The following is a 144,179-nucleotide window of genomic DNA, read 5'->3' on the forward strand; positions in this document are numbered from 1 at the left end:
GAATGTGGGCGATGCAGGTGTGGGTGCAGGTATGGCCTTGGGGCCAACCTGCTGGCTTACCTGACACTCAGTCCTATGCAGCAAGCACCCTCTGTCCCTGCTGCAACACCAGCCTCAGCTTGCTCTTCGTGCTCCTCTCACAGCACAGCCTAAGAGCTTCTTGCAACGCCCAACCGCTCCCAACTGCTTCAGAAAAGACACAAATCTAATAATCAAAAGCATGGTGCTTCAAACAGTGTGATGGTGCAGTGCAAGTGACAAAGTGAATATAAGGTGTGCTAGTGCTATACAGAATGCAAATATATGCATGTGACTGATAAGGATAAATGGATATATCAACCAAAACAGTGCTGAAATACTAAATGAAAATAAAATACAGTCCACTGTAATAGTTGTCAAAGTTTCAACCCAAAATACAGTTTATTTAAACAAGGGTCATCATCTGGACGGAAGTATATATAAGAGAAACTAGAGGATTTTGGCAAGAAATCCGACAATTTAGAGATGTGCTTGGTGGTCTTACAGAAACATCATCATGGCTTGCTTCTGAATTGGCAAGCAGCTAGGGTAAGAAATAAACACTGTCAGGAGATCACTTTGATTTGATTTGATTGTCTCAATAGTGGTGATCTGGTACGGCATTATGCTTCCACTATGGTTGATTCCAATGGGGTATGTAATTAACATAGTTAATTAGCACTAGCAGTAATTATTACCATAAAAATCAGATTTTTACCTGTGATCTCCAAAAGCAAATTCAGTAACAAAAATAATGTATCTATAGTCATAAAATTCTCAAATATATATTCGTGGAAAAGAAATAGGGGTTGACCAGAAGTAAGGCATAATGGTAGGGAACTCATTGTAGAGGTCAAGTTTGGTTAAATTCCTTTGCAACCTATCTAATATCCATCTTTATGTAGGATGATCCTACGCTTTGAGATTGTACCCACCTTTGGGAGTGCATGCCACAAGGCTATGCTCTTTGGGATAAATGTGTTGACCCTACTAAATGCATCTATTCCAAATATTGAAAGTGCATAGAGATTGGAGCAAATGGTTAAAATCTCAAAATGTTCTCTACATGGGTTAAATAATAATGATAGCCAATGTGCCCCCACTTCCCTGAGGTACCTGCGAGCATTAGTCAACACTTAAAAACAAGGCTCTCCACTTAGTGAGCAAAAAGACAGGTATCAGACACCAACTGTTCGATGAATTTAAAATGGTGCGTCAAATCCACTGGGTAGGTCATTCACACAAATCTATGGCTGGCGATTGTGTGGTTTTGAGCTTCAGGTCACCCTCCCTGGTCCAATATATTCTTGAGATGTCTGGACACTACCCCCCTGTAGCCGAGGATATAAGAATACTCCCCCTAGGGTACTTTTACAATCCACGGAACATGCCTAGATATAAAAAAGTGAGGGCATATAATGGTGGCTTTAATCCTGTTAACTACCCGCTACAAACTAACAATCGGTTTGTGCCACTATCAACCCTAGAAGATAATGACTGACTGAGAGGGAGGGATAACATACAACGGTTTGTAGGCAGTAGGGCTAAAAAAGTGGCTGATGGGAACCAGGTAAAATACCTTGGTAACTTGCTGGGAAGTGAGAATGAACTCCCATGCGTTATGCCGTTGGCTGGCAGAAGGAGCGTCCGCATGGGTAACGATCTGCGGGACACTCCCACTAATTTTATTGCGCAGCCCTCTGTAGGAACATCCAGTACAGGCCAGCCCCCATCAGTTAATGGGAATGCTGAGGAGGGTCAGACAAGCTCTAGGATCAAAGGTCCCAGCCCCTCAAAGCCATGCCTGACCCTATCCTCCTGGAATGTAGCAGGATTAGAACAAAAAAAATGATACTAGTGCTCCTTATAATTTGTCGGAGAGTTATGTGCTCAATAAGATCTTTCAGCTGCTTAGATGCCCATGTGCAAATATGATGTACGTAACGTTGAGGAATCATCAGCTGCAAATCTGTATTACGTTTCCTAGATCAAAGGGCTGAGAAAGTGCACTCGTTTTACGTATAATAACTCCTGTGATGTATATGGACTATAATAACTCTTGTGATGTATACGGACTATAATAACTCCTGTGATGTATACGGACTGTGTGTGTCTTAGAACCAGCAGACAGCTGTGGTACCCGCGTGTATCAATAATGCATGCAGTAATAAAATCTTCTCATGCAAATATATAATTATGTGCCCAAAATCTAATTTCTCTGAGAGCGCACATATGTTGGGTATGTTGAATCCTGTTAAGTGTGTATGCTGCACCTGGTTATCCTGGAGGTGCGGTACATACACCACTGAAGCCACAAGGGTTAGCCTCCTCCTATCAAACAATATACGCATCTACCACAGTAGATGTATTTTATCATGACGGATCATCACACTGGGAAGATCCATTTTAATCTTGCTGATCTTTTGAAAGTGTATGAGTTACACACCGGTAATATTGTTAGGTCACAATTAAATTATTTTTGGTTAAAACCGTTTTAAAACACTTGTATCTTATTTTCAGCACTGCGAAACTTTTCAATCTTCCTTTATGATGTTATTATAGACACCACTTTTTCACGGTGGAATAGATTCTTGGCTCACAAAGTCACAAGGTGATCTTTTTCTGGAAACCACACTCTTTAATCTTTTAAACAAGTAGCAAAAATACTTATGTTACAATATGATTCAATGTTCTTTGTTTTATCTTGCCTTGAAACAGCCATAGGCCTGCATCCCTCTACAGGGTGAAATACGTGTTGGCTTTGACTATTAAAACAAGGGGGCATATTATCAAGGGGGTTTATCTCCGCTTTTTTGGCTTTAAAAGCCAAGAAAGCGGAGATAAAATTATCTCCCTATTACCTAGCTGTCGCTAACACCAGTTAGCGACACCTAGTAGGAGATAGCGACCATCTTGGGCCCGGCTTTGCATGTCAGGGACATTTATCACTAATGACATGCAAAGCGGGCGTGCCAATATGTTAGCGACTGGAAACAGTCGCTAACATCGGTATCTCCTATTACCAACTTTTGGTGATATTCGCGCTAAGCACGAATATCTCCAGAAGCTAACACCTGCCCCTGAGCAGTTCTTAGCCATGTTATCCAATGGTAGGTGGATAACATGGCTAAGAGCATTAGCTCGGTAATGCATGAATATCGCGGACTTTTCAGCGATATTCATGCATTTCGGCCGATTTTTATCGCTTAGGAGATACCTCTTGATAATAGCAAGATTCCTAAGCGATAAAAACCGCCGCAGCACGGCGATATAAATATTGCCGGTAAGCCAACATAGCGATAATTATCGCTAGTTGTTGGTAATATGCCCCAAGGTTTTCTGGAGCAACAATAAAAACACAGAACCAGGATCACTTTCTTGCTTTATTTAAATTGTATTTCATTCGTATATTCCACACCCGAATTGTCTTAACAACTTTGTGAACTACCAAATAGGAAATGATTGGCAGACATACTCGTCACCTTTCACATTTAATTCAAATGAGAGGTGTGGTTGGCCCTACTCTCACATGTGTGATCCTAGATCCACCACACCAAAAAAACAAGTGCACAAAACGGGCATTTGATTGGAGGGCCTTGAGTGTGTTGGTCCTTTAACGATTGTCACACTTAATAAATCTAAATGTTATGCTATATTACAAGCCTCATGTTGTCAGGCAAGAATCAGTAGGAAGCAAGATTTTAGAGAAAATCATGCCTGCAATGTGGAGCTATCAGTAACTAGCTAGGAAATGTCACTACTAGATTAGTCACAAATCAAATCACTCATATCCATGCCTGCTTTCATCTAAAAGGGCCTGCATATGACACACTTTCCCTACTTTTATTACATCAACATTCTGAAAAAGAGTTCTGCACATTCCTCTCTGTATCTCCAAAGATACAAATGTTCAACGCCTTTAAAGCTGTACCTTGTTCATGCACCAGAGCTAACTTTAGTCTAGAGCACTTGAGCACGATAGAGTTAACATCGACCACAATGTAGACTATTTTTCACACTAGTGTAACTTATGTTATGAGCTTAGAAACTACATTGGGACTAATTGTAGTAAAAAGTAAGCTGGGTCAACAAATTCCCAAGTTAATACTTCCTGCTATGTTAATACCCCTAAACTGACATGCTTTTTGTTTTTTTGTTTGTTTTTCTAGGATATACGCAAACTTTTTTAGTCTGGGAATTCTAAAGCTTGAAATTGTGAGAAAGCTTTCAATCAAAAATCTCAATTCTAATTGTTAGTAAATTACTAGAATTGGTATCAAGTGCTTTATTTTTTGGCTACTCAAATTAGTAATGTTGTAATGAGCATTGATTTTGCAAGGCTGATTGACATTAAAATTGCTTACGCCAAGTGTACCCATCCAGGGATTACATTCCAGTGATCCAGTATTAAGTCAGAGAACAGCACAACATTGGGGGTGTTGAGTAACAGCTCTATAACTCAGTTGAGTAAGAGCTCTATATCACAATCTGCAGACTTAGCTGACACCCTATACACAGTGCACTATCATTTCGCCAAATATCTCATCCCAGCTTTTTATTGCGAGCTTTCAAAAACCACAAATTAATTTCTAAACCTGGACCTTGATCCCATCTTTTTATCTGCAGTATAGTTTCCTCTTTCATGACCCTGGTCTTTGTTATAAAAGGGCTCCAGCTGCAGATCTTCTTTAGAGAAGAGTGGTAGAAGCACGAGGGCAGTTTCTGAACTGCCCTCTTCTCATCAACAACAAAAGGAGGTAAGAATCCTAAATACCTTGATTATACTTTTGCCACAGCGAAGGCAAAGAGAGAAAGAGATAGAGATAGAGAGAGAAACAAAAAGTTTCCAAAGATTGAGTAAATAAAGTGTGACAAGAAAGAAAATACTTAAAACTCGGGCCAAGATGTGCTAAGCCATAATATTTTCACAATCAGTTCTTAATTTGAGCCGGTGCTTAGCACCGGCACCTAATTCCCAGCACCAGTGCTTAGAGCAACAGTTAAGGACACACTTATTTTGCAGTCACATGATTGCACATAATTTTACCCAGATGTTTAGCCACACCAAATCTCAAAATGTTCTCTACATGGGTTAAATAATAATGATAGCCAATGTGCCCCCACTTCCCTGAGGTACCTGCGAGCATTAGTCAACACTTAAAAACAAGGCTCTCCACTTAGTGAGCAAAAAGACAGGTATCAGACACCAACTGTTCGATGAATTTAAAATGGTGCGTCAAATCCACTGGGTAGGTCATTCACACAAATCTATGGCTGGCGATTGTGTGGTTTTGAGCTTCAGGTCACCCTCCCTGGTCCAATATATTCTTGAGATGTCTGGACACTACCCCCCTGTAGCCGAGGATATAAGAATACTCCCCCTAGGGTACTTTTACAATCCACGGAACATGCCTAGATATAAAAAAGTGAGGGCATATAATGGTGGCTTTAATCCTGTTAACTACCCGCTACAAACTAACAATCGGTTTGTGCCACTATCAACCCTAGAAGATAATGACTGACTGAGAGGGAGGGATAACATACAACGGTTTGTAGGCAGTAGGGCTAAAAAAGTGGCTGATGGGAACCAGGTAAAATACCTTGGTAACTTGCTGGGAAGTGAGAATGAACTCCCATGCGTTATGCCGTTGGCTGGCAGAAGGAGCGTCCGCATGGGTAACGATCTGCGGGACACTCCCACTAATTTTATTGCGCAGCCCTCTGTAGGAACATCCAGTACAGGCCAGCCCCCATCAGTTAATGGGAATGCTGAGGAGGGTCAGACAAGCTCTAGGATCAAAGGTCCCAGCCCCTCAAAGCCATGCCTGACCCTATCCTCCTGGAATGTAGCAGGATTAGAACAAAAAAAATGATACTAGTGCTCCTTATAATTTGTCGGAGAGTTATGTGCTCAATAAGATCTTTCAGCTGCTTAGATGCCCATGTGCAAATATGATGTACGTAACGTTGAGGAATCATCAGCTGCAAATCTGTATTACGTTTCCTAGATCAAAGGGCTGAGAAAGTGCACTCGTTTTACGTATAATAACTCCTGTGATGTATATGGACTATAATAACTCTTGTGATGTATACGGACTATAATAACTCCTGTGATGTATACGGACTGTGTGTGTCTTAGAACCAGCAGACAGCTGTGGTACCCGCGTGTATCAATAATGCATGCAGTAATAAAATCTTCTCATGCAAATATATAATTATGTGCCCAAAATCTAATTTCTCTGAGAGCGCACATATGTTGGGTATGTTGAATCCTGTTAAGTGTGTATGCTGCACCTGGTTATCCTGGAGGTGCGGTACATACACCACTGAAGCCACAAGGGTTAGCCTCCTCCTATCAAACAATATACGCATCTACCACAGTAGATGTATTTTATCATGACGGATCATCACACTGGGAAGATCCATTTTAATCTTGCTGATCTTTTGAAAGTGTATGAGTTACACACCGGTAATATTGTTAGGTCACAATTACATTATTTTTGGTTAAAACCGTTTTAAAACACTTGTATCTTATTTTCAGCACTGCGAAACTTTTCAATCTTCCTTTATGATGTTATTATAGACACTACTTTTTCACGGTGGAATAGATTCTTGGCTCACAAAGTCACAAGGTGATCTTTTTCTGGAAACCACACTCTTTAATCTTTTAAACAAGTAGCAAAAATACTTATGTTACAATATGATTCAATGTTCTTTGTTTTATCTTGCCTTGAAACAGCCATAGGCCTGCATCCCTCTACAGGGTGAAATACGTGTTGGCTTTGACTATTAAAACAAGGGGGCATATTATCAAGGGGGTTTATCTCCGCTTTTTTGGCTTTAAAAGCCAAGAAAGCGGAGATAAAATTATCTCCCTATTACCTAGCTGTCGCTAACACCAGTTAGCGACACCTAGTAGGAGATAGCGACCATCTTGGGCCCGGCTTTGCATGTCAGGGACATTTATCACTAATGACATGCAAAGCGGGCGTGCCAATATGTTAGCGACTGGAAACAGTCGCTAACATCGGTATCTCCTATTACCAACTTTTGGTGATATTCGCGCTAAGCACGAATATCTCCAGAAGCTAACACCTGCCCCTGAGCAGTTCTTAGCCATGTTATCCAATGGTAGGTGGATAACATGGCTAAGAGCATTAGCTCGGTAATGCATGAATATCGCGGACTTTTCAGCGATATTCATGCATTTCGGCCGATTTTTATCGCTTAGGAGATACCTCTTGATAATAGCAAGATTCCTAAGCGATAAAAACCGCCGCAGCACGGCGATATAAATATTGCCGGTAAGCCAACATAGCGATAATTATCGCTAGTTGTTGGTAATATGCCCCAAGGTTTTCTGGAGCAACAATAAAAACACAGAACCAGGATCACTTTCTTGCTTTATTTAAATTGTATTTCATTCGTATATTCCACACCCGAATTGTCTTAACAACTTTGTGAACTACCAAATAGGAAATGATTGGCAGACATACTCGTCACCTTTCACATTTAATTCAAATGAGAGGTGTGGTTGGCCCTACTCTCACATGTGTGATCCTAGATCCACCACACCAAAAAAACAAGTGCACAAAACGGGCATTTGATTGGAGGGCCTTGAGTGTGTTGGTCCTTTAACGATTGTCACACTTAATAAATCTAAATGTTATGCTATATTACAAGCCTCATGTTGTCAGGCAAGAATCAGTAGGAAGCAAGATTTTAGAGAAAATCATGCCTGCAATGTGGAGCTATCAGTAACTAGCTAGGAAATGTCACTACTAGATTAGTCACAAATCAAATCACTCATATCCATGCCTGCTTTCATCTAAAAGGGCCTGCATATGACACACTTTCCCTACTTTTATTACATCAACATTCTGAAAAAGAGTTCTGCACATTCCTCTCTGTATCTCCAAAGATACAAATGTTCAACGCCTTTAAAGCTGTACCTTGTTCATGCACCAGAGCTAACTTTAGTCTAGAGCACTTGAGCACGATAGAGTTAACATCGACCACAATGTAGACTATTTTTCACACTAGTGTAACTTATGTTATGAGCTTAGAAACTACATTGGGACTAATTGTAGTAAAAAGTAAGCTGGGTCAACAAATTCCCAAGTTAATACTTCCTGCTATGTTAATACCCCTAAACTGACATGCTTTTTGTTTTTTTGTTTGTTTTTCTAGGATATACGCAAACTTTTTTAGTCTGGGAATTCTAAAGCTTGAAATTGTGAGAAAGCTTTCAATCAAAAATCTCAATTCTAATTGTTAGTAAATTACTAGAATTGGTATCAAGTGCTTTATTTTTTGGCTACTCAAATTAGTAATGTTGTAATGAGCATTGATTTTGCAAGGCTGATTGACATTAAAATTGCTTACGCCAAGTGTACCCATCCAGGGATTACATTCCAGTGATCCAGTATTAAGTCAGAGAACAGCACAACATTGGGGGTGTTGAGTAACAGCTCTATAACTCAGTTGAGTAAGAGCTCTATATCACAATCTGCAGACTTAGCTGACACCCTATACACAGTGCACTATCATTTCGCCAAATATCTCATCCCAGCTTTTTATTGCGAGCTTTCAAAAACCACAAATTAATTTCTAAACCTGGACCTTGATCCCATCTTTTTATCTGCAGTATAGTTTCCTCTTTCATGACCCTGGTCTTTGTTATAAAAGGGCTCCAGCTGCAGATCTTCTTTAGAGAAGAGTGGTAGAAGCACGAGGGCAGTTTCTGAACTGCCCTCTTCTCATCAACAACAAAAGGAGGTAAGAATCCTAAATACCTTGATTATACTTTTGCCACAGCGAAGGCAAAGAGAGAAAGAGATAGAGATAGAGAGAGAAACAAAAAGTTTCCAAAGATTGAGTAAATAAAGTGTGACAAGAAAGAAAATACTTAAAACTCGGGCCAAGATGTGCTAAGCCATAATATTTTCACAATCAGTTCTTAATTTGAGCCGGTGCTTAGCACCGGCACCTAATTCCCAGCACCAGTGCTTAGAGCAACAGTTAAGGACACACTTATTTTGCAGTCACATGATTGCACATAATTTTACCCAGATGTTTAGCCACACCAAGACTCCAACCAGGTTCTCCAGCTCCAAAATCGGCAGCTGTACCCGTTGGGCCAAGTCCTTTCCAGGTTAATTAGTGCCAGGGCTCTAGCCACGAGGCAGTTTGCAGCAGCACATTTCTCCTGTTAGCGCTGCCTCCCGAGGAGAGCCCCGGCACTTTTTATTTTACAAATTAACCACTGCTCACAATGCTAAATAGCACTGCTTGGGGGAAAGCAGTGCAAACAGCAATGGCAATAAATGTTCGTAACATAAAATATTTTGTGGCAAAAGATAACACAAACAAAGTGTTGAATGCAAGGTGATGCAAGGACAACGCGAAGGCTCCAATATTATTTACACAACCACACAAGGGGCGAGTTGTGCCACTACATGGCTTTCTAAAGGAATGTAATGCAATGCAGCAGCTTTCACAGTGTTAGGTTACATTTCAAGCTGGAAAGTGTTCAATGGGTGGACCATGGGCATTCCCTTGCATTCACACATGGATTTGGTGCACTCACAAATTAGCTAAAGGTAGTAAACCTGGTAATGTGTCAAAATGCAATGCTTTCCCGAGTGAGGCGCAACAAGGAGACATATCTATTTCTCCTTGGTATTTCCTTTTTCCAAATGTGCTGCATTTTACAGAAGACATAGAAAGATTAACATGCTTCCTAGGATTGTTTCTCTGCAAGAAAGTTTCCCCTTCCGCACAAAAACAATCCTGCCTGTAATCTGGGCCATTTGCATTGTGGTGCAACAGTGACTGTGTTGGCACTAGGCAGCACATAGTGCACTAGTGCAAGGAAAGCGCAGAAATGCTCCATATTTTGCTTGCTGACCTGTGTTGCATGAAAGATTAGTAAATATGCTTCCAGATCTTTCAAGCCACCAGGGCTTAAAGGAATGGGACTAGAGAAATCACACCTAGAAATCTATACCATTCCCGACCTACCAATTCACAGTTGATTGGCCCGGTTTTGTTGGGAATCCTAGCACCAATTGAAAATAGGAACAAGCAATGGGCTAAAGGAAAATCACATGACTTGCCATGAATATTCTTGTCATTTGTGCAAATTATATGTGATATACAATTAAAACTTGGGCAGTTGTCTGTGCTTAAGGATTTGCAATCTAGGTTATTCTGCAAGTGCAAAGTTCATTGAAGACATTTTTTACTTGCTTATGTCCCACAACCAATATTACATCTTGTGTAGCCTCATTCTATCATAACACTTTTTTGTGAGCATCACTGCTAAGATTATCATCAAGTAACAAAAACCAAATATGATGCAGTGCTATTTGTAGCAGTTCAAACAACACAACATTGTAGATTTCATAGCAATGCTACATTGAGTGCTTTGTGATAAATCTTAGAAAGAATGTCCAACATAGATGGAAAACGACTGTCTTCCATTGCAGTGGGCATTCGGACTCACATTCAATTGCCTGAATGTGATTGTTGTCTATCTCCACAGCTCTTTTAACATTCCAAGACTTTCAGGCCATCATTCTAACTGTTCTGCATCTTTATTTAGTTCATGCTGCCTCTCTCTGTTTCTCTCTGGGTCTCTCTCTCTCTCTCTCTCTCTCTCTCCCTCTCTCTCTCTCTCTCTCTCTCTCTCTTTCTATATATATATATATATATATATATATATATATATATATATATATATATATATGTATATATATATATATATATATATATATATATATATAAACTCCACCACTGCCAGTACGAGCGTTGCTGCTGTCACGAGCGGTCCAGGTTAGGTCACTGGCCGACCTGCAAATTCTCTCCAAAATACCTCTCGTATAAAGAAGTTGACCTGGACACCCAGCGTTTGCAATAAATCCTTTATTCTGGCAAAAGAAAGTCACGACGCGTTTCACCTTTACGGCTTGATCACGCTCGTCAGGCCGATAACCACAGCCATTTTTAAAATCCCAAAACACACCCTATGTGCAAGTCATGTGACAAACAAGGTGAATGAGGAGGACATCTTAGTCTAGTCAAAGATCTTAACTGAACATAGTAATTCATCAAGCACAGTATGATATATTAAACAAATATAGTTCAGTATATATACTGAACTATATTTGGATTTATTGCAAACGCTGGGTGTCCAGGTCAACTTCTTTATACAAGAGGTATTTTGGAGAGAATATATATATATATATATATATATATATATATATATATATATATATATATATATATATATATATATATATATATGTTTATTTATTTATTTATATATATATTCACACACATATTTTTTATTCTTTTTTTTCGCCTCCTTCTTCGTTATCGTTTTTCTAATCCTGTGCCCATTATACTTGTTCCTGTTCATAGCTTCCCCTTGTATGGTAGGCCTTGACCTTATGGACACATTGATTCTTCTCTCCTCTCACACTACTTTTCCTATTCTGTCTTTTTACAGGTGTATAAATTCAAGATGTTCAAGATTTGGCGTGTGGTGCTGCTCTGTACTTTGCTGGCTATGCCTCAGGGTGCAACTGGTGTCAAACTTAAGTCTGCTGCAGGTGCTCCAGGTGTAGTCCTCCGGGTGGGCCAGAAAGTATTGAACGGTGGTAAGATGCACCTCTACTCTAGTCAATTGCCAGTGAAATAGCTTGTTCATGTGAAAGAATGAGTGCAAACTGTTTAAAATGTATGATTTTAAAAACAATCATTAACTGGTATTAATGAATATTCAACCATGTCATATCTTTCAGCTGTTTCCGGTTCAATGAAAGGGGGTGCCCCTATGAGAGCGCCATCAGGGAGATCTCCAGGCAGTGCAGGAGCAATGGTTGGTGGTGCTCAAGGTGGTCGAGGAGGAGGGGGTGGAGGAGGTGGAGGAGGTGGAGGGTTACTTGGAGGAGTTCTTGGTGGTGGTGGTGGTGGAGGTTTACTTGGAGGCGTCCTTGGTGGTGGTGGTGGTGGAGGTGGAGGAGGCGGCTTGCTTGGGGGTGTTCTTGGAGGTGGAGGAGGTGGTGGTGGTCTGCTTGGTGGAGTCTTAGGTGGTGGTGGTGGTGGAGGGGGACTCCTAGGTGGTCTCCTTGGTGGTGGTGGAGGTGGTGGATTGCTTGGTGGTGTTCTTGGTGGTGGTGGTGGCAGCGGTGCTCGTGGTGGTGGTGGAGGAGGAGGAGCACCATCTGGCTATGATGAACCACACATTGACGGAGGAATTCTTGGAAGTGGTGGTCTTCTTGGAAATCTTTTTGGTGGAAATGGAGGTGGATTGCTTGGAATTCTTGGCAGTGGGGGAATACTGAACACCGTCCAAGGACTCCTTGGGTAAGTCAAGCATTCTAGTATTGTATAATACACTGGCATTTAAACAAAAACACCTTTCACACTGTGCCCATATAAAGCCTAAGCTTTTTCATATACCTCCAGTTCTGCCAAAACAACATTTATTCTTCTTTTAATTATGTAGTTTGAAGCTGTACACATTCTAGCCGTAAATAAAACTTCAATCTAAATGAAGTCTATTAGTTCATATTTTGTCATTAGTCTCATTTGTGTGACTTGCAAATCAAAGTTAGCATTTAATAATTATTTCACAACTTAATTGAATGTTTTTCTCAGAATTTACCTACACATGCAAACACTGATGACGTTCAGTAAATGCAGTTTGGTATTGTAAGGTATTTCATCACCCTATGTAAGATGGTGCCTTGAATAACCCAGTCAGGTTGCACGACTCCTTTATAGCATGTGCATTAATCCATTCATCTGGAATATTCACTTGAAGAAAACAACTTAATGTGTTGTTTACACATATCACTCTACATTTCTCTCTTTACATCTGTCCCTCATATTGCACTTAACTCCAATATGGCCACATCTCAAAATCTAGTAGTTCTTGTAGCATTACCATTGAGTGTATACATGAGGGGGCATATTTATCAAAGGTTTTATGTCATCCTTGCCTCACACATGGGGGCTCAGGGCATTGCAGAATCTAGAATGTGCTTTACCAAGCTACTCAAAACTACCTTGTGTGGTTCTGCGTGGCTTGGTAAATATGGAGTAACTCAAGTCAAAGCAAGTTGCTTCCTTGCGTTATTCTGCCCTGGAAGGCATTCCATAGGTGGAACTTGGGTGTTCCCACGCATCAATCCATGGTTTCTGGTGCATTTCCAGATTTAACATGAGTGGTAGACCTGGGAATACATCAAAATGCTAATCTTTTCCAGGGGAGGTGTAACAGGGAAAATATCTTTGTTTCTCCTAATTTCAACTCTTTCTACAAGTGCTGCATTTTCTGTAGCACATGTAAAAAGAAGAAACTTCTTAAAGGATTTTGTTAGTGCAGGAAGGTGTCCCTTTCTGCATAAAATCAATCCTTCCTGTGAAGCAGGCACCCTTGCAACATAGTCAGTCCTAAGGTTTTTAATAAAGTAATAGTCTGTTGATATTTTAGAACATATCAACGTTTTGATCACATTTTAGTAAATCACATTGATATTTCAGTACTTATTCTTTTACATTCTGTGCATCAATATGTCTGTGTTAGCTTTTCCAAGAAAGTGTACCTCATAACGCTTCTGCCCATATTCTATAGGTTAAGAATTGTCGATCTAACGCTCCCAATAGTGTCACTCAAGCTCCTGCCTGGCATTGGAGTGTACCTGAATGTATATACAAGAGTAGCCATCAATGGCAAGAGGTAAGAATATTGAAAGAGCGACACCTATTTATCTTGCTATTCAATTCAATTTCCAGTCTGTTTCAATGAAATGAGAAGTGGCAAACCTTAAAGTGTTTTTTGCAAAGATATATGTGCCAACAGCTCAAAGGGATATTACTATAAAAAGGAGCAACTTATGGATGTATGATACACAGGTTAAAAAGCTGCTTTAAGTCAATAAGCACAAATTGTCTAACACATTCGTGAGAGTGGTTGTGTATGTGGGCATGTGTTTGTCTGTGTGTGCCATAAGCCATCCTAAATTTCATCCTAAATTGCCATTGTGAACATCCCCAGAGGTATGGCAGGGAAGAGGGCAGGACGATTTCAAGTCAATGGGGCACACAGTGTCCATAAAAACAGGTATCCGGTCCCGAATGTAATTTTAATACGTAACTGTTTTGAAGAAATTCTTAGCTCTAGGGTGTTTTGGTCAGGGATTTTCCCTAAAAGGGATGACGGAAATGTCTATGATCACAACACCCTAGATCTGAGAACCTCTTCTAAACAGACCTTGTTCTAAAATTACTTTAAGGACCAGATAAATGTTTGAACTCACTAATTTTAAGGGAAGTATATCTTAGTCCTCCTTTTCTCCGAATCCCACTTTAGTGTGTATGAATGTGGCACCCACCTATTTACTTGTAACCTTTTTGTTATTAACAAACATCTGCAAGCAAGTTTCCAAGACTGTTCTGCACACAAGTTACAATGGGAACGTTCAGGCGAAATAGCTGTACAAGGTAAGAGAAGGAACAATCATCACCCTAGTTTTCACAGGAGTGCAGTTGGAAAAGCAGCTTTTAGGGGAAATTGTGTGTCAATGAGAAAAGACATGAAAGCTAAAGTTTATCCTGAACTGGAATGTTTTACACATATTCAGAGAATAGGTACATTTAGAGTTGTGTAAAGAAATGAGCCTGTTGATGTGGGGAATTTGCGTCCGACAGTATCCAGATATTTGCCTCCTGTCACTCTCTGACTCAATTGTTACATAAAATAGAACAGCGCCTAGGACAAGTCCTGTGTTATACAGTTTTATTGACACCTCAGGTAATTATGCTTGGTTTTGCTGATCAAAATATGTCTGAACCTGAGCGAAAGTTGCTTTTTGTTGCAATGACTGCGTTGAGTTTATATCTAGCCACAGTTTGGCTGGATCCCGTACCCCCGACTTTACATGTATGGTTTAGTAACTTCTTAAGTATTTACAAATGGGAAATATATGTATTTAAGAGAAGAGGACTCAGGGTTCGGAGGGAGGGTGAGCAGATTTGGGAACCCTTAACTAATTGGCTAAATTCAGAGTATTGATAGTCTTTTTTTATCTCTCTTTTTCCCTGATGGACTAAATTATGTTTGTATGTATATGTATGTATGTATATTTTTGTACTTGTATTTGAAAAGAGGGATTTTATTGCCATTTGTCCTCTTCCCCCTGTAAGGGCACTTGAGGGGTGGGTGGGGGGCGGGGTGGGGTATAAGTTTGAAAATGGGACCTATGATATGGTTGCATTTTAAGTTTATTATCTTTGCTTGTGTATGATTGTTTTACATGTCATATTTCCTAATAAAAAATATTTAACCAAAAGAAAAGAAATGAGCCTGGGCAAAATTAAAATCCGTTGGCATAATTAATGGTATTCTGGGGAATTTCTTTTACAATTGTTACGCAAAATTCCTTGATTTACGCCATTACACCAGTCCCACAATTACTTCATCATTAGCAATAAAATTATACCATGCAAGCAAAGCAAATTACCAGAATGTGAATGGCTATTGTTCACGGCAGCGCTGCTCTTTGCCCTATTTTCTAGCACAAAATGCATCTTCGCATCATAATTTGATGCAAGGGCGCATTTCACTATAAAATATAGTGCTAATTAATTTTGTTGCATTTAGCTCTTAAATTCACTTAATTCCCACCAAGATGTCATTTACCACAACCCTACTACTTTTTAAAATTGAAATCCATACACCTTAAACAGACAGACATTACTCTGCGTTGGGAGGAGAAGATTACCATACACACCCAACAACTGTTGTGAAGTTGTAGTAACTTAAAAGATTCATAAGCAACGCCTATTTTCCATAATCAAGCCTAAACTGCATAGGTGAGAAATGTAGGATAACTGGGGGTGGAGTGTTTTTAATGTGTGACTTAAACATACAACATCAATTGGTACCCGACTAAAGGCTTGTCTGAGGTAGTGCGTAAAATGACATCTCAGAAGTGAAGTACGTAACAAGCCACAGGGAAAGTGAGAAAATGTTACTCTGTAAACGTCCCGCAAAAGGGTGCAGGCATGGCAGGAGGAACATGTAGACTTTGCTCTCCAACAGAAGCCAGACAATAAAAAAAAATGGTTGCAGAACTAGTATTATGGGGAAAAATCGGGAGTATTTTGTTCATTCAGAAGCAGGCTAATGTATCTGTCCTTCGCAACGGTATGTTACACACAACCCAAACCTCGGCGAATGACATTAATCCAATATCATAACATACACAGCCAAGTGATAAATACATTTAGCCAAAACAGAGAATTATGATCAAGGACATGGAATTATGCAGCAGAGGAGGACTAAAGTATACGGCAGGGTTGACCAAATTTTCTGGCAAGAAAAGACATTTTTTTCTGAGTAATGTAGACATTTTTGACCTTGATGACTCTGTCTTGGAAAATATCCTACCTTATTAGTACCAATTCAACACCCAAACGAAGCAAGAGCAACTGAAAGATGACCAGATTTATGACTTCTCGTAAATCTGGAAATGTGTCAAGTTGAATGGATGTTGCGTGGGAACACCCACAGCAACACCCATGGAATGCCCCTTTCACGCAAAGTTCTGCTTGTAAAGGGGCCTTATTTACAAGGACAGGAAAAGCCATGCAGGGTGGCTTTTCCTTTCCTTGTAAATATGGGGCAGAAAAATGTGCTGCTGGTGCGTCACAAATAGTAATCCACTGGTGGCACTCAGGGCTTCTAAATAAGCCCCAAAATCATTTTGCTAAATTCTGCAGTTTACACAACAGATTGTAGTGTAGTCCCTATTATCCCAATAGGCTCTGCGCATTGGAATAATATCTTCAATAGTATAGATGTGGGACTGTGGTTAACTAGGTCTTCTACTGACGATATTAGACTTAAAGTTATGTGTGCCAGCTAGCTCAGAGTTCACTAGAAACTTTCTCGAATAGGCAAAGAGGAGTTTAACCTCCCTGGATAGACAAGAAGGGATTTAGTTTCTGACAACCATAGAACATGACAACTTTGCTCTCCCCTAATCAAGAGTATATCTCCAGAGTTGTGTGAAAACAAAAGACAACTTATTTTACTCAGTCAGTACGTGCATTCTTAGTTTCACCAGTTTGTAGAGAAATAAGAGATGGGCGTGTTTCAATAAAAAGATGTTATTTATTGATCAGTCTCTTTTCTCATACAAGAGAAATGAAGCGCTATTATTGCAATACTTATAGTTAAGTAAAGTGCATACAGTAAAAACAGAATTATAAAATAATACTGTAAAAGCATTTATATGGTTTCTTAGCCATATGATACTTAAAATGGATAAAAGTTATATACATATATACATTGACTAAACGTACTCAACTGGTGCTTCTAATTACGCCTACCCCAGTGTACCTGACCTAAGCCTAATACGTGGGCGGGAGTAGATAAGTAGCAGTTTAAGTTAAGTTTATTTTGCCAAGGATCTGATTCAAGAATTCTCTGTGAGGGGTTATTCAGTTCAGTACCTGGGATTTAGAAGGCTGGAGGGCTGGTATCTCAATCTCAGGACTCGATATCCCAGTTGCCCGCAAGGGCGGCTGGAAACGCCAGGGCTGGATTTCTCGGCAAGAGAAAAGGCAGCGTCTCTCTCTCAGTGCGTCAAAAGGGAGGGGCAGCGTCCGTGGGCTTCCTGCATCTGCTGGGCTCCTCGGCAAGTATCGCTGCTCCAATCTCGTCACCACCGTGTGTTTGCTTAGGGCAATGTCGGTAATATTTATACCTGAAAGGTGCCGAGATTGACGTAAGGATGGACATAAATACGTCAATAAGGATGTCATAAGAACTGGTCGTTCGTACATTCTTTACTGGAGTTCTTGGTTAAATCAAAACAATAGCTGCGGGGGATTTCCCAGGTTGCTGGAGGTTTGATTTGTTTTGAGAACTCGGTATGCTTTCTATGGGGGCTGGGGGAATAGTGCTTGCCTAATGTGGTAGCATGCGCCATGACCTAATCAGAAAACGGGTTTCTGTGCCGTTGTATGGCCACTATTGATTTATTTAACCGGACAAGGGTCAGAAACAGGAATATTGATACAGTTCCCATAGGAAATACATCACAAGATGATGAATTATGTGGCAAACACATCAAATACATATTTATGTAAAAAAATCAGTAGTCATAAAATCACATTATTTCAGTGGCTCTCATCATGATGTATTAATACAAATAATAATTCGAATAACAAAAAATACATCCTTAGACACTGAATCACTGTAATCAGGAGGATGGATCAGTGTGTTGAATGCCTGTCTGTTCGGGAGGTCATGAGTTTCAGTACTGCCAAAGCAATCTCTGATCCATACTAAGTGGCTTAACCCCTTGCATGCTGGTGACGAACCCCAGCCGACACGCTCCGCGGTGCTCGTGTGCTGATGACGGCTGGGGTTCGTCACGGCCCGCCCTGTTCGTTTGTTTACCGCACAGCGGCGGAAACGGGCCAGCAGCGAAGGGGTTAATAGATCACAATGAATGATGCTACAGGGCTTTGAAGAGGCAGAATTCCCCATTTAAAAAATATTTAATAAAAAGTTGCTCATATTGTTAGTCTCAATTAGATATATAAGTTTCGAATTCAGTGAGGCGCAGGCAAACTACAATGCATGTTCTCATAAGGCATTTTAGAAGTAAATCATGCTATCTATGTACATACACTTAGAAAATAGGCCAAGGAAGAGGTAAAAGGGGGAGAAATGTTTTTCTGACTCCATACAGCAATTCAAAAACACACGAAGACACCAGCAGAGTGTGATACCCATTTCCAAGCCCGAACATATGAAGGATTGGAGATGTTCCACAAATATGTCCATTATTTTATTTATGGTCCAATGAATTTTTCAAAACCGTAAATGTTTTTTGGGTGCTCCAGAAATCTTCAAATGTAAAGATTATTCTACCCACACATGTCTCTGGACAACATTGCAGACAGGCTCAGTAATAAATGAGTGACTAGATTTGGGGAAACATCCTTTACGACGCAACTTTTACCACGCAGTGCCTTTACAACGCAGGTTTTTTAACGCAAGTCATTACAACGAATTGCGCTGGGGGCCGCTCTAGGATAGGTAATAGTTTATTTACTATCCAACACCTTCCCTACTATCCACAGGGACTGGAGTTGGAATAGTAAATTAAACTATTCACTATCCAGCACCCCCCAACGCAAGTCGTTGTAACGACTTGCTTTGAAAAACCTGCGTTGTACAAGCATTCGTGGTAAAAGCATGCGTTGTAACAACGTACATCCCTAGACTTGTCATAGGATAGCATTGCCCTTGCACCTTGCAAGGTGACACAAGGGCAATGCAATCCTTACGGCAACATTTACCAAGCCACGCAAGGCCACCTTGTGTGACCCTGCATGACTTGGTAAATCTGGAGGAATACAAGGCAGCGCAAGTCACTGCCTTGCATCTCAATGCACAAAAAAGACATTATATAGGTGGAGTGTGGGTGTTCCCAAGCATCCACACATGGATTTTTGCATATTCCCAAATTTATCAAGACTGGTAGACCCAGGAATGCATCAAAATATACACCTTCCTGATAGAGGTACAACAAGGAGAAATATCTTTATTTCTCCTCATTGTTTTCTCTTTCTAAGTTTTCTGCAAAGTGGCCAGCAAGCAAGCACGCTTGAACTATGGTGCAAGGGTGCCTGATTGACACCAGGCAGCCAAAAGTGTGGCAGCTTAAGGATTGAGGAGGATTGAGGAGAATGTGCCATATATCGATGAATATGGTACATTCCTGCCATCTTGTTTGACGCAGCACATCAAGTTGTCTTGATGCATTGCATTGCATCAAATTTTGATAAATCTGGGACCAAATATATAGCTTGCATTCTTAAAGGAAAACCAAACATTCATAGATTTTATTTTCATGACCCAAATAGGGCCTGCTTAGTCTCATATTTCATAGGAAGACAAAAATATTGAAGGTAAAACTTAATGGATGTGCTCCAGGACAATTCAAGAATAATAATCACTAGGACAATTCAATGTAGTACCCACTCTTTAAAGCTGTCACGTGTCATTTTCAATACAAACAATCTCCACAACTGAGTCATCATCATCGTTCCTTATTCGGTCCCATGATCAGCAATCTATAAAAGCACATTATAAATACCAAGATGAAATAGTCGGATACAAAATGTACACTCTCAGGAACAGGCCTAAGCAATTTCATGGTACGTCAGTTATATGCAGGGTGCATCTAAAATACATGCTTAGTAAAAACAATAATAAGAAGAAGCAACAATGCATTACATCATTAAAATCACTGACCCATTCCACACAATAATGGCTCAACAAAGACATATGGCCCAGGGTCATTGTGGGAAGTAACCCCTCTAATCACAGACTTAAGACAGACAAGTTAGGATGTTGTCTTAAGTTTGTCTTAAGTTTGTCTTACGTCTGTCTTAAGTCTGTCTTAAGTCTGTCTTAAGTTTGTTTTAAGTTTGTCTTAAGTCAAACTTAAGACAAAATCCTAACTTTACTACTACTAAATGCCTTCTGTGAATACCAAAAGTAGTAAGTTCAGGATTTTGTCTTAAGTTAGTCCTGTGAATCGCCCCCACATGGTCTTGAGGGGCGGGAATCTAGTTGCATGAAGTATGATTTGGAAATATTGATTTTGAAATTCAAATCTCCCATGAACTGGGCAAACGATGCTAAAATGGTTCATACGCCCCTCTCTGTCCTAGCCATCAGGACGGTATCATCTGAGTAAAGCAGAACCGGGAGGCCACGCCAACCAATCCGAGGGTAGTCAGTAATGGTCTCCAATAGTGTTTTCTCCAAGTTGTTAAAATAGAGATTAAAAAGAAAAGGGGCCAATATGCAGCCTTGACGGACCCAGCTCCTTACAGGGAATAAGCGTGATGCCCGTTATACCGTGCCTTACTTCCTCCTCCAGGATGACTAGTTTGGCATGAGTACCCCCAGTGTTGGGTACAGGGGAACAAGGCCAAATCTCTTTTGAACATAGCCTCAAAGTGACTGCACTGATTTTCGGTGATGTGTGCTTCTAAAACATTGGCGGCCTTCTCACCCAAGATGGGACTGTTTATAATACGTCAGAACTTGGCGCTAGACTTATGGATTATAGCTTCCATGAAGTTGTTTCAAGCTTCTTCCTTCAAGGCCCGCTGTGCTTGCTAAGTGCCAGGTTGTACTGTTTCCTATGGATCTTAACAGGCTCAGCATTCCTCGGGGAGGATTGAAGGACTGATTTCAGCCTTCCGCGTGCTAGCGAGCAGTCAGAGTTAAGCCATCTGGCCCCACCCCCTCTTGATACTGGGTAAAGGGACAGTCAGTAGGTCTGCAACAGAGCCGGACATTAGGTTAAAAGCACAGATAATCGCCTCGTCAGAATGGTCCTGGGCATTCTGACAAATCAGGAATGCCTTCCGACGTTTTTCCGTTAGGGATCTGCACATGATTCTGGGATGATCTGGCCCCATCTGAGTCGTCTCCCACCATCTGTTGCCCATAAGCCTCACCTCCTGCTGCCGGTCTTTTCATATCAAAGGAGGGCCAGGAACCTTTGATACATAGGGGGTTGTAGTCACTGTAGCAACTTGCTATTATTGTGATCTCCGAGATCAGATAATAGAGAGGGGTAGAAGTTAAGATAAAATCAATAAACAAGGGTTCCCTTCCCTGACCCTTGAAAGTTGGAATGAGGTATCATCTACTAGGAGTCAGTTTCCCTATAGTTAGTTGCAGGTTCAGGTCGCAGACCAAAGTGTCTAATTTCTCCCCCTGCCTACAGTGTTCAAAATGCAAGCCGTCTGCTAGGGGACAAGAGGGTTCCTCACTGGCTCCTGGCCCCTCTTCCTTAAGGCTCCACTTATATGAGTGTTGAAATCCCCTACCAGGACTATATTACCTGATATTCGTGACAAAACCTTATTGTTCATTACAAAGGCACTTAAACGGGTAAAGTTACACAACTCTGGAAGGAGAGAAGTAGCATTATAGAAGTTCAAGAGTGTTAGGCTAAAAGACCCTGACAAAAAGGTTAATGCCTTAAGACACAGGTTATCCGTATTTAGTACCACAAAGTCACCACATAGACCAAGAGAAACATAAACTGCAAGACCCCCTTTAGCACATCCCGCCCTTGGCGGGGTTGCGGGAATACTAAAAAGCTCGTAACCCTCCAAGAAATGGGTGTTGTCAACGGACCAAGTCTCTTGGAGACAGATGATATCATGTCTTTCAATAAAAGTTAACCACCTTGTGTTCAAAAACTTGCTTGCCAGACCGGCTATGTTCCAAGAGATGATATTAAAGGAGTTGTAGTCTGTGGTAGGATGGTGACAATTAATTTTATCCGGCTGGACCTTTGGGGCCGTTTGGAGGAGCACATTGGAATTCCTTGAGCCCTGGTCACCCAGTCAATCGCATAGATCCAATTGGCTCTGGGGCTCAAATGAGTTGTGTAGAGCGAGCATGGGTGGTTGTAGAGGCGGCTCCAGTAAGGTTGGGGTCACAGGTCTCCTCAGAAGTGACTACCTAGGTGATGGGGGATAGAAATAGCCCAAGGGAAGTGTTCTTATGGAGGAGCGGGGGCCTGTTCTCTCGCCATACTTAGCAGCATGTAGGATCCTTTCTGTCAGATGTGGGCTCCTGAAGTTTATGATTACGCAGTCCCCGTCACAGTTCTTTTTCATGCCACCTATCCAAGCCACCCTCCTGACCATGAGGATGTCCCTTTCCACTCTAAAACCCAGGGAGGTGCGGATGTTTAGCCAATGAAGGACCGTATTCTTAAGTTGAAAGAAGTCCTCTGTGGTGGCTGGCTTTAGGACTGGCAGGTTGCCCAACACCACTATGTATGGTGTAAGTGGATTGACGATGGACCATGGGGCCCTCTGACCTGGTTGGTGGCGGAGAAAGTTAGAACATCCTCTTCTGCACCCATCGCTCGTGAAACTAGTTCTCTCCGAGGGTTGGCCTCTGGTCTGAAGGGTGGTGGATGGCAGGACCTGTCTGTGGCCCACTAATAGAGGATGACAAATGACCGGTGCTTGCAGGGGGCCGGGAAGGGCAGTGGCCCTCACTGGATGGGGAGGGTTGAACACTAAGAGGCCTATTAGTATGGTGGGGCAAACACCCCGCCATGCATCCATGAATGACATCCGCCATATTATTATGGCTGGGTGGTTTGTGGCGGATGGGAAGACCGTCCGCCACATTTCTGCCCATCAACGGGTCAACTAGGCAGAAAAGGGATCTAACATGGTGGCAGTGTCTACAAGACACCGTCATCCATATTAGAATGCTGGCGGAGATGTGCCTTTCCATGTCGGCGTTGCCGCCATGGAAAGGCATGCGTTCTCTGCCAACGCGGGCCCATAGTGGGCCCCCAGTTAGTTGGGTGGGTGCACGTGGGGGGTACCTATGGTATCCCCTGCATTGGCATGGACAAAGTGGCAGGCACCGTACGGTACCTGTCACCTTGTGCATGCCAATGCACAACGTGCATTCCCAGCATTGTGGTGGGCACTGCTGTGAGCACCATCTGCCGCAATGCTGGGAAACAGGGGATGCCACGGTGGCGGTGGCATCCTGATTGCAGGTGCTGGACAGCCGCACCCCTTTCAGACGGTCCTGCATTCCCTTACAGTGGTGGGCGGACTTTGTCCCCCACCACCGTAATAGACCCCTAATTGTCTTAGTTAGGACAAATCTTTCTGAGTAAATCCTTTTGTAGCTAAAAGTAGTACCTCTTCCAAATGTACAGTACTAAGGGCCAGATTTAGAGATTGGCAGACAAGATAGTGCATCACTAATGCAACAGGGTAGCTTGCCTCCCACATCTACAGTTTGATGACCTCATTTAGAAGTGGACAGACCTTAAGTATTTCGTGGACAGAGGCTCTGTTCACTCGGTTGACAGAATACTTCCTCTGACAGACTGACAGAGTAGCATTCATCAGAGAAAGGACATTACACCACCCAACCTATTTATGTGGATGGTATAATGTCTTTTTTTCTATCCATCAGAAAAAAATTGAGAAAACTCCCAAAGCGTGTTGATCATTATTATTTCTCTGTTTGGGTGTTTGTTTCTGAAAAATAAAAAAATGGAAAAACATTGGTGAACTGGATTAAAAACTACCACAAATATTTTGTATACTGAAAGGAACCACTGTGACAATGGTTCCTTTCAATGTTCAGAGATGACTGCTGGGCCAGCTGCAATCATCTTTAAATTTGACAGATGGTAATCCATCAGGACGGTGGAGGTAGTGTCGTCCGCCACCCTGACAGATGGAGTTCTATCTGTCATTCTCATAGTCGCACCCTATGTTTTTAAATAAGATGTCAAAAATGTAGGTTTTAATTCTAATTGTATTTTCCTTTCTTGATCAGCCCAGCAGCAACAGATAATCTGTCAGTGGTAACAGATAACTTTAATAAAGCTTATATTTTTCTTCAGCCTTTTAGGATTTCTTGACATTGATGTTGAGGTGAATATAACTGCAAAGACTAGACTGACCCAGGAATCTTCTGGGGTCCCCAGACTTATCATTGAAGACTGTGAAATGCTTCTTGGCGGTATCCATATTGGACTCCTTAATGGGTAAGTGATACTGTGCTTAACCCCTTCGACGCTCATGACGAGCTCAGCTCGTCATGGAGTTTCCATTGACTTCAATGGAAATTACATTGGAGCACAAGCACAGGCTCAGCATCCAAGTGGTTAACTACCACAGAAGGTAATACATTGGATACAGCTTTTCTGTCCTTCCTTGAACTTTGTTCTCTTCTCTCCTCTTTCCTTATGTGATGCAAACCTAGCATTTTTTTAAATACATTTTTTTTTTTTTAATTTCTTGGTTTATTGCCAATAAGTGAATAAAAAAATGTGGCAACAGATCAAAAACCAAGCAAAAAAAATTTGTTTTTTTACCGTTTTCAGCTTTCATACTTCTTCACTTTCAACAGTGGTCTGTATGAAGCATCATCATCAAACAGTAGGGAAAACAATCAATGTATTGTGAAAAAAAAAATGTACGCAGTAGATCATAACAAATATGTCATACTGTGCATTCCACTCACTAAAGTTTGTTAAGACTGGCTCGCTGACAGGCTACTACCCAAATGAAATCTGTATAATAAAACTGTTTCTGATATTTTTATATCTGATGCAAAATGTCCAACAATTATGAAGCAGTCTTACATTTTCAACACACTTTTCTAAACATCATCCCTGTTAGGCCAAATGATGTTTAAAATGTTCTTGGTCCATGTATAAAATACATAACAAACAGTGCTATGTAGAAATTATTGTAGCAGAAACAATAGGGGGCATTTTTTTAGTGGTTAAGAGACTTCTTAGATGCAACTTAAGGCTGCTGGTATTATAGTGCCTCCATTGTGTTTATCTGTAGTAATAGAATGTAATTCTCAAATGTTTTATAAATGTCTTTCCTGCAGTTAAAAATAGCCTTTCATGTATAACGGCTTACTGTAGAAAATACCCCTAATCAGCCGAATAATGTCTCAGAAACACATAATCCATTGATATGCCAACATACTACCTCAGTTTCTTATCCTGTATTCTCCTTAGAACTTTGGTTCTAGAAATAGCAGATGTGAGTTTGGCAACTTTTAGGTAGTCTCGATTTGAATGTTATTTCTATGTCATTGCACTCTTTCAATCCTGTTTGACATCTTAAATCTATTCCAGAGATTTACAGAATTTATATTTACCTTTGTATTAACAGTGTGGACATAAGGGGCTCATTACGATGGCAGACGCATTTCGTCTGTCCGCCATCTTTTCGGATTGGAGACCAGCCGCCCATGAGGCGGTCTCCCCACAATCCAAATTATGATGCAACCGTCATCATGGCGGTCGCATCACCTATATTTTGCAATGTGGCAGGGATGCGTACAGCAGCCCCTGCCACAATGCAAAATTAAAGCACTTGTATATCCCTGCACTACATGGAGGGCATGCACATGGTGCAGGGATGTGCCCCCAAGTGGGTGCCCCCCAGTGCCCCTGACCCAGTCCCAGGGATCAAGGGGGACCCACTACAGGTCCCAAAATCCATTTCCGCCATTTTTTTGCTTCAGTTTGGCACCCGCAAAATAAATGGTTGAAAGGGATATCCTAATCCCTACAACGGGGCCTGCATGGCACCGCCGCAATGTTGGGCTATGTTACAGTTCCGACAGGCAGTAGGAAAAGAACTGCCTTTCAGAACCATGGCGGACGGTCTTTACGTCCACCACGCATACCCAATGATTCCCCCCGCCATCATGATATGGCGGGGGAAAACAGCAGTATTATAGCGGAAGACCCGCCACCGACAGGCTGTTGGTGGCAGGCCTTCAGCCATTTTAATGAGCCCCTAAGTTCTGATCTGCAGTTTGGACAAGTGATATCTTGATGGGTGTTTTTGATTACATTTTCAAAGACAACAGCTTTACAATCTGATGCTTCAAGTAGAGGAATTGTTCTGAGTTGATTTCAGTGCTAGACGCGAATTCACAATCTTCACAGTTATGGTTCAATTTATAAGTTCAAACAAATAATTAATTAATATTCACATTCATCATTTCCCTCTAATAGTCCTAGCCTTACCATTAATAATTCTAGAGCATCCTGCCAAAGATTTTGAGAAAACACTGCTGATCCAGTACAGTCATCTGTAAGTTTTCTTATTCCAGTAGCAGAATGTATAATATTTCTGTCACTTCTTAATTCTTCAAGTAAACTTCATAGTTGTGAAGACATTCTTTTATCTACTTTTTCTTTAATAGCATTTGTAAAATGAGGCAAATGAAACAGTCCATTTAACTCTGCATTTGCATAATAGTTCACTCAGATTTATTATCAAAGTGATAGCCTTCTATTTCCACATTGTGCTGTAGTTTTCTTTTCTTAGGTCATTTTTATTTTTGCTCATCTTTCTGTTCAGCTCTGATAGACTGCTTTGATACTTTCCGCTTTGGACACATCAGTTTTTCAAACACAGCATATGGGTCCAAATTAGGAGCATTTTGACCTCTTAACCGATTATACTCTCTTACACATTTCACATCAGCACTTACTTTTTTCTCTACAAAGTCAATCAGAAATAAACCAGAACATGTTCTAATTCGCAGCATTATAAGATTCCTTCTTTGAATACACAACTACCAATATTAACAAGAGCTGCACCTACACTTAAACCTTTAAATTTGTGGATAGTTACTGTATATGCTAAAGACACTGGGAACTGTTTTCGCTGGGCATACATGGAAGAAATGTGCAATGCTTCTACCAATCTGCTTACCTTCACCAACATCATCAAATTATATCGCTAAGTATTCCACGTAATTTTTGTTTGGATAATTAATAAATACCATAATTTTACCCACTACGCCATTCACTAGCCCTTCTTCAAAACTTAAATCACGACGTAAGATTACATGACAATATTTACAGACATGCAACTAACTTTTTCTAGTCCTGCAGTTTTTGACACAGACTTTTCTAAAATATTTAATTTTGCTTGCAGTTTTTCTGTTAGTAGCACCGTAACTCCTTGATGTTCCATATTATCATTTGCTCTAATTTTGATGATCTCTTCTTTTTCCAGTTACAATAATTGTTCATTGAATTTACTACACTCCTCAAGAGTTGGCATCAAACAAACAATAGAGTTCTCTTCCTTAACAAAATTAAACATTACTTCTGCAGCTGAAACATTACTTGGGAACAGATTTTTGATAAGACAGGTTTCAAATATTCTCTTTCCTTCTCTTGTTAGGACTCCCACTGGTGTGTCCTTTAGTATATCTCCATAATGCATATCTGATGTTTGGCGCTTATTTTTTATACAACTCTTTGTATTGAAAGTTTTCCCAAATGTTTACATTTCCAATACTTCCAAGTGAATTCCTTGTTTCATTAGGTAGTAGTTTCTTGAATGCAGGTTGTCCTTTTACTGGAGTAAGTGGTAGCAGGTCTCCAAAGACTATTAAGGGCCTGATTACGATGCTGGGTGGACTTCAGTATGCCCAACATCGTCCTATTCTTGGAACCAAAATCCAATCGGCGGTCCTGACTGGCTCATTACAATGCGACCGAACACTGTTCGGTCGCATGCTCCCTTTTTGCAATGGGAGCTTGTGGTACAGCCATACCGCAAGCTCCCATTGAGAAAAGGGAGATGCAGTTCCTCACTGCACCCAGTGGCCAGCACTGCAAGGTGCCTGCCACGGGGTATAGGAATCAACAAGGGGGGCACGATAGGTGCACTCTCTGCCCCCAACCATAGGCTGCAAGCACAATGGGACCCTGCTGGGCTACTCAAGCATGCTTTCCGACATGGTTCCATGTTGGACAGGCCGGCAAGGAAACCATGCCTGAAACCGTGCATCGTAATCTCAAGGGTGGCAAGGACCACCATTGAGATTGCTGGCCGACTTTCAAAGGAACAACAGACTCCTAGAGCCCATCGGAAGCCAGCGGAATGACCCACTGGTTTACTCTTCTGACCACCTAGATCATAATTAGGTGGTCGGAAAGTAAACAGCAGCCCAATTATGATGTGGCCCTTAAGGCTCCGACAGTTGGTTGAAACCAATTTCGGACTGCATCGTAATCGGTCCCCAATTATTTTCCACCAAAAAGCAAGTTGTAGTCAGTTTTTATTATTTGCTGCATTCTTAAATGTATAAAAGCTAGGGTTAGGTTTGACACCTTAATGACCTCATCAATGATTAGTAGCTTTAATTTCTTTAATACTCTTGCCTCTTCATGACAAACATCATCAGATAATTTCATGTATTTTAATTTGTTGTCATGCTCAACAGGCGGCAGCATTAATAATCAAATTGTTTAAGGGTAACCCCTTTAATATTATGTGCAGCTAAGCCTGTTGGTGCAGTACCTACACACTACAAATTGGAATCTGTTGTCCTCTGTAAATTACTTTTCGGCAAGTCAAGAAACATTTTCCAGTTCTAGCTTGATCACTTATATAAAGTGAAACTGGTTAATATGTAGAAAATGCTCACTTGTTTTTCTCATGCAGAAACCCATGTTCTACTTTACTTTTTATGTCTTCAAGATGTTCTTTCTGATCTGTATTCAATTGCTGTATTAGCTGTTCTAGAGCTGAAGTTTTCTTGCTGCATTGCATTCTCCATCTCATTCATGGCTATTGCACCCTCACTTTGAAGAATTGGATGCCCATGAGGATCTTGACCTCCAGGTGCTGAACTTTGACTGCTCTGAGAACTCTCTCTTGTCATCTCAGCAACAATTGTTTCTTCTTGTTCAATCTCAACTCTCAACATTTTAAGATACATTGGAAACACACAGCACTCATTGCTATCTTTCACAGCATTAAATTAGTCTTCATAATCGTCAAGTTCTCCAAGGAGCTCTCTTTCAGTTCGCCATGTCATAAACAACTGTAACAAGGCTAAATAGAAAAACTGTCTTTTGTCTTGAGTTTGGCAACTTAGCTTTCAATGGTTGATTAACCGCTTTGTTGCGGTGCATATTTCCCCGCTGTGCGGGCGAATTCTTTGCATGGGCAAATCGGACGGCCCCCAGGCGTCTGACGCATAAATTTCCATTATGTCTAACCAAACATCCGTTACATCCAACCACATCAAGTTTTCCTTTTTCTATGTTTTCAATGATATTATTTCTGAATGTATAATGTTGAAGGATTTTATAGAGACACATCCTTTCCAGATGAGGACTTCTTATTCTTAGATAGTAAATAGACAGCATTTTACTCTTCAGAATACATGTACTGTGTCACTCAAATTTTGGAAGATATTGAATTTCAGGGAAAGACTTCAGTACTCTGTTATGAATATTAGCAAACCCTAAACTCGCCCATAGAACTCCTCTAAATTAAAAAAAACCAAACTAGTAGAGCTTAACCGGTCTATGCATTCATAACAGCCTATCTCTCTGTGAGAAAGCATTTTTAAACTAAAACTTTACAATATCTTTGTAGGACTCTTTTTCACTGAAACTCCTCCCACATCTCCTTCATCTCAGTTTTCTCAGAATGTATTCTATAGGACTTAATGTACCGAGCAACAGCAATTGAGTTGTATGCAACAAGCTATACATGAACTTTTTTATTCCACGTCTTCAGAATTACAGGGTTGTAGTCGTCAATGTACTTAGAGGCCTCTGTTCTTCGTAAGTTGTATGTATTTTTGGGTGATTTTCTTGTAGTATTTTCTGACAGTATTTTCTGGATCTATGATTATGGAATCGTAGATCTTGATGTCTTATTATTTCATCACCACTCTACTTTGGGATGGAGCAAGTTACATACTGTTCAATAAAAGACAACACAAACTCATCACTGTCTGTTCCAAACTTTTGGGCACCTTTTACTCACAACAGCATGTGAATATGGGGAGCACCTCTAGCTTGGTACTCTTTACTCCCCCCCAAAAAATCCGTCAGATCACCAAGAGGAGGTTTTATTTTGCTCAAGATGAAAGCCACCATTGCTTGTAATCTGTGATTAAAATATCGGCAAACATTTGCAGGGTGCAGTGAGCACAGTTCTCCTGGCATCTTCAGATGAAAGTCTTTTATATTTGAATAGGTCTCCTGCAAGAATTCCTGGGGGCATCCCATGCATACTCAGCACAACTGAGCATCAGAAACCAAGTAGGTGCTCCAAGGTTCCTCAACATGCACTTGAGTTCTCCATGACGCTGATACCATTATTCAGCAGTCCCACATTGACATGCCATTAGGTTTATTTAAATAGATTCCAAGTGATCATATTTTTCTTGAACTTTCTTCAGAAATTCTCTTGCTGATATTTTCAGCAAATTTAACTCCTGTTTATAAAATGTGATTCTCAGCATTTGTGACGCCAGACAAGTCACTCTTAAATAATAGGTGAAATATATACGGAATACACTGACGGAATCTAGGGTCTTTTGAGAAATGTCTAGTAGATCTATATTCAGTAGCAGGTATTTGCAGAGGCTGGTCATCATGGATCACTGACATAATATCAACTACATAAATATCCCCATACACAAATATCTATACAACAATATCGAGATCCAAAATATCGACATCCTGTCTTTAAAATGTGAAATACGAAAATATCCCCAAAAATAATATAGATGTTAAAAATATTGATGTACAAAATGTCAATTATTTTATATATAAAAAATAATGTTAAATAAATTAAATAATAAAATTAACTTAAAAAATATTTAGATGTAATGTACATTTTAACAAATGCATTAAATACATTTAATTTAAAAATGTGTAAAGGTACACATATAACATGTAATATATAAATGTGTATTTACTGTAAAGCAACTAATAAACTAAAAACTTTAATTTCTTTTAAAATATTATAAGTATATAAACATTAGCGAATATATATATATACATATATATATATATATATATATATTTATATATATATATATATATATATATATATACACCTATAACATTAAATCTAAAAAAAAACATATTATATCAAATAAATTATATAAATATTATAATTTTTAAACTTACATTTTGTACTCCATTGAGTGCAACAGTAGGGAAAGTGTTGGATAACGGAGAGCTAAAAATTACTATTCCCACTCCAACTACTGCAACAGAAGGGAAAGTGTTGGATAGCAGAGGGGTAAAAATTACGATTCCCACTCCAGTGAGTGCAACAGTAGAGAAAGTGTTGGATAGTGGAAGGGAAAAATTACTATTCCCACTCCAGTGAGTGCAACAGTAGGGAAAGTGTTGGATAGCAGAGAGCTAAACATTTCTACTCCCACTCCAACAACTGCAACAGTAGAGAAAGTGTTGGATAGCGGAGGGGTAAACATTACTATTCCCTCTCAAGTGAGTGCAACAGTAGGGAAAGTGTTGGATAGCGAAGGGTGCAAATGTACTATTCCCACTTCAGTGAGTGCAACAGTAGGGAAAGTGTTGGATAGCAGAGGGGTAAAAATTACGATTCCCACTCCAGTGAGTGCAACAGTAGAGAAAGTGTTGGATAGTGGAAGGGAAAAATTACTATTCCCACTCCAGTGAGTGCAACAGTAGGGAAAGTGTTGGATAGCAGAGAGCTAAACATTTCTACTCCCACTCCAACAACTGCAACAGTAGAGAAAGTGTTGGATAGCGGAGGGGTAAACATTACTATTCCCTCTCAAGTGAGTGCAACAGTAGGGAAAGTGTTGGATAGCGAAGGGTGCAAATGTACTATTCCCACTTCAGTGAGTGCAACAGTAGGGAAAGTGGTGGATAGCAGAGGAGAAAAAATTACTATTCCCACTCCAGTGCATTCAACAATATGGAAAGTTTTGGATAGGGGAGGGATACACATTACTATTCACACTCCAGTGAGTGCAACAGTAGGGAAAGGGTTGGATAGGGAAGGGGGACAAATTAGTATTGCCACTCCAGTGAGTGCAACATTAGGGAAAGTGTTGGATAGCAGAGGGTGGAATTACTATTCCCACTCCAATAAGGGCAACAGTAGGAAAAGTGTTGGAAAGCAGAGTGTTAAAATTAATATTCCCAACAAAGTCAATTCAAAATAAAAACAAAACAAAATATCAACTACAATCCAAAAATTGTTATTAACAAAAAATAAACAAAATTAAATAAATATTAATAATGTCATAAGATAGAAACATATTATAATGGTAAAATAATCTAAAAATTACCTACAAACCTTATTTTATAAAAACTTTGCAAAGATTTAACAAATAACCATATTTAATATAAATTAATTATTGCAAAAAAATCAATATTTTTAATTTTCTACCCTGTAACACGACAAATTTTAGAACACACATCTAAATTTCTAAAAAACAAACTGTACCCCCATAATTAAAATAATTAATTATTAAATAAACAAATATTATACATTAAAAACCAAATTAAATGGGGGGCATGGCTTGGCAGACCAGCACGGCGGGCATGAGCTGAGTGCTCTCCCTCCAGCCCCACCCTGATCTTTATTTTATCCTGCCTCATCGGCGCTTCTTGTGGTCCCTGGGTTGCCCCGCTATCATCACCAGTGGAGCCCTGCCCACCCAGCCTTGTTTGGAGCCGCTGAGGGTCTTGTAGGTGGCGGTGCAGTGCTCCGCGGTGGCCTGCTTGTAACGAGGACGTATTTGGAGCTGCAGCGTCGCCCAGGTTTCTTTGCCACATTGTCTTGCCAAGGCAGCTGCCGCAGAGGGGACGTGACTGGTGGTGGTCGGGCCTCGTCTGAGGCCTGTAATGCAGGGTTCACCAGGAAATATTAGCGGTCCTGCGGCCCCCAACTGGGAGAGCTGACGTGGCCGGCGGCCCGCTCGGGACACAGTCTTGAGTGGAGGAGACTTCTAGAGTGCGGGACATGACCGGCTGGCTGCCATTTTGACGTCTTGACCCGGCCTGAGTGGCTCCCAGTGGAGAGCAGGCCCCCTCGGATGGTTGGAGTGTCTGCTTGGTGGGCACCCAGCGAGTACAGCTGTCCTGCCAAGGAGGATGGTTTGGTGCCTCCCGCCCCCTCTATCCCCCTTCCCCCTTTTCAGTAGGGGTTTGGCTCTTTTGGGAGTTCAGTGGTCTTATTGGGCCACAAGGGAGGAACCAGGTGCAGGTGGTAGTGAGCGGGGGAAGAACCTGCCAGTGGGTCACGTCAGGGTGGTCCACAGTACCCCTTCCCTTCTTCTCCGCCCTTACAGACTGTCCAGTTGTTTTGGCAGGTTATCGGCCGGACAGCGAGTGCTCCGGGGGTTGCGACAATCTGCCTGGCATTGCTGTGATCAGAGTAGCATGTTGGAGACGTCGGCAGCCAGTTCAGGTTGCGGTGGGGAGCGCGGCGGGCCGGTGCCTCTTGTTTCTTGTTAGGGCCCTGGCTCTTTCTCTCCACCCTCCCCTCCTTTTGAGTGATTTCTTTGGGGGCAGTACCACTGGGGGTTCGGCGGCGGTGTCAGGCCACAGGGATGGTTCCACGATTCAGAGGTTTCCCACGGCCGGCCAGGCGTAGGGTGGTTTGGGAGGTTGCCGGCCCAAATGATACCGCGAGTGAGACCCTAACCTCCATCTGAACCGCTACGCATTTCTCACCTGGGGGGTTTTCTACCAGGATTAGAGGTGGAGATTAGGCCATTATGTCCAGAGACAAACCAGGCAGTGGCTTATCTAAACAGAGTGCCATGGACAAATTTATGGGCGCTGCCCGGGATGACTCAAACTGCTGTACCAGATAATGCGGCCCTTACGGCTGCCATTACATAATCTAGAGACACCTTGGAAGCCAAGATCGAGGTGGTCAGCTACAATGTGATGCTTCTGCGTCAGGACCTGAGAAATACGGTAGCCCGCATTACAGAAACAGAAACAAGGATCTCGGGCATGGAGGATGGGGTTGCCACACATCAGCAGAAAGTAGCGTCACTAGAGACCACCCAGCAGGCCCAAGCATTGAGAGTGGAAGACGCAGAGGGGAGAGCGTGACGCAATAACCTGCGCTTTGTTGGTTTTCTGGAGGATTGCAAGAAGGGGAATATAGTGCGATTTCTCACTGACTGGCTCAAGAGTTGGCTCCCCGCTGGGGAACTCTCGACCTGCTTTGTTGTGGAACATGCACACTGGTCTCTGGCGCAGAAGCCCTCTCCAGGCGCATGTCCGCAGCCCGTCATCGCCAAGCTCCTTAATTACCACGACAGGGCCACTATCCTGAAACAAGCCAGAGCTAAGGAACCATTGCTGTTTATTAATTCACGCATCTTAATTTTGCAGCAGTGGTGGCAGTCGTTCCTGGCCGCTAAGGCCCGCCTCCGTGAACTTAAGCTCCCTTATGCTAAGCTCTTCCCTATCCTACCCGGATGCGCGTAGTATACTATTCCCGCACCCACTTCTTTGACACGCCAGAGATGGTGTTTCACTGGACAGATGAAACTGTGCAGATACATCCTCACTCCCCCTTGGGAATGGAATCCAATGCTTCCTCCTGCGGGCCCGCCGGAACCAGCATGGGCCGAAGGGGAGAGGGGGCAGACACTCCAAGTCCAGACGCCGCTTACGATCTTCGGGTCCTGCGGCTCGGGAGTGCTCTGTGTCTAGGTACACATCTCAGCAGACTGACACCAGGATGACCATGTCACTTTCAGACATTGAGTACCTTATATAGGCCGATGGTGCTTGTGTGGGGGCCAGTCTCTCTGCGGGGCTCCATGGGGGGAGAGGGTCACTCTTCAACATGGGCTGTGATTTGGGGTTTTGTTGGTGGGTGAGGGGTGGGACCTCCTGTTTGGGTCAGCCTGCTCTGCCTGCGTGACAGGTACTTCATTGTTTTCGAGGTACAGGGTGGATGGAGGTGTTGTGGGGTTGTGTTTTTTGGGGGGGGGGTTGTGGGGTTGCTGCACTGTCTACATGTGTTCCGGACTCTTTTATGTCTTCTGGAAGATTCTTCCTGTTGTCCTGGTATTGTGTAGGATCTGCACAGAGAAGGAATAGCCGTTAGTTCACGGGAGACCCCCTGGTCTTATTAGGGTTCTTAGCTGGAATGTTAGGTGGGCACTAGACAAGTTCAAACAGGAGCTATTTTGAAGTCAGTCAAGCGTGCCCACGCATATGTGTTATTGTTGCAAAAGACCCAGCTCTTGGGGACTCAGGCAGTATGTTTCTTGCACTTTGGATTTATACAGGTCTTTATTCCCGTATTTGTGAGGGGCTCCAGAGGGGTTGCTATCTTAATACATCGGAGGGTTGCATACACGCATGTTAAAACCTTGGGGGATTTGCAGGGCAGGTACCTGTTCATACAAGGCACGGTAGGGGGTGAGAACTTTGTATTAGGGAAAGTCTATGCCCCCGCCTTTTTCCTGGGGGTTGGCGGTAAAGTTTCTGATCCTGTGGACAGTTATCCCTGAGGGCCTCGCGGTGGTGAGAGGTGATTGGAACAATGTGATGGATTTGGCCAGGGATAGATGGAAGTCTGGGGGGTATTTGAGGCCCGTCATCCTACTAAGCTGCTTTCCTTAGTGACGAGTCTTGATTGGGTCGACCCCTGGCGCAGGATGCATGGTAGTACACAGGGCTACAGGTGTCGTTCGGCAGTTCATGGTTTCCTTCTCCCACCTGGATTATCTGTTCATCCCAGGGGTCTTTGACAGCAGAGTGGTAACGGCCAAAATACTCCCACGCGGATTCTCTGATCATTCCCCAGTGGCACTTATTATATGAGCAGGGGGGCCGGTGGGCCATTCCACTGGTGTATCTCGGTCCAGAATCTTCAGAAGGAGGTCTACAGGGAACGCATGGGAGATGTCCTTGATCAATACTTGGCTATTAATGTGGGTCTGGTCTCGAGGGCTGAGTTTCCATAGGAGGCCTAGAAGCCCACCATTCAGGGGGTGGACATCTCGTCCTGTGCTGCACTGCAGCCCAAAGACAATGTAAGGAGGCCCTGGTTCAAACAAAGGCAGTTATTCTGGAGTTGGAGGTGCGCGGCAGGGAGAAGGGCGGGCTGTTTGCTCACCATCTTCACCCTCATATAACTTTGCAGGTTCACCTGGACCAGGCTGGGTTCATGCCCAAGCATGCAACCCAACACAATATTTGGCGGGCGCATGTGGCAGTCTCGACTATTCAGGGTCTGGGGGAATGGGCGGCACATCTCTTGGCAGATAACAGGGCATTCAATTCCTTGAGCTGGGTCTATTTATTTGCGCTCCTTTGGCGGCTGAAATTCGGACCGCATTTCTTGTCCTACCTCACCCTGCTCTACACCGATTTGGTGGCATCAGTGTGAGTGGCGGGCTTCGTTTTCTCTGCGTTCCCCATTGGGTGAGGCACCAGGCAGGGGTTTCCATTATCCCAATATCTTTTTGCCTTAGCATCGGAACCCCTGGCTCCCTGGGTTCGGATGGACGCTCAGGTGTCTGGGATTGAATGGGTGCATGGCCTGTCCGACCACATCGCGCTCTACGCCAACGATGTTTTGTTCTTTCTTACCAACCTGGAACGAATGGGGCAGTGGCTGTTGCGTATCATACAGGTTTTTGGGAACACATCCGGTTCATACATTAAACCCCAGAAGTCCACTCTGTGGGTGCTGGGAGGTCAGGGCGAGCTTGGTGCATGGGTATCGTCTGTACAGGTGGTACAAGGGGGCATGAAGTATCTGCGAGTGTACCTGTCCGATTCTCCCACCCCGGCCTGGGAGCGTAATCTTGCGCTTGTAAGGGAGCGGGTGCACAAGGAGGTTAAGACCTGGTCCCACATGCCCCTGTCCATCTACAGCCGGTTAGCCATTTTCAAGATGGTGTCGCTCCTACGACTATTGTATCAATTACAAAATCATTCCTATCCGATTACCCCGCTGTGGGTTCAGCAGGTGAACTCGGTTCTGTGACAGTTTCTGTGGGAGGGTGGCGTGGTTAGGGTGGCTGTCTGGATGTGCTTCCTCTCTACGTATTGTGGGGTGCTGGCAACCTCCGATACATGGTCCTATTATGCTGTATCGCATCATCTTGTCCTTAATGAGTGGTGGTATGGAGATAGGGCCAACCCAGCGTACCCCGTGGAGCGGAGTTGCCTGGGGGATCAATCCCTGCACACTATTCTTTACTCTACCCCATTGAGGAGTCCTCTTCCGCCTGCCACGCAGATTGTGTTTCAGATTTGGAGCCAGGCATTGTGAAAGATGGGCTAATGGAACAGACTGACTAAAGAGACCCCCCTTGTGCCACAATCGCCGTTTCCCCCAATTGTTGGGTCTCTCTGGGTTCCCCGATTGGGATAACATCAGGATATCTACTTTGGGTGATGTTATGCGCGGCGCGGTATTGAAATCCTTCCAAGACATCAAGATGGATTTTCAGATGCCAAAGACTCCGTTTTATAAATATTTACAGTTCCGGCATGCAAATGCTCCTAACCTGGAGGGCCTGGACTCACTGCTGCAGTTTAGTACAGTGGAAGCAAAGATCTTTATTAGGGACCTCCTTGATCACAAGCTCTCCAAAATATATCAATCTCTGGTTACGCATTGTTCCCCCTCTTTGCAGCGGCTGTGGGAGGCCTGTGAGGGTGATGTGGGACAGTTAGAGGAGGAGGACTGTACAGAAGCTTTGGGTTTCCCACGTGGGGCGGCTATTGCGGAGCGCCTGCCACTTATCCAATCTAAATACCTTCACCGGGTTAACTTTACCAGGGTTAGGCTTTGGAGGTCTGGCTTGGTTGCTTCCCCAGAGTGTCTCCGATGCGGGCAAGAAGGGGGGACCCTGATACATACCATATGGCCTTGCACAGCACTGGCTCGCTTCTGGAGGGGGGTGCTAGCTTGTCTCTCAGAGGTTCTGGGATGGGAGCTTCCACACTCACCAAAACTAGTTCTCCTACATGTAATCGAAGGTATTGGGGCAACAGCTATAAGCAACACCTCCTGCTCCTAGGCTTCACGTTAGCAAAGAGAGATATAGCTAGAGCCTGGAAGGCGGTGGTTGCCCCATTGGTCTCGACCTGGAAAAATGGCCTAGACTTTAGTATGGGCCTCGAGCTCTCCATCTTTGAGGCTAGAGTGTGCCCTAGGAAGTACTATAAGATCTGGAGGCGCGGGCCGGATTATCAAGGTTTGAAGCTGAAACCGCCGAGGGGGGATCGGGGTTGTGACGCAGAGTAGCCGGTTGACCTCCCTTTCATTTACCCATGTGTGGCTCACGATTCATCAATTAATAATGGTATTGTGGCTGTTGAGCTTTTGCGTCGACTGATAGCAGCCTGGGTCAGTTATATGTTGTTTCGGACTATGGAGATGGTCACTGGGGGGTGGGAAGGGAGGTGGGTGGTTGGTTGGTTAAAGGAATTGATTTTATTTGTATTGCCTTTCATATTTTCCTATTTTTCATTATGTAAAATGGTCAAAGTCATTGTTATTTGTGTCTTTTATGCAGCAGTTGTGTCTGGGTTCAGAGGTCTACATTGTATGTGCTATTTTGACAAATAAAATCTGTTTAAAAAAATAATTAAAACATATAAAAAATCTTTTACTCTCCACGCATCACCCCTATAAAACCAAAATCCACATACAAAATAAAAGTAAACAATTACCATAAAAATTTACCAATTAATACATGAATAATAATGAGCAAATTATTATTATTAATAAAACTTAAAATACTTTCCACCCTCTACCCCAACAAACATCACAACACACATAAAAAGAATTACACAATTTCCATAACTAATTTTACATTATTATATTGTCAATTAACAACTTATTACTTTATTAAAAATAATTTATTTTCCACCCTTTACCACTATAAATCCCACAACTCACATCTCAAATTAATTACACAATTCCCATAATTCATTTTAATTATTTATTTACAATTAATAAACAATTAAATATTTTGAAATACATTATTTCACACCCTATTCCCCTATAAACCCACAACCCGCTCCTACAAAATGTAAACAATTAACATAATTTCCAAATAATTAACAATAATTATTAACCACTTAATAATGAATTAATAATAAATGAATTCCCACAATTAACATTATAAAATCTAAATTAAATAAATACTAATAAATAAATAATATTAATTTGTTTTCATTATTAAATTACTTCCCTCCCTATTCCCCTATAAACCCACAACCGGCTCCTAATAAAATAACACAATACCATCATTTTCAATTAATTAGTTATTATAAATTAACAAGCAATTAATAAATAATTAATACGCAATTAACTGCCACAAATAACACTATAAAATCTAAATTAAATGAATGCTAATAAATAAAAAATATTAATTAATTTATTCTTCCCACCCTTTTACCCTATAAACCCACAACCTGCTACAGAACTAAAAGAACACAACATTTAATTAACATAAAATTATTCACTAATAAAAATATTTACACATATATTAAAAAACGAAAGCAATACTTATTAAAAAAATTAGATAACATACTTTTAAAATACATACTAAAATACATAACACTAATATAAAAATGGATATTTTAAACAACACCATTTTTGCAAATTATAATACAGACTTCGATATTTTAAGAAACAATATTCTTACCTTAAACTCGATATTCTGGACCACGATATTCTTGCTCTCGATATTCTTGTATCACGATATTTGCAACTTAATATTTTTGTATATCGATATTAAAAACTCGATATTCTGTCTGTGCACTGGTCATCATACCTGCCACCTACTCCAGCAGGAAAAAAGAAGTGGGAAACACCAAACCTCTAAACATTTCTCCTTCATGCTTAATGGAGCTTGTTTTTCCGCCTTCATTTGAAACAGATCAATGGCATTACAATTAACCTCTTTAGTTGCAAAGGGTGGATACTATAATGGACATACATTTCTTCTGTTTTGGACTGATGCACCTTCTCAATCTGACCTGATGATGAGAATGTCTCATCCTCCTTATATGTGATTTCTTGCAGGCGTTCTACATTTCTATAGTAAACATTATATATAAAGTTGCTTTCTTAACTTTGGTAACATCTACTAAATCTTGCCATATCTTTGGGGCTGATTACGATGGCAGGCAGACTTGTAGCAGGGATTGGGACCGCCTGCCTGGAAGGCGGCGGTCCTGCACCCCTAATTACGATGCGACCGCCACGGTGACGGTTGCATCCAGAAATTTTCCATTGCGGCGGGTGCTGCAGGCTGCAGCACCCGCCACACTGCTAATTGGCCATGCCGTGCATTTCCCTGTACAATGTGGTAGGCACCACGCGGTGCCTGCCAACCTATGCATGGAACTGTCAGGGGGTACCATAGCTACCCCCAGTGCACAGCTATCTCCTCCCAAAACAAGGGGGGCCCGCAATGGGCAGCCACAACTAATCCCCACCAGCCTTTCCATGGCAGTTCCACCACCATGGAAAGGCTGGTTCTAGCCCACATTGTAATTTGGCAGACGGTGCCTGCTAGGCACCGCCACCATTTTACACATTGTGGACTGTCCGCCAAGCAATCGGGCTGATTGCCTCTGGTGGAAAAGTGGAGGGCTATCTTTGCGCCCGACACGGTCGCAGGCTGATTGTCCCCCGCCATCCTGATTTGGCCCGGTGAAATTGCCGTCCGAGGGCAGAGGGCCTACCACCACATGGCTGGTAGTGGCGGGCCTTCTGCCATCATAATCGAACCCTTTGTTCTTAGTAGGCACACCATTTACAAGTCCTTCTTCTAAATCTTTACCTCTACAGTTTCAATATTGTTTCTTGAAATCTAATGGTAAATACACTACTCTACCTTTTAGACCTTTCTGCAGCTCTGTTAGCGGTAACTTACCTGTCTTTGGCACTGTATAGACTATAGCTTGAAATCGATGTAAACTTTTATAATAATGGACCCTTGAAGTGCTTCTCAAAAAGAAACCAGTTTTAACTTGTTATACACAGCTCTAGCAGGATTTTTATTATCTTCTAATTGATTGTAACAGTACTTACATATAACTTGCCATATAGACAATTCAAAGCCTTCCTCTACTAATTATGCCTTTTGTAGTAAATTATAAAAGAAACATCAATTAAACTGTACTGTACTGTAGTGTATACAGTATCTCAATACTATAAATCTGAAAACACAACAAAAGAGCTGTTTCTCTGCCTCTCTACCACAGTGATGACAAAGGGGATGATGGACGGAGCGTTTGAGCAAATCAAACACTCACCCCCCGTCAACTGATCTGGTTTTAATCCATCATCATTCTTTATCTCACTCCACCACCCCAGTTCAGACATGGCCATATGCAAATCAGTCTGACCCTGTGCCTCATGGAAACAGTCCAGATCGAACTGCCAAACCATGTCTTCCCTGGACCAGAAACAAGCATCCTGTGACCTGTTTCGGGTTCATAACCCTCATCAGCCAGGCTATCTTGAATCCAGTGGCAAAGTGAGCAAGGGACCCACGTCTGGGCATACCCTGCCAACTTAGGGCAAACAAAGCGATACCAAAGGGGATGATGGACGGAGCGCTTGAGCGAGTCAAACACTCACCCCCAGTCAACTGCTCAGGGTTTAATCCATCACCATTCTTGAGCTCATTCCACTCATAGTGCCTGAGTGATTCAATGACTGCTTGAGTAGTGGTTGGGTGATTAGATGAGTACCTGAGTAGTGCCTGAGTGACTGTGAAAGTACATTCATTGCTGTTAAATATATGAGTTGTCACTGTGTGTGTGAGTGTTTAAGTCCTTCTGTCAGTGTGAAACAACCTGTTTTAGTGTATTTTTTTTCTACTGAACTATGTGTGAGTGAAGACTAGATATAACCCTTTATATATTATTGGATACATGGCTCGCAGAAGTGTATATTGCTGTGTTATTCATTGTGCACATGCATCAGTGAGTTTCTAAAACTGAAAACAGCAATTGTCACTTTTTCAAAGCACAAAATCTACATAATTTCCCGAATATTTGTTGTGTGTTTTAAACATGTATTCAGCATTTTCTCAAAGAAAAGTTACAGGCCAAATGAAATTATCACAAGAACTCTCTCAATACACTCTGCACTACTAACCCTCCTCAATTTTAAACCGAGCATGTTTAAAGAAACGTACCATCCTTACCATACACATTAAATGTACGACACCCTTAAAGAATATAAATAATCCTGTAAGCATATGTGAGATTTCATAATAGATATACACCTTCAGGCCATCTTCCCAAAAATATATGGGGGCAGATTTATGAAGGCATTGCGCCACGTTTACGCCGCTGTTGCGTCACGCAAGGTGGCGTAAACGTGGCGCATCCCTACGAACGATTTACAACGTGACGCATCTAGGCAGATGCGTCACGTTGTAAAGCCCTGCGCCGCTTGTGGGCGTTCCGGCGCAGGGTGGGTGTTCCGGGGCAGGTGCGCCTCGCAAAAGTGGCTGAGTGAAATCTATAAGATTTCACTCAGTCACTTTCAGGCCAATGCTGCGTCAAAAGCCTGCGCCTGCTTGAAGCAGGCGTAGGTCTTGATGCAGCATTGGTCAGATAGGGCACCCCCGAGCCTTGCTGGAGCTGCGTCGCGCTTGCGATGCAACTCCAGCAATGCGTCACCTTTACAGCACAGATGCGTCACGCATCTGTGCCGTTTTTGCCCCGTGGTGCGCCGCATTGTAAATGCGGCGCACCATGGGTGGCGGAGCTGTGGCGCACTGTGGCGCACATTAACTGGCGCATCCCTGGGTATGCGCCAGTTAACATAAATCTGCCCCTTGGTTCTCTGCATGTTTAGCTAACTCAAGAGCCTCATCATACATATAACTATCTGCAACCACAAACAGCATTTCTCACTATCTAAGCATATACAAACCAGTCATGTAAGTTACAAACCACATTAACAAACACTTCCTAATCCATACCTAAAAAGCATTATTACTTCATAAAAGACATAAAGAGATAGCACATTTTCTTATCTTTTTTTTGTGACAACAATACCACTGTTTACTAATATGAATAAAGGTACTACAGATTCCGGAGTGAAAATAACATAGATCTGTTTGTTCTGTACATGTTGCTTAAACATTTAAACTACAAGAAAGGGGGAATTTTACCTAAGCCTCTATTCTTATTTCGAGCAAGTAATGTTTCATGAGGATAAACTAAAATGAATTAGTTATCCTGACACCTTATTTATGTCATTTTATTTAATTGTCAATCATATTTTATACTTAACCAGAGAAAGAACATCATCAACTGAACGTGTTATCATACAGTTAAAAATTCATGAATCAAACAAAAATAGATATTACAGTGCGGCACACAAAGAAATACTGAATATATTAAAATGTGAGAAAAAGTCAAATTAATACAGTTGCCAAGGAATAAGTATATACACAAATGAATATACAATGGATAAAAAACAGAAAAAATCAATAAACAATAAGTGTTAAATTCCTGCAGGGTAACAGAGAACTTTTTTTTAAACACAGAAAATACCCCTGTGCTCTGAACAATATCGCATTTAATCCAAATTGGTTCGAGAATGGATGCCAACGCGTTTCGAATCCCGCTATATAAATCACAGGACTCTCATCAGGGCAGGATAAGTCGTATCCATGGAAAACGGTTTATAACAAAAAACGAGGAAGAATTTTTAGCAATAGTTCCTCAATTCATTCATGATTACTTAGCTCCAAACATGTAGCATCAAGCGGTGCAGCATACCTTATTTTTAACCAAGGTTGCGCTTGCCTTTAGAATGCTATCAGAGCCGTAGGTGTCACGCTGCAACAGAGTAAGGTGTGTGTTAGAGACTCAGTGTTGGTTACGTGGACTAAACCCTACCATCGGTTACACGGAACAAGTTATGTATATTACCTTTGTGGTATTGAGTCAGCAGCATGTTGCATGACCGTCGTGTTTTTCAATTAGCCTTCAAGTGCTGATTTATTTAAAATGCATTTCTAAAAAAATGCAAAAAACAAACAACCGGGAGTGTGTGTTATTCATATATTGGGGCGGTGTTATAGTGCCCTGTGAAATGGCGGAGAGAAAGTAAACTTTTTCGTCAAGAAACCAGGGAGGGGCGGGATCAATGCCGCCGTTCGTGAATTATCTCGCGGTCGTGAGACCTGAAATTGACAAAGAGAAATCACTGCACTCGCACGTCGTGTGCTCCAGTCAATTGTACGGCGAATACCATACGGGATTCTCACCTTATTATTTTCCGACTTCTGGCGCAATCGATTGCATTTCATTCACGGGATTGTTTGGTTGAGAGAGTACGTGCAGGCGCCATTGCATTCAAAGCCAGGGATTTGTCATGTGACATCAATCTAACCAATCACACAATTTTAGTGTTTGTATTGCATTCTGGGGATTGGATTTTAAACAGGATCATGGGTCCATGTCTGGCTGTCATGAAATGAAGGGGGTTCATGTTTCTACGGCGTGCATGACTTCTAGAGTCTATTTACTTCGCTCATAGAATTCAATACTTTGTTAACACTATCAAATTTCATGATGAGATATGCTTCTTTACGCAACAGCGCGCTCTCAATACATGGTGATTGGTGTTTAGGATCAATCCATGTTAGTACAGTCCACTTGAAGTCGTTTTCACTATGGTTTTTACTCAAAAAGTGTTCAACCATTGGTGCAGATAAGACCTTTTTCTTTATTCTAGACTGATGTTGTGTAATTCTTTCATTAATTGATTGGCAAGTTTTGCCGATGTATACTCTGTTACATGGACACACCGCAGCATAGACCACATTCTTAGTCTTGCAGTTCGTGAACATATCGTGTTTCCATTTGACCCCGTCATGATCAAAAACATTTCCTTCTAGTGTCGTTGTACAGGACACGCAATTGCCACATTTGTGGTGCCCACAAATAGGTTTTAAATTCCACGGTGCTATCAGGTCACTTTTCTGCTTAGGGATGTAGCTGTCTGCTCTTACAATTTGTTGACCTATACTTGGATTTTTACGCATCGCGAAAATGGGTTTTTCAAGAGGGTACTCAAGTGTTTCCAACAAATGCCAATTTTTCAGAATAATGCGTTTAAATAGATTAGTGTGTGAACCAAAGGTTGTAACACAAACCAATTTGTCAAGCTCAGCCTTTTCTTTAATCTGAAGAAGATTTTCTCTTGGGGTAAATCTAGCCCGCTTCATAGAGTGTTTCAATAGTTTCCTGGGGTATCCTCTTTTTCGCATTTCCGCGCAGAATACTGTCGCATGAGATTCGAAATCTGCTTCATCCGTGCAGTTTCACCTTATTCTCAAAAGTTGTCCGTAAGGAAGATTCTCTTTCAAGCACTGTGGGTGGGAGCTTCTATAATGGAGAATGGTATTTCGATCCGTTTCTTTTTTGTATATGGTGGTTGTAAGCGTTTCAGCGCTGGCGCCTACTGTGACGTCAAGAAAGGTCATTTTACTTTTACTCGATGCCATCGAGAATTTAATGTCATTATGCCTGGAGTTTAACCACTCATGAAAGTGATCAAGCTCGGTCTGACTCCCCTGCCACAGGAGCCAGACGTCGTCAATGTATCTAAGCCATTGGTTTATGTTGCCTGCAAATGGGTTATTGTTGTATATGAATCTTTCTTTATATTGTGCCATATATAGCACCGCCATCTCCGGCGCATAAGGACAACCCATAGCTGTGCCTTTTATTTGAATGAAAAACGAATTCTCAAATTTGAAATAATTACTGCACAGTGTTATTTCTGCCAATGCTAGAATGAATGTAGTGGGTACCCTATGTGGTCTGTCTCGTTTCTCTAGGTATAGTTCCATTACCTGTAGAGCCTCGTCCTGGGGAATCTGGGTGTAAAGCGAGGCAACATCTAGTGTAACCATCACCTGTGTCTCTTCATTGAATGACTGCCCTTCTGTTTTTGTGATAAAATCCGTGGTGTCCCTGAGGTACGACTTGACCTCCAGTAAGAAAGGTTTCAAGAAAAAATCAATGTATTTTGAGACTGGCTCTAAAACAGAGTCTCAGCCAGAAACAATTGGTCTGCCTGGCGGTACCCGATCGTTTTTATGAATTTTAGGCAAAAAATACAGGACAGGCGTCCTTGGCGATTTTTTATTTATTTGAATATTTAATTTAAAAAATCACCAAATTTGAGAATGAGTTTTTCATTCAAATAAAAGGCACGGCCACGGGTTGTCCTTATGCGCCGGAGATGGCGGTGCTATATATGCACAATATGAAGGAAGATTCATATACAACAATAACCCATTTGCAGGCAACATAAACCAATGGCTTAGATACATTGACGACGTCTGGCTCCTGTGGCAGGGGAGTCAGACCGAGCTTGATCACTTTCATGAGTGGTTAAACTCCAGGCATAATGACATCAAATTCTCGATGGCATCTAGTAAAAGTTAAATGACCTTTCTTGACGTCACAGTAGGCGCCAGCGCTGAAACGCTTACAACCACCATATACAAAAAAGAAACGGATTGAAATACCATTCTCCATTATAGAAGCTCCCACCCACAGTGCTTGAAAGAGAATCTTCCTTACGGACAACTTTTGAGAATAAGGCGAAACTGCACAGATGAAGCAGATTTCGAATCTCATGTGACAGTATTCTGCGCGGAAATGCGAAAAAGAGGATACCCCAGGAAACTATTGAAACACTATATGAAGCGGGCTAGATTTACCCCAAGAGAAAATTTTCTTCAGATTAAAGAAAAGGCTGAGCTTGACAAATTGGTTTGTGTTACAACCTTTGGTTGACACACTAATCAATTTAAACGCATTATTCTGAAAAGTTGGCATTTGTTGGAAACACTTGAGTACCCTCTTGAAAAACCCATTTTCGCGATGCGTAAAATTCCAAGTATAGGACAACAAATTGTAAGAGCAGACAGCTACATCCCTAAGCAGAAAAGTGACCTGATGGCACAGTGGAATTTAAAACCTATTTGTCGGCACCACAAATGTGGCAATTGCGTGTCCTGTACAACGACACTAGAAGGAAATGTTTTTGATCATGACAGGGTCAAATGGAAACACGATATGTTCACGAACTGCAAGACTAAGAATGTGGTCTATGCTGTGGTGTGTCCATGTAACAGAGTATACATCGGCAAAACTTGCCAATCAATTAATGTAAGAATTACACAACATCGGTCTAGAATAAAGAAAAAGGTCTTATCTGCACCGATGGTTGATCACTTTTTGAGTAAAAACCATAGTGAAAACGACTTCAAGTGGACTGTACTAACATGGATTGATCCTAAACACCAATCGCCATGTATTGAGAGCGCGCTGTTGCGTAAAGAAGCATATCTCATCATGAAATTTGATAGTGTTAACAAAGGATTGAATTCTATGAGCGAAGTAAATAGACTCTAAAAGTCATGCACGCCGTAGAAACTTGAACCCCTTCATTTCATGACAGCCAGACATGGACCCGTGATCCTGTTTAAACTCCAATCCCCAGAATGCAATACAAACACTGACATTGTGTGATTGGTTAGATTGATGTCACGTGACAACTCCCTGGCTTTGAATGCAATGGCGCTTGCACGTACTCCCTCAACCAAACAATCCTGTGAATGAAATGCAATCGATTGCTCCAGAAGTCGGAAAATAATAAGGTGAGAATCCCGTATGGTATTCGCCGTACAATTGACTGGAGCACACGACGTGCGAGTGCAGTGATTTCTCCTTGTCAATTTCAGGTCTCACGATCGTGAGATAATTCACGAACTGCGGCATTGATTCCGGCCCCTCCCTGGTTTCCTGACGAGTAAGTTTACTTTCTCTCCGCCATTTCACAGGGCACTATAACACCGCCCCAATATATGAATAACACACACTCACGGTTGTTTGTTTTTTGCATTTTTTTAGAAATGCAATTTAAATAAATCAGCACTTGAAGTCCAATTGAAAAACACGACGGTCATGCAACATGCTGCTGACTGAATACAACAAAGGTAATATACATAACTTGTTCCGTGTAACAGATGGTAGGGCTTAGTCCACGTAATCAACACTGAGTCTCTAACACACACCTTACTCTGTTGCAGCGTGACACCTACGGCTCTGACAGCATTCTAAAGGCAAGCGCACCCTTGGTTAAAAATAAGGTATGCTGCACCGCTTGATGCTACATGTTTGGAGCTAAGTAATCATGAATGGATTGAGGAACTATTGCTAAAAATTCTTCCTCGTTTTTTGTTAGAAAACAGTTTTCCATGGATACGACTTATCCTGCCCTGATGAGAGTCCTGTGATTTATATAGCGGGATTCGAAACGCGTCGGCATCCATTCTCTGACCAATTTGGATTAAATGCGATATTGTTCAGAGCACAGGGGTATTTTCTGTGTTTAAAAAAAAAGTTCTCTCTTACCCAGCAGGAATTTAACACTTATTGTGTATTGATGTTTTCTGTTTTTTGTCCATTGTATACTCATTTGTGTATATACTTGTTCCTTGGCATCTGTATTAATTTGCCTTTTGCTCACATTTGAATATATTCAGTATTTCTTTGTGTGCCTCACTGTAATGTCTATTTTTATTTGATTCATGAATTTTTAACTGTATGACAATACGTTCAGTTGATGATTATCCTTTCTCTGGTTAACTATAAAATTTGATTGACAATTAAATAAAATGACATAAATAAGATGTCAGGATAACTAATTAATTTTCGTTTATCCTCATGAAACATTAATTGCTCGAAATAAGAATAGAGGCTTAGGTAAAATTCCCCCTTTCTTGTAGTTTACAGGGGCCCAACCTACCCTCTTTCCCACAGGGCCCAACCCCCTTCTCTTCAAAAGCTTAAACAGTTAAAGCATTGTCATTTTTAAAGACATTGCTTATTGTAACTTTCACCAGCACTATACAGTTTTTCTATAAAGTACACAATGGAATAAAGGGGCACAAATTCATTTCCCTCTAACTTCCCAAAACATTTGGTATTACTATATTAATGACACACCCTACAAGCAACACACACTATATATAAGTCATCTATCTTGAAATTTGTAACATACTGCCAGTCACAGTTCATCTCATATATTTTTTCATATGACTGGAATACTCTTTTTTTATCAAAGTCCTGTGTGCATTTTAATTTTTAATGTCCTTTTTTTAAAAGATCAAAATATTAGGTACATACCAGTAAATTGAGTTTGTAAATTGTTTTGTTGTTTTAGCTCTTTCTGGATACATTTATCACTGTCAGGATTTGTAATACCTAAGCAAAAGAATGGTACACCACTCTCATACAAAGCAACCATTAAATGGCACCCTCTTCAACTTTGCACTCCGTGATAATGCAAAAGGCTGCAAATGAAATCATGTCTTTCATTTTAGACTACTCTATGCCCACTCGTGAATGGTTACTATCTGTTAACCTTTTCCCTCTCTCTCAAAAAGAGGTTTCTATCTATGCTTGCTTGTGATGTTTTTGCGATTATAGTGGAGTAATCGTGAAAAAACAGGAGTCCAAACCTATATTTACCTTTCGCTTTGTTACATTTAAATATTGCAGAACAGTTTACTACGTAGTCCTGAATTAGAAAGAAAAATGTATAATAAGTTAAATGTTGTCATAACTCCTGTACTTTAAAAAAAAAATTGTACCTGCTTAATACCCTGCCCCCCAATGCACTCTTAGCTGACTGTGTTTAGCAACTACCTGGCAGATGCATCAGCGTAGCCTTTTGCTATTCCTAAATAGCGATTTTTAAGGAATCGCTATTTATGAATAGCAAAAGCCTATGCATGTAGGAATCGCTATTAAAATAACGATTCCTAAACATTCCTTAATTGCTACTCGCAAATTGCTAGTCGCAATTAAGGAATGCTGTCCCATTCATTGGAATAAATTGGAGATTGCATGAGCAATTTGGGAGTACCAGTAGGTACTCGCAAATCGCTCATGCAATTTCAATGGTGCAAGGGTGTCAAAATGACACCCTGTGGCACCCCTGAAATTGATCTCTGCACATATGTTGCACACACACATGCCCTAAGGGCATGTGTGTGCGCAACATGAAACTTTGAAAAATGCACAAAAGTGCTTTTTTCAAAGTTTTAGCAAATTATTTGCTACTCCTATTAGCGAATTCACTATTTTTTTGACTTTCATGCATTGCATTTAAGGAATCTTAATTTGGGATTCCTTAACTGCAATCGCAATTTAAGGAATCTCAATTTAGAGATTCCTTAAATTGCGATTTTTGCATTTGGTATGATGCATCCCAAATGCGAAAATACCTGGAGCAAATGGGCAGATTCTGAGAATCTGCCACTTTGCTCCCGGTATTTACTATGATGCATATGCCTGCTAGTGGAATTAGTAGGTCATTTTCATTTGGAAAACTACCTCTTTCACCTCAAGCCTTCACCTAAGTGCTATTGCTCCTTCACTTGAAAATGCTTAGAGTGTGGATTGCTGGCCACAGCTATGTCTATTGACTAAAAGAGGCTGCAAAAAAAGGGAGGTATTGACAAGGAATTGGGTTTGCCAAGTGTTGAGATTACTTGGTTTGGCCAGAGAGGGTTAAAGTTTCATCATCTGCTGGCTTTGGTGAAAACCATTGTGGATTGCCAAGCACCTCATCTCATAATTAAGCACTGTGGTGGCAATCACCTGACCTAGGCACATTAACTGGGGTAGGGCTGGAAATCCTAATGAAAGATACCTTTGCAAGACTGATGGTGCTTTCCCCTCACACTGTCTTGGTTTACTCTAATATATACTGTACCGTAGATAGACGGTCTAAGTGAAAAAGTTTACAGACCTGCGCGGATAAATTCCTCACCACAATTATATATCAAACAGACAATTTGCGGGTCTACTGAGCCTAAGATAGCTCTAAAGCACAACCAGTACAAGCACACAGCTCCTACTAAAACATGGGGGGAGTCCTTTTAGGAGGACCGAACCCCATTACCCATCTAGGTGGCATGCTTCATCATCTGGGATCTCCTCTTGGTTGCAATCCCTAGTGCAACCAAGGGCTACAACCCCCTCAATGTAAGGGAGGAGCTCAAGGATGTTGTATTGAGCAATTGATCGGATCTCCTAAATTCCACTTGATGCGAAGCGTAAAGAATCTTTATGGTGATGGTTGCAGTGCAAAAAATGGTGATGTGAAAAGTGATTTAAAACAGACTACCAAGAGAAAAACATAGTTTATTAGTTAACTCTTGGTGTCAAGGTTAAAAAACAGTGTAAGTGCAGTCTAAGAAATGTTGACTGCACTGGTCCCAACAACAGGTCTACATGTTTCAGCCATGGTGATCAATATCTGATTGTGGCCTTCCTCAGGACCTAGATAGCAATTGCTACTGCAACAATATGTGATAAACTTAACAGTGATGTGGTTAGAAAAGATACAACCTACAAAAAACTGTAATCTTGTTTGTGAAGATCTCACAGGACTGTTGTTGTCATCCGTAGATGTATGGGTGAACACCTCACCTCACCTGGCAACAGCTCAGGACATGAGGCACCGCTCTCTCCGTTGGTACCTCGGACCACACACAGGCTGCCACCGGTGGCAACTTATGTGAGGTCTGGGGTACCAACGGAACTGAAGGAACGCCTACCGCAACACCCATTGCACTTAAAGCCAAGTTAAGTTAATGCTGCCTTGAGAAGAAGGCGCTGACCCTACCGCCATGGGAACGTCAAAAAAAGTGATGGTCCTGTGGTGATAGGGGCTTGAGAATATGCCCCTTAGTGTACAGCATGATGCATTTAATAATTATTCTTTCCTGAATTGTTGGGTAGATATCCACTGTCCATTGTAGAAAATAAAAATAGGAAGTGCTAATTGTTTTATATAGTAGGGGCCAGGAATTGGAAAAAAGTCATGCTCGTAGTTTGGGTTAGATAGATAAACAATAATCTGCTTTAGGAAAACAATAAATCGGGCGAGGATAGGCAAGATGGCATCCACAGGAGTTTACGTGAAAGCTGTTTGATCTCTGCTCCTACCTACAAACCAAAGCTTTTCGTGCCGGAGGAGTGGGGGAAGCAATGCTTAATGTAGCAGTTTGAAATGTCAACGTTGTGGTCTCACCTGCAAAAGCGGCACTGTTTATATGATAATAAAAAACTCTCTTCTTCGTGAACATATACAGCGGTAGTGGATGTTTGCAGTCTGGCGTTTTTCTTTGGCAGAAGCCCAGCAGTATCAACGGAGACGCTGGGCGGTCCTTCTGACTAGAGGCTGGATGGTGCACACCTGCGGTGTCTTTCAGAAACACTATTCCGGCAAAAGCAGAGAAGAGATGCCGCCTAAGGGTGTCCGCGGAAGAGCAAGACTAATGGAAGAGCAAGCTGCAAGCAACGGTGCAGAGGTGAGCAACTTAACCCCCGACAACCCGCCTAAAGTGGCTAGAAGCACTAAAGGCAATTTGGACAATAGAAAGAAAAATGCGCTCAGTGATAAAAAAATACCAGTGATGTTTTCCGCTTCCAAGGATAAATCTAGGGGGGAAAAAGGCTCACCTTTGCCAGACATTGGAACATCAGTAAAGTTGCATATGGGTGCAGTTTGCGATCTATCAACACCAACTGCTGCTCCTTTCATGGGAGGCAGTAGACAAGAGGCACATCCTCAGAATACGCCAATGGTGACGGCGATAGCGGAAGAAGACTTTACGGTTTCAACTATGGAGGAGGCGAATACACTGAATAATACATTAGGCACTATTATTAATGGGAATGAACTCACCATTGAGCTGAACAATTTAGATACTCCATTGGAAGAGGCACAAGGTCAGACGCACGAGGTTGAATCTGGAGATTTTTATTCATTATCTAAACATTCGACGACCTCATCGTGCGAGGATTTAGTGGCGCAATATACACAGCAAATGAGCTTAACTGGTGGCAGCCCCCATAGTAGTGATTGTTTAGATGACTCTGCTGATTTTGAGACTAGTCCTCTTACTGTTCACAAAAAGCCTGAAACAACAATAGATAAGGTGGCTGAGCAAGGCCGGAAGCACCATGCTGATGTAGAACTGGTAGTGCAGAGGGAGGAAGAATTATCCCTCTCATTGATATACCAATCAATTATGTCTTTGAGGGAGGAGACACGGGAGGAGAACCTGCGAGTTTAGAATTTGTGTCGCAAACTTCAAAATTCTGTTTGCAGGCTTGCAAAATCGCAATCGGATTTTGCTTCTAGATTTAATATGGCTGAATCTCGGATATCTATTTTGGAAGATGAAGCTGCACAACAAAAGATCAAGAATGAGACTTTGCACGTTATCAAGGAGGACACACAATGGAAATTGGCCGAATTGGAAAAAAGATCTCAAAGAAATAATTTGCGAGTGTTACAGATTCCAGAGGGAAAGGAGGGGCAGGATCCGCGCAAATTTATTGTGGACCTATTTAAACCTGCATTTCCAGAACTCAATAAATGGGACTGGGATAGGGAGATAGAGAGAGCCCATCGCTTTCCATTCAATATTCGATCTCGGGCAGACCAATCTGAAATTAAACCTAGAGCTTTTCTAATTGCCCTTAATAGCTTTTTGTTTAGAGAGGAGTTATTTAAGTTGGCCAGCCCAGATAAAAAGAGAGCTGGTCCAGATTTTTTTTTTTTTATTCGGCCTGACTTTTGTAGATATACGATTGAGAGTCGCTGGCAATTACGGCAGCTAATCTCACAATTTCAGGTCAAAGGAGCGCAGGTCTTCTTACTGAACCCAGCTAAGTTGAAGGTTATTTTTCAAGATCGTACATGCTTCTTCACCTCTGAGGGCCCTGCTAAAGAATACTTAAATACTATTAAGGTTTAAAGTGTTAATAGGGCTAATCTAGTCTTACTAAATGTGGTTTATACTTTATATTTAGACTAACTTTTTAAAATCCTTACATTTATATATGCACATTGCAGATCCGTTCTCTATTAGTATTTTTGAATAGGGATTAATTTGGCAATTTGAATTTCAAAAATCTTATTGAGTAAGACGGGTCTTTTTCTTTATTAGAGATTTTCATTCTTTTTTTGGGTAGAGTATATATAGAGACAATTTGTAGGTAGAGAAAGAGAATTGCGGTAGCTGACATCTGCAGGACAATAAGTCCTAAAGCCTTGTTAATGGAAGGGGGTGGGTGGTTGTTGGGTGGGATGAGGGGAGCAGGGGAGGTTGGGGAGTTGGGGGGGTCACGGTGTAGGGGTAAAAAGGGGGGAAAATTCACAGTTCCAATAATGGATAAATATAGACTATGGGAAAATGCAGATTTAAATGGATTGTTTTCTTTAGGGCAGTACTCAATGTTGATTCTCTATGGCTACTAGTGGGATGAAAATATGCTCTGTGAATGGTTCGGGCCTCAGTAATATTAATAAAAGGAGAAGGATGGCCGCTAAACTCCGCAATATTCACCCGGACATTGTTTGTTTGCAAGAGACACATGTGTCTTGGAGTAAACGGCATATTTTAAGTGACTTACGATTCTCAGTAGCTGTTGCGTCACAACAATCAGGGATTGTTCGGGTTGTGGCAGTTTGAGTAAAATCTAACCTATATATGTGTATTCGAAGCTTGGTGGATAAACTAGGTCGGTGGGCTGTTGCGCAATTCAGTGGGATATGTGTAATTTTAATTTTACTTTACCATTTATGGATCGAATTTAGATGATCGCCCTATTAAGATCAGTTTCAGTGGAGGTCCAGATCTTATGCCAGAGCAGCACTGGACTGATCCTAATTAAATCAGTAATATAGACCTAGGCAAGTTCCTTGTGGCAGGCATAGGTTGGGGTAGACCTAGGGACGGCTAACAAATATCTAAGAAAGCTATTTTCCTTCACCTGGATTTCCTGACAGTCTTAAATGCCGGCCCCGTATATGGCAGTCGATACGCACTTAGCTTTATAAATATCAAGCAAGATGCGTACAGGCCTGCCACCCAGCTTGTTTGCGAACTGCATTAATGCCCCAATAGCTCGTGAAAAGGCTAGGCACCTGGTAGTAATTGCAGTAGTCCATGAACATGTTTTATTAACCCCTTCAGTGCTGATGACAAAGCCAGCTCGTCATGGGCGTTACCTGCGCTACGCGGATGACGAGCTGGCTTTGTCATAAACAAGCCATTTTTTTATTTTCAGCGCACAGCGGGAAAACGCGGTAGCGCGCTAGGAGTTAAAAACAACCCCCAAATAAGAAAAAGTACTTGTTATTTCTATCTTTGACTGCTCTAAAAAGTGTAGCAGGAAACCTTATTTTTTGATGAGCAGCACATAGTGTAGGCTTTCCCCGTATTTATTTTTAGGCCCCTAGATCCCATATATACTGAGAATCCAGTTAACGCCTTCTGGAGGCCTACTTGGGTTCTTGACATAATAACCGCATCATCTGCGTAGAGTAAAATAGGCACCGCAGTGCCATCAATCTGAGGATAGTCCACGGCCAATTGTGTTAGGTGATCTGCTACAATGTTAATATAAAGGTTAAAAAGAAAGGGCGCCAGGATACATCCCTGGCGACCACCCTTCATTATTGGGAACTTTTCTGTGCATTCGCCTTTCTTACCGTAACGCACCTTTGCCCCTGCCCCTCTGTAAAGTTCCATTAAAAAATTTCGAATATTTGGATCCACTCCCAGCTGTAACAGAGTGTCCCACAAGACATCGTGACTCAGACAGTAAAATGCTGAACTGAGATCAACAAATGTCATAAATAAGTTTCCCTTTTTGGCAGTCTTATATTTCCCTATCAGCAATGCCAGGTTACGTCCTTGCTCAACAGTACCCAAACCAGACTTAAACCCATATTGAAATTGAGATAAAATGCCTTTAATTTTGGCCCATCCCTGTAATCTATTTAGTATAACTCGACCTGCTTCTTTCATAAGGGAGTCAAGCAGTGAAATGGGCCTGTAGCATTTAGGATCATTGCGATCGCCCTTCTTGAATATTGGCACTACTATCGCATCCCCCCCAAGTGTACGGAAATCCAACTTTATTATAACCGTTTAACACATTTGTCAGGAGCGATGCCCATAAGGCGGTGTTTTCCTTATAAGTATCAATGGGAATCCCATCTGGTCCTGGGGCTTTGCTGTTAGAACTTTCTACAATAGCCAATTCCACCTCTGGTAAGGAGAAAGCTATATCCAGAGGGAATAATTCATGGGGAATACACTCTAAGGTTACATGCTCATTAGTGTTTGTCCTGCCTGATCTGACAGTGCCATCTATTTTATAGAGCTCGCTGAAATAATTTACCCAAACCGTCTCCTCGATGGCAATCTCCATCAAATCGCAGCTTCTTTCCACAAAAAAAGTAGCATTTACTGCTCTCCAGAAAGCAGTATTATCTCCTAATGCACACGCCTTAAGCAGATCTCCCCACGCAGCCTCTTTCAGTTCCTTTTTGCGTTTCTGCAGGACAAGTTTATAAATTGTTCTAGCAGACTTTATTTCTAGGGGGATTCTTGGCACTGATTTTAAGTTTTTTTTAAGAAGGGCATGCGCCTTACTACAATCAGAGTTAAACCAACCCTTCACTTTAAACTATCCCCCCCGAGAAATCCCTGTTAATTTGCTGCTAATTTGTGCGCACATTTTCTGGAAGGCTGCTGTAACCTCTTGGAAATTAGGATTTTCCACAAGACAAATCATAAAATCAGAGAAATGATCTGCTACTAGGCTTTGCAGGAAACCTATAGGGTCAACCCTATTCCATTTTATTGAGTAGCCATTTGTTCTATTTAAGTGTATCCCATGACTATATAGATTTTCTACTACGTTGGATCCTTGGCCTCCTCCCACTCCCCTGCTGAAAGTTGCGGAGATAGGAAAGTGATCACTGAGAGCCATGTCCTCTGTGTTAAACGATCGGGCGTTGCAATGATAACTTGTGGTGATCAGCATGAAATCAATCACTGATTTCGAACCCCTCCCAATAAAGGTTGGTAAAAACTCAACTTGGGGGTTACAGAGCTCATTTATGAAGCCAAAATCATATTCAAATAGCATGCTGTTCAATAGATTCCCAAACGTGGAGTGTTCAAAATGAGTACAGGGATCTCCCTTCAGGTTGACCATGCCACATATATAAACATTACAAAGAGGACAAAGGTGACAATTGAAATCTCCTGTCACTATAGAGCACCTTCCCTCTTGCTCTGAGCCAGTTTCCCTACGCAAATCTGCTTTTTAATCATCCATTATCCTGATCCGATCTTCCCCTGGGATATTATTGTAAAGGTTAATCAGGGTGATATACTGGTTTCCTCCCATCGTAAGTGTTAGTATCTGATAATAATGGTTGTTGCCCTTGTCGAGTGGGCATTTAACTGATAAGTTGGCAGTGTTGGATATAAAGGTACATAGCCCACCTGAACACCTACCCCTGCTAGTATGCTGTGCTGGAGTAAAAAAGGTGCCAAAACCATTTAGATGTATCTCAGATAATTCCCAGCATTCCTGAAGGCAAATTACATCAAAATTATCTATAAATGCCAGGAAGTCAGGATTATTCACTTTACTAGACAGGCCTGCTATGTTCCAAAATAACAAGGCCAGCCTACCCCTATGGTCGACCAATGGGGGGACAGTTGTTACTACTGATGGGTTTGTCTAAAAAATAACATCTGGCTGAGGTGTAGTTAGTGTACCACCCCCTGCTACTTCTCCAACAATCTCTTCTGCTACAACTGGGGGAGTATAACAAGTCAGAGCCAAGTTATTTCCATCGCTATCGCTAATAGGATTTGTCGCTAATTCAACAGTACTGTTTGTTACTACAAATGCTGGACCAAGATTGGTATGGACTACATTTTTACCTTTAACCGTTTGCTTATCTAACATAATAGTGCAACCATTTATAGACCCACTGTCTCTTTTTTTTGAAGCTATAAAATCAATTTTTCCACTTTCTGATAAACTGATGGATTTTAACTGTCAGTCGACCATCTCCAGGCAACAAAACCTATTTGTGGTCGGGAAACCACCCCAGTTTTCCCTGAAAGCTAGCTCCATGGTGGGCTGCACCCCCCACATCCCCAATCTCCACCCCGATCTCGATGCCCTACTCTATACCAGTTTCTATCAATATCCTAATCACGTGTTGTCCACTCCTAGAGGGATAAAAGAAGGAAAGTCGTCTGGTTGCAATTCCCTCGTATCTATCCTGAGTGCTCCATGAACAAACATGGTCAGCCGTGTGAGGATCCGCAAAATTAATCAGGATACAATCGCCCTGTACGGATTTCCCGCTCGTGTCCCACCCACGTCACCCTACGCACCATCAAGATCTTACTCGAACGGTGAGGTGGTAAGGGCCGATTAGAGTTAAGCCAATGTTGGACCTTATTTTTTAATGACCAATTTGCCTCCTCATCGGCGTCACCCAATTCCGGGACCCCCGTCATAACCACCACGTAAGGACTTGCCTCGGGGGGCAAGTTCACCGCTCTTCTCCTAAGTGAACCTCCATCGTTCTTATTCTCAATTGGTTGTGAAGTATGTGCCCTGGATGGGGTCTTCCCCTCTCGAGGGCGGGTGGCACAGACTTTAGTTTTAGCTACAACTTTCTTCTCAGGGGCTAAGGCCGGCTTAGGGTTTGTGTTTGTCACTAATGCTGATGGTTTTTTAGTAACATGGTCAGCTAGTTTATTGCTATTTGATTTATTTCCCAATACTTTTTGAGCCCCCAGAATGTTTTGCTGTTTAGGCACAACACACAAGTCGGCTAGCTGTTGTTCAATATGGGATAGTCTTGTCTCAATGGGGGAGAGGTAAAGTTTGAAAAGTTCTCCTGTCTTAGATAGCAGTGAAATATCCACCTCATCACCACTGACACTATTCCTGACCAGGTTAATCGAGGCCTCTACATTCGTTCTACTCAAGGCCTCTTCTGTAGCAACATTACAAAGATGGTCATGTTCTGTATGCAGAGTTAAGGCAGAATCCCCACTAGTATTTTTCAATTGTTCGCCCATTTCCCTTACTTTTTTTGACTTGAGTTTTTTAGGGATGGCGCCCTCCTTTTTACCCCTCAGCTGACTAGCACTCAGATTGTCAGGTATAGTAATAGCAACTAAGTCGGGTTATTTTCTAGGTCCGAGCTTAATTGGGATTCAGATAAAAGATGGGACACTGACAGATCTACCGTGCTGGGCAAACTCTGTCTGTGAGCATGAATATCAGCATGGATTTCTAAAGGGACCACGGCCTTTGGTTGTTCGGGGGTTTGAGCTGTTGCAAAATGGCCCATAGATGATCTTTTTGCCAAGGCAAGATCTTGGGACACTCTGCGCTCCATTAGTGAAATCCCTTGATCTATAAAAGTGTTTGCCCTTATAATGAAGTTATCCAGAGTGCCCGTCAATGGGGCCCCCCCCCGCAGCCGTTTTACTTCTGCTCCCACGTGTACACATATTTGAAAATATCACATGTAAAAACCCAAAATGACAATAGATTTATAATATATTACAAGTGCACATACGTTCAGTCCAACTAGGGATCAGGAGTTAGAGGGGGGCCCAGCCCGGCCTTAAACAGTCTATAACGGGCTTGAACGGGCCCGCCCTTGGCCCGGGCTGGAAACCAGTAAAAATAGGTGAAGGTGAGGGAGGGGCGGGAAGAGGACCAGCTGCGGCTGATCAACGCCGCACTGCACGCTGGTCCTCGAAGTCCCGTCCCGTCGTCAGCCTGTGGGTGGAGATCCGGGAACCAAGTTCGGCGCTGCAATAGTCCCCCCGCAGCATCAGGGGCAGCACTCCTTCAACACCAAAGGCGCGAGCGGCTCTCACGAAGCGGGGGCCGCGAGAGGTGGGCAGCTTTCACAAGAAACGGTTCCCCAGAGAGTCAGTGATCCGGGGCTTAGCAAGCACGCCCTCAGCTAGGTAGGTACAAAGAATCCACCAGGCAAGATCTCCACAAGGATTTTATGCAGCAGGGAGGGACGGGAAGAGGACCAGCTGCGACCAATCAATGCCGCACTGCACGCTGGTCCTCGCAGTCCCGTCCCATCGTCAGCCTGTGGGTGGAGATCCGGGAACCAAGTTCGGCGCTGCAATAGTTCCCCGCAGCGTCTGGGGCAGCACTCCTTCAACACCAAAGGGGCGGGGGGTGGCAGCTTTCATAAGAAATGGTTCCCCAGAGAGTCAGTGATCCGGGGCTTAGCAAGCACGCCCTCAGCTAGGTAGGTACAAAGATTGGAACATTTCAATATAGTGCTAGCGGCCTGGCCAACTCCGCTGATCATTTGTGAAGACATAAATATAAATTTAACTAATCAAGTATTTCTGGGTTCCCAAGATTATAAAGGACGGAAAACCCCGGGTCTTTAAGGCTTTGGCTAATTTGTTAAGGTATCATGGGTTGTTAGACGTATGGGGAAAACTACATGGAACTGACGCAGGATATACTTTTTATTCGTACCCTCATAAAAAAATGGTCAGATTGGATTATTTTTTCACATCCTCCGCTCTCTTGAATGGATCAGAAATGCAGATATATCCTAGAATGTCATCAGATCATGCCCCTATCTTTATAGTATTGACCGGTCTGGGAGAGACGGCAAGGTTTAAAAAATTTACTTTTGACCAGAAATTATGCCTTAATGATCAATTTAAAGTACAAATTGCCAGATGGCTGAAGGAATTTTTTTAAATAACAGTCAGTCGGCTAGAATAGATATAGTTTGGGATACGTTCAAGGCCTGCTTTAAGGGTGAAGTAATACATTTTCGGCTGTTCTATCAAAGTAAATTAAAAAAAGAGATGCAAGATCTCTATTCTGCTTTGAAAGTGGCAGAGGAGAAATTGACCCAAGGTATAAAACACCAGGGGAACATTCAACAACTAGAGGAGGATGTAGCCAGGAAATGTTCTAAAACAAGGAGGGTCTGGGATCAAGAAAATGCAATGAAGTACTTGGCTTATCGGAAGCATTGTCATGAATATGGCGAAGCAGTTGGGAGATATCTTGCCCTTAAATTACGAATGAATGAAGCAGCTAGACGCATTTCAGGTCTACAAGATAGTGCAGGGTCATTAAGGACTGAACCACCAGGTATCTTGGCTAGCTTTTATCAGTTTTATACTGAGCTGTAAGGTCAGTGCAGGGGGTGATGGTTTAGAGTTTTTGCAAACTCAAGATTTTCCTGAATTGGATTCTGATTTGGCAGCGCAGCTTGATACTCCGATTACTATGCAAGAGTTGGAATGTGCAGTTAAGTCTCTAGCGATGGGTAAAGCAGCTGGCCCTGACAGCATTCCGGGAGTGATTTATAAGCATTTTTTAATCAATTAAAGGATATGATGCTGGCAACATTCAGAGCTGCTCAATTGGGGGTGGCTCCTAAATCCTGTGATGAGCCAACAATAGTTGTATTTAGTAAGAAAGGTAAAGACCCAGAGTTACCTAGTTCATATCGCCCTATCTCATTACTTAATTGTGATGGGAAAATGTATTCTAAGATACTGGCTAATCGCCTCTCCAATGTTATGGCATCTTTAGTGTCAAATAGCCAACATGGATTCATCCCCGCTAGGGGCACAGTTTCACATATCAACAAAGTAATTACTATGTTTGATATTGCTCAAACGTAGAAACGAAAACTGGGGCTCATTTTATTAGACGCAGAAAAAGCGTTCGATCTTGTGGAGTGGGGGTATTTATGAAAATTGATGGCAAAGGTGGGTTTTCAAAAAGGTTTTATGACAGCTTTGAGGGTTTTATATGCTTCCCCAGTTGCGAGAATAGCTGCAATGGATATGATCTCAGAGCCGGTAAAAATTACCAGCGGGGCAAGGCAAGGATGCCCTTGCTCCCCTTTACTATTTGCCCTATATATTAATCCTTTTGTTGATATGCTTTTAAAAAGTCAGGGGATCAAGCCTTTCTTAGTTCATGAGGCCCCTTATTCTGTATTTGCATGTGCAGATGACATTGCAGTGATTACAGAGGATCCGACTACAGCACTACCTGAGATAGAACGTTTAGCAATTGAATTCGGACAGATGACCGATTATAAACTGAATGTTCATAAGAGGCAAATAGTGTGTACAGAAAATACTAGATTCCAAGATGCAAGAGTAGTTGTTGCAGCCACATATTTAGGTATTAAAATTAGGGCATCATTAAGGGACATAGTAGATGCTAACTGGGGGGCATTATTAGGGAATGTTAGAAATTCTTTGGAGAGATGGAGTCAGCTACACCTCACTATAAAAGGTAGAGGGAACATTTTAAAGATGAAAATACTCCACCGGGTACTCTACCTGTTCAGATCTATCCCACTTGTGATAACGCCATTACAATTACAAAATTTGCAATCATTATGTGTTAAATTTCTTTGGGCCCCCGGGAAGCCTCGCAGAGCTTCCAAATATATGACGCTTCCAATTGTAAGGGGAGGTTTGGCATTACCCAATTTTGTGCTATATTATTATGCTTGTTTTTTGCAAAAAATGTCAGTATTATTGACTGGTAATGAAATTGGTCCTATAGCTGAAGCCCCTTCAATTTTTCATTTAATTTTAGCATCAAAAGCAAAATACTGTTTATTTAAGGAAATAGCTGGGAACTACTGTAAAAGAACACGTTTTAAGATTCTGGAAGTGGCGTTTAAAGCTTGGAGGAAGATACGCAAAATATCTGCATTAGAAGGTCTGACATATTATACACCATTAAATGCGGCAAAGTTGCCTCCGATCATATCTCGAGATAAGGTAGTCTCCGATTGGAGAGACAAGGGCATTTGCCAGATAGGAGAATTCTATGATATTAGGGGACGAATTATTCAATATGAGGATCTCTCAAAACAAAATTATCTCCCCCATTCACAAATGTTTTAATTTCTCCAAATTCGGGACTTCCTTAGTCGCAGACATCTGAAAGTTAGCCCAAACTTGCTTATTGAAGCAGTAAAGGCTCAGGGGAAGATAGAATGATTGTATAAAATACTGTCTTCACATGCAATGAATGATTTGGCAAAGCGTAATCAACAGTGGGAGGTAACACTGGGGGAAACTGATATATCTATTGCAGAGGCAATAGATAGGGCTAATGCAGTTTTTTTTGTCTGCAAACCTAAAAGCACAATTTTTTAAAACAGTATTTAATTTATATTATACTCCCGCGCGTATGCACAAGTGGGGCGATTATTATGATGGAAGATGTTATCGTTGTGGGAGTGAAAATGCAGACAGTCTACATATATTTTTTACGTGTGTTAAACTAAATTTTTTTATTCAGGGTATTGAAAAGTTCTTCTCCAATATGTTTGGGCAATCGCTAAAAATAACGCCTGCCCTAATGCTCCTAGGGATGGGACAGGTGGTGAAGAAAGGGAGCCCTTTGTATAAACATTGGTACTTATTGTTTGTAGCAATGACTGTGGCCCGATTACGTATAGCTGCAGAATGGCTAAGCCCCCTTCCCCAGTGTTTGAGGCCTGGCGGACAAAAATGTATAACCTAGTAAATCTAGAACTGAGTCTTTACTCTATAAAGGGGGCACGGAAACGAAAAATAGGACTGTTTATATGGGAAGTATTCTCCGATTATATGAATGCATGATGTAAGCCCATTTCTGTTTACCCAGTACTTAGTAATCAAGTTATATGTATTATTCTTTACATTTTGCTTTTTGTATGGTGCTGCATACCCTCTATGTTGGAACTGTGTTTAATAAAAAAATAAAAAAAAGGAAAACAATAATTCATCCAGTAGGGATTGGGGTGAGGATACGGACAAAGATGTAATGGTGGGTACTAGTAATGCTGATAACACGAGATGGCTCACCTGCAGACATCGTTCAATATTATGCCATTGACTTTTAGTAAATGTATTATTGTCCTTTTTGACAGCTAACCTGTTACATTTCCATGGTTTACAGCCTACTTTCTCCTATCCTGGATGGATTGGTGAACAATCTTCTACGTAATGTTTTGCCAGGCGTGGTGAGTCAGAAAACATTTGTTCATGAAAGAATTTTATTGGCAAAGAAGTTTCTTTCACAAATCATCAATCTTTACGTTTGTTTTTAATTTTAGGAAAGCTAATTGTCAATATAAATAGTCTAGGCTGCTTACAGCCTATTCCTTTTCTCCTGAAATATATTATACAGATTTATATTCCAGTTTTATTTCAGCATTATAAAACATAATAATAACTTGATAAACAAGCAATTTCATAAGTTCACTATTGGTGTACAGTATTATGTATTATTTCCCCTAAAATACACCAATCCCAAATTCAAATAAAGAATGAGTAATAGAAGATGTTCCTCTAAACACTTTTGTTATATCAACTCAATCAACACTACCTTTAATGCAAAGTAATTTATCCTTCATTACTTCACTCCCAGCTATCAAAAAGAAAAAAGCCAAGTATATCTCTTGAAAATAATGGATAGCGGTACATTGAAGAATCTCTTGAGGGGATATTTCTCTTTCTTTTTTTTAAAAATCCCAATAGTCTCCTAAAATTTTAAAAAGTTTTCTACATTCCAAATAAATCAATTTGCAATATCCAATGGCATGTAAGTTTATGGTCGAATTAGAAATAGTGGGTGCAAATCTTTAAAACAGTCTAACTCCTGCAACGACAGGTTTCCCTCCTCCTATGTTTGCAGATTTCTAACTTCTGGGTATTCACAAAGCTTTTGGAAACATGTGCATGTAAAAGAGGAAGGCCCCCCCCCCCCGGTTCGGCTGAGAAAATATTTTATAAAGCAGAGGCACTTTATTATCTAATGCTATATTTTTAATAATGTTTGTCAAAGAGCATATTTCCTTTCAATATGTATCAGTTCTTAAAAACCCTTAAGGTAAATAATTTAAATCAGGTTTCATTATTATATTCTGTTTCCAACAACATCACAAAAAATGTATATCACAAAAGTGCAGCCATCATCATGAGCTACCGCAGGAATAAGTGCTCAAGTCATAAAACATTAAAAGGAATTGAAAAGATATGGAACAAAAGCTTAGCAGATTTAATCATGTTACAAAAACTCAGAGCGAAACCAATGTATCTTCACCCAGCTATTCAGATTTTTTGTTTCTGGCTGAAGAAGATCCAGGTTTGGTAAAGTTCAGATTTGCTACGTGGACAAAGGCGTATGTGTGCTGTTTCTACAAAATGAGCTAGTAGAGTACCATACTTTGACTTAATTAAATAAAGATTTTGGCGCAACGGTGTCTTAGAAGTAACGCAGTGAAATCTCATAGATTTCACCGCAGTGAAATCTCATAGATTTCACTGCGTCACTTCTACGAAGCTTTTTGAGGGGAAACGCCCCCCCCTGCATACATTATACCTGACGCAGGTATAATGTAGCGCAGGGGTTTACAAAGTGTCGCATCTGCTTAGATGCGTCACGTTGTAAATAGAGCGCAACAGGAGGCATGTTTTACGCCGCCGATGCGTCACAAAAAGTGACGCATCGGAAGCGCAAAACTGACGCAAGACCTCATAAATGAGGCCCGTAGTGTTCAATTTAGAGTTGATATGCCAAATTTCATATCTGACAGTGTGTGCTGGATGCTCCTCCTCTTCTATACGGAATAAGCTAAATATGCAGCATCAAAAGACGCCATCAATATCAGTAAGGGCTTTTTCACTTAAGTAGTGTCCCACACCATGCAAGGATCTAATTTGGAGGAACATGTAAGACAAAAATGTTAATATGACTATCATGTGAAATGGTTTCATTGTGGCCAACCAGTGGAATGCAAATCCAAAGTAGAAGCACATTCTCACTATACACATTTTATGTTCCCTGTGGATTTCCCTTGAAACTCGTATTTTGTAAAAGACTGCCATCATTTGCATTGTGGTCTTTCATAGTCTTGTGTATCAAGTTCTTGGCACCAATATCTACATTGCTGAAATATCATATTGGGTCATCTGTCCACCATCACGTATGATGGCATTAACAATTCTGGTCATGGGCACATTGGAGGAAGTATACCACATCTATGTTAAATATTGCATCCGCTTACAGGGGTCTCCAACCTTTTCTGTAATGAGAGCTACTTATGTTCAATGAAACCCATTTAGAGCTACTAATATTATTCGTTTTATAATTTTTTTAAAGATGTATAATAATTCAACCAAGCATAAGCTTTCCAATGTAATAGGCTGGGCTGCACACATGTGAGTTACTCAGAGGTAGATGGAGAGCACTACATTAATCTACCTACTACATCACAAAGTGAGTCTAGGGAAGTAGTTATGAAGAAATAACAGTAATCATATCCTTACCTTGATTATCTTATAGTTAGCGATGTTCTAAAGATGATATCATTGCCTGCCCATATTTTAAAGCTTGATATAGTGCCATACAACCATGGTGCAGGCAGAAAGACTCCACCAGTTGGATGTCTGCCCTGCACCTTCCTTAGAACTAGGCTTTGGAATGTAGGGTCGCGGGTGTAAGCAGACACAGAATACACAATTTTTTGAGAGAAGCCACTATACTACTGTTTCTAAATTATGCCTCTAGCTTGTTTCTCTGAGAAGAGTCACATGGGGAAGCATTTTGTATACCATGGAACTAATCATGGGGCTATTTGCCCCCCCCCCCCCAGGAATCTTTAAAGGGTAGAATTGAAGCCCTCCATTTGACTATTTATGCCCATTCCAAAGAGCTGTGAAAGTTGTTTACTCTATGAATGTGCTGCAATACCTAAAAGTCCCTCAAGTGGTCGTTCAGTATTTATCATAAATTAATGAGCAATCGAACTACTAGGTAATTAGAGATTCTTCTTTTATGAAATCCATGCACTTTCCATACACCCTGATAAAATAACTCCGTTTGCGACCTCAACGTTGTGTGGGAAAAAGGTTTTGATATTTCTACCAATACTACGAGCCTGGCAGTAGCCAAACATTTCCGTACGACCGTCTCCCCTGAGAGTGCACTCTGAGAGACATCCTGAGAGTAAATACCCATGTTTGATGCACGCTGGGCACAATCACTTTGAGTATCTCCACCAAATCCAGCATATTCTTCCCTGACAACCAGAGCTGCTCTCCAGCATATCGGCACAAAGATTCACTTGGCTCTATTCCATGTAAGCATATACACAGATAAACTGCAGTTTCATTCTTGGATAGACCACTCATGTGTGAAAAACATCATGATGGGCAACACAATTCAAATAAAGATAAATGTGTGGGGCGTTTAAGCAGTAGTAAGAGAAGTGTGGTCTGCTTACTAAGGCAAGTATGTCCTCAGACCACCTACCAGCATCTACACTTAGGCTCTGATACCAAGTGGTCCTGATGGTAGTGAGGTATTTACAGGATCCGGTAAATGTAGCTACATTGAAGCAATGTTAGTTACTGGGACTGCAAATGCTTGCCATTCTGAGTTTTTCTTGTGAAAATGAGGAGTTGCATACAAAATGTATTGGAATATGCCATATGTTTTTCACATGGTAAAGTTCAGCAGGTGTGACCTCCCGAAAGTCAAATGGGAACAATTGCAGAGTTGCAGGTTTAACCAAAGTACTTGGAATTCCGATCCCTATCCACACATGGGTTTGTGCAGTGAGAAAAATTGAACAGTCATCTTGGAATCGGGTCTAACAAGTAGAATGCTCACTTTCTTCACAGTGACAGGGACAATCTGCTGCTGCTCTGTGATTTAGACACACTCACAATTACTACTCCTTACAAAAATGGTTGTAAAGCAGCAAGTTAGATGTATGCACAACACAGGAGTAAACTTACAATCTCAACATAAACTGACATTTTTGGAGTTCTCTAAAAGTTATAATCAGTGCCTTCACTCTTACAGAAGTCCCTTTATTATTTCATCCTTGAGGGTAACATTATATTTTGCATATTTTAAAGGTCACCTCCATTGCAAGTGTACTCACACATTGAGACAGGTCCACATGAATAGCATCTGTTACCACACATGCAACAACTATGCATGGCTTAACAACGCAGTCAATGCCACAACGGTGTTGTTACCATGGGTTCCATTAAAACGCAAGTCATTACAATGACTTGCATTGGGGAAGCACTGAGCTTTGTAATAGTTTAAATTACTATTCCAACTCCAGCCGTTGTCTCAGTAGGAAAAGTGTTGGACTTAAAATCCAACACCAGTCCAACACCGCATTCCCTAAAGCAAGTCGTTGTAATGACTTGCATTGTAATGGAACTAGTGCTAATGTCCCAGTCGTGGTACTGACTGCGTTGTATAGGCACTATGATATAATGCCTGCGCTGTAATAGATGTTTCCCAGTCCATGCATTTCAAAAAAGAACATCCTTCAGAGAGTCAATGAGATTACCATATATACACAACCCTGTCACATCCTTCCTAAATATTTTCATTGACTTAGATGGCATAAACCTGCGGTAATTTTTTGTCCTTCTTCGGAGAATCAGCAACCACAGAGATTCTGTATGCAAAATAGACGTTCTGGCGCAGAGCAGCATGGGAGCTCATTACCTCGTCCAATCCCTTCATGTGTCTTGTCCTGCATCAGATTGAGGAGGGGGCCCTAAATGCAAGAAGAATCTGATAAAAATGAAACTAGTAGTCACTGTTTTGCCTTGTGTTATTTTTATTACAGCTTTGCCCTGTTCTTAACGTCGTGTTGGACCTGGTGAATGGATTGCTGCTCACAGTGAATTGTGAGTCTTTGGTATATCTATCTTTATGTCCACAAATTCTGTTGTCCTTGTGAAGTTATGACTTCTGATGTGCTTTCAATAGTCGAGCTCCTCTACAAGTAGTAACGTGGCTTGATATGTATTTCTCTAGAAGCCTCATTGAGTAAAACAAAACATGTTTGGAAGTTATTCACAGGCAGTTCACCAGCACTGTTTTGAGGTTGCTTGTTTGTTTGTAGCAATATATTGTAGATGGTTAAGTTGTTTCAGTACAGTCCATGCATTCATAGATCATCATAGGGTTGTCACAGATTTCAAGAGAGGTAGGCATATCACACTTTTATGACTGAAACTGTACAGTTATTAACTGCGAATCCAGTGATTAGTGAAGGTTATTGGCTTGCTCTTGATTTAAAACAAGGTTAAATGGAATTAGGCAGCAGGGGAGGACCAAATAATGCGGCATGGTTGAGTAAATTATGTGGATCGAAAAGCTAAATTATGTAGCGCAATGTTTTGCTACTAATGTAAACTATTAGTTCATTATTTTGTCATTTCTACACTTATGGGCACTGTTTGGGCATAGGTTTCACCTCATTGGTACCAGTTTAACACAAATATAACACCAAGTAACAGAAAAGTGATCAGTCAGCACATGGGGAGAGGTTGTGCGTTACGGCTAGAGCTACCGACTTGGGAGCTGGAGAACAAGGTTCCAGCCGCAGCATCAGCTTAGCTTCCTGTGATTCAGGGCAAATCACCTAGGGCCATATTATCAAGAACGCATATCGTCGCTTTAGCGGTAGGAAGCTGCCGCTGAAGTGGCGATAAGGGGCTTGATAATATGCCCTTTTGAATTCCCATAGAAGCCCAGGTTCACACCAGAACCTGGGCTTCTATGGAATTCACAAGGGCATATTATCAAGCCCCTTATCGCCGCCTTAGCGGCAGTTTCTTGCCGCTAAAGCGGCGATAATGTTATCGCCGTTCTTGATAATATGGCCCTTAATCTCCTCGTGCCTCCCCAAAAATGTATGTGATTCTGGGCAAATCACTAAATCTCCCCGTGCCTACCCTAAAAAAATGAATGTGTCCTTGTGCAACGGTATTGATGTTCATGTAAAGTGCTCAAATACCTTAGGGTCGAGTTTGCACTATATAAATCTGCAAACAAAAAAAGCGCAAAATGAGTTGCTTCATTTTAATTAACTCTTGACCTGTTAGAGCTAGAAACAATTTGGTTAATAAAACATGGTGATTATGCTGTTGATGGATAATGTGGTACATGCAGTGAATTCAAAACTAAGTGGAAATATTTGCAGCCATAACATAGGATAATCCCAGTGACCCTGTCTAGGACCCAGACTCCCAAGCAAGGCTTGCAATTTAACGTTGGGGGTGATGTCACCTTCACGCTGTATATACAAAAACACAAGCGAAAATGACTACTGTTCATTGACTGAGGCAGTAATCAATAACATAATTACTTCATGAATGTGTAGAGAACCTACTCTGCCTCCACGCCCATCTCCCTCCTGAAGGTTGTTTCCCTCTCTTCGCTCCCCAACTTAAGACGTAGGGCGTGTTGATTTTGTGTCCTTGATTCGTATCCACTCCACTGATTCAGGGAGGGAGCATGGTGAGAGAGTGAATGAGGACAGGAGGAACACGCGACAGCTTAAAGGGGGGAATGTTGTAAGTGGAAATGGAGTTGTGATGGTGGAGCATGAGTAGAGAAAGGGGAGGATTATGCATAGAAGGGCTCAAGATGAGCACAAAGGAGAATGCTGATCGTGGGATGGAGGGAGTTAGTCATTTTGGAATTAGGCCAATAAAGATGCTTCTTCACTGTGTTCTGAGCAGTGTGTTGTTTGCACCCATCTCAGTATATTTTTATTTACTCATGATTGAGGAGTGCTCAGGCAATATTTTCTGAACTGTGGACCTCGTATGTGTACATACAGGTAACATAGATAAAAATGAAAGGATATGTTGTTGTAAAATAATATTCTTCTGAAAGCCATTACATCCCTCCACAAATCAGCAATGCAAGTTCACTGGAAAGTCACAGGACCCAAAGTGTACTAGAGTATGTGTTACAATTGATATTCACGGCCAAGAGTTCTAACCTTGCACGTGTAAATGTGTCCCTGCAACAGAAACCAAGTTAAGTATGGTGAACATATTAAAGCTTTACTTTTGTTTAGTTTCACTGTATCTGCACCAGCTGACCTTCTGCTGAAGATTCACTGTCACTTAAACACTTTTAGTATGTATTTCGGGGGAACTTTCAGGCCCTTTTAGGAGTTGACTGATAATTACTGAAATATGTGTTAGTTCCTGTTACAGTACATATCAGGTTTATGCACTTTTATCCCACCTTGGATCATATTTACAAGGGTATACCGCCACAAGAGTGTCAATTTTAGCGATGTTCTGGTGGCGATATGCCCTTCGCCATATTTACGAAGCAGCATTAAGCCACTTTTTATGGCTTAATTCCGACTTGTAAATATGGCCCCTTAACAAGCATCACGTAGCGTGAAAGGAGCGTTAAATGGGTGTTGCTTTGGACGTTCCACCAGAAAAGCAATTGGGGCTCATTTATGAGCCCCTGCGTCACGTTTGCGCCAACGGTGCGTCACTTTTTGTGATGCACCAGTGGCGTAAAAAATGCGCCATGTTGCTAACTATTTATGAAGTGAGGCATCTAGGTAGATGCGTCACTTCGTGAATCCCTGCACTACATTATACCTGCACCAGGTATAATGTATGCAGGGTGGGCGTAACCTCGCAAGAAAGGGTCATAGGACACCAATGCATCAAAACCTTACGCCTGCCTCATGGCAGGCATAAGGGTGACGCAGGCCGTTTCACATGGGGCTTGCCCCATGTGAAAGGAACATTGCTGGGGTTGCTTCAGGCTTCTGACACAACTCCAGCAATGCGCCACTTTTTGCACTGGCAGATACGTCATTTTTACTGACATATCTGTCCTTCCTTGCGACATGATGCGTCATATTATAAATATGACGCATCATTGGTGTCGCAAGGAGGGCACACTGAGAAGTGGCGCATCGCTGCTTTCACGCAGCGATGTTCCACTTATCATGAATGAGGCCCATTGCTTTTAGACGCTGCCCCAGATTCAAGAGGATGTGTAAATCTGAGGCAGCAACAAAAACTAACACCATGCAGCAGGCATTAGAATGGTGAAACGAGGAGAAATACTTTTATTTTTCCTCGTTTTTGCTTTTTCTATGGGTGCTGCATTTTACAGCAAACAAAGATAGAGCCATACACCATTAATGATTATGTGTTATGGAATGTGCCCCTTCCTTCACATAAACAATCAATAAATAATGAAGATTTGCTACTTCAATGTGTGCTGCAGAATGCAGCACACACAGAAGCAACAAATCATCATTAGTGATTGTTTATGTGCGGTAAGGGATACCTTCCTGCACATAAACATTCATTCTCTTCAACGCAGGCACCCTTGTACTATGGTGCAAGCAAGGGTGCCTGCTTTGGTGCTAGGCAGCTAAATTTAGTGCCAGCATTAGGGAAAACACAGGGGTGCACCGTATTCATGTGAATACGGCGTGTGATGATGTCCACAGTGACCACAGTCGCAGGGCACTAGGAACTGCCCGAGGTGGGACGAGGGCGGGCGGAAAGGGAGGAGCTGGGGTTAGAGACGGCAGTTAGCCGTTAGCCCAGGACGAAGAAGGACGTGAATAAAGACGCTGTTAACCATACCCTGTGTCCATGTGTTCTTACAGCAGAAAGGACACTACATCTGGCGATGAGGGTGTCAAGAGCTCACACGTGTGTGAGAAGGATGGCTAGCTCGGTGCACATCCCTGGAAATGGGGAAGCATCTACAAGCGCGAACGTCCTCGTGCGCTGGGAGCCCACCCCAGTCACCCGGCGGTGATCGACACGCCCGGAGCTCGCCCCACGTGTGGGGGTTGGAGCGTGCTGCTGCGCCTGCCTACCAGGAGCCCACCCCGGCGGCAGAGAAATAGGAGCTCGGCCCGCGTGTGGAGGCTGGAGCGTTCCGTTTAAAGTGCCCACCGGGAGCCCACCCCAGCGGCAAAAGACACGAAAGACAAAGAAACACGAAGAAGAAAGCTGCCCTACCTGAAGCAGTGACTCCTGTAGTGAATCCTGGCTGCAACCGGCAAGCGGTGAGTGGGAAGTGAAAGCACCTAGAAATAGAGCAGCTCCGGTGAAAGGAAAGGTAAAAACGGCCGAAATCTCGTTGAACACGAGATTCACGAGCGGCCATTTTGGAGTCAGGCAGCATTGTCCAATCCCCTGCGAGGGATCATCGGCGGCCATTTTGAAGTCAGGCAGAGGACCTGAACTGCAAACAAACCTTGGAGAGTGCAATAGGGCCAACAAACAAGCCCTGGCGAGTGCAATAAATATAGTAAACAAGCACTGGTGAGTGCAACGAATATAACAAACAAGCACTGGGGAGTGCAACGAGCATAGCAGACAAGCACTGGCGAGTGCAACGAACATAGTAAACAAGCACTGGTGAGTGCAACGAAGACAACAAACAAGCACTGGCTAGTGCAACAAACATAGCAAACAAGCACTGGCGAGTGCAACGAAGACAACAAACAAGCACTGGCGAGTGCAACAAACATAGTAAACAAGCACTGGTGAGTGCAGCGGATAGCAAGAAAGAGTCGGTAAGAACTGAAGAATAGCACAATGGCAGACCCAGCTCCCATAAGTATGCTGTGGGTTTCATTCCTGTGCCGCCCTGAGCCCCTTGCTCTTGAATATGGCGGGGGTATGGGCATGCGATGGCAAGAATGGATAGAAGATTTCGAGGACTTCATGAAAGGGTCGAAAGTATCAGATGCCGAAGAAAAACTGCTTGCACTCAAGAACCTGATCAGCAAAGAAGTTGGACAAGTCATAAAAGAACTACCTACTGATTCTACCGGGTCCCACGAAAAAGTCTGTGAAGCATTAAATCGCAAGTTCCTACGCAAAAAGAACATTGACTATGAGCGGTACACCTTCAACCGGGCCGCCCAAGAGAAAGGTGAACAAATAAGCATATTTGTCATACTCCTGAGACGTCTAGCGAAATATTGTGACTTTGACAAGTTCTCCACTGACGACCCCTTTCGACTACGGATTATAGAAGGTTGTCTCTCAGAACCACTGAGACGCAAACTGCTCTAGGAAAGTTACTCGCTGGATGAGTTAGAAGAAATGACGAGAATAGATGAGCAAGCCGACAAACATGCGAAAGGGATGGAAGCCGGGAGAAGTGAGAGACGGGAACAAGCATTCAGGGTGCAGTCCCGACAAGCGCATGGAAGGTCCCCGCCTCAGGTGCGCTCCTCCAGATCAAAGAAACAATACCACCAGTCAAGTCATGGACACAAAAGCACAAGCCACATCAACAGACAATCAGACAGACAAATGAAATGCTACCGATGCGGCTATGACTTCCTGCATGCAGACGCATGCCCAGCGCTAGGACAACAATGCCGGAAGTGAGGTAGAGGGAATCACTTTGAAAGTATGTGCAGTACATTGCCCAAGAGTGATCAACGGGGGCAGCCCTGACAACATCCTCCCTTGGGCAGTCGTCATCATGTCAGAGCAGTCCAAGATAGACGAGACTAATCCACGGGGTCGTCGCAATCCAGCTGTCAATCCTGCCAGACATATCAATCTCGACGGTCATCATCCAGAGAATCCAGATCCCTCTCACCTATCACACAAGACTGAAACGAGTATATCTACTTTGTGGTGGATCTGGATCGGAAGAAGGAATATCCCCGGTTAGACATCCGAATTGGGTCGCATCCTACCAAGTTCGTGCTAGACAGCGGGGCGTCGCTAAACTATCTACTTGTGGCAGAATATCGAAGAATGAGGCCGCCTCCCAAACTAGGCAACGCCCATGTGCAAGTGTATACGTGAATGTCCAAGAAACCACTACAGTGTCTTGGGAAGTTTGCAACTGATCTGTCATACCAAGATCACACGATACAAGCGTACATTCATGTAATCAAGGGACCTGAGGCAGACTCCCTCCTAAGCTTGCCCACGGCAGAACGACTAAAATTGATCAACCTGATATACAAGGTGGACGACGAACCAGACATCATTCAAAAGTTCCCCAAGCTTTTCCAAGGCCTTGGAAAAATGAAAAACTGTCAAATATGACTTCATATCAATGAACAAAAAACCCTCAGTGGCACAACACCATCAGAAAATACCATTTTACCTGTAAGAAGCCATGGAGAAAAAGCTACAAGAACTACTAGAGGCCGATATCATAGAGAGAACGGATGGACCTACACCATGGGTCTCCCCGGTTGTGGTAGTCCCAAAGAAGGGAGAAGCCAGCTGAGTACGTTTCTGTGTGGACATGAGAGCGCTCAACACGGCAATAGAGAGAGAGCGACATCCAGGACCCCACATCAGTGACATGATCACGTCACTTAACGGAGCCAAGACAATTTCGAAACTAGACCTCAACAAAGGGTATCACCAACTAGAACTGCATGAGCGGTCAAGATATATCACGACATTCTCGATGCATCTAGGACTGTTCTGATATAAAAGATTACGTTTTGGGGAGTCCTCGGCAGCAGAAATATTCCAAGAAACAATCAGGAGAACAATTCATCATATCCCTCATGTACTAAACTACAGTGATGACATCTTAGTATATGGAGCGACCACCAAAGAACATGACAGGGCGCTAGATCGTGTCTGTCATGCACTAATGGCAGCAAACCTCACACTCAACAAGGACAAGTGGGAATTCCACAAGCCAGCGCTGAAATTTTTTGGACACATATTCTCTGGAAATAGTATGACACCAGACCCGGAAAAGGTAGCAGCTCTAAATGACACACCGAGCCCAGATGACGTCGGCGACGTACGATCGTTTCTAGGCAAGGCCAGCTACTGCTCCAGATATATACCAGACTATGCCACAATAAGTCACCCCCTGAGAATGCTCACTAAACAAGGACAGCCATTTCAGTGTCCACCCAATGTGAAGAGGCGTTCAGAGAAATCAAGAAAGCTGTGGAGTCGGCCAAAAACTTGGCCTACTTCAATCCAACAAAGAAAACTGAAATAACAGTAGATGCCAGCCCCGTAGGACTGGGAGCCATCCTAGCACAATACGACAGAGAAGAAGACCAGCGACACATAGTAGCATACGCCAGCAGGAGTCTAACAGACACGGAGAAAGCATACTCCCAGCCAGAAAAGGAAAGCCTGGCTGTGGTATGGGCATGCGAACACTTTCACATATTCATCTTTGGAAAACACTTCACCTTAGTCACCGACCATCAGGCCCTACCCACAATTTTTGGAAACCCTCGAGCAAAAATGCCACCACGGATAGAGCGGTGGGGCCTCAGGCTACAGGAATACACATACACCATCATACACAAGCCTTGAAAAGCTGCAAACCCTGCAGATTACATGTCCAGACACCCCACCAGATCCAGCAAATCAGAACAATCAATCGCAGACGAGTACATTCACTTTGTAGTCGATCAAGCTAGACCTCCGGCTGTTCCGCTGAATGCCATCTGTGAAGTGACACATGCTGATGTCACCCTACAAGAAGTGAAACGTCGAATCCAAACCAACAGCTGGTGGTACTCACATAGCAGTGAACACAACGACCAAGAGATGGCAGCCTTCAAACATGTCCACGATGAACTATCAATAGCGACAAATGGTCTCATCCTAAGAGACACCAGAATTGTGGTCCCACGACAGCTTAGACAAGGGGTCATAAACCTAGCGCATGAAGGACACAGGGGCATTGTAGCCACGAAAAGAGTACTCCGTGAGAGAGTCTGGTTTCCTACACTGGACCAGATGGTGGAAACAACACTGAAAGACTGCTCACAATGTCAACTGGTGAGCCGTCCAGATCCCCCTGCACCACTTCAAATGTCTCCATTACCGGAGGGTGTCTGGCAACACATTGCCATTGACTTCTTTGGGCCAATCAAGTCGGGCCAATATGTCCCGGTCATCATGGACGAATACTCCAGATTCCCCTTTGCACAACTATGCACATCCACAAAAGCGTCTAGCACCATACCGATCTTAGAAGAGGTTTTTGCTGCATGGGGCATTCCTCAAGTGGTGAAGTCAGAAAACGGGCCTCCATTCAACAGCCATGACTCCACTGATTTTGCTCAACATCTCAACTTCAAGCACAAGAAGATCACACCTCTATGGCCTCAGGCGAACGGAATGGTTGAACGCTTCATGACCACGATCAAGAGAGCTATTCAGCAAGCGGAAATCACCCGGAAGAACATTCAGACAGCATTGAACGAGGTACTACGAGCATACCGAAACACGCCACACTCCACCACAGGCAAGTGCCCTGCCACCATCATGTTAGGACGACCAGTGCGTACAAGGCTGCCAATGATGAGTCCCGCAGCGAGTCAACAATATCCCGACTCTGACCATGAGGAGATGGTGGCCATGGATAAGATAAAGAAAGAAAAGATGAAGGACTATGCGGATGAACGGCGACATGCTGCTCCCTCTCAAATCCACGAAGGAGACTGGGTGCTGGCGCGGCAAGAACAACACCGAAAGACTGACTGCCGATATTATGAGGTACCTCTGAAAGTGATACAACAAAATGGAACTATGATCACTGCGGAGGCCGACGGAAGACGAGTCACCCGTAACATGACGTACTTTAAGAAGTGCAGCTCCAATGTCTTTTTTTTTTTCTTTTTCTTTTTGTCCTCATTTGCCACCAAGGTTCTAAATAAGCAATCTATAGGTTTATAAGCGTTGTGCTGCCTCAGTTGTTTCAACTGGTGGGGACAGTAATGGAGAGTGGGCCTCGTCCCTCAGCAACTAAACTTAAACCATAACGATCGCTGGAATAAAACCATACGGAGGTCACTGGAGTACAGCCAAGATGCTGGTGAGAGCATATGGTCGCGGCTATGCCCAATAATGCGATTGATGGCTTAATCATTGGACCTGGGGAAAAAAAAAAACAGGTACTCAATGGTCCCATTTCAGCAAATGCCAGAAAGATGTTTTTTCCGGGTTCCCTACTCTGGCCAAGTCCAGCTTGGAAACCTGCAAGGCCGAAGCGTACCAATCATTAATAGAGGGAGGAAGAGAGTCTTTCCAATTCCTGCATATCTCTCTCCTAGCGAGCAGAATAGAATAAAAAATTAACTTTCTCTCAGAAGAAGGAACCCCTTCAAAAAGACCAAAAATTACTGAGGCGAGATTCAAGGCAATATTGGAGCCAACAGATACTGAAAGAGTCTTACTTATGTCATCCCAAAAACGGGTTAAGTGAGGGCACTCATAAAACATATGAATGTCAGAAGCGGCCAACAGCCCACATCTCGCGCAGGCCACCCCCTTTCCATGTGTGAATTTAGAAAGCCTAAGTGGTGAATAATACGCTCGGTGAATGGTAAAAATATGGTTCCTGCGTAACCAGGCAGGTTTCACGATTTCCCACATCATTCTACATGATGCACTCCAAAGATCTTGCAAATTAGAGTTGGAAACAAACGAGGACCAAAGCGTATCTGGCAATATGAATTCTCCATCCATTTCTTCCAAGATTAAATTATACCAGACTGAGATCTCCTTTTTGGCGGGAGGTTTGTCAGCTAGAAGGGTTATAAGGTAGCTATACACACCCAAGGGGAATGTACCTCCTCGCAGAAGTTGAACAGAGTATGCACGAGACCAGCTGGAAATTTGCAAATATTTAAGCCTAGAAAAATTTGGACCAATTTTATTACTTAAACTGTCCTAAGGAAGCAAGTCCCCTTCAACAAATAGATCGCCCCAAACCTCCAACCCCGCCTCTCTTATCGGTACGGCAAGTACGTCCCCTTGCCAGGCAGGGCTGTCTGGAAGGTCCCACAGAGGTGTCCTACTTCCATAGTACCCTATTTTAATAGCCTTGGATATCTGGGCCCAAGTTCTTGCCATACCTCGTAAGATTTTCAGCGTAACTTTTTTTTAAAACTTGGGGTCCCCGAATTTAAAGAGAAAGCCTGACTGGCCCACACCTTCTGCCTCCAACAACATTAAATACATAGGCCGCACTCCATGATTAGCTGGATTTTTTAGTAACATCCTGGCATGAGAAAGCTGAAAAGCCCAGGCATAGGCCTGAAGATCCGGGGCAGCGAGTCCCCCCTTCTCCCTACGCCTCCTGATTTTTTTCCAGGAAATTCTTGGAAGATGTTTATTCCAAATGAAGGTGCTAATATCCGACTGTAGTTTTTTAATAAGGCTGGGGTCAAAATGTAAAGGAATAGTATTAAACAAAAAAGAAATCGTTGGTAAGATGGACATTTTGACAAGGTTGACACTTCCCAATAGAGAAAGTGGGAGGTGAGCCCATAATTGAAGCAGCTTACGACATTCTTTTGCCACCTTTGAGAAATTGTTGGTTGCGATCTGATCAATATCTCCTACAATATCCAAGCCCAGATACCTCAACCCTTTCCCCGGCCTAATGTTAGAGCTAAATGTACTCTGGTCGATATTCCAAGTCAACATCTCAGTCTTTAGTGTGTTGACTTCGTAACTGGACACCTCCCCGCATTCCGAGCCCAACTTAAATATTTCAGGAAGGGCCGTGCATGCATCAGAGGTAAAAATGAGAATATCGTCGGCATAGAGTGCCACCTTTCTCTCCCAACTCCTGTATGCGAACGCCTTGATGTTAAAATTGTCCCTCAAACTCTGGGCAAATGATTCAGCGTATAGATCGAACAGGAGTGGAGAGAGCGGGCAGCCCTGCCGCGTTCCCCTCGAGATGTTAAAAGGATCTGATAATAGACCGTTAACCAGAACACAGGCACTAGGGTTCTGGTAAAGAAGACCAATTGCCTGACGAAATTTCTCACCCACGTTGAATTTTGCCAGGGCCTCCGACAGATACATCCAATTGACACTGTCGAAGGCCTTGGTGGCATCCAACGTAAGGACCGCCAAGGGAAGAGAATGTAGAACAGCTATATCTATAGCTCTGATTAAATCAAAAGTTAATTCATACAACTGCCTGCCCTTAACGAACCCTTTCTGGTCACTATGTAAAATAGTGGGAGCAACTAGGGCCAGTCTCTTTGCCAGAATTGAGGAAAATATCTTGTAGTCCCCGTTTAGGATCGAAATAGGTCTGTACGAACCACAAGCAGTTGACGGCTTCCCTGGTTTTAAAATCACGGTTATGGAAGCATTATCCCATGACACTGGAGGACGTACCCCGTTCAACAGAATCTCATTAAACAAAATTACCAGAAAAGCGACAAATTCCTGCTCCAGAACTCTATAAACTTCAGCCGGAAGGCCGTCCGGCCCTGACGCTTTGCCCTTCTTGGCATTCTGAATAGCTTCCCTCACCTCATCTTCCGAAATTCTGCTTTCTAGCATAGCACTCTGATCATCAGAAAGACTTGGGAGGGAAATTTTACTTAGCCAGCCCTTAATAATATCAGGTTCAAGCCTCTTGTCCTCAAGATAGATAGATTGATAGAAATCTCTAAAGGCTGACCTAATATCAACGTCTAGGGACAAAGGGATCTCATTGACTTTAATCAGGTCAATGTTGTTACGGACCTGATCCGTTTTTGCTTTCCATGCCAGTAACTTCCCAGCTACCTCCCCATACAGGAAGTGGGCAATTTTACTGGCATCCCACCTTTCTTGTACTCGTTGGTTGAGAATAGAAGCTAATTGGCCCTTTAAAGAGAGTAATTTATCTCACAGAGGTGTTAAGACGACATCCACAGAAGCAGAGTTAGCGTTGATGTCGAGCTGAGTCTTAGCTATACTTGCCTCCACTGAAACCACGGCCTCTCTATACTCCCTCCTTCTATAGGCTACTTTACCTGTAATTAGACCTCTCAAGAATGCCTTAATAGAATCCCACACTATTCCGATGCCAGCTGAGGCTGAATTTACCTCTAGGAAAAAAGCCACCTCATTTTTTAGAAAGCTGACGTCTTAAGAATGGGAGAGCAAAGTGCGATCGAACGACCAAGACCTGACAGGAGTAGAAAAAAGGGGTCGTGAGTTCCAACACTACTGCTGAATGATCCGATATATGCAACGGGAGATATTTAATATCCTTAACAGCGTCAACTAACCTCTGGTGGATTAATATAAAATCAATCCTGGACTGATGATGGTACTTGTAGTTCCTAAAAGAGATACCTTGCTGTTGACCTGCCCTTAATCTCCAAATATCCACATATCCGTACTGCTTCATTACTCCCAGCAAGTAGGATCTTGTTTTTGACAGTACCCGGGATCTATTATTGTGTGATATGTCTAGGACAGGGTCTAGGACGATATTAAAATCACCGGCAAGTATCACAGGTTCGGGGAATGACAAAAGCTGTGAAAAAATGACTTCCAAGGATGATGGATCGTCTTGATTGGGACCATAGTACCCTACAATCGTTAGTTGGGCACCCAAAACAGACAGAGAGGCAATAACCCATCTACCAGCAGGGTCTACCTTTGAATCTAAGACCTTAGCCCTGAGTTGTTTCTTGAAGATGAGTGATACTCCTCTGGAGGTCAAAGACTGTGATGTTGAAATTGCGAAGTCAATCCATTTATTCCTTTTCACTAAAATATCAATCTCAGCTTGGATCAAGTGTGTCTCTTGGAGTAAGATGACCTGTGCATCTGAGTCCCGAAGATACTGCATCAAAGTTCTGGCCCTAGATTTAGTACGGAGGCCATTGATGTTCCAAGACAATAACTTTAGTCTAGCCATGACCACTATCCCAAAGTCCGCTCAGCCTTAATTTAATACAAGGGCCAGCATTAAGCTGCCCACCCCCTAAGAAAAATGGCATCACAATATGCAAGCACAATTGGCGAACATAAAAGAAGAGGCAAAAGATTGGCAAATGAGGAATTCTATGTAAATTTCCCCCCCTAAACCCGTGACCCGATCCCCCTCCCCTCCCCCACCCATGGAGAACCCGTGGTGTATCTAACCGGATCAAGTCAAGTAGATGGCACCCCCTTCTTCAAGCTCCCGCTACCCTACTGAACCCAGAACCCAGTGAAAAAGAAAAAGTAGGAGATTCCCTACTATAATAAACAATCTGCCAAGAAATAAATAAAAATGTGCACTCTATGAAAAATGTTATATTCTTCTTTTCATATTTTCTCTTTTTTTTTTCTTTAAATTTTATGTTTAGAAGTGTTGTAATTTTTTGTATTTTTTATTCAGCTGTTCCTGTGCCTACCCATTACTAAACAATGAAAGGTAGTTGTCTGCGTCGATGATAACATAGACGTTTCCTAGTTAACCCATGTCAGCAATGTGACCAAACCCTATTTACGCGAAGCCCTCCCGCCCAGATCTAATAGGAGCTCATCTGCTGCTTGGACAGATCTAATATTCGTCATCTTATTATTGTGCATGACCTTTAGTGAAGCTGGGAACACAAGCTGGGCAGTTGCGCCCAGCTTCCTAAAGGCGTCCAATCGCCTCCCGAACTCCCACTGTTTCTCCAGCGTGGCTCTAGATAGATCTGACCTAACGAGGAAGGTAAACCCCTTACCGGGTAAAGACTTCTGCTTTAGAGCTAGGTTTAAGATCTGCTCTTTGAGGGCATATGTATGGAAGTTGACAAGAATCTTGCGTGGTTTCGACCTCTGAGGGTTCTGTCTAAATGGGTCACCGTGGACCCTTTGAATGTCAATTGTCAACTCCTCCAAAGTCTGATCCAAACATAGTGCTTCCTTTAGGAAGTGTTCGACATACTTCTTGACATCAGCACCTTCTGATCCTTCAGGAACATTAAGAATGCGGATGTTCCCCCTTCTCGCGTTGTTCTCCAGCACTTCCATCCTGTCTAACAGAGCCTGGTCCTCTTTCTTGAGTTTACTAATGTCCTCTTCTGCTTTATCTAAATGTAAAGACATGGCAGCCATTGATTCTTCCAAAACCCCCGTTCTTGATGATAAACCATCGATCTTACTATCGAGGGACTCGCAATAATTCCGAATCTCAAGCTGGATGGCTGAGGACTTCTCAAAACCCCTTTTTATGTCCTGAGATAGAGTAGAAAACATAGCCAACAGAGAGGCAGCTGAGATGCTATCCCCTGCCTCACTAAGTGGGGCGGATGGTAAAGCGGAAGTTGAGGCTGAAGTTGAAGCAGTGGCTAGGACAAAAGGTAGGGCATCCCCCAAGATTTGTTGCTAGGCAAGATCAAGAGATGTATCCAATACCACAGCTTCCAACCCCCCCTGCCCTGGATATCCAGGTCTCTTGAGGGCTGAAGCTGTGGGAGAACTCTTGCTGTCTTGAGATGCCTCATGTGTACTACATGATTCAGAAAAAGGGGAAGGCGATGGACAGAGCTTCTGAATTAAGAAGAACACTCATACCCAGTCAAAAGATCAGGGCTTGATCCATCACCGTTTTTTAGCTCACTGCACCATCCAAGTTCAGAACCTGGCTACATGCAAATTAGTCTGTCCCTGGCCCAGTGCATCATGGGAACAGGGCAGACCAAACTACCAAGCCAATTCTTTACTGGAAAGGAAACAAGCTTCCGGGGACCGGTTTCTGGCATTACAGCCGTCTTCGGCCCGGCTTGCTTGAATCCTGATGGTGCAGTGAGCAAGGGACTCACATCTGAGCATACCCTTCCATGCTTGTGGTGGCCAAAACTATTCAGAAAAGGGGGAGGTGATGGAGAGAGCATCTGAATTAAGCAGAACACTCATACCCAGTCAAAAGATCAGGGCTTGATCCATCACCGTTTTTTAGCTCACTGCACCATCCCAGTGCAGAACCTGGCTACATGCAAATTAGTCTGTCCCTGGCCCAGTGCATCATGGGAACAGGGCAGACCAAACTACCAAGCCAATTCTTTACTGGAAAGGAAAGAAGCTTCCGGGGACCGGTTTCTGGCATTACAGCCGTCTTCGGCCCGGCTTGCTTGAATCCTGATGGTGCAGTGAGCAAGGGACTCACATCTGAGCATACCCTTCCACGCTTGTGGTGGCCAAAACAATTCAGAAAAGGGGGAGGTGATGGACATAGCATCTGAATTAAGCAGAACACTCATACCCAGTCAAAAGATCAGGGCTTGATCCATCACCGTTTTTTAGCTCACTGCACCATCCCAGTTCAGAACCTGGCTACATGCAAATTAGTCTGTCCCTGGCCCAGTGCATCATGGGAACAGGGCAGACCAAACTACCAAGCCAATTCTTTACTGGAAAGGAAACAAGCTTCCGGGGACCGGTTTCTGGCATTACAGCAGTCTTCGGCCCGGCTTGCTTGAATCCTGATGGTGCAGTGAGCAAGGGACTCACATCTGAGCATACCCTTCCACGCTTGTGGTGGCCAAAACAATTCAGAAAAGGGGGAGGTGATGGACAGAGCATCTGAATTAAGCAGAACACTCATACTCAGTCAAAAGATCATGGCTTGATCCATCACTGTTTTTTAGCTCACTGCACCATCCCAGTTCAGAACCTGGCTACATGCAAATTAGTCTGTCCCTGGCCCAGTGCATCATGGGAACAGGGCAGACCAAACTACCAAGCCAATTCTTTACTGGAAAGGAAACAAGCTTCCAGGGACCGGTTTCTGGCATTACAGCCGTCTTCGGCCCGGCTTGCTTGAATCCTGATGGTGCAGTGAGCAAGGGACTCACATCTGAGCATACCCTTCCACGTTTGTGGTGGCCAAAACGATTCAGAAAAGGGGGAGGTGATGGACAGAGCATCTGAATTAAGCAGAACACTCATACCCAGTCAAAAGATCAGGGCTTGATCCATCACCGTTTTTTAGCTCACTGCACCATCCCAGTTCAGAACCTGGCTACATGCAAATTAGTCTGTCCCTGGCCCAGTGCATCATGGGAACAGGGCAGACCAAACTACCAAGCCAATTCTTTACTGGAAAGGAAACAAGCTTCCAGGGACCGGTTTCTGGCATTACAGCCGTCTTCGGCCCGGCTTGCTTGAATCCTGATGGTGCAGTGAGCAAGGGACTCACATCTGAGCATACCCTTCCACGTTTGTGGTGGCCAAAACGATTCAGAAAAGGGGGAGGTGATGGACAGAGCATCTGAATTAAGCAGAACACTCATACCCAGTCAAAAGATCAGGGCTTGATCCATCACCGTTTTTTAGCTCACTGCACCATCCCAGTTCAGAACCTGGCTACATGCAAATTAGTCTGTCCCTGGCCAGTGCATCATGGGAACAGGGCAGACCAAACTACCAAGCCAATTCTTTACTGGAAAGGAAATAAGCTTCCGGGGATCGGTTTCTGGCATTACAGCCGTCTTCGGCCCGGCTTGCTTGAATCCTGATGGTGCAGTGAGCAAGGGACTCACATCTGAGCATACCCTTCCACGCTTGTGGTGGCCAAAACGATTCAGAAAAGGGGGAGGTGATGGACAGAGCATCTGAATTAAGCAGAACACTCATACCCAGTCAAAAGATCAGGGCTTGATCCATCACTGTTTTTTAGCTCACTGCACCATCCCAGTTCAGAACCTGGCTACATGCAAATTAGTCTGTCCCTGGCCCAGTGCATCATGGGAACAGGGCAGACCAAACTACCAAGCCAATTCTTTACTGGAAAGGAAACAAGCTTCCGGGGACCGGTTTCTGGCATTACAGCCGTCTTTGGCCCGGCTTGCTTGAATCCTGATGGTGCAGTGAGCAAGGCACTCACATCTGAGCATACCCTTCCACGCTTGTGGTGGCCAAAACGACTCAGAAAAGGGGGAGGTGATGGACAGAGCATCTGAATTAAGCAGAACACTCATACCCAGTCAAAAGATCAGGGCTTGATTCATCACCGTTTTTTAGCTCACTGCACCATCCCAGTACAGAACCTGGCTACATGCAAATTAGTCTGTCCCTGGCCCAGTGCATCATGGGAACAGGGCAGACCAAACTACCAAGCCAATTCTTTACTGGAAAGGAAACAAGCTTCCGAGGACCGGTTTCTGGCATTGCAGCCGTCTTCGGCCCGGCTTGCTTGAATCCTGATGGTGCAGTGAGCAAGGGACTCACATCTGAGCATACCCTTCGACGCTTGTGGTGGCCAAAACGATTCAGAAAAGGGGGAGGTGATGGACAGAGCATCTGAATTAAGCAGAACACTCATACCCAGTCAAAAGATCAGGGCTTGATCCATCACCGGTTTTTAGCTCACTGCACCATCCCAGTTTAGAACCTGGCTACATGCAAATTAGTCTGTCCCTGGCCCAGTGCATCATGGGAACAGGGCAGACCAAACTACCAAGCCAATTCTTTACTGGAAAGGAAACAAGCTTCCGGGGAGCGGTTTCTGGCATTACAGCCGTCTTCGGCCCGGCTTGCTTGAATCCTGATGGTGCAGTGAGCAAGGGACTCACATCTGAGCATACCCTTCCACGCTTGTGGTGGCCAAAACGATTCAGAAAAGGGGGAGGTGATGGACAGAGCATCTGAATTAAGCAGAACACTCATGCCCAGTCAAAAGATCAGGGCTTGATCCATCACCGTTTTTTAGCTCACTGCACCATCCCAGTTCAGAACCTGGCTACATGCACATTAGTCTGTCCCTGGCCCAGTGCATCATGGGAACAGGGCAGACCAAACTACCAAGCCAATTCTTTACTGGAAAGGAAACAAGCTTCCGGGGACCGGTTTCTGGCATTACAGCCGTCTTCGGCCCGGCTTGCTTGAATCCTGATGGTGCAGTGAGCAAGGGACTCACATCTGAGCATACCCTTCCACGCTTGTGGTGGCCAAAACGATTCAGAAAAGGGGGAGGTGATGGACAGAGCATCTGAATTAAGCAGAACACTCATACCCAGTCAAAAGATCAGGGCTTGATCCATCACCGTTTTTTAGCTCACTGCACCATCCCAGTTCAGAACCTGGCTACATGCAAATTAGTCTGTCCCTGGCCCAGTGCATCATGGGAACAGCGCAGACCAAACTACCAAGCCAATTCTTTACTGGAAAGGAAACAAGCTTCCGGGGACCGGTTTCTGGCATAACAGCCGTCTTCGGCCCGGCTTGCTTGAATCCAGATGGTGCAGTGAGCAAGGGACTCACATCTGAGCATACCCTTCCACGCTTGTGGTGGCCAAAACGATTCAGAAAAGGGGGAGGTGATGGACAGAGCATCTGAATTAAGCAGAACACTCATACCCAGTCAAAAGATCAGGGTTTGATCCATCACCGTTTTTTAGCTCACTGCACCATCCCAGTTCAGAACCTGGCTACATGCAAATTAGTCTGTCCCTGGCCCAGTGCATCATGGGAACAGGGCAGACCAAACTACCAAGCCAATTCTTTACTGGAAAGGAAACAAGCTTCCGGGGACCGGTTTCTGGCATTACAGCCGTCTTCGGCCCGGCTTGCTTGAATCCTGATGGTGCAGTGAGCAAGGGACTCACATCTGAGCATACCCTTCCACGCTTGTGGTAGCCAAAACGATTCAGAAAAGGGGGAGGTGATGGACATCACCACCCCCTTTTCTGAATCGTTTTGGCCACACCATCACCACCCCCTTTTCTGAATCGTTTTGGCCACTATAGGAGTGGAAGGGTATGCTCAGACATGAGTCCCTTGCTCACTGCATCATCAGGATTCAAGCAAGCCGGGCCGAAGACGGCTGCAATGCCAGAAACCGGTCCCCGAAAGCTTGTTTCCTTTCCAGTAAAGAATTGGCTTGGTAGTTTGGTCTGCCCTGTTCCCATGATGCACTGGGCCAGGGACAGACTAATTGCATGTAGCCAGGTTCTGAACTGGGATGGTGCAGTGAGCTAAAAAACGGTGATGGATCAAGCCCTGATCTTTTGACTGGGTATGAGTGTTCTGCTTAATTCAGATGCTCTGTCCATCACCACCCCCTTTTCTGAATCATGTGTACTACATACATTGCCATCCAGCCTATCACTACTGTTACCCTCCTTGGGGGGTGAGGCTTCAATGGTAGTCATGGTAGGTAGAATTACAGGATTAATTACTGGTATAGATACTGCAGATACTGCCAATGCCACTGTGGTACCATCAATGGATCTGTCAGAACCATCAACAAATGGTGTTGACGAAACGCCAAAGGGAGAGAGGACTGCTGGAATGGAAGTTAGATCTGTTAGAGTGGTTAAAGTATCCTGAGGTACCTGGTCTGAGACCATCCCTGTAGACATCCCTGTAGACATGCCCTGCGTCTCAGTAAGATGGAGAACCTGTGGAATTACTTTAAAGTATGAGCGTAGGGATGGTGTGATTTTAGTTCCTACATGAACCACAGGGGCCACAGGAGTGAAATAATGTTTAGTTTTTGCTTTCCCTCTGGCGCTTTTTGATTTCACCTCGGTTGAGAGATAAGATGAAACTCTCTTACCTGAAGGTGATGAAGCGGGCCGCCAGTTGATTCTGCAGGAGGGCCAGGCTGTCTTAATTGTATTTTTGCCTGCGCCTTGCCCCTTTTGCGACCTCCTCTCCCCTTACCTTTAGGGTGCTGGGTGAGCAAACCTTCTTCCTCAGACACTCTCAATTCTCCAGACTCCACAAAAAGCTCCTTTTTTTCCCCTTGGGGCCGCCGGGCTCTTCCACTGCTGTTGCACCCTCCACTGTATCCTGGGGAGTGGACTCAAGAAGCCGAGTCTTCACAGACCCAACGCAAGAGGTATGCAGCAGGCTGCGTGCTTTCCTGCCGCGTCGCAGCTCCAGGGCGGCCGAGGACCACAGCCAACACACCAACTGAGCACCTGGAGCGTCGGAGGAAGCAGGAATTGAATCTGCTCGATTACCGGTCACGGAAGGCTCACCAACGCTCTTCCCAGGGCCGGAAACACTGTCGAAGGAGCCTGTCATAGAAAACGAAGACAGACCTCGGTCCGAGTAAGTCTACGCCGGCAAAGGGAGTTTTCTTTTTTTTTTTACCGTGAAGCACAGCACAGCACTTTTTCTCTTTTGGCACTAAATAATCAAAATAGTCAAACTCACAGCCGCATTTAAAGTTAAGAGAAGGTAGGCAAAATCTAAGTAAACATCAGGGCTCAGGTGAAGGACACGGGAGCCTCACTCATGGAGCACCACGGCAGCTCAGCCGTCTGCCGCCATGTTCTCCCACCAGTGCAGCTCCAATGTCAAGGAACTACTGACTGAGCCAAGAGTAGAGAAAAGAGAACCAGAGACACTACCCAGTCGCAGTCAGGCACTGAAAGAAATCACTGACGAGCGCGAGCGTGACAGTCCGGACCTCCAGGCGCGTCCCAGACGGGTCATCACAAAACCATCTCGCCTGATTGAAGAACTATAAGCAGAGACAGTTGACGACGAGAAAGAAGAGGGTGCAAACTGTTTGCTGTGTTTTTTTTTTATTTGTTTATAGAGGGAGGAGATGTGATGATGTCCACAGTGACCACAGTCGCAGGGCACTGGGACCTGCCCGAGGTGGGACGAGGGCGGGCGGAAAGGGCGGAGCTGGGGTTAGGGACGGCAGTTAGCCGTTAGCCCAGGACGAAGAAGGACGTTAATAAAGACGCTGTTAACCATACCCTGTGTCCGTGTGTTCTTACAGCAGAAAGGACACTACACGGCGCATCCCTGAGTTTTGAAATTGACAGACCACTGCCAATTTTGATGCAGCTCCGCACACTGATATTTTCTCGTAAATCTGCTCCCTAGTATAGACTAGGAGCGATAAAAAGCCCTTCCCCCTTAAATTTAAACAGGCTAAACCTGCCAGAATGTAAAGGAAGAAAAATGGCTGGTGAGTTACCGAGACATACAGATTTTTGGTGAGGTAAGCACCTAATTCCGCACGTTATGCCTAATTTAGAGGATACATCTCAAAATAGGAGCTATTCATTGATTGCACCTGATAAATGAAGTACCCTGCGTTGTCTTTGTCAGCTGTGATAAATATTGCACCAAACACGGGCCACTCGAGAAGAAGGCCATAGGAAAAAAAATCATCTTTGTTCCAGCTGCCTTTTGATGCTTCTTCCTCTTGTTTCCATCCAGCACTGGTGCCACTTGGTCTACTTTCGAGTATCCAGTTCACTGTGTCAAGTCTGCCAATAGTCACTGGCCAGTTCATTGAGCTTGATCTAAATGTAAGTGCCGAATAATATCGGTAATTTGTTTTATTGTTCTATCCCTATTCTTTGCTTTCAAAAGCGCTCATTGCACTCATCAAAGGCTTTAAAGATGAGCTAGGTAAGAAGCAATGACCAAAGCAGATTCAAGACTCGTGCCCTCATTATTAGCTGCCTGTTCAATTGCGATATGTTCTGTAATTGCTGTTGTCACACATTTCACAATTATGAGTTTTGTGATAAATATCGTGGGTCGAGCCAGCTGGAACGTATTGTAGAGAAAAGGCCCTGTATTTACTAGAACGTGTGTATGTTACTGTGCAAACACCAACATCTCCCAAACCTTGTAATTGTATTTTTCACACTAGGGGGCAGATTTACATGACCCTTGCGCCTAATTTACGCCGCCGTTGCATGACTTTTGTAACGCAGCGGCGGCGCAAATCCTGCTCCATGGTGCGGGGGTACTTACAACGTGATGCATCTGGGAGATGCGTCATGTTGTAATGCCCTGCGCCACATGTAGGCGTTCCTGTGCAGGGGGGGCGTTCCGGCGCAGGAACGCCTCCTATAAGCGGCTAAGTGAAATCTACATGCTGCGTTAAAACCCTGTGCCTGCCTGTAGCAGGCGTAAGGATTGAAGCAGTAGTTAACTAGATAGGGCCCCCAGAGCATTGCTGGAGGTGGGGCGCATACATGATGGCGGAGCTGTGGCGCACAATAACTGGCGCATCCCTGCTGATTTGCAGGGATGCGCCAGTTATTGTAAATATGCTCCCTGATAAATTTTGGCTTAGCTTAGTCAGATTTTATCAGGTGCCATAAATATCTCACCAATTACCAGGCCACTTGCAATGAGGGTACCAGAAGCATACAATGAGGACTTGCCGACTTCAGATTACATTGTATTATTCACGCTGCAGTGCTCGACAGCTCCGAGTCATTTACCCCATTTCTTTAATATCTTTCTAATGCGAATACAACATATTTAAAAATTGTCCCCTTGCAGATTTCACCAGGAAAAAAAACTGGTGAAATCTGAAAACAGAAAAGTAATTGTAGAGAGTGAAAACCTGCAGTAATCAGGACTCAAACTGTGACAACTGTGATACTGCAGGTTACGGCTCAGTCTGAATTCATTATCTCTGACTAGCACAGTAATCCTGACCTGGGAAAATAGCATACCCTGCAGTATTAGCAGGGCCTCACTGCCGTAGTGGGCAACGGGCATTTCCCCAGTGGGCCGGAAGTGTCGAGCCGTTTTTGACTGGTGGGGACTGTTTTTGTTCCTGGGGGCCGGATTTCCAGCTGTGCCGCTAAATCGGCCCCTTGTAACAAAAGAGCACGCAGCAAAAGTGTCCCACCGTAATGCCCCTAGTCGCATCCCCCCACCACCACCACCCGTCCGGTCAGACCGAATTGCCAGGGCTTGTTTGTGATCCCAGTCCAACCCTGTGCAATGTTTCCAAAGTGGTATTCTCCTGCTATTATATCGAGACTCTTTTACAGAGACCTGAGTGTAGGGTAGATGTACTGACACCAGTTTCTCTGTTTGGTATTGGGCACAATAGACCAAATATATCGATAGTATAGTATTCAAAGTTCACGATTTCCATATACAGTCCCTCTACAGATTGTGTTCTCTACTGTCCATCTCCTCAAAAATGTTTGTGGCCATAGCTCCCTATTACGGGCTAGGTAGATAGGTGTATTTGTAGGACACTCAAAGTATGAGCTTAATTATCTGCAGAAACTACCGAACACTTTTGCAAGCATGCTTGGGATGAGTAAGGAGAAAGGCATGCCTCACCAGCATATATACTATCGCTATCTGGTATCTGGTTGCAAGTCCTTTATTTACTTTCTTTCTTTCTTTCTTTCTTTCTTTCTTTCTTTCTTTCTTTCTTTCTTTCATTCTTTCTTTCTTTCTTTCTTTCTTTCTTTCTTTCTTTCTTTCTTTCTTTCTTTCTTTCTTTCTTTCTTTTCTCCTTGTGCCCACTTAGGCAGTTAAATGTAGTGTGATTAAATATCTAGTGAAGAAGATTATATTTGTTACCACTACTATTTCTTTGTTCGGTAAATCTCCCCTATGACTGTCAGGTGGTGGGAAATAATTGCAAACTTTCTGGCTTCTGGTAAGCAGAAGAGCATTTTAATCTATACCTTCTATATATCCTGTATGTCACATTGGGCTCTGATTATGTTTCTCTCCATGTGTCCTAAATCATCATCATGATACGTTGTATGATGAAACAATATTCCATATCATGATGTTGATTTCGAATGTGTTGAAAGGTACTTTACAGTGTACATGTTTTTTCAACACACAACCTTTCATCTGATTCTTCTTGTTCCAAAAGCATATGTGCTCAATACATCTTTTGATGCTAGCCTGAACTGCACATTCATTTTCTAGCTGGATATTGAGCTAGGTGTCATTTGTGAACATCTAGAACTGAAATACTTCTCTTTTACATACCTGGGAACGTGGGTGTTGAAAAGTATTGGTGAGAGTGAAAAGACCTCCGAAGCAATCCTCCATGTCGCCTACTTTGTTTTTCAATTTCTGTGACAGTGGTCCTTAAGGAAAAAGTATCTAGGGCAGTTCTTGAATTTTACATCCAATCTTTCAGCCCTTTCATCAGAATGCTATGGTGTAAATTCTCTTTCACACCTTAGTTAAAGACCAATCTATGGGCCAGATGTAGGTGGCCAAATACAGAGCGGTAGAGCAGAAATTCGCAGAATTTCTGCATTTCCGACCAGTATTTGGCTGAGAGCAATGTAGGTGAGTTTAAACCAACTTGCAAAATAAGTCCTTATTGCTCTTGCATTCAAGGAATCGGAAATTGAGATTCCTTACATGCAATGTAAGTAGCACAAAAAAAGTGCACTTGAGCCTTAAGGAATCGCTAATTACCACCAACTTCAACTTGGTGGTAATTAGCGATTTCCTTTAAAAAAAATACTTTTTTGCTTTTCTAAAAGTCATCATCATCATCATCATAAAAGTGCCAAGTGGCACACATCCATGCCCTTAAGGCAGGGAACATCGTTTACAACGCAGTGTTTACACCGCAGTACCTTTACAACGATGCCATTACAACGCAAGTCGTTACTACGACTTGCGCTGGATGGCGCTGTTGTATAAGGAATATTGTAATTTTATATTCCAACACCTTCCCTACTGTTACGTGGGCTGGTGTTAGAATATAAAATTATAATAATCCACAATCCACGCACCAACGACTTGCGTTGTAAAGGCAGCGTTGTAAAGTACCGCGATCTAAAAGATTGCGTTGTACTAACGTACATCCCCTTAGGGCATGTTTGTGCGCCACATGTGCACACATGGACATTTCAGGGGTGCAACAGGGTGTCCTTTTGGCACCCTTGAAATAGCTCCTGCTATTTGCGATTCTTTAATACTGAATCGCACATAGTGAATATACCATTCATTCCTATGGGCCTCCTAGCCCATTGGAATTATTGGGTAGGTATTCCTTATTAACAAATCTCAATTAGCGATTCTTTATTAAGGAATATTGAGGAATCGCTAATATTTTAGCAATTCCTACCTACATTCAGTTTTGCGAGTCCTTAATATCGAATTGGTAAAATTCGCTATTAAGAACTCGCAAATTTGAATTTACCTACATCTGGCCCTGTGTTACTTATAGCAGAAGTTGTATTTTGAATAAGATATATTTTACATATATTTAAAATAAATTAATTTGGGTCTAAATTATTTAAAGTTGTTCGTAAGTGTATAATCTAATGTGGAAATAAGATGCACCAAAGGATTATATGTTGCTCAGTAAATTTATGCAATCTATTTTCCATTAACAATTTGTGCGCAATTCCAGCGTCACTTTGGGCCATATTCACTTTAAATGATGAGCAAAGAGAGTAATACAGTAAAAATGCACGCATTTCTTCTTATTTCTAGACGATTGTGAGCGGTGTGGGAGGAGGCCTTATTGACTATCCCTTGGGTCACAGAAAGCGAATTGTAATGCCACCAATGAAAGATGCGTCCACTTCACAGCTTGGCCTGTCTGCCAATTTCCTTGGCTGTGTATTGGCTGCCCTTCAAAAAGAGGGCCTTCTTGAAGTTGATCTTAAAGATGGAGACGTAAGTAACCAATAGAAAGCCTAACAAGATCTGGTTAAGAATTGTTTTACAAAGTACTGCAAGATCATATGTGCAATGAGTCCTACATGCTGGCAAGTCTGTCCAAATATGTACACAAATGAAGTGACATATTGGTCAAAAATCCCCCAAATCATTGATAAAGTGAGATAGAGAGACAAACTGGTTCCATAGCGGTTGATACATTTCAGTGCTTTACACAGGCATGGCAGAAGTCGAATTCATATTTTAACATCTTGCAAAGTAGTTAATATTATTAACTATTTGAAAACAGTATAGTAATAAAAAATTATTCTACATCCTCCAATGCAAAGACAGCAGAGTGTGTCACCATATTTCCATCCCCCTCTATTTCTGTGCATCCAATACCGATGGTTCTCTGGCTTTTTGCACTAATTTTTGAGAAGGTAAATGATATATTATATGGTGGCCATGGACAAGGGTTAATAGATTAACAAGGGAAATGGGATGGCTGATGTAATTGGATAGTTCCTAAGATGAGTTTTGTCATCATATAGGTCGCAGAACTGCCACCTTTGACAACAGCTATCCTTGGAGGTCTAGTTCCAAAGGTAAGTGCACCCTCAAAAGGACCCATTTGAAACAGAGATGGGAGAATTATATATTATATTTGCATTATACTTCCTTTTTGTGCCAGTGTTGATTTAATGCCATTCTTCCTGCCTGCTACTTAATCTATAGGTATGCATGTTTGTTTCTATATTGAAGAAGTGAATCATAATCCAAGGGTGGGGTAAAATCATTTAATGAGCAAGCTTATTTAATCCTTTGGGCACAGTTTTTTTCTCATAGTTTTATATAGCGTGAATTTGATCCGAAAGGATCAGGTATCAGATCGCTTTACATGAGCACCAGTTACATTAGACTAGGACACATTAATTTTTGTTAGGCACAGGGAGATTGATGTGCCAGGAATCACAGGATGTTGAGCAGCATTGCAGAGACTCAAACCTGGTTCCATATATTTAAGATCGACTGCCCTAGCCTTTCAGGCTACATCCTCTCCACAACCAGGTTTGAGCTCATTCCTAATCTTTACACTCTTAAAGGCAGCGGAGCATTAGGAGCACTATGCTTTTTGCCACCTGAGGTGTTGTAAGAGTCCACAAAGCATATGTAGGATATTAAATTAGGGCAAATATATATCATTCAATACTGACTAAGCATCTGATATAATATAGCCGAAGCAGGCTATACCAATCATTAAAGGCCTGCTCCAGTGTTAAATATCTGGGCCGTAAACGGGGTCCTTAAATAAGGGAGCAGGACTTTAATGCCGGTATTGCCCAGCTATGGAGGGCTATCGGCTCTTAGAACATTCCGCCGCTAGAGGGCAACATGTTCTAACAAATACAACAAAGTCCTCAGGGAGCCAGAGGGCATTGAAATCCCCTCAGGCTCAGTGATGCCTTTGTTCACGGCAACAGCTGTGAACGACAGCATTGGAATTGTGGGGCTCCTGAGTTCTACCACAGTGCTCTATTGCTTTCAATGGAGCTCCTAACATTTCAATGTTCTAATAAAAGAAGAGCCATTGTCTTCCATGCTGATCTGCATACTGACCCCACTTGTCAAGGTTTTTTTTGTCTGAGCAACCTGATCCAGGGTCTTTTATTGACTGATGTTTTACCACACTACCCAGAATCTCTCACCTAATGCAGCAAGGACCTTCACTAACATACTAGCCTAGGGTCTACTGTAGTAAAGAAGGGTATAATAACTATGTTAACAAATGTAATGATGGAGAAAGAGATTGTAACTCTAGTCTCTAATGGTTATAGTTGGTGTGAGCTTACATTAGTAAGGGGTTTCAGAGTCTTACGTACCTGGTGAGGATAGGGGGTTATTGTATAAAGAAGGATTCAGTAGCAAGAGGTGTAGGAGAAAGAGAACTATTATGATAACACTGTCCACTAAAGGACATTAGTAAGACAGTTGTAAATCAGAAGAATAGCGAGGAAAAGGTAGATGCATTTAGGAAAGGATTCCCGTGTTTCCTGTTCCATAACTGTTTTTGGTCCTGCAATACATGAGGTCTTCTTGTGTCAATGGTGCTCCTGTCTCTATGTCTCTGCCCTGGGCTGCAGGTCGCTGAAATGTTCCCTGAGTCAAGGCCACTGATACTGAAGATGACAGTTCCCAAGGTTCCAAAGGTGACTTTGAAGAAGAATCAAGGGGCAGTATTAATAAATGCCAAAGCAGAGATTTTTGCATCTATGCCAGACGCTTCGCTCCGCTCCATCTGTGCCCTGAGTGTGGTGAGTATAATGTATTTAATCTTTGTTAGGCCTCACCAACCCATCGTTTCTCTATCTTCTATGCCTCCATGTTCCTCTTGGCAGAAGTTTGCAATTCATTGCTCAATTTCTCTTTTTCTAATGTTTCTTAATTTTCAGGCAAAGCTCCTAACCTCCATATGTGCCTTTAATGCGCCAAGTATTAGCTTTAACATTTGTACACAGTGTAGTCTTCCATTCCGGGTCGACATTTCCCATTCAGTTTGATATTAGCTCATTTTATCTGCCCTGTCTGTTCACTATATCACAACATGTTGATTCTACACTAGTTTGTCTGCTTTTATTTGTCCCCACTTTCAACACATATAATGTTTTTTGTTAGAATCCTGAAGTTTGGAAAGTTTTGGTTATTTTCTGAAGAGTAAACTCATGGGCTTTTAATTTTACTATGTAGTATGATGCTATGCAGTGACATTATTGTTTTAAACTAAACACTGACTTTCTTCATCATTTCTCCTTGCAGACTGCCAATTTGATTGCTACATTTTCAGTTTTAGGTGGAGATAAATTGAAGATCGTCTTAAATCTAGACAGGTATCACATTTATAACATTTCTTCCTACTTCTTGTCGAAACTGGTTGAATTCAATCCTCATGATCTAGTTAACAGTGATAGTTTTGAGCCGTAAATCACTTAGGGGCCGATTACGATGGAGGATTCTCCGCATCCTCCGGGCGGGCGGAAGCCACCGCCGGCCCGGAGGATGCGGAGGATCCTCTGCAGAGCCTCAAAAGACCCACCGCCATATTAGGATGGCGGTGGCTCTGGGATTTTGTTCGCAGCTTTTCCGCCGCGGTCGCCTTCCGACCGCGGCGGAAAAGCTATAACATGGCTGGCAGTGTTTATCAGACACCGCCAGCCATATTAGGATGGTGTAAATGTCATGCTTTTCCGCGGCGACTTTTCCGCCGTGGAAAAGCATACGGACATTCACTTCAGGGGCCCGTTGCGGGCCCCCTGGGTGAAGGGGGGTGGGGGGTGCACATGGGGGGTACCTATGGTACCCCCCTGCATTTGCGTGCACAAAGCAGCAGGCACCGGGTTTGTGGTTCCAGGATGGTTCGAGTTTTGTAGGTGATCTGGTGTCTTAAATTCCAGATAAATCCGCCTTAAACAAATGAAATTGGTCTTGTAATATTATGTACAAAAGGCTAGGACTAAATAATCAATACTCAGTTCTGTCTCCATTTACCTTAATGCATCAGGTGATTTCTTTAGTAGGAGGAACTGGAAGGGAGCCACCGTTTTTTGTTATATTAAAAAACCGCTATGAATTAGAAAATAGAAAATCATAAAGGCTCATTTGTAGTATCCTTATGTTTTATAGGTTTATGAAAGTTACAACCGTACTAGTTCCATTACTGACTAGTGTTCCTATATTACAAAAGACGGGGCTACTGGAGTGTATTAATAGAACTCACCAAAAAATAGGGGGTTAATCGTCCCTTCAATGCAGAGCCACTGGATGCCTTCAATTCAATCCACGGTATCGGTGCACTTGCGTTATCAATAAAATTAGCATGGAGGTTCCTTATTTCCCTCGGTGCTGTGTAAAATTAAATGAAACACACAGTCTTACTAAATACTTATTTATTCAAAATTCCTTGTTTCTTTTAGACTGTCTTCATGCATTTACAACATTGTTTTAATGATTGTGAATAAAATGCTTGTTTTTAACTCACATGGCTGATATTGTTGTTATCTTCTGTATCTCAGATGTTCATATGTTAGATAGAATTATTTGAAATATACGGCATACACACTTCCTGGGCTTATCACACATTAGTGTTTACCTTGGGACTTATCTTATTTCCATCAACACAGATATTGGCCATTTGTATCAGGAATATGAAAACTCAACTCGGTAAAGTTGTTTTGAAGTTGAAGATAGAGAATGTACCCACAGTCTTCATGCTCACAGATAAAGACCGTTTTTGGGGAAGGCAAATGCCAACATACAGTGCAAAGTATTTAGAGGGATAATGTTCTTCTCATTCAATCAAAAGAGAAATATCAAGTTTTGCTTAGATGAAAAAAAATGGGATTGAAACCTGGTATGAATTTCGCTGACTCTGTTTAAAAATGATGATACCCAAGAGGAACTACAATTGAAGGACAGTGATTCAAACTGAATGCAAGAAGTATAATTTAACTCATCACGAGCAATAGAACAAATACACAGGTTTAGAAAGAGACCCTCATTAGTGAATTAAATAGATGATAAAGTGGCCCACGTTCTGCAAATTGGTGAAGTTTTGAACTTGGAATGACACGCTATACATGGGTTTCAAAGGTATGGAAGATGCCATAGATTCGTGCTGTTGCTGCCAATGTTTTTGAAATAACAGGGAAATCAATTGCATGAACTGGCCTCTGGCACTGCCTGATTGCCCTATAGGCCAGTCCGACCCTGGCGATATAGCTGGAGTTAACAATAAATTATAATAGTTCCTGTCAATTAAGTGCAGTTTGAAAAGAAATATTTATGAAATAAGGTAGCTGGAATATATTTGACCTCATGATTCATGTCAGGAAGTGAAGGCAGGGACTAATGATTCGAGAGGTGACACTTAGCAAGGTGACAGGGCAAGGCAAATGCCAGGCTACTCAAATATACCTGAAGTCACATAAGCACATAGGATAGGAGATGTCTGTAAGCAGGGACAAGGAGAGAGAGAGGAAAAAGGCAAGTGGAAGAGTTGATTAAAGTAAGGGATATAATGGTATATGACAAGAGGTCTCTTAGAAGCTCAGAAAAAGTTCATTTGGATGGACACTAGCAGATGGCTGTTAACAAACTCCATGCAGCAAAGTCATAGTTTGGGCCTTTTTTATATAGGGAGTGCTGTACTCAGTGTTCTTGGACCGATACAGACAACAACTCTGAGACTCCAAAGGACCTGCCGCAACAACAGAAGTCTTTCCCGTACCTGGTCAGAATAGCGATCAAGCCATAGGGTACACTGTACACTGACATATGCTGTAACAGCCAGTGGATCAAATTTGATATTATGCAAAAAATTAGATGTAAAGAATAATCAGAATATAGGCCAGCAACAGCTCAAGAGGAGGAAAGCAGACAATAAGAAAGAACAAGCAATAGAGACTGAAGAGAGATACTCCACTAGCACAGGTAACAATAGAGGCAGCAAAAAGACATGGAGAACACCAAGACAAGGAATTATGAAGAAGTTTCAGAAATCACGGACAGGAATAATTGAATCAATAACATACTGTAACTAACAGAGACTGGGACAAGTAATGCCCTCTTGGTATAGGAAAACTCAAATTTGGAATTAGGAAAGGAACGCAAGAATGTCCCCAACATGCCCTGGACAAGTAATGCCCTTTTGGTACATGGAAATTCAAACTTGAATTCAGAACAAAGAATTAAAGAATGTACCCAATAGGCACTGGAACAAGTACTGCCCTGCTGGTATATTGAATAAACACAGGATTTCAGACCGAGGTCAGAATAGTAGATAAGCACCAGGAAACCAAGCATGCCAATGCCAACTGAGCTATTATGTGGTCAGGAGCCCAACATGTAAAATAGTCAAGTTATTGTGGTAGAAATAAAAGGCAGAAACAAGGTGGATAATGTAGCATGGATAGTACAGCATGGATTCCAAACTAGTGTTTTTGATGGAATCAGGCTCACAGAATGTCTTCAAGTAGTGCCAACTGGTGGCATGACATTAGGATCCGGACATTTCATGCCGAATTAAAAAGGAATATGAGGAAAATTAAAAGAATAGAATAATAATAAAGTCCTTTATGAAAGTGCAGCATATTAAAGGCTTGCAAGAGTTGACAACCTAGGAAGAATTCAGAAGGTCCTGCTAAAAACAAATATTGCCCTGTTGCAAATTTTGCTCACTGCTCTTTTAGTCTTAGATTTTTCATAATTTCTATTTATTAGCCATTTACTACACCTGCAGTTCATGGTGCAGGGGGCCTGGTTGGTGCAGTCAAGGACTGCTCCAGATTTTAGGGTTACCCTCGCTTCAGTTTCACGAGCGCCAGCATTTCTTTTTCCATTTATAGAATTGTGTGTGTACATGAAATGCAGGCACTCACTAAGCTGGACGTGAGGTTTGGGTTAGGAAGAGGAGATAGAGGACAGATAATTGATGGAACTGAGGAGTGTTAATGGGCAGGATAAATGGTGGGACATTTAATGGATTTTCAATATTCTTATCTGAGAATGTTCACTTCTTCTGCCTATGTGGAACTGTCCTTTTACTTCTGCTAATGCAAAATGACTTATTTAAATCCCTCTTTTTTACCCCGCCTACATTGCCCTTATGCTCAGTACACCTCATACAACTCTCTTAGACCTCTCATAATCCTTTGCTACACTTTACAGCATTTGTTATGCCACATTCTGCTTTCCATTTTTATCACAGTACCTCAATGCACAGTAGTTTCCCAACTCTTTGACTGCTGCCAATATCCACTTTCTTTATCCTGATAAATTTCCCCAGGCAATATCATCTCATTTGTCGTTGAAATCAGTTACTTTTTCAAAAACCATCTATTACTATAAGGATCCAATGGGAATGAAGCACTTACACATCTAAATTAGATTAAATGAATTCATAGAGAGAGGTTCATGGGGGTCCACCTTTCTGTTTTCACAACAGATGCTTGCCTGGTCTACCAAGTTTTTGCTTTCTGGCTGAGAGAAGTGGCTCATTTAATCTTAAACATTTTACTAGTCAAGGACCTCTATTTGATATGACTAAAACAGAACTGCAAGGACCATAATGCAAAGGCCAATCTACAACTGAATGATACATGTATGTGCCCTTAGTTGCCCTTCATCCGGTCTGAGACATCTACAGGGCTATCAAAACCTCAATATTTATGTGCAGAAAGCAAGGGTCTCTAAGTTGTGAACCATTATAATGCCTTATAGAGCACTTCCACCTGGCCTCCAGGACACATTTGTGCATCACATTTGAGATCTCCACACAAAAGTCTAACTGTGGACTTGTACTCTGCTATTCCAGGCACATTGGTTCTAGGGCATCCATAGTGCTCTTGCAAGGCACATTTGTCATACCTCAAATCATGCTCTACTACAGCAGTGCAGATTCCCTTGTTAAGGTCCCAATAAGCTCTTCTGATTTGGCATGCAGTACATGTAATCATTTCTGTTAAGACTCTGATGGGTTAAAAGGAATTACAGAGCTGTGGAGGTTAACATGTCTTCTGCAGAGATTTGCTCTATCTGCATCCTTTTTGTCTCACTAATTGGCTTCCACTTAAGTTCAATAAAATCAATGCATGGAATGTATTAATAATAACACCTGCTATTATCTGTCTTAATCTAATTCACTTTTCAGCTACTGCAACATTGCTATAATCTGATTCTGTCTAAGCAGCCGAAATAATATTTGTGTGAACAGTTAATCGCTGCTTTCGTTTCTAAGAGACAAACAAATTATTTATTTTCGACCTCACATTCTAGACAGGTTATCGGGGGTATTTTCTACCCCAGCCAAGTAGTATCTTCTCATTTACATCACCCACCTATTAACGTTGGAGCCTTCAACATCCTCTGTTAGTTGTTCAGTTGTGTGGCTGTGCTACACCTTTGTGGCTTATTTAGAGGCGACCTCTGTCGACAATTAGTTTGCTCATACAGGTATTGAACCACTGCTATATTTTCTATGGGTTTAAGCGGCTTATATAGTCTGTGTGTGAACAATGTATCTATGCTTTTCATTTCTACTGACGAACAAGGCTATCATTACTTACTTTCAATGTTACGTTCGTAGCAGTTGTTCGGGGATCTTCTCTCCTGTGCCATATACTATCTTTTCTATTTGCATCACTGAGCCATTTTACATGAGGGATTTCATACTCCCCAGTGGGTGGGTCAGTAGCCTGGCTGTGCTGCTGCTTTTTGGCTTATTTAAAGGAGTCTCCTGCACACAACTAGTATACCCCTACCAGAGTTGAAGAAATGCTATCAATGCCCTGGGTCTAAGTGGCTAGAGAATCATTGTGAATACAATTTAGATATGTTTTCCTTTCATAACAGACAAACAAGGACTCTAATTATTCTCTTTCATCCCACTTTCTTCGCAGTGGGTCAGGATCTTTTTTCCCCTGCTGAGAAGTATTTTTTCCACTAGCATCAGTCACCCATTTTGGTTGAGAACTTTCATAAAACAGCAGATGCAGAGACTTTCTGAGGAGACGGCAGGAGACTATGAGTACTATGACAGACATAAGAAACTGGGCCAGATTTAGAGTTGTCATTTCCAGCATACACCTGTAGAGCCAAATCCTCCTCAGAATTGGCAATCTCTTCATTGAGAGCCAAAACTGCTGACGACAGGAAAGATAAAATACTGGACTTACCCCACGTGGGCTTGGACACATCTGCATCTTTCAACTATGGTGGCCAAGTAGGGGGTAACTATCTTACATTTCCCCATTGGATCAAGTCTTTAACAATCGATGTTAGAGAGGTGACCCCATCCCTGTCTCACCCCGGCAGGAATGGGCACAAACAGGACTGCTCTTGGCCCCGTCTTCGCCCAACTGGTCGTGAGAAGAATGGAATAGCACCAGCAAAGAACGTCAATTAGATCTCTCCGCCTCCTGGTTTGTAGGAGTCCGGAAGTTGGAGTCCTTGGATGTGGGCTGATGCATCCTATGTAGTTAATAATGGAAGTTAAGCATCATATTCCTCTGATAATAGTTTCATATCCACTAAATTTGCAGTCTATTTTATACGATTTATGGAGTATAATGACTGTTATTTATATCTATACAAACTAAAATGCTGTTTAACATTATCATTAGGGAATATGTTACGTAAGGTGGTTTAAATTGTGCAAAATACACAATTGCAAATGGTAGTGCAAATTCTATAAGGTTTTCATTGGCAATTCATTTAACTTAAGATAGTAATTTCTTTTCAGATGTTTGCTCTTTCACTTTCTCTTCTTCACATTGTTTTTCACTTTTTCTTAAGCTCTAAAATCTCTGTGGCATCTTCAGCCGTGGGACCAATTGAAGTGAGTACATAGTTTGTTCACATTAGAAAAGATCATCTTAAGTTATCATTTTTTTCCTCTTAACAAGATCAATATGCGTATACAGCACGGGTATTGAATATTATATTTCTCTGTAAATTACATGAAGACTGCAATGTTTTTAGGCACGCGCACTCCGCCTATCAATTTGTATGGATGTGGATAGGGGCATAGTCAGAGCTATTAAATAATATGATTGGGTTTCGTGATAAGCTACTGCCACAGACGTGAAAAGCTTCTGAACCCGGTCTATTTTGCTGTTTAATTATGTCTTCAGAAGACTGACATGGTGTCTAGTACAGTTTTAAGGTAACAGCATGTTCACCCTGATACTAGTGTGTGAGACTGGTGGTGTCCAGAGGCAGGCTATTAAATCTGTGACTTGTTCTGACACTTAAAGGGGACTTATTAATCACTGTTTAATTTTCTTTCCTGCGAATCAGGTTTCTCTATTGGATGGACTGGTTGGAACCTTATTCAGGACTGCTTTCTTGCCAACATTGAACAGTAAGAATGCTAATATATATTTGGTTTCAAATTTCTTTTCAGTATGTTAACATTCTGATAGGTAAATGTAATTAGGATTGCTTCACAAACTATAATCAGTCCCAGAATACAATCTTCATTATCTCTTCTTAAAACCTGCCACATATTTTTTTCCTGTCTGAAGTAAACCCACATTACACCTTGTAGCCAAATTGAGCAATCGTGTTTCAAAACAAATATGCTTTCTGATTTAAGGGCCAGATGTAAGAAGCCATTCAATGGTTGCAATGACCCATTCACTAAATCACTGGGCTTACAGCCGCTAAATGGCTTTTTTAAGTGTTCTAAACCCGTTTTGTAATTTGGTAAGTGCTTACCAGATCTCATAACGGGTTTAGAAATGTTTAGCAAATCACAATTTGGAAGGGGTGTGTTTGACGCATCTATTCCAAATTGCGACTCTCAGTGCTATGTATCAATGATTTTCGACTTCAATTCCAATTGCAAACCTGTGATAAGTTACAGACGCCTCAAAGTAGATGCTAACACATTCGCAGAAGAGGAGTCCCCTAAAATCTCTTCTCCCTCGTGAATGTAAAAAAAAAACAAGTTTGTGTGGAGATGGGCAGTATTCCACTGGATCAGTTCCAACTCTCAAACAAACTTTGAAAAAAATAATATTTTCTTAAATGCAGACCTTTTAGGGAAACTTGCTGCATTAAAGAAAATGCTTACTCAATGCGCACACAGACATTGGTGTGTTGCTGATCCCAATATCCAATCAGATTTAGCTGTAAATGGTGACCTACCTCATCGATATTGATAAGGTAGGTCAAATTGTAACCCACTTCGAATGGTTGTTTTGAGAACCAGTCTATTAGTACATGGGTCAGATCATAAAATCACATTGGAGTCACATAAATTTGGGGCACAATATGTGACCACTTTTTGTGAATCCAGTTTTTGTACAACTGGTTCATGGGTCTGAATCCAACGATAGGTTGAGTTTCTTAATGAAGTATCATCACATTGATTAAAGGAAGATCAGAGGTAATTCAAATGTCTAAAAAGCAATTTGATGTTGGTGTTGAAGCATGTTTTTTTTATAGAACTGCTAACTGAAAAATATCTCTCTTTCTATTGCCGTGTAACACCGTCCTGAAATAAGTTTTTAATTTGTTTGCTTTAGCGGTGCTAGGAAACGGCATTTCCCTCCCCAGGCTGATGAACATTGATTTCAACAATGCTGATATCAACATCCTTGATGTAAGTTTCTCATATGCTAACGAGACTTCCACGTTGTCTAGCTATTTCTAGTTGTTTTTTTAATATAGAAAACACCATGTGTAAATTAGATAGCGATGCATAACTTTTAGGTTGCCTTTGCCACTCTGAAGTTGTTATTTTATATATTTTGCCACTTGTTTTTTTTCTTGAAGTGTGTGGACATGCATCACTACTTTCTCACTTTGTCAACATAGGAGTTGGTGAAATACAGGGACAAATCATCAAGGGACGGTGATAAATAATGCAAAGCCCACTTAGCGATTTTTTATTTATCGCCGTCTATCTCTGGAATTTATCGCCCTGGTAGCTCGTTATTAACAAAGCGTTTCTCCAGGGTAATAAAAATTCCAGCGATAGCTGGGAAATCGCTCTTTTGCAAAACAACGATAACCTTGCGGATACGACCCTGTGGTTGCATCAGCATAATCCACCCCCAATGTTAGGGATAGGTAAGTCTGCATTTTAGCAGACGTTAGCTTTTGGCGAAAACAGCGTTTTTCTCCAAAAACTAACTTATGCTTAAATGCTGAGGCAGACTTGTAAATATCGCGATGTGCACATCAGCGATATGTGCAAGGTTGTACTGCCCAGAGACGCCCACTTTACATCTCATTAGAGATGCAAAGGGAGGCGTCGGGTAAAAGGGTGCTATCATGCGCTAATGCATATTAGCACCCACTTGTAAATAGGGCGAAAAGATTATATCCACTTTTTTGGCTTTTAAAGCCAAAACAGTGGAGCTAATACCCTTGTTAATATGCCCCACAATCTGCAGGTTTAGTTGGTGAAAAGTAGAAAATTTAACCTGAAATGTTTCTCAATTATCCCTGAACCCGCATGACTCATCTGTCATTACAATTTCCTGTTCTATTACATCCTGCCTAGGGACATTCTGATGTAGGAAGACCAGTCGATGCTGGATTGGGCATCTAGACAGTGCAAGCAGTGAGGCAGAAGTGCAAGAGTGGAAACTGGCTGGCATGCAGGTTGCCAGTGGGCCAGGACAGACCTAGAAATACTACATTGTCCTGCGGGCCATGGTTGGGAAACTTTTGTCAGCTGGTTGACGGGTCTGATTCTAATTTTTTCCTTGAAATGAGGTGTTCTCAGAGCCAGCCAAGAATTGGGCAAATGCTTTGGAGTGCCACTAGTGCCCTATTTCCTGGGCAACCCTTATTGTTTTTTTTTTTAACTACCGTTACTGTGTAACACCAGGGTGTTAAAACAAGGTCAGGAAGACTAGCAAGCTGTGAAGATCTGTAACGTAGCCCACCCTTACTCCTAAAAGTATGTATGCTCACAACAATACATACCTTCTGCTTGATGCGGTATTCTATTTTCCTTAACTTTGGTTTTACCTTACAGTAACCATATGCTCCAGAAGTCTACATTTCTCACTCACTTAACTAGGAATGAAAGGTGTAAAAATATATGAGCTCTTATTTTTTAATTCCTGGTAATTTTTACAGTTTAAGGGGCTTAGGGCCAGATGTAGGTCGCCAATTAACGGTCGGTAATGGCCGATTTCAGCCGTTACCGACTGGTATTTGGGATTTGACATGTAGGTGGGCTCATATTTACAGAATCTGTATATTTACCGATTCGGTAAATTTACCGATTCTGTAAAATACTGAATCGGTAAATTTACCGAATCGGTAAATACAGATGTAGGTCGCACTGCCAAGAGTGCCACAGGCCATTACCAATTTGTTATTTACCATGTAATACAATTGCATGGTAAATAACAAATTCCAGTGTACATGCACATATGTGCATGTACACCTGTGCCATGTGGCACACAGACATACCCTAAGGGCATGTATGTGTGTCACATGGCCACACAGCCAAAATCAGGGGTGCAACAGGTTGTCAAAGTGACACCCTGTTCCCCTTGCAAAATCAGTAATTTTACCGAATTGGTATTTACCGATTCGGTAATTGACATACAGCCCATAGGAATCAATGGCAATTACCGAATCGGTAAATACCGATTCGGTAATTACCGAATCATACAGATTCGGTAAACATTCCCGATTTTTTACCTACATCTGATTTACCGAATCTAGAATACCGAATCGGTAAAATTCGGTATTCTAGAGTCGGTAATTCAGATCTACCTACATCTGTGCCCAAGTTACAAGCCCCGTGTGCTGCTGGAACACCATTTTGTTTTACATTCCGGCAGCGAACAGTGCAGAACCATATCTGCGAGGCCACGGAGAGCATTCTTGCATGGTTTTTCATGAAATCGCAGAGAGGGTGTAAAACAACGCAGAAAAGGTCACTGTGCTGCCACACACTGTGTCGGGGAGGCATGCCACAGGTCTTGCGGTGGTTGTTCGCACCCAATACCAATGGTTTTTGACACATTCCCAGATTTAGAAAACAGCGTAAATATGGGAATGCATCAATGCATCAAAACCAGGATGGGGCGGGACTGGCCCGAGCAAGGGGAGGAGTGGTTTGCACTCTCAAAGTGGACATGATGGCTTGGCCAGCACTCTTGAGCCGGCCAAACCGTCATGCGCACTAAGCATGCTCTCCACCTGGCTGTGTTGTACAGCCAGGTGGAGAACATGAATAGTGTCCTTATTGGCTGGGAGAGCCTGGGAGCGTGGGTGCTGCCAGTGCTGCCATTATTGAGTGAGGACAGAGGATAGGAAGTGGTGGCAGAGTTTGAAGGTAAGTTTATTTTATTTATTTTTTAATTCTCACCCACCGCACCACCCCCGTTCGGAGGCAGGCACTACCAGCAGGAAGGTCTCCTTTCATGCACAAAAAAAACTCAATTTCACACAAGATGTCTGTATTGGTGCAAGGCTTCCTAAATGGCGCCAGTACAAAGGAAAGTACAGGGATGTGTCGTATTGCCACAAATATGACACATCCCTGCACTTCCCTTATGGCGTGGTGCTACAAGCTGGCTTGCAGCACTTTGTAGTATCATTTTCTTGTAAATGAGCCCCTGAGTTTTTAAAGCATGACTAATCCTTACAATTATAAAAAAAAAGCACAGCTTTCTAAACAAAATTTGAAAAGAAGGGTCACCTAACCTGTTAAAGCAAAGGAGATTATCGGTCCTTTACGAATACATTTAGGAAAATAGAAAGTCACAGAAAGAGGTACATTCTAGAACTATGTAAACTTCTTAATGTCAGTTACAGTCACTGCTGGCAAGATATCTAGGTGCATATTTACAAGAATCTAGCAGAGCACAATCTTAAGCAAAAACTGGTAATGCAGTGCTCCAACAGTTTCAAAACAGAGAGATGCGCAGTATTCACAAGAATGTGGCGCACCCCTGCATTACCCCTGGCTCTGGTGCTAAAAAAGCCGCCTAGTGCCAGCGCAGGCACCCTACAACAATTTTGTTAGGGTGTCTGGGCTGCAGCTTCAATAGTTTATGTGCAGGAAGGGACAGCTTCCTACACAGATACAATATTTACAGGCAATTTGCTCTATCTATGTGTGCTGCAGAATACAGCACACATGGAAAGAGTAAAATACAAGGAGAAATAAAACATTTCTCCTCGTATTGCCTGCAGAAGACCAGGAATTCCCTGGTGGTATGTTTGGAGCTGCCCATACCGTGTAAATATGGGGCAGTGTCAAAAAGTAATTGATGCAGAGGCAGAATGTCCACTACAACACGTGTTGCATGCCCCTTTCACACTAAGGGCCCAATTCTGATCTCGCTCAGAAGGGCACTGAACGCGATCCTGCCGGAAAAAGTATTAGCCGTAATGCGTGTTTTTCGCCCGACTCACACAGCGGTACAAGCGTGCAAGTACGATGCGAACAACGTGAAATTCACCGACCGAATCGTTTCCGGGTCCGAACCGCTCCGTACGTCTGGTCCATAAGCAAACTGTGCCGTGCAATGGATGCAATTTACGACCGAGCCAATACGATCCGTCGGTCAGCCGGTTCGAGCCGAAGTTTCTGACTAGCAAAACGTCCAGGACGTTGCATTTGGGGGTCCGCATCGGACCCCCTGTCACCTGCCGCCTTACGACTCAGACACTGGGGGAGACCCAAGGGTCTCCCCAACTCAGGCATGTACGGTGCGGATGGCACCAACGTGTACCCACTGTAGGGGGCGTCTTTGTGCGAGATATAACCATTCAGTCAATGGGAGCCAAAGTATGCGTCGTACGACCCATTCAGTCAATGGGAGCCAATGTACGCGTCGTACGACTCGCTCCCATTGACTTTTATGGGAGTCTGACCAAACAGATTCCGGCAGCATGCGGCCGCATCGTACTCGCACGGTCGGATTGCAGGAGTCTGGCTCAGTTGGAAAACACTCCGGATCCAGCTCGGTCGGAGGGCTTTCCGACCCGGATGTATGACGTTACAACGCATACTTTTACAACGACTACCATTACAACGCATTTTTTACAACGCAAAAACTTTTACAACGCATACAATTACAACGCAGGATTTTACAACGCAAGTACCTTTACAACGCATACCATTACAACGTAAATATTGGTAAGTATATAATTTTTTTTATATAAATTAATTTAAATTATTAAAATATAATTAAATTTTATTTAATTTAATTTAATTAATTTAATTTAAAAATAATTTTAATTTATTTTTACAAATTAACCCTGTACCCCAAAAACTGAAAACTGACCCTGAACCCTAAAAATACCCCTTTACCCAAAAACTGAAAACTGACCCTGAACCCTAAAAATACCCCTTTTCCCAAAAACTGAAAACTGACCCTGAACCCTAAAAATACCCCTTTACCCAAAAACTGAAAACTGACCCTGAACCTTAAAAATACCCCTTTACCCAAAAACTGAAAACTGACCCTGAACCCTAAAAATACCCCTTTACCCAAAAACTGAAAACTGACCCTGAACCCTAAAAATACCCCTTTACCCAAAAACTGAAAACTGACCCTGAACCCTAAAAATACCCCTTTACCCAAAAACTGAAAACTGACCCTGAACCCTAAAAATACCCCTTTACCCAAAAACCCAAAACTGACCCTGAACCCTAAAAATACCCCATACCCAAAAACACAAACATATAATATATTAAAAATAATTATATACTTACCAATACTTACGTTGTAATGGTATGCGTTGTAAAGGTACTTGCGTTGTAAAATCCTGCGTTGTAATGGTATGCGTTGTAAAAGTTTTTGCGTTGTAAAAATTTCGTTGTAATGGCAGTTCGTTGTAAAAGTTGCGTTGTAAAGGTTGTTTCCCTTCCGACCCAGATCGGAATCGGGCCCTAAGTGTTGCATGCATAAAGGCATCATTTACATGGTGGTGTTAAGCCACTTATCCCCTCATAACTAAGGTCAAGAAGTTAACACCACCATAATGTTGGAAAAAGTGACGTTCTATTCATGTTAACTCCTCGTAATATGCCCCCTAGAATCATATTATTTGGACTGTTGTCGTAGTGGGTTGCAAAAATGTACATTGTATTTTTGGCATGCCAATCTGACCTGAACGCAGGGCACAAACAATGTTCCACTAAGTCCTAAAATCAGTTCTCCTGGTGCCAAACAAGATGCCTTCTCAATTTGGGCACACTGTCTCTAAGTGTTAACTTTTGTAATCAAAAGTTGCTAAACCTATTTATCCCATTTTAGGACATCTCTTTGTTCATGTACAAAACCTGAAGGTGGGCATTGCCAGGGCTGAAGCCTGCCACTCATAGCTGTTTGGATTATTTGATGTTATGAAAGTGCTTAATAAATCCCTTTCAGGAACTTTCAGGTCCTAATGGGCAGTCCCCTTTGTTAATACTCCCTCTGTACAGAAGGGTTTTGCCCACTAAAATTGATTATTTCTGACAGGAGCAGATTCCTCAGAAATCAATGTCTGCTCATTATTATTTTGTCTTTCAGTATCAAACCCCAATATTTTGTGTACTTTTATGGCACAAAATACAAAGGCCTTCAAATGAAGGGAGTAATTGGAGATTGTGCCTGCTTTGGGCCACCATGCCTGAGAAGTTGGTGCCAAACAAGGAAATATAGCATCTGAGACCCATCCTATATAGGTGCACTTCAAAGGGGACAGTCCTGCAGTAGATTAACTGCTGGCAGTCATCGGTCATCAGCAGTGCTGGTGAATGATCCACTGGCAGTATATTAGTAGTTTCCCATTTGTAAATCAGGTGGGGAACCACAAATGTGACCCTTTTTGTGATTTCCATTACTTCTTCCTTAGAAGTTCGGATGACATATCACTCAGTGTGGTATTGCATAACACATGTTTTGCCGAAGCAAGCCTATATTGTTCAGCCACTTAACTCTCTTTTGTCGTCTGGAGGTCAATCAATCAATCATTATTCTGTATTCGATCTCGTAAAAAACAAATCATAAATGTCACAGCATAACACAACATAAATTCATAAAAAGTTAAAACAAGAGTAACCAAATACGTATAAAAAATATAAAACTTAGACACAATATAACGGCTGGCATCACGAGGTCAAAAAAGACTGTAAAACTACATCATCAAAACATATATTTTTTTCTTAACAATTTGAGTACAACAAATGTTTTATCATGCCTAGGACCAAATAAACCATCATGTTGTATGTTCCGTCATACGAAATTCATGGCATTGTGCGATTGCACTTTTACTCTTAAAATGTATTTCGATAGCTTTTATGACATTATTTGTCGAATAAAGGTTTTACCACAACAACAACATCATCAAAACAACATTGAAAGGCATAATTGCAGTCTAAAAAGGAGCCTACTGACTGGCATACAATAGGACAGTCAAATTGCTGCAGAAATGTCAAAGCAAAGACAATAGAAACTGTTTAGTGAGTGGGAGATAACATTTTCAAAAAAAGGCAAGATGTAACAGGGTCTAGGGGGATTTTTCAACTCCCGGGCATTTACATATATCAGAGGGGGTAAACTGTCTTTGGGGACAACACAACAGCCACCTAATAGAACCCAGCCTAAAATGGGTCAACAGCATCTGCTCCCATACACCCGAAACCATGTACAAATAAGGAATCCATTCCCAGCGTGGTCTGTAAAAGGCTGTATTCTGAATAGTGGGTTTCATTAGTTCCCTTCCCTCCCTCTGTGTCCTTCTATGGGACCGGAAACATTCCTTAATCCACCCTTTTTCCTTTTTCCAGATAACTGCTGGTTTCTCAAAAATATGTGAACTGCCTAGAGCACAGATTGTCCTTCTACTATATTTGAGCCAGGGGTTCTGGACCCATATGAGGAGGAGTGACAATCTGTGGATAATTGCGTGATTTAAACTATCCTCCTCCTTCCGCCAAATCAAACACCACAACAGTAAAGGGGTGAGCTTAATCAGATCTTCAACATACTCCAAGCGCAGGTACTGATGGGCAACAAAATGCAGTGTGATAAATGGAACCGCCAATGCATGCCGGCACACTCTCTTTTCCTCAGTTTGAATAATGCCCACATCCCTTTAACCCTATATCCATGAGCCATAGATCAGAGTTGGGAGGCACTTCCTACTATAGATCTCTAGTATGAGGTTATTGGCTTTTTCCCTATCGATGAGACTAGATGGAAGATTGAGCCAACTGCATCTAAAAAACAGTTTCCCCTGTCCCCAACACATGGAATAGAGGTGCAAGCACTATCAAACATCATCTCAAGCTACTGGAATTAATTTGCTTTCTCAATTACTCTTCCCCGGTAGCATGTTTTAGTGTTTTTGGGCCACAAACCATAAAAAAGTTTATTCAGAAATTAGTTTCCAGGTCTTGGGCCCAGATGTAGGTAAATCTCATTTACCGATTGATAAATACAGAATTTTACAGATTCGGTATTTATGAATCTGTAAATGAGATGTAGGTAAAAATTCAGTATTTTTTACTGAATCGGTAAGATTCGGTATTTACCGATTCGGTAAATACCGAATCGGTATTTGCTATTGAATCCTATGGGCCTTGAAGCCCATAGGATTCAATAGCAAATACCGATTCGGTATTTACCGAATCGGTAAAAATACCGAATTGCTAAGGGGGACAGGGTGTCACTTTGACACCCTGTTGCACCCCTGTAACTGGTGTTTGCGCCATGTGGCACACATACATGCCCTTAGGGCATGTATGTGTGCCACATGGCACAGGTGTACATGCACAGATGTGCATGTACACAAGAATTCGTAATTTACCATGCAATTGTATTGCATGGTAAATACCGAATTCTAAAGGCCCAGTAGCGCTGTTAGAAGTGCTTCCTACATCCCAAAATAAATTTTCGGTATTATTACCGAATCTGTAAATTTACCGATTCGGTAAAATTACCAAAAATGTACGTTTTTCTAGCCCCTACATCTCCACAGCCCTTTACCGGTCGGAAACGGACGAAAATCGGTATTTTTGGCCGTTTCCGACCGGTAAAGGGCTACCTACATCGGGCCCTAAATCTTTCATTTTTTGCAACAAAAGTAGAAATTACTATCTTTAAACCATTGGCCGTCCTAGCAAGTCACACAGCATATAGAAGTGTACAGGTTTTTAATAACCAGTAGAACATCCACCCTGATATTCACTAATTCAGTTTCAAGGCCATTTAAATACAAAAAAAAAAAAATAGGTGCCAACACACGCCCTTATCGATCAACCGGATTCACTCAGAAGGAAGATGAGCACTCTCCACCATCCCCAAACCTAACTGATGCAGATAAATCCCAATACAGATTTCACAGAAAGGCCACAAAGTCCACCTAAATACCAGGGATATTAAAATATCCCGGAGGTTGGACCTACTCACGCAGTCAAAGGCACTAGTTAAATACATGAATGCCAACTGAAAAGAGCTACTCTTGGTGACATTTTATTTGGACACAATGAGGTGACGGCTTAAACATTGCTCTATAGTGCCAACACCCTTTAATAAAGCCATACTGGACTGTAAAGAGAATATTCTTCTCCGCAGACCAAAGAAGCAAACGGTCCAGTATGGTTCTCCCAATTATCTTGGTAATAGAGTCAAGTAATTAAATTAGACGGTAGAACTTGGGGTCATGTGGATTCCCCTTGTTGGAAATGGGCACAATTATAGACCTGCGCCACGAGGATGGGATACCAACCTTAACAGCAGAGTTTATTCCATTAGTGAGTAGAGGAGACCAAAACCCTGGGTTCTCTTTAAAATGTCCATAGGAATCCCATCAGTCCCACATGCCTTTTTAGAAGTACTTTTGAGAATGGCCTTCCTTCAGGACTGAATGTGATGAAAATTGAATGTTCAAAGGTAACGCAGAATCGGCCAATCCGCTCTCTTTATTAGGGATATTAGAACAATACATTCTACTAAAGTGGTCTATCCAATTATAGGGGTCAATATTAGTACTTACTTCATCAGGTAACAAACCTGGAGCACGGCCAACATGTGCTGGCTTTCAGAAAGTCTAGGGGCCTGACAAGCAGATAATAAGGTTTCTCACTTTTCATCCTTCAAGTCAGCCTTTCTCTTCTATAATGCCTAGGTGTGAGTCTTCCTACAGACACCAAATTCTTCCCGTTCCCTAGGCGAGCGCTTCAATTCCCTTCTTAGTCTAATATTTGTGATTATGCAAGGCTTATTGAATAAAGATCTATTATGTCTTATTCTACAGTCTATGAGTCTTGTGTGCATATCTCATATACAAGAAGTTAGTTCTGCAAAACTTCTCAATGCTACGTTGGGTCCAGGTTCCTATGATGTACAGGAATTATTAAACCCCTAACACCCTTTGGCAATTTAACACATTATGGACTTCATAGTTACAGAATTCCAAATTAATCTGTGCCCTGCATCTTTTGTAGCTATTGATTGCTTAACTTTAACATTACACTTGGGCTATTTGTGGGGACTTGTATTGAGAGTGGTAAAGGGTTATGGTTGCTATATATAGTGGGTAACACATTCCTGTGGTATCTCCCACCTTTATTTCCCCCCGGCAGCTCCGCATGTAATGGAGCTGCTCGCGGTGACATCACTTAGAGTGTCACCGCGACCAGTGTTCCAAGGCGAGCGCCGGGGGCGCGGGGGCGCGAGTGTGAAGCTGACTCCCGAGAGAGGCTGTGGCTGAGGTCGTCAGGATACAACGTTACTTAATAAACTTCAAGTGTTTTCTCAACTAATCTTCGGTTGTATTATTGGCCAATTCTACACTGGCGACGAGGACAAGTTCCAACCTGCGACCTCAACACGCATTAACAAAGAAGGTGACAGCTGACGGCAAATAAGTATTTCAACGCTCCTTGGGCAGACGCTGTCACGGAGGAATTATCGGGATAAGCGGAGTCGAGGGAGAAGTATCGATTCCGTGGCAGTCTTAAGTACAGTGAGTAATGTGAAGTAAAGCGACTGCTGATCGGAGTGAAGGAAGATTCCCGTTCTGCATCGCGGCTAGAAGTAAGGCGCGCTTGCCAGCTGACTTTGATGCGTTGTGTCAAAACCCACGATTTACAAACAGGTTAAATTAAACTTTCGTTTGGGGTTTGTAAAGCGCGTTAGGTGATTGCCGTTGCCTGTGTCTGCCGAGTGATGGAGTGAAGCGCAAGCCTCATCTAATGAAAACCGGCATGTGACAGCGAGCAGGAAGAGCAAGGCGCGTAATCCCTACTTACACAGGAGGATCCTGAGGGGTGCCCGTGACAGATCGTCGCAGAAGCGTAGGGTGTGGACTAATCCACTCCAGCTCTAACTCTAACTGTCAGCAATGATACAGGTATCATTGCTGACAGCGCGCTACTGCAGGCGCTTTGTAAATTTTAAATTTCCCTATTTTGTATCTTGTTTATTTTTATTTTATTTTCCCTGGTTTTAAATTGACCTCGCTGGTCTCTATCTCTTCCCACCACTCACTGCATATAACGGAAGCTTCACCACCGTTTTCGGTGGGTCCTGGGTCCCTGAGAGGCTTTGGGATTCGTTTTTTGGCGCCATCTTGCTTTGGGCACTAGGTACAATCGGCGGGCGCCATCTTGGAGCGTCCTGACGCTCGTCCTTCGTCAGGGGAGTGCCTATTTAAGGCGGACCTTTTGATGCCTGCCCTCCTATACAGGTATCATTGCTGACAGCGCGCTACTGCAGGCGCTTTGTAAATTTTAAATTTCCCTATTTTGTATCTTGTTTATTTTTATTTTATTTTCCCTGGTTTTAAATTGACCTCGCTGGTCTCTATCTCTTCCCACCACTCACTGCATATAACGGAAGCTTCACCACCGTTTTCGGTGGGTCCTGGGTCCCTGGGAGGCTTTGGGATTCGTTTTTTGGCGCCATCTTGCTTTGGGCACTAGGTACAATCGGCGGGCGCCATCTTGGAGCGTCCTGACGCTCGTCCTTCGTCAGGGGAGTGCCTATTTAAGGCGGACCTTTTGATGCCTGCCCTCCTATACAGGTATCATTGCTGACAGCGCGCTACTGCAGGCGCTTTGTAAATTTTAAATTTCCCTATTTTGTATCTTGTTTATTTTTATTTTATTTTCCCTGGTTTTAAATTGACCTCGCTGGTCTCTATCTCTTCCCACCACTCACTGCATATAACGGAAGCTTCACCACCGTTTTCGGTGGGTCCTGGGTCCCTGGGAGGCTTTGGGATTCGTTTTTTGGCGCCATCTTGCTTTGGGCACTAGGTACAATCGGCGGGCGCCATCTTGGAGCGTCCTGACGCTCGTCCTTCGTCAGGGGAGTGCCTATTTAAAGTCGTCCCCCCCGCGCAGCGGGACGCGCAGTGGTGACGCCTGCGCTGTGCCGGAGTCGTGCCAGAGTCCTGCCCGTCTGCGCTCGTCCGCGCGAAGGTAGCGGGTGCGGGCCAGGGACTCTGGCCATTGCCCATCAGATCCCCATGTATAACACTACATCGATCAGGTACAATCGCGCTGACCTTCTTGCTATTAGAGACGGTATTCCGGCGTGTGTTCATGATCCGGTGTTCCCACTCGTGGGGCGTCATGTCTGTTTCTGTGGTAGGTTCTCTCTGGATACCCCCCTTGGGGTGCGTTCTGTTGAAAGGACGGCCCTAAGTGTTCGTACTGACAGTACTGAGCGAGCTCTCACTATTTGGAGCCTGAATGTGAGATCTTTGGTTAAGCACCATCAGTCTCTACGTGATATGATCGACACGGAGTCTCCTGACCTTATTTTTCTCACCGAGACCTGGCTTCAAGATGCTGACACTGCTATAATAAATCTGGCATTTCCTCCTACCTATACAGTGTTCACTTTGAACCGTACGTCTAGGGGAGGTGGCATAGCTATGGCGACAAAATCTTGCTTTCCGGTTGATTGGAAAGCCCTTGACTTACCGAAGTGCGAGAGCGCCTCTTTTAAGGTTAATTTCAGTCATCAGTTCACTTTTAGTGGCCTGCTTATTTATCGTCCTCCAGGGAATGACACTGTCTTCAAGGCCGCTCTTGCTGATATGGTTAGCTCGTTGGCGCCGCGTTGTGCTAACTTTAACATCGTTGGTGACCTGAACATACATCTTGACCAGCTGTCATCCTTACCTATCAGTTCTTTTCTAGCTGACCTTGAAGCCATGCAACTGAAACAACTAGTCACCTCTCCCACCCATATAGGAGGTCATATTCTCGACCCCTTTTTTACCACTCTCGTCCGGGCTAGGGTATCTGACCCGATGGTGGTAGGTTGGACTGATCATCTGTTGGTTAAAGTGTCACTCCCTTCAGTCGACCCACAATTTAAATCTGTGGATAGACTGATCCTTAAAAGAAATTGGCGTAAGCTTAAACTGGAGGAGTTTGTTAAAATCTTGGAGGTGCAGCCCTTGGGCAATTTGTCGAATGTGGAACAGGGATATGAACAGTTTTGCAACTGGGTCCTAACCGCCCTTGACTCTCTTATACCACTGCGCTGGTCGAAATGTCACGCTAAAACTCGCAGCCCATGGTATAATGATACTCTTGCCGAGCTCAAGAGAACATGCCGACAAGCGGAGAGGGCTTGGAGGAAATCCTTTGATGCCACCCTAAAATCGGTATATTTTGCCCAGCTTAAGATCTACCATAGGGCAATTTGCCAAACTCGGGCTGCTCACTATGCCTCTGAATTTCTCAGCAGCCCCAACCCATCTAAATTAATCTTCAAGGTTCTCAAAGACCTGATGGGAAAACGGGCGTCCTCGCAAGAAATCTGCACAGATTCTCACTGCGAAAGTTTGGCATCCTTTTTCGTGGAGAAGGTGCAGATAATCTACAGAGGATTTATATCATCTATGCCCGGGGCTGAGTCTAGTGATGTGATGGCCACAGTCCACGAAACTCTTTCCTCCCTGCCTGCTATGTCTGCCGAGGTTTTTGACACTCTTAGCCTCAAAATCAAATCTGGCTCCCCCTTAGATCCGTTGAAGCCAGAGCTATTTACTCTTCTCCCGCCCCTCTGTCGTGAGCCTATATTGGAATTGATTAATCTCTCACTCACTGAGGGCGTGGTTCCTTCCCCTTGGAAGCAAGCAGTGGTCAGTCCTATCTTGAAAAAGCCTAATCTTGATCCTTTGCTTCCTGAGAATTATCGCCCCATCTCCCTCCTGCCCTGGACTGCCAAGGTCACGGAGGCACATGTGAATTCCATCTTGTCTGCCCATCTCTCACGTAATAATATCCTAGATGAGAGTCAGAATGGTTTCCGTGCACAACACAGCACCGAAACCGCTCTGCTCTTCATGACCGAGCATTTGCGTTCGGTGCTGGATGCGGGGCAGACTGCGGCGCTCCTTTTGTTAGACCTGAGCGCCAAGTTTGACACGGTGTCTCATGACATTTTGATGCGGCGTCTGGAGGAGGTGGGAATTGAGGGGATGGCTCTCCAATGGTTTCGCTCCTTCCTTTCGGACCGGTCTTTTAAAGTGGCCATTCCACCTGGTCAGTCCTCTTTTCATTCTTTGGGACTGGGAGTCCCTCAGGGCTCTGCGTTGAGCCCCACTCTGTTTAATCTTTATGTGAAACCGCTGGCTGCAGTCGTTAGACAGAGTGGCTTAACCATGACATCGTATGCCGACGACACGCAGCTGGCGGTGACACTCAGTGGGGACCCTGAGGTGACTGCTCCCAGATTCCGTGCAGGACTGATAGCCGTGGCTAACTGGATGCGCATTAACTGTTTACAGCTTAATGCCAAAAAGACCGAAGTCCTGATTTTAGGGAAGCAAGCGGAACTCTGGGGAGATCAGTGGTGGCCGCCTGAATTAGGGGTAACTCCCATCCCAGCTGCCGAAGTTAAGAACTTGGGGGTCTGGCTGGATCCTACACTATCTTTTACCAGCCATACAAAGAAGATTGCAGCTACCTGTTATGGCATTCTGCGAGGACTGAGACCAGTCCTCAAGTTCTTCGACCCCCCTACTCGGCAACTGGTGGTCCAAGCCTCCATTCTTTCTCGGCTGGACTATGGGAGTGCACTGTTGTTAGGAGTGAATCAGGCGGAGGCCACTCGGCTGCAAAGGGTGCAGAATGCCGCAGCGAGGGCCATTGTCGGCCTCCCGAGACGTTGCTCTGTTTCTGCTGTCCTGACTTCTTTACACTGGCTGCCGGTTAGACAGAGAATCAAATTCAAGGCTCTCTGTCTAACATTTAAGATCTTGAAACTGTCTTCTCCTCCTGCCCTTGTGGGCCTTGTCTCCCCCTATGTTCCCCCACGGGCCCTTCGGTCGGAATCTTTATACCTGGCAACTAAGACCAGGTTTAGGCTGAGTAGGATGGGTGGCCGTTCGTTTCGAGTCCTGGCGGCAGGATTGTGGAACTCCCTTCCTGTCCATATCCGTGCCTTGAATAGCCTGACTCTCTTCAGACACGCCATAAAAACTCATCTGTTTGTCACTACTGACTGATCCCCTGTCCTTCCAGTACTGATCTGTTGTGTTGTGGTACTTGTACTGGCGCCAGGACGCCCCTTCGCTGGGGCAGCTGTGCGCCTAATAAAAGTTATTAACATAACATAACATAACTCTTTTGCTTTGAGCGCAAAGTAAGGGGAGCAGGAGGTGCATTTTGTGCCTGTGATGTCGGCGGACTGCTAATTAACGCGATCAGTGGGAGCACAGCGTGATTTTTGACAGACCAACCGCGCGATCTCAATAGACTATCGCATTGCCCTCATCAGGAAGCATTCAGCGCGCCAGGTCTCCTTTCAATTGATCATCGTTGTATTCTGTCGCATCCAGTGAAGTGACGGGCAGTGTAATCAACGCACCATCCCCTGCTGTTTCACACCATATCTAAGCAAGACTCTTGCGATTTTCCCACGCTATAATTGACATTGGAGCCATTACTTCGTGAACAGTGTGCAACTTTGGAACTTGGGCAGAACTCTCCCCACTAGCTTGTGGCATTCTGCTCTGTGGAGTGTTGGCAGTGTTAGAGGCCTCGGGGGAACCATAAATCGTAACCGTGGGTCTTTCACTGTTTTGTTCAGGTTTTCTCTGTGCAATTCTAAGGGGAGGCACCTTCTCAGTGTATGATTTGCATCCCCATGGACTGGCATGCTCGCCACTGTGCCTACTAGTGTTATAAATGTGTGGTAGTTGATTCCCTGTTTCTTACCACACTCGTGGTTTGAGAATAGCACTGTGCCCCACCCTATACACTATTTACTAGCAGGTTACCCCAGGTTTTGGCATTTTGGTTAGTATAGCGCACTGTGATACTGTACCTCGCTCTGTCCCTTACTCATCATTGTAGCCTAGCAATACCCTTATGGTTTGGGGTTCTCTGTTGCTTTAGCGTTCCGTACACCATACCATGCAGAGTGTGACTCCTCCGCCTTTCTTCCTGACTAACCCAGGTGATCCTAGTATTCAATGGAAGAAGTGGAAGAAAGTATTTTTGAATTATGCCACTGTGTGCGGGCCAAATCTTGGACTTGAAAGGAAGGTAGCATTACTAGCATACTACTTAGGGGCAGAGGGGGGAGAAGTTCTAGATCATCTCCCAGAGTTAGGGACGCAGGAAGCGAGGGGCCTCAATGAGCTAGAAGTAAGTTTGAAGAAGTTGGATTTACATTACCTCCCTAAGACAAGCACCATAATGGAGAGGTACCATTTTGGGAAGAGAGCACAGAAGGAGGGGGAATCTATTGAAGATTTTGTCTCTGAGTTAAGAAAACTAGCTGCGACATGCAAGTTTGGTGGTGCTAGTGAAGAAAGGATCAGGGATCAGTTTGTGTTGGCTTGCAGAATGGAACGTGTACGTGAGGAGTTATGGCTTAAGGATGATCCGCCCTTGAGGGAGGTTTTGATCATAGCTAAACAAGTTGAGCACATGTTGCAGTGTGTCAAGGAAATAAAGCAAGACACTGGGGAGAAAAGAAATGATGATAAGCCCGTTGTGAGTGAAGTGGTGACTGAATGCGAGGCCGTGTCAGTGATCAGAGGCCAGAAAGTAATGGGTAGAGAACAGAAAGAAAACAGAGGGGGAGGATCATTCAAGGGCACTTGCTACAGATGTGGCAAGCAGGGGCATCTAGCCAATGACAAAGAGTGTGCCGCCCTCAGGTTCACATGTAACAAGTGTGGGAAGAAAGGTCATTTTAAGCAGTATTGCAAGAGTGGACAAGGGTTCAGCAGACAGAGTAGAGACAGGACGAACATAGTCTGTGATGAAATTGTGGTGCATGTCAAAGAAAGTCAGGTCAAAAGCCGCAATGACACCATGTGTGAAGAAATTGTAGTGCAGGTTGATGAGGGTCAAGTCAGCAGCCCCAAAGACACCAGAAAAGTGGGGAACACTGAAGTAGAGGCATTGTTTGATTCCTGCTCTAGAATAGCAATCATTAATGCTAGAGAATTCACATGTGTGTCCAAGGGGAAGATAATTCTGAGGAAAATGGATGTGAGACCTGGAGGATATGCGGGACGCCCCATCTCAATGAAAGGGTACTTTTGGGGCAAAATAGAATACAGGAACAGGTCAACAGTATCCAAGGTGTATGTGTCTACAGTCGGGGATAACATTTTGGGGTGGCAAGCGCAGAAGGAGTTGGGGGTCTATCTCAATCCTAATTGTAACCCCCAGATCTTGATACAGGAGATACTGGAACAAAAGGAAGACGTAGTGTCTGAGTTCAAAGAAGTTTTCAGAGAAGAACTAGGATGCTTAAAAAACAACTGTCACAAGATAAAGTTGAAGGAGAACGCTAAACCAGTCGTGGCCAAGGTCAGGAAGCTTCCAATTGCCATCCAAGAAGAGGTGAAGTCTGAACTGGAGAAACTGTACAAGGCAGGAGTCATCGAACCAGTGGAAGCGACGGAATGGTTGGCACCCATTGTGGCCGCAGAGAAGAAGGATGGGTCGGTTCGGCTCTGCATCGATCTGAGAGCACTGAACAGAAAAATAGTGGTCGATCGTTTTCCTCTCCCGAACATCACCCAGATGATGAGCATGCTTGAGGGGGCAAAAGTGTTCTCCACCCTCGACCTCACCTCGGCGTACTTTCAGATCAAACTGCATGAAGAGTCGCAAGAACTCACAGCGTTTGTGACACCCATGGGTGCGTACAAGTTCAAAAGGATGCCTTTTGGGTTAGTCTCGGCGGCTGCCGTGTTTCAGAGGCTCATGGGAAACATCCTGAAAGGCATCCCAGGCGTTGTGTGTTATCAGGACGATGTGCTGATATTTGCAAAAGACCATGAGGAGCATGATGAGAGGCTGAGACGCGTGCTGGGAAGGTTCAGGTCGCAAGGTCTAACGCTAAGAAAAGAAAAGTGCGTTTTTGGCTGCGTAGAATTAGACTTTTTGGGACACAAGGTGACAGCCGAAGGAATATGCCCTAAAGCCGAGCTCCAGAACACCATCGTAAGTTTGATGCCCCCCACAAGCAAGGACGAAATCAAGTCGTTTATGGGGATGCTAGAGTTCTACGGGAAATTCATACGGAACCTTGCAGGAAGGACGTACGCCATCAGGCTGCTATTGAAGAAAGAGACGGAGTTCAACTGGAGTCAGGAGTGTCAGAGGGAGTTCGAAGATGTAAGGAGGGCACTGGCGGAAGCCCCCAGCTTGAAGTCCTACATACCCAACCGGGCGACAGTGGTTACCACTGATGCAAGCGCTAAAGGGTTGGGAGCAGTCCTCACACAAACAGGCAAAGACGGTGAAGAAACGATAGCTTCGCCTCTGGATCACTCCAGAAATCTGAATACAACTACTCAGTGATTGAAAAAGAGGCTCTGGCAGTTTCCTGGGCATTGGGAAAATTCAGAGACTTCCTGTGGGGCACACAGTTCACGCCGCATACGGACCACAAGCCGTTAGTAGAAGTCTTCAGCAAGAAGGGCCTAGATGCCATCTCCAGCAGGACCAGGCGGTGGGGAGTCAGTCTTCAAGAATACACTTTCTGCGTAGAGTATGTTCCGGGAACACGTAATTTTGCAGCAGACTGTTTGTCAAGACTAGTAAATGAAGAGGAAGCGAAGGAGACGCATGACAGGGCGGATGATGAAGCGGATGAACATCAGATGGAAAATGTGCAATCCAGAGGGCATTAGGAGAAGAAACCTGGAAAAACGCGATGAAAGAAGATGAAACGCTGGAGGAGGTGTGCAAAAGAATAAAAGGAAGGTGGAAACACGAAGATAAAAGGGAGGAGACTCTGCGGCCGTACTGGGTTGTCAAAGACGAGCTGTCCATAGTCGATGAATGCCTGTTCAGGGGAACGAGACTAGTACCACCTGCGTCGCTGAGAGGAAGCCTAGTCGAGATAGCCCATGAAGGCCACATGGGTATCACCAAGACGAAGCAAAGGCCGAGAGAGAACTATTGGTGGCCAAACATGGACCTTGCAATTGAAAGGAAAATTAGGGACTGCATTCCGTGCAGCAACAGCGACAAAATCTTGAAACAAGTGACACCACCCATGGTGTGCAGGCCGCCACCGTCAGGACCCTGGGAGGAATTGGCACTGGACATTGTGGGTCCATTGACGGGAGAAGTGCGCTCGCCGTACATTCTGGTGCTCATGGACATGTATTCTTGGTGGCCGTAGGTGAGACTAGTGAGCGAAGTCACAACGAAGGTCGTCACCGAGTTCATGCAAGAGTTGTTTGTCAGGGAAGGGCTACCCAGCAGCCTACTCACAGACAATGGTGTGCAATTGTGTTCCAAAGAGATGGAAGATTTCCTGGAGGGAAGAGGTATCACACACAAACGGTGCGCCCTATATCATCCTGAGACCAACGGCATGATCGAGCGTTTCAATAAAACCCTCAAGGAAAGCATCCAACTAGCCAAGGCCAGTGGATTAAACTGGAAAGAAGAAATATGGAGGCGGGTAGAAGCGTACAGGTTCACCCCGCACAACACAACGGGAGTCACCCCTTTCGAGTTGCTCCGGGCAAGAGTACCAAACACCAAGCTATCCCCAGGATGGATGGGGTGGCACAAGGGATGGTCGGATCACTCAAAAGAAGCGAAAAGCCTGGAGAAACAAGAGGGAGCCATGATGGGAAGGAAAGAAAGGTATGACCGGCTCAAATCAACACGGGAGGCCGGGTTCAAGGTTGGGGATGACATCAAGATCAGGACCCCTACTGGTAGAGCAAGTTGGTCAGGTTACAGTGGTCCAACCAAGATCACAAAACTGTTCAAGAATGCTGTGAAGACTCAAGAGGGAAAGATCTGGAACCTGGGAAGAGTAGTGAGGTTCCACGGACCCGGGAATGACTCCAATAGTGAAGGGGAGGGCAAAAGTGATGTGGGAGAGAGCGAACGTGCCAACACTAGGAAGCTGTTGACGGTCCCCCACCCAGGTGGTAGGTCTAGCAGGAGAGTGGCCAGACCCCCCAGACATTTTGATCAATATGTTATGATGTGATGCTCTGCAATGTTTTGTTCCTTTGTTAATCCTCATGTTTTATTCCGCAGGGGAGGGGCATGTGTGGTATCTCCCACCTTTATTTCCCCCCGGCAGCTCCGCATGTAATGGAGCTGCTCGCGGTGACATCACTTAGAATGTCACCGCGACCAGCGTTCCAAGGCGAGTGCCGGGGGCGCGAGTGTGAAGCTGACTCCCGAGAGAGGCTGTGGCTGAGGTCGTCAGGATACCACGTTACTTAATAAACTTCAAGTGTTTTCTCAACTAATCTTCGGTTGTATTATTGGCCAATTCTACAATTCCCTTCTGAGGAAAGAGAGGGCATACTTCTAGAGATAAAGATGTAGTCAATGACTGAGCCTAGCCCCCCTTCCATACAAGACAGGATAGTAGATTTCGCAAACTTAGTGGCAGCTCTCTCTAGGTCGTAGGATGCCCAGTCAGTATATAGCAGATACCTTCTAGTGTTCATATTATCCTCCCAATTAAATTCAGAAATATCTAGGGAGAAAGTCAAAGAATCCAAGGCAGACTCAGTGCCCAATTTTGCATTAAAATCACCAGCTAATATTAAATTAAATGGTACACAAAAATAGACATTCGTATCTGCTAGTTTTTCAAAGAAAGAAAATAGTTCATGAAAGTTCTGATTATCTGTATCAGAAAAATCGTTCTAGAAATTAACCATAACAAATGGTGGAACCTCACCTCAAGTCAAAAGCTTGCATATTTTCTCTCTCCATTTGTAGCCAATATCAATTTTAAACCAGGTTGCCAGACCCACCCCTTTGCCCAACTGAGTGTGATGCGGAAGCTCGAAGATTGAAATATTTATACCCGTCAATAAATACTTCATCCGGCGCCTAAGATTCCTGTAGGTGTACAATATTATACCTATTAATGAGAGCACATCAGTCCTCAATCAGAAACTTAAAAGCTAGCCCAGCAATATTCCAGCATACCAGTTTCCGCTTTACATTAAAATGATGAGGATATTTAATCACCTGATCCATACTGCAAGCCACAGAGAAGGGGGAAATTGCAATTAAAGGTCTGGTGTTCCCCTTCTTTTGAACATAGTACAGATGTACACTTGTTAGGCTCAGTATTCAAATTTTGGTGACTGTTAAGCATACCTAGACTACCCAACTTTTCCATTGGGGGAGGGAGCAATAATACAACAAGGATACATGCTGTCCGTTATCACATAGACTAAAGATCCCATGAGATTAGTACAATCCCGCCCCCCCCCCCCACTCTGTCAGTCAGTATCTTCTAATCCAGATAATACAATAATTCAAAGATAAAGGCTGGTTCACATAATGTGATTATTGAATGGAAGTATATTTAGCAGCATGAAAAGTAATGGTAGGGGCCAAATGCTTGTAAAAGAAGCCCACTTTAACCCCTTCGCTGCAGGGGTTATTCCCCCGCTGTGCAGGGCCAGAGGGGGTGTGCACAGCGCCCGCATGCTCATGACAATCTCAGCTCGTCAAGAGCTACGGCGCTCCGGTGCTCATGACCAGCTGAGCTCGTCACAGGTGCATTGGCTCCCGTGGAACGCTCAGCAAAGCGGGGGAATTCTCCCCGCACCTGAGTGTTCCACGGGCCATGACGAGCTGAGCTTGTCTCGTCATGAGCACCGGAGCACCGTAACTCATGACGAGCTCAGCTCGTCATGAGCACCGAAGGTGTTAAGATCTTTATTGAGCTGGACCTTACTGACTCTGACCTAGCTTGCACCATGATGTCTCCAACAGCCATAGGCCAGCAGAAATGTACAATTATACAATCTACTCATGCAGGGTTAAATTACATCTTACATTTAAGTTGAACCAATGAGTCACCTTGTGTTTCAGTTCAAAGGTAGATTATGTCGTTTCAGGGGTCAAACAAGGTGCATTTGCCAGTATGAGCATGTATGGACATGAGGCTGGTGAGACGTTACATCACAGGGAGGGGTACTGAGCAGGTTAGGTCTCTAGTGGGAGCTGAATGTATACACTATTAGGGTAAGATCATGATATGAGTCCCCACCCTGAGTGCTAGAAATTGAAGATGGACCAGAAGGCTCGGAAAATCTCTGCTCATTTTGACCTGCATGAGCTTTCACTAGACCGAAGTGCTGTGTGAGTTTGAGTTTGATTTGAAGTTGCTACACTATGTAGCAACCTTCTTGATTCTACCCTGCACCCCTTGCCCTTTTTAGTGAGGCATTTCTCTCTTGCAGAGAGACGATCGTACACGGTGCTCAGTTTGGAATCAAGCAATTTATTAAGTTTACCACTTATGCTATCCCAAATACATTTCTGGAGGTGATTCGCTAGACTCACCTCTGACCTCCCACAAATTAGCTTTGCCTACAACCAAGTTACTTCCATATTGACTTATATTTATTACGTCCTCTCATAGTCCATTACTAAATATGTTGTACTCTTCAATGCACGCAAGTTAGCCAAATGTATGATCACACCGACTTTCCTTCCCATATGATATTTTACACATTTCGTCACCTGACAAAACTGGTGTCATATCATGCAAACTGGTCTAGCAGTGCAGTATCTTCATACGAGAGAAATCAGAGGAAACAGCTTAATGCACTGAGCCTCCGGTTTGATATTATGCCTTAGAAGTGCAGCAATTGTGCAGAATTCTCATCTGAATATTCCTATTATGAAGCTTGTTAAAGGACTATTTAGAAGCTTTAAAATGTACATCACGTCTGAGGTAGTGGACATTTTGTCCCAGGGGTAGGAAAGGTCCAAGGACATTACACATGGCACCACTTGGCTCCCTGCCACTCGGCGGAGCTAGGGATGGGGGCACAGCCAATAGACGACTCAACTAGGTCTGTGCTAGTGACACCTACAAACACCTACAAAAGCAAACCTGTAGACCTCACCAGAGTGACTGAGATCATAGAATTGCAGTTATCCTCCCGGGTACCTTTATATACCTGGCAAAGTGTTTGTATATTCTGCCAGAGAGGTACACTAGAGGGCTACGGTGTGCCGGTATACACGAAAAACCATGTGCATACATGGGCATTATCCAAGGGCCCTGTGTGTTAACTGAAACTAGCTTCTGTATAATGATAATTAAAAAAGGTGTTTTGTTTCCTTTGCTGAATCAATATATATTTATTCTCCATCACCATTATCTTCTTATGCTCCCAAATGAGTTTAATGACTGTATTGTTTCTTGTTCACAGGATCTGGTTGTGCTGCAAACCCCATCCTAAAATTACAGCAAGATACCCAAAGGAAGCACCATCTCAGTGGAATAGCAGTTTCATGCAAAGGTCTCTGCGGAGACACACAAAACGAGACTTGCGCCCTCTGCAACCTTTAATTTTACAGATTGCCCTTGGACTGAAGAAGAGGCTCAATTACCACTTCAACATTATGGAATAAAAAAGGTTACTGATTCACTTACGCTGCCAATGCATGGATGGCACAGGGCACTCCACTGGTAGAAGGGCAGTGGCATTCTGCATCCTTTTCTCAAATAAACCAGTGCACTTAACCCATGTTCGTGTGTTTCGTCCCTATGTTTGTAAAAGTAACAGCTAATACATTTTGTAATTTGTACTTTGTCCTTTAATGAACCAAACTAAATTCAACTGCAAGTTGTTTCATGAGAAAAAAACAACTTCAACATTTTAACAGATAAAGGAAATCACCCAAAATTGGAATTGGCAATCTAAAGTCATAGGTCCGGGATCCAAGTATTTAAAGAAATCAAGAGATTTCGCCTGGTAAGAATGACTGACACCAGCTGAAATCCCTGTAGGGAATTTGTGTATTATGAATTTAATCCAAGCAACATTGAATAGCTATGAGACACTGTGGGGCATGTTATAGAGAATGGCGATAAAATTATCGCCGCTTTAGAGGCAGGAAACTGCCGCTAAAGCGGCGATAATGGGCTTGCTAATACGCTTTTGTGAATTCCCATAGCTGCCCATGTTCTGGCTTTAACCTGGGCTGCTATGGAAATCCGCAAGGGCATATTATCAAGCCCATTATCGCCGATTTAGCGTCAGTTTCCTGCCGCTAAAGCGGCGAAAATGTTATCGCTGTTCTTGATAATATGCCCCTGTGTTTTTTCAACAAGGGGTGGTGATGGACAGAGTCTCTGAATTAAGCAGAGTACTCTCACCCAGTCAAGAGATCAGGGCTAGCTCCAACACCGTTTTTTAGCTCATTGCACCATCCCAGTTTCAGAACCTGGCTGTATGCAAATTAGTCTGTCCCTGGCCCAGTGCATCATGGGAACAGGGCAGACCAGACTACAAAAGCCAATTCTTACACTGGGAAGGAAACAAGCTTCCGGGGACCGGTTTCTGGCATTTCAGCCGTCTTCGGCCCGGCTTGCTTGAATCCTGATGGTGCAATGAGCAAGGGACTCACATCTGAGTATACCCTTCCACGCTTAGGGTGGACAAAATTATTAACAACAAGGGGTGGTGATGGACAGAGTCTCTGAATTAAGCAGAGTACTCTCACCCAGTCAAGAGATCAGGGCTAGATCCAACACCGTTTTTTAGCTCATTGCACCATCCCAGTTTCAGAACCTGGCTGTATGCAAATTAGTCTGTCCCTGGCCCAGTGCATCATGGGAACAGGGCAGACCAGACTACAAAAGCCAATTCTTACACTGGGAAGGAAACAAGCTTCCGGGGACCGGTTTCTGGCATTTCAGCCGTCTTCGGCCCGGCTTGCTTGAATCCTGATGGTGCAATGAGCAAGGGACTCACATCTGAGTATACCCTTCCACGCTTAGGGTGGACAAAATTATTAACAACAAGGGGTGGTGATGGACAGAGTCTCTGAATTAAGCAGAGTACTCTCACCCAGTCAAGAGATCAGGGCTAGATCCAACACCGTTTTTTAGCTCATTGCACCATCCCAGTTTCAGAACCTGGCTGTATGCAAATTAGTCTGTCCCTGGCCCAGTGCATCATGGGAACAGGGCAGACCAGACTACAAAAGCCAATTCTTACACTGGGAAGGAAACAAGCTTCCGGGGACCGGTTTCTGGCATTTCAGCCGTCTTCGGCCCGGCTTGCTTGAATCCTGATGGTGCAATGAGCAAGGGACTCACATCTGAGTATACCCTTCCACGCTTAGGGTGGACAAAATTATTAACAACAAGGGGTGGTGATGGACAGAGTCTCTGAATTAAGCAGAGTACTCTCACCCAGTCAAGAGATCAGGGCTAGATCCAACACCGTTTTTTAGCTCATTGCACCATCCCAGTTTCAGAACCTGGCTGTATGCAAATTAGTCTGTCCCTGGCCCAGTGCATCATGGGAACAGGGCAGACCAGACTACAAAAGCCAATTCTTACACTGGGAAGGAAACAAGCTTCCGGGGACCGGTTTCTGGCATTTCAGCCGTCTTCGGCCCGGCTTGCTTGAATCCTGATGGTGCAATGAGCAAGGGACTCACATCTGAGTATACCCTTCCACGCTTAGGGTGGACAAAATTATTAACAACAAGGGGTGGTGATGGACAGAGTCTCTGAATTAAGCAGAGTACTCTCACCCAGTCAAGAGATCAGGGCTAGATCCAACACCGTTTTTTAGCTCATTGCACCATCCCAGTTTCAGAACCTGGCTGTATGCAAATTAGTCTGTCCCTGGCCCAGTGCATCATGGGAACAGGGCAGACCAGACTACAAAAGCCAATTCTTACACTGGGAAGGAAACAAGCTTCCGGGGACCGGTTTCTGGCATTTCAGCCGTCTTCGGCCCGGCTTGCTTGAATCCTGATGGTGCAATGAGCAAGGGACTCACATCTGAGTATACCCTTCCACGCTTAGGGTGGACAAAATTATTAACAACAAGGGGTGGTGATGGACAGAGTCTCTGAATTAAGCAGAGTACTCTCACCCAGTCAAGAGATCAGGGCTAGATCCAACACCGTTTTTTAGCTCATTGCACCATCCCAGTTTCAGAACCTGGCTGTATGCAAATTAGTCTGTCCCTGGCCCAGTGCATCATGGGAACAGGGCAGACCAGACTACAAAAGCCAATTCTTACACTGGGAAGGAAACAAGCTTCCGGGGACCGGTTTCTGGCATTTCAGCCGTCTTCGGCCCGGCTTGCTTGAATCCTGATGGTGCAATGAGCAAGGGACTCACATCTGAGTATACCCTTCCACGCTTAGGGTGGACAAAATTATTAACAACAAGGGGTGGTGATGGACAGAGTCTCTGAATTAAGCAGAGTACTCTCACCCAGTCAAGAGATCAGGGCTAGATCCAACACCGTTTTTTAGCTCATTGCACCATCCCAGTTTCAGAACCTGGCTGTATGCAAATTAGTCTGTCCCTGGCCCAGTGCATCATGGGAACAGGGCAGACCAGACTACAAAAGCCAATTCTTACACTGGGAAGGAAACAAGCTTCCGGGGACCGGTTTCTGGCATTTCAGCCGTCTTCGGCCCGGCTTGCTTGAATCCTGATGGTGCAATGAGCAAGGGACTCACATCTGAGTATACCCTTCCACGCTTAGGGTGGACAAAATTATTAACAACAAGGGGTGGTGATGGACAGAGTCTCTGAATTAAGCAGAGTACTCTCACCCAGTCAAGAGATCAGGGCTAGATCCAACACCGTTTTTTAGCTCATTGCACCATCCCAGTTTCAGAACCTGGCTGTATGCAAATTAGTCTGTCCCTGGCCCAGTGCATCATGGGAACAGGGCAGACCAGACTACAAAAGCCAATTCTTACACTGGGAAGGAAACAAGCTTCCGGGGACCGGTTTCTGGCATTTCAGCCGTCTTCGGCCCGGCTTGCTTGAATCCTGATGGTGCAATGAGCAAGGGACTCACATCTGAGTATACCCTTCCACGCTTAGGGTGGACAAAATTATTAACAACAAGGGGTGGTGATGGACAGAGTCTCTGAATTAAGCAGAGTACTCTCACCCAGTCAAGAGATCAGGGCTAGATCCAACACCGTTTTTTAGCTCATTGCACCATCCCAGTTTCAGAACCTGGCTGTATGCAAATTAGTCTGTCCCTGGCCCAGTGCATCATGGGAACAGGGCAATCCATCAGGATTCAAGCAAGCCGGGCCGAAGAGGCTGAAATGCCAGAAACCGGTCCCCGGTAGCTTGTCTCCTTTCTGGTGAAGAATTGGCTTGGTAGTTTGGTCTGCCCTGTTCCCATGATGCACTGGGCCAGGGACAGACTAATTTGCATATAGCCAGGTTCTGAGCTGGGATGGGGCAGTGAGATAAATAACGGTGATGGATCAGGCCCTGATCTTTGGACTGGGTAAGAGTGGTCTGCTTAATTCAGACACTCTGTTCATCACCACCCCCTTTTCTGTATCGTTTTTGGCCACTATAGGTGTGGCAGGGTATACTCAGACATGAGTCCCTTTCTCACTGCTCCATCAGGATTCAAGCAAGCCGGGCCGAAGAGGCTGAAATGCCAGAAACCGGTCCCCGGTAGCTTGTCTCCTTTCTGGTGAAGAATTGGCTTGGTAGTTTGGTCTGCCCTGTTCCCATGATGCACTGGGCCAGGGACAGACTAATTTGCATATAGCCAGGTTCTGAGCTGGGATGGGGCAGTGAGATAAATAACGGTGATGGATCAGGCCCTGATCTTTGGACTGGGTAAGAGTGGTCTGCTTAATTCAGACACTCTGTTCATCACCACCCCCTTTTCTGTATCGTTTTTGGCCACTATAGGTGTGGCAGGGTATACTCAGACATGAGTCCCTTTCTCACTGCTCCATCAGGATTCAAGCAAGCCGGGCCGAAGAGGCTGAAATGCCAGAAACCGGTCCCCGGTAGCTTGTCTCCTTTCTGGTGAAGAATTGGCTTGGTAGTTTGGTCTGCCCTGTTCCCATGATGCACTGGGCCAGGGACAGACTAATTTGCATATAGCCAGGTTCTGAGCTGGGATGGGGCAGTGAGATAAATAACGGTGATGGATCAGGCCCTGATCTTTGGACTGGGTAAGAGTGGTCTGCTTAATTCAGACACTCTGTTCATCACCACCCCCTTTTTTGTATCGTTTTTGGCCACTATAGGTGTGGCAGGGTATACTCAGACATGAGTCCCTTTCTCACTGCTCCATCAGGATTCAAGCAAGCCGGGCCGAATAGAGGCTGAAATGCCAGAAACCGGTCCCCGGTAGCTTGTCTCCTTTCTGGTGAAGAATTGGCTTGGTAGTTTGGTCTGCCCTGTTCCCATGATGCACTGGGCCAGGGACAGACTAATTTGCATATAGCCAGGTTCTGAGCTGGGATGGGGCAGTGAGATAAATAACGGTGATGGATCAGGCCCTGATCTTTGGACTGGGTAAGAGTGGTCTGCTTAATTCAGACACTCTGTTCATCACCACCCCCTTTTCTGTATCGTTTTTGGCCACTATAGGTGTGGCAGGGTATACTCAGACATGAGTCCCTTTCTCACTGCTCCATCAGGATTCAAGCAAGCCGGGCCGAAGAGGCTGAAATGCCAGAAACCGGTCCCCGGTAGCTTGTCTCCTTTCTGGTGAAGAATTGGCTTGGTAGTTTGGTCTGCCCTGTTCCCATGATGCACTGGGCCAGGGACAGACTAATTTGCATATAGCCAGGTTCTGAGCTGGGATGGGGCAGTGAGATAAATAACGGTGATGGATCAGGCCCTGATCTTTGGACTGGGTAAGAGTGGTCTGCTTAATTCAGACACTCTGTTCATCACCACCCCCTTTTCTGTATCGTTTTTGGCCACTATAGGTGTGGCAGGGTATACTCAGACATGAGTCCCTTTCTCACTGCTCCATCAGGATTCAAGCAAGCCGGGCCGAAGAGGCTGAAATGCCAGAAACCGGTCCCCGGTAGCTTGTCTCCTTTCTGGTGAAGAATTGGCTTGGTAGTTTGGTCTGCCCTGTTCCCATGATGCACTGGGCCAGGGACAGACTAATTTGCATATAGCCAGGTTCTGAGCTGGGATGGGGCAGTGAGATAAATAACGGTGATGGATCAGGCCCTGATCTTTGGACTGGGTAAGAGTGGTCTGCTTAATTCAGACACTCTGTTCATCACCACCCCCTTTTCTGTATCGCCTGTGTTTTTTCAAACCAGTATTCCACACTGCATCCTAATTCCATAGGTTTGACTTTGATGAAGCCGAAGCGTGTGGGTAATATTGTACATTTTCAGCACTTACTAGCCACACCAAGCTCTTAACAACTACAATAACATGTTCATAATGTCGGGCTCATAAGACATTATTCCACAAGTAACTGTAACAAAGGTCCTCCGACGGATCTTTGGTAGAGATTAAAGAGACTCTGGGGCATATTACCAACAACTAGCGATAATTATCGCTATGTTGGCTTAGCGGCAATATTTTTATCGCCGAGCTGCGGCGATTTTTATCGCTTAGGAGCCTTGCTATTATCAAGGTTTATCTCCTAAGCGATAAAAATCGGCCGAAATGCATGAATATCGCTGAAAAGTCAGCGATATTCATGCATTACCGAGCTAATGCTCTTAGCCATGTTATCCACCTACCATTGGATAACATGGCTAAGAACTGCTCAGGGGCAGCTGTTAGCTTTTGGAGATATTCGCGCTTAGCTGGTAATAGGAGATAGCGATGTTAGCGACTGTTTCCAGTCCCTAACATCTTGGCATGCCCACTTTGCATGTCATTAGTGATAAATTTCACTGACATGCAAAGCGGGGCCCAAGATGGTCGCTATCTCCTACTAGCTGTCGCTAACTGGTGTTAGCGACAGCTAGGTAATAGGGAGATAATTTTATCTCCGCTTTCTTGGCTTTTAAAGCCAAAAAAGCAGAGATAAACCCCCTTGATAATATGCCCCTCTGTATTTTGGTTATGCTATTTCCCCATGAGGACCTTAGAATGAAGGCAATATGCTAACAAAATAAGGGCATATTATCAAGGACCGGTGTTAAAATTATCGCTGTTTTATCGGCAGGAAATTGCCGATAAAACGGAGATAATGGGCTTGATAATACGCCCTTTTTAATTCCCATAGAAGCCCATGTTAACACCAAAACATGGGCTTCTATGGGAATTAACTAGAGCGTATTATCAAGCCCATTATCGCTGTTTTATCGGCAGTTTCCTGCCGATAAAACGGCGATAATTTTAACACCGGTCCTTGATAATATGCCCCTCAATTCATAACATTAGAGAAATATTTATCTATCTCATGAATAAGGACAAACACACTTTTTTATTATTTCTTTGTTATTAGAATAATGAATGGTCCATCATGAAGTCTGAATAGAATGTCATCTTGGCACACAAATGTTACAGAATATCCCAACATTGCAAAACAGATTCAAACCACAATATCAGATTAACCGAGAATAGAGGTGAGAGAACAAAAGAAGAAAACAGCAGCAGTGAAAATTCTTCACTTGTGAACGGAAAATGTAATGCTCAGTGAACATTAGAGGGAAAACTATTCCCACGGCCGTTAGGAATGGCAAAAGCAGCCCCATCAGCCGATTATGTGCAAAGTATCAGGAAAATTCAGCAGGTTTGCCTGCCAGAATATCAGGAGTCAGCCCGGCATACAGCTCACACCACAAACGCAGGATGAGTCCCCAAAAGTCTTGAGAACAAGCTGGAGTATACCTTTCCACAAAGGACTTTCTACACTGCAGCTTCTTTTTCTTGGTTAACATTGTATCACACTTTTCTCTCCACAGACGTTTTCATTGTCTAAGCATGATGGTGTGGCTGACTTTCGACCATGACCTAACCATTCTCCTCTAAACACCCTTTGTCTAAAACATTATACAGTTTCCAAAGAAGGAAGTGGAAGTAACCTAGCTACAAATGTATTTTATTAATGAAACAGTAAATTCTTAACATCCAACTACTCTCCCTCAGTCAAGAAAGAAGGCTATAATTTCAGACAAATTTAGGCTAATATCTACACTCTAGGAAGCAGCTGGTAACAGGTGAAGGCCTAAGCTAAGGACAACATTTGTCTTACAAACATAACAAGGGCAGGAGTTCGTGAACACATCTCCAAATATTCTAAGGCCTACATTTATTTTAGCAAAGAAATAATTATTTCTAAAAATCCTACACTATACTTTCACAAAGAATTATATTTTTCTTTGTTGTTTTAATTTTCTGCAGCTTAGGAGACAGAATAACACATATTAGAAAATGCATATAAACTGTATTTATTTCATTTAATCCTCATTGTTTTCACTTCATTTCACTAAGCAGGACAATCATCGTGCTTTTGCACATTTCTCATGTTGTACACTATTTGGCTTAACGTTAGTAATGTTATCACAGGTAGATTTCATTGAGCAGATTTAGCTACGGAAATTGATGCTCCATCAACTTCTAGTAAAGAAATTCCATGCTCTGAACAGGTGCTAAATGTATGTACGGGCTGCCCTGCTGGGTATGGTGAGAGTATGTGGGATAAGTGAAGATATCCGCCATGGCGTGGGTACATTTCATGCTTCCCCTGTTCCTTGGCTGAGGGTCAGACGGAGCTGCCCAATCCCAAAGTGATTTTACTGGCAAGTAAAATTGTGCCCAATATTCCTGATCCAATTGTGATCGGGCAACGTGGAATTAGTGTGAATTCCAATCTGCTTGCCTTGTAATCAGGACCTATATAGTTGAGCAGAATTTCAAATACAGTTTTCAGCCATGAACCTCGAAAGTAAACCGTCAAAGGGGAGGCCTACCCTACATTTCACATTTACATTAGGAACCCAGTATCTACCTACATGGATGACATACACTTCCATTGTGATGTATTTCCTTGGTAGGAGTGTTTTCTATCATTTTATCACATACTGATGTTCTGTTTTGCTCCATTCATTTTGCAGTAGTAAGAGCAGTTTATGGCAGAAAAGAATACTCGATCGTGTTTTAACTTCAAATTATGAACATTGGTTTTTGCTGCTGCAAAACATCAATGGCAACCTAAAAGAATTACACCCTACACTGCTGGTTACATGTGCAGCATATCAACTCACTATGTGGGTCCTGCGGGTCAGCAAATTTATTTAGGCACTGTTTGATCTGTTTTACCAGATTCACAGAATTTAGAATCCTTGTGACTCCACTCTGCTTTTCATCCTTCAGTTGTTGAGCAAAGGAATACCTTTTGGACTACAAACATCTGTCATTCGCAAAAAAAACATTTGGGGTGAATGGGTACTTAACAAAGACAAATCTTTTGTATAGGTTGTAGCATGTATAAAAGCTCATTCCACTATTTGATGCATTATCAATTTAATGTGTCTTTTTTCCTCCTTGAACTTTTATACATTTTAATGTGTATACCAGTGCAAAAAACAGCATATACACAGTGAAGACTGAATTGCAAACCTCAGAAACAGGAGACCAGCAGAATCCTCACCACTCTACTTGGACACATTGGGGCTGATTACAATGTCAGTCAAAGTGTGCTCCTGCCGACAATGAATCAAAATTGGGACCGATTGACTTGCGGTGGTGCTTCCTCATGACCAATTATGATGCAAGCGAACACTGTTCGGTCGGATTCCCATTGGCTCCTATCGGAGCCCTTTTTGGCCTGACAACACAGGCTCCTATGGGGAAATGGGGGTTGTGCAGAAAACACTGCACCTTGTGGCAGGCATCAGATGGTGCCTGCCACACAGTGCATGGTTTTACAAGGATGTCCCTTATGTACCCCCTCTGCCCCTAAGTGGATGCCACAGGATGAAGGGGGCCCTGCTAGTGCCCCCAAAAGTCACTTACAGACAGCCTTTTCATGTCTAATAGGCCAACTCGGAAAGGCTGTTGGAAAGCAACATCGTAAGCGGTCGGTCGAAATCACAGTCCATAGAGCTGTACGATGCGAGTCAGACCGACACAGATTCCCCAAGAGCTGGTCAGAGCCAATTTGGAGGGACAGTGCGATTTAGAAACTGACCTTGAACATCGTAAACAGTCGGTCAGATTGTAAACTGAACAAGTCGGGCAGAAGGGTTTCAACACGGTCTAAGAGATTCGACTGTCCGGAGGAAGCTTTCCAATCGACATCGTAATCAGCCCCCTGGGGTGATTCTGGGCAAGTCACTCTCTCTGTTGGCTCACCTGTTACCTTATCCAAGCCCTGACTCCATGATACAAGAACAGCCACAAAGTGTTTTGCAAGCAGAGTTGTTACTTTCATGTTCTGAGGCAAATTATGGATGCTGTGAAGTCTGTTGGTTCCAGATGTGAAGGGGGACACTGTAGTATATCACCTGGCACCTAAACAGTTTGTCACCATGAATACCCTCACCTACCTGCTTCATCACAAGCAACTCCTCTATTGGGGCATTATGGAATTGCCTCACTAAATTAAATGTTAAATTAAAAAAAGTGTCCCTCCAGCATATAGCCATTGAACTGACAGTGACTTCATAATCCAATCTCACGTGTAAAACTGTTAATAAAGAAAATGCTTTAAATAACTGTTATACAATCCTTTATAAAATATTCCTTCAGTCAAGTCAGCATTGAGATACTTAGCTGAAGTTATTGGGGACACGTTATGCTAGTGGAGGAAAACACAAATTTTCAAGGTAACAGAGAGAATAAATTCAGTCTGCTCTAACAGCTGAAATATGTGAACAGGGCAGTATTGTCTATTGTATATGTCAATAATGAATATCAGCAAACCCATGCTGCAGTGGTCTGCAATACCGAATTTATGATGAGACCATGCAATAAAGCATGCACTCACAGGATTTAGGAGTTATACAATCTCTGTCTGAAACTTTCTAGTCCGATGTTGGACATTAAAAATACCTTTTTAATAGCATTTTTTTAGTTTTCAAAAACCTCAATGTGAAGTGATTTGCTGCCCTACATTACTAAAGGTTGTTAATATTATCGGTAACTCGTGAGTGGAGAAAAATTATTGTGATGGTATGTACTGCTGCACATGTTATCCAAATTATGAAATAAAAATACGCCATATACTTGTGGGTGAGAGGATCTCTTCTTGAACTAGGTTTTCACTTCTCATTCTTAAAAAAATTGGATCTCTGAGCCTAAACGGAGGATAGCTTCCAATGGTGCAGCAGTTGCAGTGGCACTGGGGACTAGAGGGCTAAGTGGCTCACTGAACCCTGATAATTTCTGTATGCTATAATTCAAATAGAGGGCGGGGGCCCACTCCCTTCTTTTCACTCAGGCCCATGACACACTAGCAATGGTATTGGGGCTTGACGAGTCACTTACTTCATATACCAGCCCCTTTATCGTACCGCAGTCTTAGTTTCTCAGGTATATGGTTTTATAGGTCTCCAATATCACAATGTCATTATTCCTACCCAATCATGTGGGTGTCATAAGTGTGTAATGAAGACAATGTATAAGATTAATTAATTGATGCTTAGTCCAGCGTAGAAGCACATTTTCTCTAATTGTTTGTTGTGAGTCTGAAGTGAAAATGAGTGTTTCACTTTGTGGGTGCATGTCAATGACAATGACAACCACAACGCTCTCAAATGGAGCGCCAGCCACAGGTAGTGAAATTACAGTTTCAAGGTCTTTTCTAAAAGTCCCTCCACTGGCACCACTAGGGTCATAACTATCTCTCCCCACTCAAAAGTGACCATTGTCATGCTATGAAACTTCACCTCATTGTCAGTGTTGACTACCCTATGCAGAGCAACTAGAATAATCTGTGTTGGGGAAACCAGCCGATCCACTGCTTTGGTCATGCTGGCTCCTCTTTCCGTCAGAGGTTCAACCTTTTGTCCTGTTGATGGTTTGCCGTTGCCTGCACTTCAATATGCTGGGAAGGAAGACAGTCTATGCTTTAACATCCACCTCATCCATAGGACTAAGGTAGCTTCAGTATAATCGTCGGTTTCCCCTGGGTAAGCTTACGCCGCAGATGCCACACTAGCAATCCCCTTGACCTGCTCACTAGTGGGGGTCTTCTTGCAACAGACTGGATATTCCCTTTAATGCCCTGGCTTGTGACAGTCCTGGCACTCCGCTAGGAGTATCCTGGCCGCTAGGAGTATCCTGTGGTGGAACTCGGAATATCATTTACTCAAGATGTTGTCCTTTGTGATCAGAATATATAGCCCATCATAAGTAGTGACTTTATAACCTTCCACCCAGCACTCTAGCACCTTTAGTGAGACAACTGCAATAGTTACTTAATTTTTAGCATTCAATTTCAAAATCTTTCACATTTACAGAATATTTTAAAATTGACACTTTTACATGTTGTTTCTTTATTTACATATACTATATTAATGTGTTAATGTTATTTAAATTTTTAAGCAGTTGCTCACCCCTGAGTAGGCCTCACAGACTTCCAGGGGTCACCAGACCACAGGTTAAGAACCACTGGTCTAGACATTGGCACCACTTTAGTTGCAACTCCAGCACCTGTAGCATATCAGGCACATTCTGGAGTAACCCTAGGGAACCCCACTCACTATGTGGAAGCCACAGCCAACATTTATCTGCTATTTAGTGAGCTGGCTGTGCCCGCCACTGCAGGTACTCTGTGGTGCATATGGATAGGAAGAACCAATATTTATTTTCAAGCCACAAAACCATCAGAAAATGCAGTGAACAGAGTGCTATTGCAGAACTGTTCTGGGATGGTGATATTCAAGCTTTTTCAAAACCGTTGTAAAACTGGAAGTGAGAAAGACTACAATAGAGCTGGAGTTGGCCTACAGGCATACTTTAATCCATAGCTGAATCCATACTCAAACGAATCAAGCTGAGACAAGTGCCTCAAAAAGATGCGTCAATAGGCTTTTTTAAAACCAAACTATGACACACATTATTAGTCAGAGGGAGTAGAATTAGAGTATGGAATTCCCCTCAGCATAATTTTTTGCTGGCTTTTATCCCACACTTTTTCTCCGGATGTTCAAACACCAAACATACTTGAGGCTTGTAGTGTCTTATAAATAAAAGAACAATAGAAATCTGTACACCGCAGATGGGATTAGGGGCAAGATGACCGCTGACAGATCGTAGGAGTACAGTTGCGCTATCTCTCTCTCCTACCACGGTGTAATGGATGTGGTACACTGAGCACCCTGTACCCGGTAGACTATGCTGCTCATTACAGAGTGGCTTATAAGACTGTTACATAGCCCCCGAAAGCCAATACAGAGATTTATTCACCTTGAAGATCCCGTGGCGGTCCCGTTAAGATTAAAGGCGGCGATGTTTTTGAAGGCTTTTCTGAAGACCCGCTTTGCGCAGGGAAGGACACAACGGATACCCGCAATGGCACCAAGAGGAGAGAAGCCCAAAGAGCAGAAGGAGACGAAGGATTCTGCTCCTGCGCCTGCCCCTACTACACCCGGCGCAGCAGCTGCCACATCACTACGTGGGGGGGCTCTCGCAAAGAGACTGGCGGCAGCCAAGAATACGGGAGCGACGGGAGGATCGGCGGCGCTGCATGACCAAGACACAGGAGGAAAAGAAGCAGCCTCCGAACCTGGCTGAAAAGGCATCAGAGGTCATCTACCTGCCGCTGGTAAAAGTAAAGATGCTCCAGGCAAAGACATGCTGCGGCAGCCTACCTTGTTCAAGGCTTTCCACACGACGACCGTGACACCAAGGAAAGAGATGTGTTTGGACGATACAGGAAAGACCCCAGCTCAGACTCCTCGTGGCATCGAGCAAGATGCAAGACAGAGCGAGCAGAGCCAGGATGGAACGGATGAGGACGAAGATGGATCGGCCAGCGCTGTGGCAGAGACGGAGGTGGTGAGGAAGGACAGATCGGGAGGAGCCGCTGCACCGACATCGGCAGCGCAGGAAAGGATGCTGCACACAGAGGGACACTTTCAGATGGAGGCAAAGGACTCTGCAGTACTGGTGGAGCCCGCTCTGGAAACTGAAACAATCGCCTTGGTGGGAGCAGAAACTGGAGAACAGGCCCTGGCCCCGGCTCTTTCACTGGCCATGCAGGTACAGCCACAGCCACAGCGCACAGAAAAGTTGGGGATTGTGACCACAGGCCATACCGCGGGGGTAGCTCTTCACAGAGGATTGAGAAGGGGAAAAAGGCATCTATCCAGGCGCTAGCTTTGGAGGCAAAATTAACGGAAGCAGCTAGCCGCTTAAAGCACAGGGGGCACAATAATAGAAATGAGAACTTGAGAAACAGGACAAATTCTGCCCTAGAGAGTGCAGGGCAGGGTAGACCGGAAAAACAGAAAGAAGCTGTAATACCTGGGTCCCCCAGTGACGATTGCTTTTTTTCATTGTACGATGATTCCGGGTCCTCACTGTCAAGTGGGGAAAGTATGTCTGGGGATTCCGAGTCCGACTCCATGTCCGGGTCCAAATCGGATATATCCACTGAAGAGAGCACCTCAGTCCAGAGGGCACCTGTAGGGACAAGGTGGCACCGGGGGGGTTCCCGGACCAAGGAAAGGTTAAGAGGTAGCCCTTCATGTGGGGAAGTGGCCAAGAGGTTGGACTGGGACTATGCCGTGACATCCCAACTATATCAAGAGAATGGTGGCCTAGATGTACAGCAGCGCACTGACGAGCAGGAGACGCCACAGCCCCCTACTATGGAAATACTTTTTGGCACTCTCAAGCAAATGCAGGGGGAGGCCAGGGCTGAGACTAGAAGGGCCAGCAAGCATCCAAAAAAATACAAGGATCACTTAGGAAGATGAACAGGTTGTATGCAGACATGGCAGGTAGAGTCACCCAGGTAGAGGAGCAGACTGGGAAACTTGAGGATGAGGTGTCCAAATGGTAGGAGTTTAAAGAAGCACAGGAAAGGATGGTGGAAGACATGAGATGGAAGCTCGAAGATTTTGAGAACAGCCAAAGGCGCAAAAATGTTAGGCTTCTGGGGGTTGCCGAGGGAACAAAGGGGCAAGACATCCGCTTCTTCCTTGTGGCACTACTAAAAGGACATTCCCGGAGTTATCAAATTGGAATTGGGAAAGCGAGGTTCAGCGGGCGCACAGATTCCCCCTGACCCAGAAGAAGGGATATGCAACTGCGGCAGACTCTAAACCTAGAGAAATCCTGGTTTCCCTTGGAAACTACATCCTTCGGCAGGAGATTATGGACAAAGCGAGGCCAGAAGCAAAAAGAACAGCGGAGGGGGCTACATTTTTTGCCCGCCCAGACTTTTGCCATGCGACAGTAGAGAGGAGGTGGAGATTAAGGCAAATGATACCGGCTTTTCAGTCTTTGGGATGTCGTGTATTTCTATAGGTCCTGAATCGATCCCCCTATTCCTGACCCTATTCTGGTTAAACTACCTAGCTAGTTAACTTGTGGTAAATAAATAAATAATACCTCTCTTTTTGACTAGACATATATCATAACAGATAGCTCAATAAATAAGAGTCAAGATTCGAGGTAGTAGGAGTTTTGCAGGTTTAATACAGCATAAGGACAGGAACAGGACAACCTGCATAGGAATAGGATGACAGGGCCCAGCAGCTGCTGGGGCTGGGTCTGGGATGAGCGCGCTGACTTTTAATAACAATACATGAGCATATATACATAACGCAAACACATAGCATTACATTGCAGTAGGCGTAGCAGTGGGTGGAGCAGAAGGTGTGACGCGTAGCAGTCGCGAAAGATAAGGGCGAAAAGTAGTTGTAACTGGGCGTATACATAGACATGTGATGCAAACGTAACAGAATATGTCATGAATGGGGCGGAAACCATGGAGGGGGCTACCTAAGGAGCCGGGACCTCTAACCTGATGGTGCGCGCAAACTAGCAATGACGTATCACTAGGAGAAGCTGGGGGCTATGAACTCTGTGCTAGGAGCAGAGACTGAAGTCTGGAGAGTCAGGGCGAC

The 144,179-nt window shown here is 43.3% G+C and overlaps 1 protein-coding gene across 1 annotated transcript; it reads left to right on the plus strand.

Moving 5' to 3' along the window:
• The first annotated feature begins 11,545 nt into the window (after positions 1-11,545).
• Positions 11,546-115,282, plus strand: LOC144769047 (BPI fold-containing family B member 4-like). The gene is made up of 15 exons (XM_078653042.1): positions 11,546-11,681; positions 11,826-12,390; positions 13,664-13,768; positions 24,534-24,677; positions 64,392-64,455; positions 69,094-69,154; positions 90,194-90,285; positions 94,217-94,402; positions 94,939-94,992; positions 96,529-96,699; positions 97,202-97,272; positions 103,733-103,775; positions 104,237-104,300; positions 105,469-105,545; positions 115,172-115,282. Exons 1-15 carry the CDS (start codon positions 11,546-11,548, stop codon positions 115,280-115,282), a joined length of 1,944 nt encoding a protein of 647 aa, XP_078509168.1.
• The last annotated feature ends 28,897 nt before the right edge of the window (positions 115,283-144,179 follow it).

The sequence above is a fragment of the Lissotriton helveticus genome, chromosome 7 (assembly GCF_964261635.1).
Source record: "Lissotriton helveticus chromosome 7, aLisHel1.1, whole genome shotgun sequence".
Classification (NCBI taxonomy): Eukaryota; Metazoa; Chordata; class Amphibia; order Caudata; family Salamandridae; genus Lissotriton; species Lissotriton helveticus.

Excerpts from the sequence above, each read along its gene's own strand:
- LOC144769047 (XM_078653042.1), top strand. The coding sequence starts at position 11,546 with ATGTTCAAGATTTGGCGTGTGGTGCTGCTCTGTACTTTGCTGGCTATG. Across the intron at positions 104,301-105,468 it reads TTTCTTGCCAACATTGAACA|CGGTGCTAGGAAACGGCATT; the intron begins GTAAGAATGCTA and ends TGTTTGCTTTAG. Across the intron at positions 105,546-115,171 it reads CTGATATCAACATCCTTGAT|TCTATGAGTCTTGTGTGCAT; the intron begins GTAAGTTTCTCA and ends CTTATTCTACAG.